The sequence below is a fragment of the Hemicordylus capensis genome, chromosome 1 (genome assembly GCF_027244095.1).
Source record: "Hemicordylus capensis ecotype Gifberg chromosome 1, rHemCap1.1.pri, whole genome shotgun sequence".
NCBI classification, from domain to species: Eukaryota; Metazoa; Chordata; class Lepidosauria; order Squamata; family Cordylidae; genus Hemicordylus; species Hemicordylus capensis.
In genome coordinates this window covers 314,833,205-314,958,794 of record NC_069657.1, presented here as the reverse complement: position 1 = coordinate 314,958,794, position 125,590 = coordinate 314,833,205, and the positions used below count along the sequence as shown (strand labels likewise).

Sequence of the window (125,590 nt, the reverse complement as noted above, 5' to 3'; positions counted from 1 at the left end):
GGAACTCTCATAAACCTGCATTTCCCCAACCCAAGTCACTGAGGAATTAGATGCTCCCAAGATGCTCTATTTCTCCCCATATTGTAGTTCATAGCCATTTGGGCAAAGGGGTCAACTATAGTTTCAAGACTTGCAGAAACATCTGTGAGAAGCTTATCCATTTTGCCCTAGGGATGTGCATGCATGGAACTGGCTCCCTTTGAGCCGATGGTGGGGCAGGGGTGGCTTTAAGGATGAGGGTGGGTGCACTTCCTTCCCCTGCCTGGCTGTGCTCACTTCCGGTCGTTGCAACAATGGGGCAGCAAGGAGGTATGCTGCCGCCCCGACTGCCTATTTGTCCACAGAGCGCTGGAGAGGGAAGCATGGTGGTGGAGGGGGAGTGCACCCTCCCCTGTCCTTAAGCCATCCCCACACCAGTTCGAAACACACGTGGGGGTTCCAAACCTGTTTGGCGTTCTGAGAACAGAATGCTGAACAGGTTCATGCACATCCCTATTTTGCCCTAGGGAGGACAGTTGCTCTCCTTCATTCTCATTGCAGCATCACCATATGTCTAGCTCATGCCAGCTACTCAGTCTGGGTATACTTCAAAGCTTTTGCTGTCATATGCATACATAATTTCCTTGGCAACAGCTGTTGTGAATTGTGGTCACTCAGCTGCGATTGCTTAGCTAGTCCCAAAGAGAAATCCCAGCTGTTGTACCCTTGGCTTAATGGCTATGAATTGCAAGGGATGTATTGATTCTCTTTTTTTAATTGTTGTCGACATAACATTTTAATTGACTGATTCAGAGTATTAACCAGCACTGCCATTGTTTGCTTTGATTAACTGAATATGGCCAGTGTTTGTTCTCAGTAGCATTAGAACACATCTAGGCATCATCAAGAAACGCTTTAGTCTGGAGGGTAATATCTGTGTTAGGCTAATGACCCTTTACAAGGCAGCATCAATAGGAACACATTTGTCCACATTACTCATCCTTCTGAATGAATCTTTAGCCTCATTCAGATGTTAGTCACCCTGGCGGCACTCATACTTCCAGCTGCAAAAGTGGAGAGGAAGTCCCTCCCTCCCTAGAGCTGTCACTCATCCCCTCCTGCCGGGTGTTCAGAGCTGTTTGTATGAAGGGGGAAGCGCTGTAATTGTGATGGCCAGCACGTCCGTGAGCCGCAACCTGGATCACCCGAGGTTGCTGCTTGTGGAAGTACCGACCATCACAGTTATGGCGCTCCCCCCTTCACACCAACAGCTCTGTAACCGTGAGTGCCTGGCAGGAGGGGGTGGGTAACAACTCCTGGGTGGGACTTCCTCCCCACTTTTGCAACTGTAACCATGAGAGCAGTGGCACTCACAAGCATCTGAAGAGGGCTTTTAGGTTCACCTCCTTTTATACATTCTTAAGTTCACTATACAATCCCGAAGAACTGCAACCAAATAAACTTGACTGCCATCTGTATTATTGGGCTCTGTAGTTGTATTGTCTTGTAAAGATCCTTTAATAATAGGGGAAAGGTAGAAGTTTGTTGCTCTGGTTTTTCTGTTTCATTTTATCTGCCATGGCTTTGAACTAGTTTCTGCCTTCCTTTGTAATTGCTGGCTTTTATAACCTCATCTCTTTAGCATTTGACATTGCATGCTAGCTCTAAGTTAGGCCAAGAAGATGGGGGGCAAAGTAGGTAACATGACCCCTTTTAGTTGCACTTTCTTCTGTTACAGAATATGGTTGCCAATTTGCAACTTACTAATCCCCCCTTGAACTTTTAAAGGCATAACTGAATTGGGAGTTGGGTTGCCAACTAACTGGGGGTTGGGTGGGGAACCTGCCCTGGGCCTGGCTTTTAACGGCAGTTTGTTCTGTGGAAATCAGCAGGAAGACGTTTTCTTGGCATGTAGTTAGGGATGATACTGTTTGCAAATCATGCTGCTGTAAAAAGCAGAGGAGCAGAGATCAATAAAAACACTGGCATCACTAACAGAGAACAACTAAGGTATCATATACAAATGTATCTTGTTCCAGGTCTTGCTTCCCATTCTTTGTACCACTAGCTAAAATCTCAGAGTTTGGAGAGGCATCTGTTCTAAATACAGAATACCCACCAGAGGATAATCTATTCTCAGTGGCCCACTGACTTCTTTCCTATTCTTATGATTGAAAGTGGACATGGTTTTTATTTACTGACTGAAATAACTTTTGGGATATCTCAGAAAATCAGCTTATAGCACAAATGTGAAGGTGTTGCTCATATGCTTTACTGTATGCAATTCAGAAGTCTTCCCTCAAGGTAATGCCTCTATTATGGGTTTCATAGCAATCAAATTACAGTATTGCTGAGAAAACAACATTCTTTTCACAGATAGAATGGCCATAGCAATTGGGAATGGTTTTGAAATATTGCTGCATGAGTGTTGCAAGATACCTGTTGGATAATGCCTGTGACATCATGGATTATAAAGAACAGAACTCCCTCAAAGCCTGTACCATGTTGTGACCCTAACATCAATGCTAACCTTGAAAAATGGGACCTTGTCAGGGGTTCCAACATCTTCCATTTGAGGCAAAAATGGAAAAGGTCTATGGGAGCTTCGCTCCTGGTAGCACACCCATGCTCATTGCTAAATGACTTCAGACCTTGCCTTGAATCTAGTCAGTTTCACTCTTCTGCAGGGCTTTCCTTTGCAACACGGAGCACTTAACCTGTCATGTGTCAAGACACACATTATCCAGCCTTTAAAGGGAAGAAGATAGGGCACACCCCATCTGGCCTTTCAAGGAACGTGGTCAGCAACATTACTATATACCCAGGCTACCCACTACTATATAATGTGCAGATTAGATGTTATGGTGTTGCCATTCAGTGAGGACCTGTAAAATGTGGTCATTGCACACTTATCTAAATCTAAACAAGCCCTTAGAGGTTAAATTATGCCTAAACTCATTTGTTACTTTTCATCGTTGGCTTGGATTGAAATGGTTAGGAGGAAATATGTGTCTTCCTCTGTTGTCATACATGTTTTTAAAAATGTGGCATTGTGCTTAGCTGAAATCAGGTAATCTCAAGCCATCTGGCGAAGAATAAATATCATCTTGGTTTTAATGATGTACAGCCTTAGGCCTGATGCTAATTAGCAGTTAGGGGGGAGGTAGTGATGCCAGAGAGGGAGAGATCAAAGATTATGTTGTTACTGAATATTACAGTTTACATAGCAGTTGCTAATGCTTTTGGCACAGATGTGGAAGCAGCTGTAAAGAACAATTAACACCCCCTTCTAAACCTGCAGTAGCATTTCTCACAATGAATAAGGACCAGGGCCTTCTTGTACTGTATATCAGCTCCTTAATTTTGCATGGGAAATGTGACTTCTCTGTTCCAAAGTGCAGCAATAGAAACTTCACATTTCTTTTTTATGGTGTAAGGACTTGTTTTTTGTTTTTTGTTTGTTTGTTTTAAAGATCTCCAATGGCTCAAAAATGTATTTTGATAGATTATGAAATCATGCCCACGACCTTGGCCACACGCTCTCTAGGGTTGGGGAGGGGGGAGGCATGAGCTTGCCTGCTTTGCCCTGCAGAAGAGCAGTGGCTGTCTTGGCCTCTGTCTTGGCCTCTGCCTCCCTACGTGTCCACACTAGGCCAGAGCTGGGATTGGGAGGAGGAGGTCCTCCAGCATCCCGGTGTGGCCAGGAGCACAGTGGCTTCTGTCAGTAGAGAAGCTTTTGTGCTTGGCATGGCCACTCCCCCGCCACCCGGGGGGAAGCCATCTATTTAGCAGCAATTGCACAGATCACCTGGTTCATTCTGCCTCTGTAAAATGCTGGGTACAAAAGATGGGCTCCAGAGATCTGGAGCAGTTGGGAGTGGAAGGCTCCCAGCGCTCCAAGTGACACAAATACCCCAGGCAGCTTGTGTTGTGTGAATGCCTTCTCTATGTAAGATCTATTTGGTTGTATTGTGGTGTATGGTATGTGTTTATTGATAATTGTAACGATCAGGCATTAACAGCCTTTCCTTTCCGGTAAAGAGTGAATCGGAAGTGAACCCTGTCCTGTCTGTCAGGCAGTGACCACTGTGACTCAGCATACAGTGTCCGGGACTTAGAGGGCCTGGTGGCAGGAAGTGAAGGGGGTCTTTGTTCTCAGAAAGAGCCAGGAGGGTGATGAGAGAAGATGGGGGAGCAGGCTTCGTGAGCACAAGCCATGAAGTCTAGCTGCCCCATGGCCAACAGCCAGCCTGGAGACTTCTCTCATGGAAGGACATCTGCAGATCCTTGAGAGACAGAATTTCAAGAAGCTTGAATTATCTCCTGGAGTTTGTGGTAGGTTCAAGGGAAAAGGAAGCCAAGGGCTTTGGCTTTGAGGAAAGGTTTAGCCAGGCAACCGTGTGTTAGGTAGCCTGCATTAGATTTCCTTTGATTTTGTGCTTTTGCAAATCTTTACAATTGGTTTGATTTGTTTTTATCTTTAATGTAACAAGAGGAACTGAACCTGAGCCCTTTTATCCAACCAGGGCTCTGTAGGAGTCTCTGTACCCTGTAAAGGTACTTTTAAAGGTTCCTTGCAATGGGGGGGGGGGGTGCTTTTTGAATTTTAGATTGTGAACCCTTTGGGGACCGGGACCCATCTTATTTATTTATTATTTCTCTGTGTAAACTGCTCTGAGCCATTTTTGGAAGGGTGGTATAGAAATCGGATGAATGAATGAATGATCTCTGCAACTGGGTAACCATAGTTCTTAAAGGCTGCCACTTCAGACACCAGCTGGAGTGATTTTTGGAAGTAATCTTGTAAAGTACTGAGTATTTTTTTTAACCTGTAACTTAAAGCTGAGAGAGCCTCAGACTGAAGCAGTCTGTAGTATCTTGAATAAAGTTTTTATCTTTTTGTTCTTTGCATTTTACGTCTCTGAATGGATGTTTAACTCAGGAAAAAGAGTTTTACTCTGGTGCAAACATGCCTCAATATTGATTGTTCAGCAACTCACACTACCAAGTTTGCTCTTCACATGTAGACTGCATGTGGAAGGTTTTCTGTATTTTCCCATTGGTAAAAGAAGGAGAGTTTCCCTGTAATTTCTACCATACCAGGAGGGATTAAACTCTGTTAAAAAGTGGGCGTGGTGGCAGTGATTACCAAGAAATGATTAAGTTTTAAAGGAACAGCTTTTGTTGAGCAAACATGGAGGGAATGAACCAGCATTTTTCTTTTCCCCACGTTGGCTTGCCTTGAGACAAAGGCTGGGCTTAAATCTGCTATTCGTTACAATAATGTTATACAAAGTATTGGGTATGATCTTTTACAAACACACCAGTGTCCCTCTTCACCCCTTCTCAGTTGGCCCTTGGTGGACATATTCACACCACAGCACTCCAGGCATTATTGACAATGGGAGGCTAGTGCATTCTTGCCATATACTGATCCATCCATTTCCCTTCTCTGCAGAAATCTGGCCTGAAAGCTAATCTACACAGAACAGTTGGATCTCCTTGCACAGCAGTGGGTACATGCCTTAGGATAAACTAGAAACCCTCATATTGCCATTGGCATAGATGTCCATAATTTGTTAGAAGTGGCTTAATACCATTGTTGAGCTGGACAATTTATTTTATATGTCCTTTCTTTAAGGAAAAGAGAGAAATAGAAACCCTATGTCATAAAATGTATTTGACACTAATGGTATAGAAACTCGTGGTGCAAAGAGGTAGAAAAAGCAGGACAGAATTATAGACTAAAAAGAAATAAAGCAAAAGAGGCAAGCAAAACAAATATTTTATGAGCATTCCCTCCCTCAATAAACCACAAACAGGTTGCTAGGTTCAGCAATTGTTCTGATATTTAAGGCCAATAAGTTACATTTTAACTGTCCAAAGTTGTTTTAAGAGTGTTCCCAACATTTAATTAGCTTTTTAAAGGCAAGTTTAAAATCTTCATTAAAGCTAGTGTACAATAGAGGATTGATAAGAGAATTCACATAACCAAGCCATGTCAAAAAGTGAGCCACTTCTGAAGATACTGTGTAAAACCCAATGCCCACAATAAGCTCCTTAATGAAAAATGGCAACCAGGACAGAATGAATGCACCTAAAATGAGCCCAAGAATGCGTGCAGCCTTTCGCTCTCGTATGCTGGAAATCTGTTGACGGTCTCCAACCAAATCGAGCTCATTGTCAAAAGTAGGGCTCCTCACTGAATGCATTCTATCAAGTTCTGTGGTTGGGTCAGATGTGGAGAAATCCGATACACAGAACGTCTGTGTGAGCTTGCAGCTTGCAAAAGAGTTTTGGCTGTCGGTACTCCTGCTGCTGAGGTGTCGGCTTGACCCGCGCTTTTGGTAAAGGCTCTTTGCAGCGTGATAAATTCTGTAATAGACAATCAGGATGAGTGTCAAGGGGATATAAAATGCTCCAAATGTGGAGTATATGGTATAGATAATGTGGTTGTGTTGGATCTGACACTCACTGGAATTGCTGTTACTGAGATGGTTTCTCCAGAACAAAGGAGGCATGGAAATGAATGTCGATATAGTCCAAACAGTGCCTATCATAAGTCCAGCTCTCTTTGCAGTTCTCTTCCTGGCGTATTTGATGGCATCTGTAATGGCCCAGTATCTGTCTAGCGCAATGACACAGAGGTGAAGTATTGAGCACGTGCAGCAAGTCATATCTATGCTGAGCCATACCTCACAGAGGAAGTATCCCAAAGTCCATCTTTCCATCACTATGTATGTAATACTCAAGGGCATGACCAGAACAGCAACTAATAAGTCTGTGACAGCCAACGAGCATATTAAGTAGTTTGCAGGCTGGTGGAGTTTTTTAGTTGTACAGATTGCCGAAATAACAGAACAGTTCAGCAGCATCGTCAAGGTTGTAATTACTGACAGAGTCAGAGTAATAAGCATGTTTTCGGTGACTGTTTTGGATTTTACAGCCATGTTGTCTTCTGAAGTGAAATTTGTGAGATTCATTTTCTCTGGGCTACCCAACAAGTTCACCGCTTTTGAGGTGCTGTTAGTCCCAGACTTAAAATTCTTCCATTCCAGAAGATCACAAGAATACTTCAGTCTTGAAGCTAGAAAACTGGATATCCCATCTTTTCCAGTTCTAGCCACTTTTTATCCTGGAAGATAAACAACAGTTAATTTGTCAGTTAATAACAGAACTTCTGTTTTTAGCCTACTTTCCCTAAGGAAAGTAAATTTATGAGATCACCCAGCTCTCTCTCTCTCTGTTCCCTTATCAACTTTGCAATGTCTGGGCTAATATGAACCAAATTTGGTGCAGTTGTAGAGACACAAAGGCAGGGGTGTAGCAAGGTTGTAGTGGGCCCAGAGACAAGATTTTAAAATGCCCTCCCCTCACTGAAGCTCAGCTCATGAAGTAAAGACATCTTAAATGAGGCTGAATAGTGGTAACGAAAAGCATAGTTCTATCTATCTACCTACCTACCTATCTATCTATCTATCTATCTATCTATCTATCTATCTATCTATCTATCACCTATGTGCCACAACAGAACATCATCCTAAATTATTTTTTAAAAGGTTTTGTAAATTGTGGATGATGCAGGTCATTTAATGGTACTGGAGAAAGACATTCTGTTCTGGTAGCTCCAGGTCTTAACATTCTCATCAATTTCAGAGGATCAATACAACTGAAGGAAGCCCAGGTGGGTGCACAGCTGGGGGAGTCAGTCATGTGACTTGCCTCTGGGGGGCTCCCCAAGGCAGTGGGCCCCCAGACAACTGTCTCCCCTTGCCCTATTATAGTTACTCCCCTGCACAAAGGGACTTTTCAATGGCATGGTTTGTGATAATGATTCAAGATGGTGGATGTGTGTGAACAGTTGGGGCACAAGTGTGCTAACGTGTGGGCTTCCTAACCGATTTGAACCAAATTTGGTACAGTTGTAGTGAGTGACACTCAATGGCATTGTTTGTGATTATGTCATCTACCCCAATTAAAAATGGTGGACGTGTGAACATTTACACATCCACCCCCAGCACAGTATCTCCAGTGACTGTTGCTGGTGTCTGTCTTATGTTCCTTTTTAGATTGTGAGCCCTTTGAGGACAAGGATCCATCTTATTTATTTATTATTTCTCTGTGTAAACCACCTGAGCCATTTTTGGAAGGGCGGTATAGAAATCGAATGAATGAATGAATAAATAAGGCTTAAGTGGGCTAATGTGTGAGAATGGTTATTATCAATTGAGATTATAGTGAAAGGAAAACAAGCAGATTAGTTCTTACCAGAACAACTTGTTATTTATTCATAACACTTTAACACTGTTTTTCTGTTCAGAAAAAAGCCCCAAAGTAGTGTACAACTACTGCAAATACAAAAACATTTTAAACCAAATTCAAACTAAAACTGCTCAAAAAATTGTGACACTTCTTCTGTGTGTGTGAGAGAGAGAGAAAGGGAGAAGGAGAGGGAGAGGGAGAGGTAGGTAGGTAGGGAGGGAGGTCTATTACTGCCATTACTATCAGCTCACTGCCATTACCTGAGGTATTTTTTCTGTTACCTAGTACCCAGCTGTGGAGCCAGCCGAAGAGTGGCCTGGGTCCAGCCCCACTTGGCGGCCCCCTCCAGATATGCCCGTGTGCATGATGTCATGTGCATGGGGGTATAGCTCAGGCTCCAGAGGAACCCAAAGAGAACTCCCCCCTCCCACCTGGGCTGCTGAGAGCCTGAGCGAACTCTCTGCCTGTTATTTCAGGCAGCGCCGGCTGCCTGATAGGACGTTTTCCCCTTTCTCTCCCTCCAGAGAAGGGAGAGAAAGGGGGGAAATATGCTATCGGGCAGCCGGCGTTGCCTGAAATGATGAGCTGAGAGCTCGCTTGGGCTCTCGGCAGCCCAGGCCATGCCCCTTTGTGCGTGATGTCATGTGCAAAGGGGGCGTGGCCCAGGCTTTCGAGGGCCTGAGTGAGCTCTCAGCTCTTCATTTCAGGCCGCGCCGACAACCCAATAGGACATTTTCCCCTTGTAGAGAAAGGGGAAAATGTCCTATCAGGCAGCCGGCGCTGCCTGAAATAACTGACGGAGAGTTTACCCGGACTCTCAGCAGCCCGGGCGTGGGAGGGGTGAGTTCACTCTGGGCTCCTCCGCAGCTCGAGCCACGGGGCTTTGGCAGCCCTTTTCATTGGCAGCCCGGGATCTTTGAACCTGTTGGCAGGCGGCAGTGTTAGCCCCTGCTTGTACCTTCAAGTATGCTGAAATAATTTGGTTGTTGCAGACAATCCCAGGAATAGTCAGCAACAGAGAATCATGTGACCTCTTAAATTATAGAATGATGACATGAGAATTGCATACTTCTAAACCACACTGAAAAGGTTGTATCAAATTATATATATGATTGTCTATCTATCTATACACACACACACACACATATTTTTATATTTGATAGTTTTTATTATCCTCAGGATTATGAAAAAAGGTCTTTTGACATGTTTCCTGGCAATACAGGCGATTTTCCCCAGGCAGATGTCTCTTTGAGGTTGCTTTCCCCGATATTGTGTTGCTATGTACCAACTATTCTTTCATAATTTTTGTCCTTTTATAGATGATTAATGGGTTTCTCTTCAGGCTGGAATATCTTCTAATAAATGCCAGTGTTGGTTAATGTATTTTTAAAAAGCTCAGTTTATTGAAACAAAGGTCAAACTATAGATTGCATGATTGAATGGAACTTTCCTATTCACCTCAAGTGGATCTTTTTTATCTTGATCTAAAGCTCTGTTCTTTGCTAATTTGACAATTCCTAAACTGTCCTATAATTTTGTCCTGGAGCAGTTCCTTCTCAAGTGTAAGAAATGATCATAAAGCATCCAATCAGCCTTAGAAACCCATTTATACTGTGTTTCCATAGTGCACCTGCACATTTATTTAAATAGCAGCAATGGCTATTCTTAGATCAGAAAGTAGAATGAAGTCGGGGGCCATAGACAACTTGGACCCAGGGTATTTAAGAGAATGTCTTCTTTCTTCTCCATGAACCCCACCGCTTACTAAGATCATCTAGGGAGGTCTGCCTACAATTGTCACCGGCTCATCTGGGAGCGACTCTGGATCGGACCATTTCTATAGCTGCCCAGAGGCTTTGAAATACACTCCCTGCCAGAAATGGAGCTTCAACATCCCTGACAGTTTTTAAAGAAAAACTTTGAAGACATACTTGCTTAATCACACTTTTAGCAGATTTTAAGTAGTTTTAAAATGTATGTATTGTGTTTAACTGCTATGATTGTTTTAATATGTGTGTATTTTATGTAAACAGGCTTGAAATGTATTTTGACAGCATAAATATATGCTAAATAAATAAATATTGCACTTTTAGAAACCATTCTAGTTCGCTGTCCTTATAACCAACAGCCTAATTAAAAAGTTTGTTTGGTAAATCTCATCATATATGATGATGTTGCATTACAGATCAGATGATGCTGCATTGCAGATATCAGATTTAGTTCAGCTGCAATATCTAAAAGCTATCCTTTTAAAATTTCAAAAGTCTTCATTTCTGGCAGTTGTCTTGAGATCCGTCCATAATTTCTCATGAAATGTCATTCTCTTTGAGTGGCAGCACCAGGAAGGGGGGTGGGAATATTGGAGAGGGCACCGAAGAAAGAGGCAAAGAGTGTATTTATTGGTTGAGGTGCAGGAACTTTGTACCACATGTCAAATCACACACCCGCTGCTGCCACCCCCCCACAATGTAATGGTATATTTTGCATCAATACTAACCATATTTTCTCTGAATTAAATCCTAATGGTTTTGATAGAGTTAACTTTCAAGAAAGCATGCTTAGGATTGCAGTCTTAATTTCCAATTAAATATAACGGGTCCAACAAGGAGGGGCAGGTGGGAGCAGACTGGGGGTGCTTATCTGGTTCCACCTATGTTCTCTTTATCTGACCCAGTAATTCCCAAAATGTGTGCTGGGCAGGCACTCAAGTGTGCTTTTAGCTTTAGGCTTCCATCAATATTTCATCATTAATTAATGGCATCCATGCACAGAGAAGCTGCCTGCCACGTCTCTGCATGATTCATTGGTCAGGTCCTTCCTCCTTCAAATCAGTCTCCTTGGAGGACAGAATATTTTGCTGAGCCTCTGCATTGAGTGGGACTGAATCATTGAGTGGGACAGTCATTCTTAATGCAGAGGATTGACAGAATGACCTGCATTCAAAGCGGGCTGCCTGTTGTCATTACATGAGACCCTGCTCTGGTCTTACCTGAAGAAACACAGGGGGTGAGGGGACAGGGCCATAACTCAGTGGTCGACCACATGCTTTTCATATGGAATGTTGCAGGTTTGATCTCTGGCACTTCCATGTACATCTGTCTGAAATCCTAGATAACTACTGTTAGTCAATGTAGATGATATTGAGCTAGACAGACCAATTGTCATATTCATTATAAAGTAGCTTCATATATTCATCTGCAGGTGAGTAATTCTTACCCTTGCACAGTCTAAAGCAAAACTTTTACTTTAAAACATTAAACATTATGTCAGAACATCCAGTATTATGTCACAACTGGTCCCTGATGTAGGTACATCATGTTTAATAGTTGCATATCAAATTTGAACATGATCTTTCATTGCAACATAAAATCCAGTGTATGATGACAACTATATTGATCCTCTTACTTCAACTGATGTCTTCCAGGGGAAAAATTGTTTCTATCTTGTTTTAGAGAAGCCGACTTAATGCATGTTAGCTTTTTATAGCCTTCATAGACATATTTTCATATTCAGATGCCAATCTTTTTAACATTTTAGCAGTACATTAAAATTTTATAATAAGCTGCTTTCAAGCAAGGGTTTAAAAAACTTTTGTTTTACATACACAACCCATTAATGACTTCAGAAGTGCACGCAGTTTGCTCTAATTATTGCTGATACACCACATATCCCACTGAGTATGTTTTTGCAGGACAGGAGACAGTCATATGCTTTTCTCTCAAGGTGGCCACTAGGGATGTGCACAAAACAGGTTTGCCCAGTTTGGTTTGAATTCGAACCAGGTTCGAACCAGGAGGGGGCAGTTCAGTTTTGGTTTTGCTTGAACCTCCCCCTGATTCGGTTCAAATTCGAGCCGGTTCGAACCGATTCGAACCGGTATGAACTGGTTTGGACACCCAAAAATTGGGAGGATGGTAGCTGGCACCCAGGAGTACCTGCCACCCAAACCCCAAAGCAATCGGACACTCGTACAATTTTTTATGAATTTTTGAAAATTATTTCTATTTTTTCCTCATAGGATATAATGGGACTCCAACCAGCCCATTATTCCTTATTGTGGAGCACCCATGGGTGCCAACAACCATGCAAACCCCGAAGCAATCAGACACCCCTATGGTTTTTTATGATTATTTGAAATATTTTTAATTATTTTTCTCATAGGGTATAATAGGAACCAAACCAGCCCATATCCCCTATTGCGGAGCACCAAGGGGCACAAAAGTGGGTTAGGTGGTAGACAACCAGGGGTGCCTACTAACCACAAAGTTCCAAGGCAATCGGACACTCCTCTGATTATTGGAGAATTCTAAAAGTATTTTTGAATTCCTCATAGAAAATAATGAAGATTGCAGCAAATGTATAGCTTCACGTCGGGGAGAAAGGGGTGTCCTAGAGTTGAGTGTGGTGGGTGGTAGTTCCCTAGGTGGGCAAGGAAGCTATCAGAATTATTTGAAAGGAATTGGGCAAAAGGCTGATTTTTAAGTGATTTTTGAAGTTTACGTGACTTTAAGGTTTTTCTCCATAAAGAAGCATGGAGGTGTCAGCAAATGTATAGCTTCACGTCGGGGGGGGAGGGGTGTCCAAGAGTGGAGTGTGGTGGGTGGTAGTGCCCAAGGGGGGCCAGGTAGCTATCAGAATTATTTGAAAGGAATTGGGAAAAGGGCTGATTTTTAAGTGATTTTTGAAGTGTATATGTCTTTAAGGTTAGCAGATGAGAGTGGTTTGTCATTGAAAATCTTATATGCTACCAAAGAATCTACACTCAGAACACTTCCGAAACAACAAAACCCAGTACCCCATGGGTTAGCAACCCATGGAGGTGGTTAGCACCCTTGCTCTGGGCCACCCCAGCACCCCTCAAATGCAGTTATGGGGCTGCTGAAACCTCTATTCTTCCCTATGGAGAAAAACCTTAAAGCCACTTGCGGGGTGCTGGAGTGGCCCAGAGTGAGTGGTAGTCTAGTGCAAAGAGCAGGGCTGCACAACTCAAATGCCCTGGTGGGCCGGAATGTTCATCCACAATGTGGTGTGCAGGGGCCAAGATCAAATTTTTAGCACATTATTACATTAAAATTATTACATTAGTTATTTGTGGATCTATCCCCCCATCAATGGATCCATAGTTTTAACCAAGGATAGTGGCCTTGGCAGAGAATAGGTCCTGTCCTTGTCCTCAATGAGTGGGGCCTCTAGAGTGCACACCAGCCCCAAACAAATGCCACGTCCTCTCCTCTCCCTAGTTGTTGAAGTTTTCAGGCTGCAATGCTGGCATGCTTACATGGGAGTAAGCCTCACTGGGCTCATCATGGAGCATATTTCTGAGAAAGCATGCACAGGATGGCACTATAAGGCAGTTTCCAGCTCTTGTGTTGCTGCAGGATACCTGGGGGGCCCATAAAATAGTCTCTGCGGGCCGAATCCGGCCCCCGGGCCTTATATTGTGCAGGCCTGGCAAAGAGGGTTTGGGCGTGGCTCAGGTTCTTTGAACCCATTCACCCAATGATAGCTCAGCCCCTGAAGCTATGAAAGAAAATTTTTAATCTTCTCTCCTTGAGTGCAAAGAGCAGAGGGGAGCATCCGAGCCTGAGGCTTGTGCTGGAGCATGTTTGTCTCAGCAAACTATAGTCTGCTGATATATCTGAAAATCAGACCACTATTTCCATTGGAGATCTTGCAAAATGCTTGAAATGCTTTAGGAGCTAAAGGTAACATTAGAGGAAGTGCTAATTTGCTGCTTCCATCTACTGGTAAATCCCTATAAAGGCACCAATGTCCTATTCTAGATTATAAGAAAAACAAAGGAAGGCACAGGCCTCTAACTGATAGTTGAAAACTGCAATTTATTATGTGACTAGCTGAAGGGCCCTTCAGAAATGATGTGCAAGAACGCTTTTTCAGACAATCTGTCTCCTCTGTGGGTTTACTCTGGAGTCAGGATCATTGAGAGGAAGTGTTCCCCTTTCACTCCTAGTGAAAATGGCTCTGCCAGTTTTCTTCCTTGCTGCACCTTTGTTGTGTAGTTCTGTATTCATGTCAGTAGCAATTAACGAGAGTGGATTGCGCCTTTTGCTGCCCATAGGCGGCCAAGGATTTTCTGACCCAACCATCGTGAGGAAGGTAGGGGTGGCGAGGATGAAGCCCCCTTTTTAACTTCTAAATGCTGCCACAGTAACGGGATGGGGGCCTGCGTGGCAGAATGGGGTGACTGGTAGGGTTGTGGTGGTGGGAGAGGAAGTTCCCCCATTTTACCTTAAGGCAGGCAGCTTCCGCTGTGTGGAGGAACTGGTGCAAGGGAGAGCTCCTTCCAGCTCCCCTCCTCCCTCTCAAATGAGTGCACACCCAGAAGCAGCCTGTCCAAAAACGGCATTTAGAAGTAAAAAGGAGGGGCTTCATCCTCGCCAACCCTACACTCCTCACTGCGGCAGTGGGGTGGTAAGAGGCTTAATCTCCTACTGCTGCCAGCAGTTTTAAAAAAAAGAATTAAAAGTTCAAAACAAAAAAAACACATCTTCCCTGTCCCAAGATCTGCCACTCCTCCAGGATTCACTGCCATAGGCAATGGCCTCCATTGCCTCTGCGGCAATCCACCATTGGCAATTCATGGACAATGGTTTTTCCCATGACACTATGGATTCGAAAGTTGGACTTTGGAGAAGCAAGATAGAAAAAGTATTGATGCTTTTGAACTTTGGTGCTGGAGAAGACTTTTGAGGATACCATGGACAGCCCAAAAAACAAACAAGTGGATCATAGGACAAATCAGTCCAGAATTTTTACCTGAGCAGGCTCAAACTATCATACTTTGGACACATTATATGAAAACCCAGCTCCCTTGAGAAGGCCATAATGCAATGAATACAGCATTGAGGGACCTTAAAGGTAGGGATGTGCACAAACCAGTAGATGGCGTGTGTGCAATGTGTGCATGCGCACCAGCCACTTCCAGTCTATGACCAGGGTGGCAAGAGGGTACGCTTCTGCCCTGCACCAGTGATTTTGGGCACAATGCCGGGGGGTGGGTGGGTGGGATGTGGTGGTGGGGTAAGAGCACCCTCCCTGCTCCTTAAAAGTAACCCCTCCCCTCCGCTGGACCACCAAACCAGTTCAGAGGTTCGGAAAAGGACCTCTGAACTGGCTCATGCACATCTCTACTTAAAGGCCAAGTTGAAGACAGATCATCCTGGAGAGAATCTATCTATGTGGCTGCTAAGAATTGACACTGATTTGATGGCACTTAATCAATCTGCAATTCATGTGAGGGGGATGTGCTGAGATGTTGATTAAATAACCATAAACAATGCAGTAATCTCAAAGGTGTTTTGATTTAATAGAGCTTTTTGTTTGTTTGCATTTCTTTTGTAATTGTTTCCTCAGGGACTGTGTAGTGTGCTGGTAACACTGAGATCCTGTGTTGGTGACAGTTGTTGGATTTATGTTTTTATTAATTTTGTTTTATGTTGTTGTTGTGACCAGCTGTATTTTTAATTGTGGCTTAGAGTGTTAGTGATGCAGTTTCTTACATGACCAGCAGATGTCATTGGTCAACATGAGCATTTTGAAAAGGAAAGGAGGTAGCAACCTGAAACACAGAGATCAGCAGGATGTTGGAAAAGCATTCCAGCAAAGGTCTGGCTGTCCACTGAAAACAACAGCACTTATTTTAAGGGTAATTAAAACTAATTAAGCTTCTGCGGGGTGTTTTCCACACTGGACGCTGCAACATACTCACAACATTTCTGTTGAGTGCCTGTCCAGATTGCCCTTGGTGTCGCCACGCTGTAAGAAGGGTGCCATCCACATTCCCCACACCTGGATTTGAATCATAATGATGCAGTTTTGCGCTACTTAATGCGTTTCAGGAAACTATTAGGGAGGCCATATTATTTAACGTGCTGCAACGTGTGGCAATGTGTGGCAGTCTGGACAGATTTTTATATTTATTCTGAAAATGGCATCTTCTGCTTCCTCCTGCCTCTTTAAATTTCAGCTCTCATGACGGGTGGGCGGGCTGCTGCACGCGCTGCATATGGAGGGAAGGGCAAAAGTCTCCCTCCCTTTCCACCCCCACTGGAGGCTGCTTAAGGCAGTGCAGGGGAATAGTCTCCCTTCTTCAACCTCCCAATTTTTTGTTCTTGAGGCCCCTCTCCTAACCCTCTCCAGCCCCTCCGAGGACTAGGAGCTCCCACCAGGCACTTCTCATATCTCCCCTTTTCAAAGCAGCTCGGAAATATTTCTGCGCTTCCGAGTCTCCACTTTGGGTGGTGTTGGTGTTTTAGAGAAAGGCGAGTGAGAGGAAGCATCTCAAAGATTTTTCTTCCTCCCTGAAGATGACTTGATGGGAGCTGAGAGAAATGAAGGGACGGGGTGGGGGGGAACATTCTACAGAGAGATTGCAAAAGTTGCAGTGTAAATAAAGAGAGCAGCAAACACACTTAATAATTGGATGGAAACAAAAGAAGCCAGGAGGAGGAGAGAGAAAAGAGTTTTTGCTGGTCAGTAAACTTGCGAGCGGCTGCTGGCATAAGGTCATTGCAAAAATAAACTAATTTGAACCATTTGGAACTAAACCCAGTGAAAGAAATCAGTCCAAGGGGAAAGCGGGGGTGGAACTGAGATGGGGTGGTGGAAGGCATGGGAAAGAAAGGACTGTAAACGTCCCCCACCTCCCTCCCCAACCCCCGTTTCAGCCTTCTATCGCTCAAACACACCAACATGAGCAGGTAGAAAGCAGAAAGTTTTAAGCAGAACCCTCACCCACATCTTCAGACTGCTTGCCTCTTCTCCGCCTCCTCTTTCCCTCTCCAGCCTTAGATTTTTTAAAATATCTTTGCTTGTCTTGTGCTAGCCTGCGTTGACAAAAGGCTTTTTGGGGGGTGGGGGGGAGGTCCTTCCCCCTCCTGGCGGATTTGTGCAAGTGCACAAAGAATTTTTATTTTTTTTAAGTTAAGTCGGGTCACTGAGCCCCCTTTCCCTCCAATACCCCATTGGCCCGAGATACAGGAGAAGGAGGGGCCAGTAGATGCATTCCAGAGGTGGAGCATGGAAGCTCTCTGCCTGGAAAAACCACTGCAGTAATAAGACAGATTACTGCCTGAGAATCGCTGTGCTCCTAGTTTTAAACCACTGCCTCACTCCGTTACATTTTGCAACACTTTAAATGTTGCAAATCTCATAGTGTGGAAAATGCCCAGTGGTGGTTTTCTGAGGCAGATGGAGTATGCATCAGATCTGGATTTTCCAAACCCAAACTCCTGGCTTTGCTGCTCAGCTTTCCCACCCGCCCCCCGCATATAGATAATGTAAATGACCTTAATGTGTTTCAGAAAGCATCTTTTTGAGATTTCATTGCTTTCAGAAAGCAAAAAACAGGCAATGGAGTCTTTAAAAGATGCTGAAAACGTGTAATAAAAGCTACCATTTCAACATGGAATAGAAAGAAATATGTTTTGTTCCTGAAAAAGCAATATGCTGAAATACAATGGGCAACTGTATTTTATTTAAAAAATAAATAAACCAACATTTACTTTCTTGCATCTTTTTGAGGTGTCTTCCTTTTTTGGTTTCCACTTTCCTTGGTGCTGCTCCAAGATGTTGCAGCTAGTTTTGTCTCAAGGTCAAAGGGTATTTCCATCTTATTTTGGTACCCTAGTTAGTACAATTCACTCAAGAATATACTTTTGAGACTGAATGTATTTTTTGAAAGTATACTCTGATGTGAGCTTTAACTGAAGAATCAGACTTAAAAAGAGCCTTAGTTGCTGTGGGAAGGACCTGAAACATGCTGGGCTATTTTAACATAAGAAATTGTTACTTTCAAGCACTAGATTGAGACATGCCTCTCCCTTTGATCTTTTCTCCTCTTTGTTGCCTCCTTTCTCTTCTGCTTACAACACATTACAAAATTCTGCTCAATTATGTGCAAAATTCAGAACTCAGTTATATGTAGAAAGTAACATGCTACATACTACATACAGATTATCACAACTGACAATCTCTCACTTGAATAGTTCAATTTTCCATCCCAGAATATGCTCCTGTGCTTATAGCAGTTGCATCATGGCACAAAGCAGCAGCTATAGCTTCTTTCTTTCTAAAGCTTCAGAATTTTGGTTGGATGTCTTTTCTGCCCACATCTCATGTGGTACCCTACAAAAACAGGTGGGGAAAATGTCCAGTTTGCTGCAAGGCAAATCACAGAAGAAAATTTCTCTTTGCAATGAGAAGGAATTGCAAAATGTCAGCCCCACTAAGGAAAAGGCCAATGAGCTTGTGGTCCCGCAAGATTCCTTGAAGGGCTGAGATCTACTTCCAGTATTTCACTCACCAAGCTTGACAAATGTAGCCTCTTATATATTTTATTATTTATTTATTTAGCATATTTCTATACTGCCCCAAACACAAGTTCTCTGCTCCAAATGCAAATTCCACCCAAATACTGCCCAAAACGCAAGTTCTCTTAGATGGAAGCCACATTTGCACATAATATCAAACTGGAATTGAATGGGGCAGAGGATGGAATTTGTGAACGTCTGAATGTGTGAAACCGCAGTTTCATGGCAAAAGTGACCTGCGCTTGGGTGGAGGGGCATGGCAAAAGTGACCTGTGGTTTCCCTTGCCAAACTCCAATATGAACCTTCAGTTTGTAGTGAGTTTTGCTGCTCCAACCTGAGGTTTGGAGGTGGCAGCGTTATGTCCGAACAGAGATGCCATCGTAACCAGAGTTTTGTGCTGTTTTGGGAACCAATATCACAGAGAGGGTGTCCCAGACCCACCCAGGAATGCACCCACTCCATGCCTTCCATGCTTCTCACTGGCTGACTCTCCGAGCACTTGACCAACCCCCTGTCTCTGTACTACTCAAGCTGTTTCCCAGCAACAGGGATGCTGCATTGACCCACCCCAAGCTTCTAAGCCTGTCAAAGGAAAAAGTCACATGGGGCTGTGTGCCCGTTTTCCACTGTGTCTCTTGTTACTCCCTCTGACAGTCATACTAGAAGGGATTGGGATGGCAAACACTATGTGTTTTGGTCTCCAAAAATGAATAAATGAAGTATGTTCACAAGCACATGCAGTTGCAACTCAGATTGCTGCAAAGTTAACATATGGCAGGGCAGCAATACCCGGGGTTGGGATTAAAAGGCAGCTGCACCCAGGAATTCTTGAATGGTGCTGCTCTATTTTGTGTACAATAAAGTTGGGAAGGGGAGCCCAGCCCCTTCCCTTTGGATAAAAGCATGCAGGTGTTACTCATGAGAAGAACCATCCAGTAGGAGCAGTATTGCCTCCAGTCCCTGGAGAGATTCCCCCTGTGTGATGATGATGATGGATACTATTCAGGAGCAGACCGTTCTCTCATGTGAGTGAAGACAGGCATGTGGGCTGGACAGAAGCTGCTGCCCAGTCTGGTTGCTTGACACAAGCAAGCCACAGGGACGGGAACCATGGCAACACCTTCTCCTCTCCTAGTGACTGCTGCGAAGAATCAGTCCAAGCAGTAGCTCTGCCAGTCCGCTCATCCATTGGCACATAGCCACGTTTGGTTTTGCCCACTATGGCCACCCTACCTTCCTGGGATTGCTGATAATTGGGGCTCCCCCTCACCCATGATCCCCCACAGCAGTTGATCTGCATATGTATAGAAATTGAATACTTAATAATAATAATAATATGTCGTTGTAATGTCTCAAACGCAGGAAATTTGAATGAGAGTAAAGATCTATCCCCAGTCTCAGTGTTTCCCTAGTCTGTCCACCCAGGACTGCCAGGACACATGGAGTGGCCACTACTCTTGGGAGTATGAAAGGGTTGCCTAGAGGGGAGAGGGTCATGGTGCACAAGTTCTGTTATTCACCAGAGAGAAGTGGGGCCCCTTGATTTGGCTGGCCTACCTCATGGGGGCACAGTCCATTGGAGGACTGAAGCTCACTGAGCCTCTGGTCTTCTCCAGTGGAGATGGCCAAACCCTGGCCAGGAAGCCAACAGGGGGGCAGGAGTGTGCTTGGGTGTTCTTGGACTGCTTTGCAGAGCTCTGCCATCACAAGAGCATCCTTTGTCACAGTGGACCCAGGATCCTTTGTCCTCCCTCATATATATATTCCCTCAGAGGAAATCATCATGATCCTTTCCAGGAGTAACAGAAAAATAGTGCCCCTTTCCATTCCCCCATTGCCAGTAATTGTGCTTGTATGGGACTGTTTTGTTGGGGGCTCTCACAAGGGCGGCGATGCAATTCCTGTCAGGCAGGGGGACCCCCAGGGCCAAAACCACACCACCTTCATCTGAGAGCCCCACATTAATTACCTCTGGGGGTGGGGGGCCTCACTGCCACAGCAGCACTGCTGCTACTTCACGTATTTGCCGCCAGGAGAGAGATGGCAGCTACTATCACCAATGCGTGGGCTCCCCTTCTTCCAAACAGCACTTCTGTGCTATGGAGACCATCACATGCCGTGATGTTATGTTACGCAATGGTCTCCATACTCAAATAGCACAGAAGCGCTGTTCAGAGGAAGGGAAGCCCATGCGCCGACGGTAGTAGAATGAGGGGAAGCCCACCTGTCTACCCTGGTGGCAGAGATGGGAAGCAGCAGTGAGCGCAGTAGGGGCGATGGGGATGGCAACTCATGGACAAGGAGGGACTGCCCTGGGGGCCCTTGGGGACCTCTCAAACCATCTGGGCCCAGGTGCATCTGTCCCCCCTTGTCCTATGGAAGCAATGCCCATGGAGAAGGGCTTAAATGCCATTTAAAGGGATTTAAATGCTCTTTCCGTGCTGAGGGAGAGCAGTCTATTCCGAAAAGGCATGATCACGCTCGGCACCCCCCCCCCCCCGAAGATCATAGCCAATGGCTGCTGCCCAGCAGATGTTCTGATGCCTTGCCCACAGTCTGGCAACGTGAGCACTATGAATCTTGCTGGGATGCAACCTCAACAGACAAGGAAGACGGAATGACTCCCCTGCCCTGAAACCGGAGTTTGCCAGGTGGTGGTTGGACGAATATCTGCGATGCAATTCAGGGTTACAAAAATTAATCTCAGGTTTGTTTACCTGTGGTTTGCCATTACATGCAAATGTGGCCAAGGATACACTTCCTTTAATTTCAAACTTCAGTTTGCTTTTTTGGTGGTAGCCACATTATTTATTTAATCAAGTTCTATACTGCCCTTCCAAAAATGGCTCACGGTGGTTTACGGAGAAAAATAATAAATAGATAGATAGATAGATAAGATGGATCCCTGTCCCCAAAGGGCTCACAATCTAAGAAGAAACATAAGATAGACACCAGCAACAGTCACTGAGCTGAGCTCAATGATTCCTTGAATAGATGTTATTCTGAGGTAGCATCATTTTTAGTTTCTTGCAGAACAAAGCACTGTAGGGGTCATCATGCTACACTAAACTTCTTAATGGACTGTGTTGTATATTCCATACTGTTTCCTCTTTTGAATGATAGCTTGGGAAAGACCTGATGCAGCAGCTGAATTAGTTAGGGACCGCCATTGGTTGTAAAACAAGCTGGAACTTGTAAACTTGCATTTCATTTTCACTTTCTTTATAGCTTGTGATTTTGGAACCAGCTGAGCTGTAAGAAAAATGAAGGCAAGTTGTGGAGTGTCATTTATAGTTGATGCTACTACAGAGTACACTGTAAAGGTAAAGTGTGCCATCAAGTTGATTTCGACTCCTGGTGCCCACAGAGCCCTGTGGTTTTCTTTGGTAGAATACAGGAGTATAAAAACAAGGAAGAAATAAGGGATGAGAAAGAGAAGCTATTTTGATGACAGGCCAATAAAATATAACAGAAATTTCACAATGGCTCTCAATTCAGATCCACAGACTAAAACTCAGGTATCTAACAATGAATATTTTATATTAATATTGCATTAACATCATACATAGTGCCTTGGGATCACTCTACCATGTCACAGAAGTGACACTGAGGCTGAGCACCGAAATTTGTTCGTGTCCACCCACTGGAAACAAATTCATAGCACCTGATTTTATGTGATAAAGCCAACGTGAATCAACCAATCAAGTAGTTTTTAATGAATTGAGCGAAACTTGTGAATACTCCAAAATGGATTCATATTACAACTTGTCACATTGTGATTGAACCAACTTAGATGCTGAGACACTGTACAAACAAGTTAGGCCTGTGTTGAAACAGTGCAGTCAATCTGTTCAACATGCCAAAATTGTTAAGGAAAAAATATTTGTTGACATTGTGGCTGGGGATGATGGGACTTGTAGCCCAACAACATATAGGGATGCAAGGTTGGGAACTCCAGCTCTGGACTGGGGAGCAACAGCAGGAGAGCATGATTTTGTCTTCATGCCCTATTTGTGAGCTGCTTGGAAACATCTGGTTAGCCACAGTGAGAAGCAGGATCTGATCTAAACCAGAATGGGCTCCTCTTACATTTTTACCTTTCCAAAAATCCAGGCATCAGTTAAATGTTGAGTGTTTGTTCAATGCATAGGTGTAGTGATGGGAAGGCTCCTCTGACTGATGGAGGACTAGGCCTCACAGTCGCTAGAGCAACTGCTGGGAGGGTGGGCCTTTCCTAAAAAGGCAAAAATGCCCAGGAAGTTCAAATCCAAGGGACCAATCCAGAGGACGGGGCCGGGATTTCTGGCATAGCCACCTACTGGAGAGGAGAAAGTTTTGGTCTGTGAGTTCAGTCTGTCCCAGGAGGGCGCTGAGGTGGCTGAGCTGCTGCAGATTTGAGCAGTAAGGACCTGTGAGCAGTAAGCACCAGTATAGCTAGATGCCATATTATTTGTTGTCTTTTCTGTATTACTTGAAATCTGTATTGCCTAAAACTCTCTCATATAATTGTTCATATTGCATACCTTTTCTTTAAATCTAATAAAGATTTTACCACTGGTGGCGCAGTGGTAAAACTGCTGCCCTGTAACCAGAAGGTTACAAGTTTGATCCTGACCAGGGGCTCAAGGTTGACTCAGCCTTCCATCCTTCCGAGGTCGGTAAAATGAGTACCCAGAATGTTGGGGGCAATATGCTAAATCATTGTAAACCGCTTAGAGAGCTTTGGCTATAAAGCGGTATATAAATGTAAGTGCTATATAAATGTAAGTGCTAATAATAAACCCTTGTTGTTTAAGTGTGCTATTTTTCATTGGGGTTTGCCTCTGAAAGCCTAGGTCTGCTCAGGGCTTTTGGGAGGGTTTTGCCACTTCACACACACACACACACACACACACACACACACACACACACACCTGCACCTTATATGGAGAGAGGGTTTTTCCACATCAAAATAAAGTGGATAGTGGCAGCCTACTTTAAATCCCTTATCGTCAGGGATTCAACCCCAGTTAACCCTCCCCGCCTCTGGCTCGAGTGGAATCATGACAATAGGCCATTACATTTTTGTAGCAATCATGTTTTTAACATGTAAAAGTGTAGAAAATGCAGTGTTTTCAAAAAAGGAAATAGCTGTTCTCACTTTAGTCAGTCATGAAGATATTGTTGAGTAATCCACTGAAAACTGCTGCATCTCAGCTGCGCTTGCGTCAGAGCTTGGCACACTTAGACTTAAAGAAACAACACACATAGGAACACACATGGGAACACTGGATCCTATGTTGTTCATTTTAATTATATACTAGACACAATATCTAGATTTTTAAATTCTGGTTTTTTTATTGTGATCTTTACTACTTTGGAGGCCTTTTAGCAGAAAAGCAGCACATGCATACGTAAAAGATATAAAGAGTCACAAGACTGCTGCAAAACCAGAACTTATGTTTGCTCCTCAGCACTCAAAAGGAAGATTCATGTAATCTCTGGTGGCTTCTACCCATTTAGTAACATAAAATAAGAAACACGCCTCTTGTATTACACATCTTATGTAATAACTGCTGATCATCTGGAGAAATGGATAGTTCAGATTCTAAATGTCTGCTGATAGGAAGTGTTAAACTGAATCAAAACTGGGTGAATCCAAAATACTGGGCACAATCTTTAGGCAAGGGACAACTGTGTGGTTAGCTATAGAGAGGAAGATTAGTGGCTAAGTGGGCAAGCATTAGATGGGAGACTTGACTCTAGTACAGTTGGAAGCAGAGCAAGGTACAGTGTTGGTGAAACAAGGCAAAGCCAAAAAAGGCATCATGGCATTGGGAAGTATCACCTGACCTACTCTTGCTTATTGCTATTAAAAGGCTTCCTTGCTAATCAGACTTTCTCCCTGTAGTTCCTTCCTACCTCTGGTTAGAACGAAGTGGTGATACATAGGCTGATTTCCTTCTGACAATTCCTGTGTTGCATTCTCAAGACGCAGTTGACTGCATTCCTGTAGGCTGTGGATTCAGGGTCAAACTTGATGTTTGCATGACTCAGACCTGCATGTCTGTTTGTTTTAAAGTGTAAATAGCATTCATGCAGGGTCCTGATCTGGATTGGGACTGCAGTGAGAAGGGGAGTTTCAACTCTGTGGTGGTCACAGTCTGGATTGGCCTCTTCAAGGCTGCTATTTATTCTGGGAAGAAGTTTTCTATTCACACCAATAGGAATTATGATGGGATGGGGGAGGGATTGCAAATCAGCACCATGATAGAGGCAGAAAGGTTAAAACCCTTCCCCCACTGTGATTCCAATCCATATCAAGGCACTGCACAGCTGCTATTTACATTAAAAGAGCAGAACGCAGGCTCCAGTGATGCAGTGGACATACTGTCTCGTTTGGCCCTTGGCGCTTACAAAAAAGAAGGTGGAAGTAACACCAGCAAACACAAAAAGCAAAGTGGAAAGGCAACCTCAAGAATTCCCCATGGAGCAGTCTGCTAAAAAAGGAAACCATATTGAAGGCTAACCTAGTTAGAGTGTTTCTGCTTTTCCACAGGGAAGCACTATCTTTGGGAAAGAACACTTTTAATAGATAAAAAGGATAAATTGCCCCTGGGGAACAGGGGAAGCATCTGGAACAAAGTGGAGGGAAGGAGGGAGTTTGATCTTAAACTAGAGAGTTGCTTTGCATCTATCCAGCCATAAACCAGGAAGGGGAGACAAATCTGAGCCATGATAAAAACACAAAAAACAGCCCTGCTGGAACAGGCCCAAGGCCCATCTAGTCCAGCACCGGTTTGATGCGGGTAGGAGCCTAGGTGAGATGTTATCTTGTAAGCAGTGCACGATCATCTCTGCTGAGTTCCACAAGCCCAGCCACCATATGATCGTGGCGAGCAGCTGATCTCCCACTAAATTTTTCAGGTTCAAGTACGACCCCCATGGAAGGTTTTCTAAGGACCAGGATGTGTTCCCAGCATCCTCTTCCCTGCCAGCAGACTGAAAAAGCTTCATGTCATTAGTGGCTGCCCTCCCATTGACCACAAAGGATCAGGAGGCAGATGTAGCCCTGCCAAAGCTGCTCAGGCTTCAGGAGTGTAGTGTGTGCTTCAGGAGCATTTGAATGTGCTCATGCATCCATGGACAGTGGCCTCTGTAGGCACAACTCACAATGGTTGCTGTGTTGGTGAGGGCATGCTAAATGTCAGTATCCCAGGTAGGAGCAGCGTGCGGGGTCTCATGATGTTTGGGTGGGGTAGGAGGGTTCTGCTCTCCTCCGCCATTGGAAAAAGCTGCGTAGCCCTGCTGTGTGCAACTGGGGCTGGAAGGAACTGTGTGGGTTCTGGCGATCATGCAAAACTGGATAGCCCACCTCCTACCTTGATTTCAATGGTTGTGTGAACTCGAGATGTGCAAAGAATGGGATTTGTATTCTGTTCCGAGCTCAGCACTCTTGGAATGGAACACAAAATGGCCCAAATGTTCTGACCAAAACTCCAGGGGTGACCCAGTGTTTTGACGGAACATTCCCATTCTGTTCAGAATGTTCCTAGTGTCCTTGCTTAAAAAAAAAAAGATAGAGCGGCATTTGGGGGAGGCGGGTGGCAAGAGGTACCTTTAACATGGAAGCTCTTACAGGTACCTGCCTTAACGTTCGATTAATCAAAGCTCTCTCTTACCAGTGGTAATGCCAACACTACAAGCCACTGCCACCTTGCATGTGTGGAGGCCAGGTGACTTGAGCTCCAATCGGAGATGTGCTGCCACAGCCACGCAAAATGCCAGCCGGAGTGCTGTGGCAGCTTTCAATGCTGCTGTTACTGCTGTCAAGAGGGCACTTTGATTAATTTAATGTTAAAGCAGGTTCCCGTAAGAGTTTCCATTAATTTAATGTTAAAGGTAACTCTCACCACCCCCAGCGCTGTCCTCACTATCTTAAAACAATTTTTAAAAGCCAGAACACTTGGAACATTCTGAACAGAACATGCTTTTTATGTTCTGAGCTTGGAACAGGACCCCCTTTTTAGGGTGTTGTGCTCCAAGCTTGGAACACTCAAAACAGCCCTTTCTGAGTTCGGAGCATTCCAGCTCGGAACATTCTGCAGATCTCTCGTGTGAACCTGCCTTATGTTGAACATTCACTGTGTGGCCTGGTCTACACATTCAACAGAATGAAGTGGGAATGAGGTGGCAGATCCTGGGGTAGTAAGAAGGATTGTACCACTTCAGATTTCGGATTGGGAATTTTCCATGTCCTGGTGGGGGTGGGGGCGGGATTAACACGGGGAAGCTATTTGTTTGTTTGTTTGTTTGTTTGTTTAAAATATTTCTGTACCACCCCAAACATGCGTCTCTTGGTGGTTTACGATTATAATGATATAAAACATCAAATCAATTATCAATTAAAATAATTTACAACATTATAAACATTTAAAACCAAGTATTAAAATTTTAAAAACTATAAATCTAATTAAAAGCCTGGGTGAATAAATGTGTCTTCAATACCTTTTAAAAAGTTGCCAGAGATGGGAATTATTTCAACAGGGAGTGCATTCCAAAGTCCAGGAGCAGCAATGAAGAAGGCACGTTCCCAAGTAGCCGCCAAACGAGTTGGCGGCAACCGCAGTCGAAACTCTCCAGATAATCTTAACAGGCGGTGGGGCTCATGGTGAAGAAGACGTTCTCTTAAATACCCAGGGCCTAAGCTGTTTAGGGCTTTGTAGGTAATAACCAGCACCTTGTAGTTTGCCCAGAAACATTTAAAATGCTACCCAGTGTTAAAAAATATTCTCCCAGCTAGAACCCCTGCTAACTTGGCAAAGAGGCACCTTTTAATGTGGTGATTCTCTTTATTTAGCAGGGGGAGAGTAACTGGCCCTATCCACCCCCAGCACAGCATCCCTCCAGTGGCTGTTGCCGGTGTCTATCTTATGTTTCTTTTTAGATTATGAGCCCTTTGGGGACAGGGATCCATCTTATTTATTCATTATTTCTCTGTGTAAACTGCCCTGAGCCATTTTTGGAAGGGCAGTATAGAAATCGAATGAATGAACAGAACTACCCCAGCAGGAAGAAGACTCTATCCCTGCTCTCTGTCTGCAGTGCTAATTTTCTTCTTTCAAGAAGTCCCCCCGCTCCCCGCCACCCCCGGGCAGCAATGTAGGGGAACATTTAAAATGTAATCTCCATCTGCGGTAGGAGATAACATTCAAGTGGTACAGTTCATTCTTCTACTTCAGGATCCTGTCATTTCATTGCTGCCTCATTCTGCTGCACATGTATTCATGTGCAGCTTCAGTTTCCAATGGTAGGGATTTAATAATCACATTAAAACTGAACTGAGCACACACATGCAGTGCTCCCCATGTGATACCAACTGAATTAATATGCATGTGTTAAAGAGTAGCTTTGCATAGCCCACATTAGCCATGGATTGGGCCCATGAAGAGGCAGCATGAAGCTGATTTGGTGGTACAGACCCCACCCCCCAAAATGGAACAAAAAGTTCTGTAAAGATAAAATAATTCTTTTGCAAACATTTTGTGGTAATTGCCCATATTGATATACCTTATGTTTGCTATTTTCTATTTAATGCATGACTACTGGACCTTATTTTGAGGTTCATCAAAATGGTGCAGGAGGCCATAATGGCCTCAAGAATGTGTCCTTTCCCCCTCTACTCTCTTATCTTCTTCCCTCCCAAAGAGACAATACTTCCATGTGTGTTTGGGCCGAGTCAGGGATAATATTGTCAGTGACATAATAGCCCTTTAACATTTATTTAATGCCAGCAGTGTAGTAAGCACTGTACACAGAACATGGTTCCCGCCCAGATAGTCTACAATGTAAGTATCTGTTTCTCATTCCATTTTATTTGACCTATAATAAAGTATTTCCCTTAGTTATATTTAGTGTAATCCAGGAACTAAAACAATGTTATGGATCTACTCTGAATCTCAAAGGTACTTCTAACCTATTCTGATATGTTAAATACAGTGGTCACTTCATATTTATAAATTTTCTACTCCATGACAGCATGACTTATATAGGTTGCTGCTTAGAGGCATAAGTACAAATATTTACTTCAGAACCAGGAAATCTTACTTATTCAGCTTTGGGGTTAAATAATGTTAGGCAAATTAACTTGGAGATAATCGTGCTGAACTAGCTAAATGTCATCAAGTACACTTTGTTTTCAGAGTCAATATTTGCATCTTGGTTATTACTCTTCTGCTAAAAGGGGCCATTTTCTTTTGACTTTTGTCTGTCCCTTTCTAAACTACATATTTATAAACTAAAGGCTTGTCTGATACATCAGAATGTGAAATGATGAAAAAGAAATGGCCATGAGCTTCACAGAGCCTAAACCAGAACTGCAATGTCTTCCTAGGAAGTGGATGGGTGCATTCCAGTATTAACAGCTAGAGCTTTTTCACATGGTGCTTTTACCTTGAATCTCCGCCAGAAGGGAGTTTTCACATCAGTCAGATTCTTGCTGAAGTCTGTGCGAGATTTTGGGGAGCACTTTACACACAACTTGGGGTTTTCCTTCCGAATTTAAGCTTAACCCCATCTACGTCCAGGGTAAAAAAAACCCTGTATTTCAGCAACTTTCTGGATAAACGGCTGCCAGTCAAGCTTTTGAGACGCAAATAGGAAGCTGTCTTCTACAGATGCAAATAGTGGGAAAACCAGTTTACAGGCAGCAAGCTACATTTTTCTGGCTGACTCTAGGAAGCCATTGGCCAGAAGGAAAACCTGGAAGCAAGCAGTGTGAACGTACACAAAAGAAAACTCAAAGAGGAGCTGCTTCTATAATTCCGTGATTCCTGTTTGAAGTGGCTTCACTCATTGGATACACCGAGAGCTGAAAGCACAGTCTGAAAAAACTCCTGGTGATGTACATGCAGTGATCCTACACTTTGTATGTACTATCAAACAGAGGCTCGGCCCTGCTAGCTAGCTATGGCATCTAGGGGTGTGCAATTCAGATGTTCTGTGTTTCGATTTGTAACCGAATCGAAACAGCCCTGATTCGATTTGGATCCGAATCTGACCCATCCGAATCACCCCAAATTCGATTCGGATCCGAATCGCGGCTGATCCGAATTGAATAAATTCGAGTTTCGGATCTGTCCTATTAATTTCCCCAGATTCCCAGCTTTCATTTTTTAAAAAAAGCTAAGCTCTAGCCCTTATAGAAGTGGAGTTATGGAGCAAAATGTGTGGTCATTATTTTTTAAGTGTTCGGATTCGGATTTGAATCGAATCAGCTGCGATTCCATTTGTACCCGAATCTAACCAATGGACCACAGGGGTGATTCATTTTGTTTCCGAATCACCCAAATCAGCTAGATTCGGGTACAAATCGATTTGTATCCGAATCGATTTGCACATCCCTAATGGCATCACTGATCAACTGATTAAGAGTTGGGTAAGGGAGAATGATTGCAGGCATCTACTTCCTCCTTTCTTCTCCAATGGGTAAAGAAGTCCATAAGGAAGCAGAGAGTGCAAACCGTCTGTGGCTGAAAGGATTTTAGTAATCTTTAACTAATTAATGGAAATGGCCACATGGTATAGTGATACCCACTAGCTTAAATGACTCTTTAAAAGAATTTTTTTAAAATAGAGAACATTTATCAACAACTACATGTAAACTGCCCTGAGCCACTTTGGAAGGGCAGTATACAAATCAAATCAAATCAAACCAACCAACCAACCAACCAACCAACCAACCAAACTATAAGCCATGATAGCTAAATGGAACCTCCATATTCAGAGACATATGAGCAGCAGGTACTGTGGACAAGCAACTTGGGGTAGCTGTTATTTTCATGCCATGTCCATAAACTTCCAGAGGTATCTAGTTTGAACATGTGAAGCTGCCTTGTACCAACATCTACCTTATTTGGTATATCTAGATCATATTGTTGACTACACTGACTGGCAATTACTCTCCATGTTTTGAGATTAGGGGTTTTCCCAACTTTACCTTGAGATGCCAGGGACTGGAATTGAGACTTTCAGCTTGCAGAGCATGTTCGGTACATGCTTTGGAAACAGAATGCTGGACTGAATGGACTCTTGGCCTGTCCCTTTGTTCCCATGCTCAACCATATGATAACCTTTGGTGAGTAGAAGGTAAAGGTAAAGTTGTGCCCTCGAGTCGGTGTCGACTCCTGGTGACCACAGAGCCCTGTGGTTTTCTTTTGGTAGAATACAGGAGAGGTTTACCATTGCCTCCTCCCACACAGTGTGAGATGATGCCTTTCAGCATCTCTCCTATATCGCTGCTGCTCAACATAGGTGTTTCCCATATTCTGGGAAACGTATTCTGGGAAACATACCAGCGGAATTTCCTATATTCTGGGAAACATACCAGTGGAATTTGAACCAGCAACCTCTTGCCTGCTGGGCATGTCATTTCCCCGCTGGCCATTGGCCCCTCAGAAATCCAAACTAACTGATGAGTGACTGATAATAATAGTAAGAAACAGGAATGTATGACAAATTTCAAAGGAATTAACAAAACAATTAAAATATACCATAAATGCTTAAAAAACAACAACACTTAACTCAGTTCAAAAGGTTCTTTAAAGATTATAGTCCAGGAGTGTCAAATTCAATTGGGTGGAGGGTCAGATTTGATTCCAATGCACCTCTGGAGGGCTGTACCCTCTGGGGGGCTTTATCCTGGCAGAAGCGCCCACATGTTCATCCTAGTATCTGCAGTTAGGGCTAGGAGAGACACCAGCCTGAAACCTTTGAGAGCCCCTGCCAGTCAGTGTAGACAGTACTAAGCTAGATGGATCAATGGTCTAACCTCAGTATAAGGCAGTTTCCTGTGCTCCTAATCTTAGCAATTAATCAGGTACCACTGTGATCCTGTGCACCTTTATTTATTTCTGAGTAAACGAGATCATGCACACAAAATAAGCAGAGGGTGGGGAGAGCTGGCAGGGAGGCAGGCTCCTGCCTGCCTCCCCGCACACGATCTCCAACCAGTTCGCTCTGCCACTCACCACGGCACACGAGCGGTGCTACGGCGAGCAACAGAGCAGGGAGTCAGAGGAGGAAGTCCTCTGGCATCCCTCAGTTGGGCACTCTTGCATGCAGCCTGAGCATACACATGCCACGGCACCGGGATTAAAGGTGTGCGAATGCCCTTAAGCCTGGCTAAAGGCTGGGGCAAAAAAGTAGGGTTAGGCAGGGTGGGAGTGCCAGGATTGGGAGCGATTCTGGCACTCCACATGAGCAGACTAATCCAGGTTGGGCTGCCCTAGCCTGGGTTAGGCTGCTCATGAGAACAGCTTCAACAGTTCATTTCAATGGGGTGTCCTAGGTCGGTGTGTGCAGGATTGCAGCCTTAGCATGCACAGTTAGGTGGAAGCAAGCCCTAGTGAACAAAAAATGAGTGTATGTCTTTGAAAAGTGGGCTTACTCCCAGGTAAGTGGGAGAGTGCAGTCTTAAGACTGCTGAGAGTGCAGTCTTAAGCACACTCACCTGGGAAGAAATCCCCTTGAAATGAATGTGCTTTCCTTCCAAGTTAACATAATCAGGATGGGAATGCTGCCACTCTAAATGCTCTAGCCCTAAGTATCATTTTGAGAGAAAAGAGCAAAACTAGATGAGAGGGAGAGAGTGGGAAGGAGGGTTCAGACAACTTGCGGCAAATGGGCTGGCTCCCCCTGCCCAAGACTCCACTGCTACTCCCCATGGAGTCTTTACCAATGAATATAACTCTCTTCTGCAGTAGTGCTGTCACATTCCCACTTCTGAGGATTTTCTCTCCTAGATAGAAAATGTCATGGCTTCTAAATGCTAGGCAAGAAAGGATGGGTGCTGTAGTGATAGTCAAGCTTGAAGGTGGACTAGGCCTCAATTAGAATAACTGTTTGGGGGGTGGGCTTTTCCAAATGAGGAAGAAAGCCCAGGAGAATTAAACTCCTGTGGACCAATCCAGAATGAGGGGCAGGGTGGGTCTACTGGTCAATAGCCTATAGAGAAATAGGGGAGGGCTGTGTTAGAGTTCAGTTCCTCTCTGGAGACCTCTGAAGGAGATCTGACCAGCAACAACTGTAGGAAAAGGAAAAACTAACAGCCTTGGGCTGGGAATCAACTGGCAGTTCCTTACCTGGAAGTAAGTAGGAAGGATAGGGACCAGTTTAGCTAGATGTGTCAGGGATTTGTTGTTGTTGTTTAAGTACTTGGATTTGACTGTATGGTTCTTCTAGTCCCTGGGGAAGGGTTTTACTTGAACTGAAGGAGCAATTGTTGATGCCTCAATAGTTTTCCTTATCCTTATCATCCATTTATTAATAAATCCTTGTTGTTAAAAGTGTCACTTCTTATTGGGTCCTGCCCTAGTCACACACTCCTGAAGACCTAAGACTGTTCAAGCCTTTCTTGTAGTGTTATGGCCAGCATGGTCAAAGTTAATGGACTGGACCCAGAATTTGGTTCAGAACTCAGGCCTATTTCCAATAGCAATTTTCAGCTCAGAGAAACACTGGTGCAAGGCCTCAACCAACTCTGAGTGAAATGATTAACTCTTTTGACTGCCTCTGGTAATTGAATTGTGAAGGTAGCATTGTTTCTCAGTGTTTGTGAAGATACAATGGGCCAGGCTTGATTACCTGTCTCACATGTATCCAAATGCTAAAATTAACTTGCTCTCAGGTAACCCCTTACCTCTGCTGACAGGATGCTTCTGCTTTAGTCAACTGTACTGATTAACTAGCCTCAAACAATGCACCCCTTTGCTGTTACTTTAAACATTCTTTTGTTATAATTACACACTAGATAGATGTACACAAGAAGTAATTTAATTGCTGTCTCACACAGATAGATCTAATTCTTTCACTAACTCCTCTGATTCTGAACATTCTTGGGACCAAGAGAGGCAAATTTGCTTTGGAAATGGCAATAGAACAATAAATACCCTACCAACAGGAGATGGAACTCAAATCCTGTTTTGAGTTAATATCCGGAGCTAATTTCAATAATTAAAAGACAATGGAGATCAAAGGATGAAGTAACTATAAGAATTGAGCTCAATGAACAGAGGGCCAGCAAGCTTTACCTAACCAGCAGATCTTTGCTCAAGAATGATCCTAGAGTTTGCTGCTCAAAGCTGCAGGGCTAAAGCAGGAACTCTTTCCAGGGAGAAGGGACTATCTGTGACCTCTGCTGCGCAGTGAGAAATCAAGACTTCCCCCAGCCATGGTGCTCCTGCTCCAGGCCCAACAGCAACATCAATCTTGCTCCTGTGATGGACCTGCTCTGGACCTTTGCTGTGCAGACAAATTGTACAAGTTCGCTGCATAGTGTATGTAGCTTGCAAAGACTGGATGCCTTGAATAAGTACATCTGATCTTTGAAGATGCCCCTGTGGATATGTGCTCCATAAAGATACGTATATAGCCTGTCCCTTTATCAAAGTTTCACATGCACATATTGCCAACAGTAATTTGTATAACAGCAGCACTAGTGCCTGTAATCAGTCCTATGATGATAGGTGATCCTCTGCTAAAATAGTCAGTGCTCTGGTTCCATGCTTTCTTCCTTTTGTTCTTTCAGCTCCTGATTGCTTAGGAAGAAGCTCCTTCAATGCTAGCATGTGCATTTGCATCTAGACGTGCATGCACAAATGGCAGAAATGGCATGTCAAAACATCTGTATCTAAAAGGAGCTCATCCCTTCTGCTCCTGAAGAGACCAATGGCCTAAAAAGGCCTGGGTGGACAGATTGTCCCCCATTTTCCTAGAGACTGCATAAAGGTCTAAGAAGAGGAATCTAGAGAGCTCATGAGATCAGTGCCTGCAAGACAAAAAACTGGGAGAGTTCAGTTAGGATAAGCCTTCCTTAAAAATCTCGGAGTCCTAAATTGAAAGAAGTCTAAGTCAAGACTCAGGGAATTCATGCCATCAAGTCCTGAAGAGACACCAATGGCATGAAATCAGCCTCTTTTCCTTCTTAGGAACAAAGGAAAGGTCTTTGTATCTTGTAAAGTAAGCAGAAAAGGAGCCGTCCCAGCTAGAGAGCTTATGTCACCAGCTTCTGAAGAAGGTATCAATGGCCTGAGACCATTGTTCCTTCTAAGGCGTGTGCATGTGCGCGCACTCACAAGTTTTTTAAATGTTCGCTCAGTTAGTTTTAGATCCCGCCCAGGTCGAATCAGGAAGGCTGAACTCTGAATGCACGTGCGCACATGCTGCCTTGATACTGTCTCCCTCCCAGAACAAAACTCATTCTGCACAGATGAGAAAAATTAGAGGGACCACTGCCTGAGACCAAGTGCATCTGCAGAAATAACCCCCTTTTTATGCTGAGTGTGTGTATGTGTGTAGTGGGGGTCCAGACCTAACCACAGGTCACTGGACTGATTCTGCAGTTTCTGGACCATAGACATACCCACACCATTTAATGATGCTAAAGAGAAACAGCAATGGCCAATCGGGGGACCTGCAATGTGCCTGTATGAGCAGTACTGTTATGTAGCATTACACATTTTGGATTTAACCTGTACAAAACAGCTTTAGTGTGCCCATTTAATACAAGCCCTGTTCAGTAATGGGGAAAAAATGGAGGCTGAACCTTGGTACAGTCTCTGTGAAAGCTTTGTCCCCACACCGATGGACTTATTAGCCTGCCCACCCCAGGCTATATCAAAGTACAGTTTTTGTCTGAGGAGACAAATGCTGTATTTGGGGAGAAATTCTCCCCGTGATTTAGAGCACAGCCACTCCTCCCATCCCCTGAGTCTCTCCCCCACCATTTTTCTCTGCAAACACTGTACACAGGTGCAACATGGGAATGGGGCTAAAGAGCATGTCAGTATGAGGGTGGGGGCTTGCTGACTCTAGTAGAGACTGTAGTGAGGCACAGCCTCCACACTTTTGTAATGACTGAACAGAGCAACAAAAGAAGTCTAGATGTGCGGACATTAAAACAGAAATCAGAGCAGACTGAAGCCATGTGCCTAAGGCTGCATTTCACAAATTTTACACAGAATCTATCATCTGCCATGGCTGTGGAATGCCAGACACCTTGTCTCAAGCTATTTTGACTTCTTTATTAGCAGATGTCTATTTAAAAAAATCAGTAAATTTAGATTTTTCAGGGGCAGGCATACCCTTTCCCCCCAAACATTCGTGTCTGTCTTTTTATTATCTTGTCTTTTGCAATTTCTTTCTTTTGCTGTTGTTTTAGTATTTTAAACCGTAAGGCACCCTGGATGCCTTGTCAGAGATGCAGTACATAAACAAAGCAAATGAATGAATGAAATGGCTCAATATTAAAATTTAGCATGCATTTTTTATTATGGCCACATTAATCACCTATGGAAATAGGCAGTTAATGTTCTGTAAGGCAGGTTCCTGAATCAAAATATGTTGCAGTTTGGATTTCTGAACTGGATCATTTAGCAATATTATCCTTAGCAGCGAACAACGTTATGACATGAAAGAAAAGTCAAATGCAGTGTCCTCATTCATGTTGCCTGATAGGTCATTTTTCTTTATAGCTAATAATCAGTGGAAAGAACAGAGATCCTCAAGCTATTAAAATAAATGCCCCACATTTATCAAGTGGCTCCTGATTGCTCAGACCTTTCATTATCATAACATAACAGGAAACAATCAAATGCAAAGGGGCAAAAGTGCGTTGTGACCCATTAACATAGAAAGATGAATGGAGACACACTACCAGCAATCATTAGTAAAATGTGTGTATCTGATTATATATCTTGGCCTAAGATATATACTATTGTTATACAGTTCATACCTTTCTTTAAAAATGAAAGGAATACTCAAACTAAGATAGCCATGACAGAAGATAAGAGTCATATTTTCAATAGCTCCCAACATGCAAATAAGAATGTTGGGGGCAATATGCTAAATCATTGTAAACCGCTTAGAGAGCTCCGGCTATAGAGCGGTATATAAATGTAAGTGCTATTGCTAAGTGCGATTGCTAAATAAGGTCAATGATTAATTTTGTATTGTATTAGGATAAATGCAGCCTAGCTATATTTTTCAGCACTATTAAATAACAGATCTAAAAAATGGCTCCTTTCATATATTTTGAACAGGCGTGCATTGCCATTCATTATTGCTACTCATGAAGCTTTGTTCAGTGGGAGTTCTATCGTTTATTTCATTGGACGTTCAGTACTTAAAGGCCATGTTCAGAACTTACAGAAGCAGCCCACACAAACTATTACTTTGCTACATCAGAGCTCCTCTAGACCATTTTTGTCATATCTGAAACAATCTGCTCACTGGTAGACACACAGCAGTGACTTGAATGGCATAACGGAAGCCAGTTCTACTTTCCTCGGTACCAGAACAAGTGTCCACAGAAGGGCAGTATGTGCCTAATAGAACTTTAGTAATGACTAAAGCCCTCTTCAGATGTTCAATGGGGAGAGGTGAGTTCATGTAGGGCAGAAGGTGGCAGGCTTTTCAACTCTGTGTGCATTCATGAATGAACCCTGAGACATCAGAAGAGGGCTTTAAGTTATTTTGAAACTGGTGGAGCTAGCTAGTTGTAGCTGATTCAAGTCTTTGCTTGCAATGCTATTTAGTCACAACTAACCTTTATTGGACTGGAGCCTCTATTTGTATTTCAGTAAGACTTGTATTGGCTTAATCTAAGTTAGGACTAATCCCCCAAACCTATTTGAATTTCTTGAGAAAAGTGTACTAGTGGTGTCACTAAATTTCTTAGAGTTTGGGTCCAAAAAGAATTTTGGGGGCTCAGAAACCTTATATTAATAGAGAGTCAAGCTCATCAAGCTCCCTAAATTCTTTTTCACTTGGAGAAGTTCACCCCTGTCCTTTATTTACCATCCAGGGGTGGCTTCTCTTCACTTTCTTGTCCAGCAGGAGCAGTCACGGTTTCTCATACTTTCTCATACTTCTGTAAAAGGATGCAGCAGCAGACTTTTAAAAGAACACCTTTGCATCCCCACTGCAGTCTAGAAGGAAGATGTGGTAGTCCGTGGGAATAATTGTCTTCCCAAGGGCTGCTGCAATGTCAGCAGCCCTTGGGAAGACTATTATTCTCAAGGGCTACCACATTTCCCCTCTAGACTGCAGTGGAGAAGCAATTTTTTTTAAAAAAGTATGCGGCTGCATCCTTTTTCAAGTAAGAAAACCACTGCTACTTGGTAAGTAAAGTGTGTATATTTGAAGGGGGGGTAGTGTGGAAGACATTTTGAGGATGTTTCCAAGCCTCAAAGAGTCTAAAAAATTAATCAGTCCCCTCCCCCCAAATTGTGGGGGAGGAAATTGGAAATTTTTGGAACCATTTCAAAGCAAGTGCGGGGGCGGGGGAAAGCGGGGATTGGATGTTCTTAATCTGAATTTATAAGAACTAGTATAGAAGGTCTTCTCTCTCACCACAGTATGTCCACAGTTCACTGCCACATACTGGAGACCAGAGCTTGAAAAGTGGGGATTCTCTCTTTAGAAATTAATTATTCAACCCAGATCAGAGATGCAAAGGAGCAGTACAGAACATGGCAGAAGAAAAGGAATCATCTATTGCAGCTTCAGGTTGAGTCCAGACAGCAGGCTAGAAAGGCAGTGGTAGGGAATAAAGATGTTTCTTTCTGTTCTGGCAAGCTTCAGTATGAGAGAGCCCCAAATCTGCATAAATCAATGAGCAGCCTTCTCAGTAAGAACGTACAATCTGTACAAACATTTTTTCCTAGAAGAGCTTAATTTTTGAAAGCTGGTTGAGAACAACCTTTAGCCATAACCATCTTTAGTAAGTTAAACACCATGAATCATCCTTTATGTGCTGCAAATAATCACATAAATCGCTAACATGATCTTTATAGCAAAAAGCTACTTGCTGCAATAAAAAGTCATCCTGGAAGCACTTAATCTTCACGGCAGATTGCATTGTTCGACTCTGTCATCCTTACAGTTCCTAAATATCAACTGAAGTGCCCCTTTAGATCTCTCTCTCTGTGTGTGTAAGAGTGTGTGTGTGTGTGTGTGTGTGTGTGTGTGTGTGTGTGTGAGAGAGAGAGAGAGAGAGAGAGAGAGAGAGAGAGAGAGAGAGAGAGAGAGAGAGAGAGAATGGGAAAGAAGGAAGGAAGACCATGTCCTGGAAAAGAGACTTAAAGCTATTAAGATGCGTCAGGTGAGGAGGAAAAAAATTGAATGTACTGCATATCTGTTAGACTGCATTTTTCATTGGGCACAGTTCAGCTATAGGTAGGCATGTTTACATCCAACTGAACAGGAGAGTTAAATGCATGATTAAATCTACATTGATATCAATGGCAGACCACTATTGGCACACACATACAGCAAGAAAACAAACAAATAAAACACCACACACATCACTGCCATTCCTGCTTCTGAGGTGCAGATACTTGTATGGGTGGTGGGAGATTTTTGCCAATCCCCGTTTCCCCTCAGAAATGCTCCTTGTGACCTGAAGTAGGTCCCTGAGGTGTACACAACCCTCAGGGACCTACTTCTGGGTCTCACAAAGCACTTCTGAGGGATCTGCGAAAAATGCTCCCCTCATGAGCATCTGCACAGCAGAAGCAGGGGTGCTAGTGGTATGTATGTGGTTTTTCTCTTTTACATGTGCACCATTAAGTAGGATGTCAGTCACTGGTACTTAAAAATGCTTAACTTTGGCTGGATCATGCCGTTAGTTTTTAATGTAAGTAAAACCCAAAAACCAAAGGGGGGAGAATTCAAAATGGAGAAAGAATGAAAAAGAGAATAATTTCTCAATGCGCCTAGAAAAAAGATATACTTTTATTAGTCCAATGTGTTTCCAGTCTATGAACCTTCTTCAGGGGCTATATAAAATTACAAAGTAAAACAGTTATCTGCATCATTTCTGTTACAAGCTCCATATCATATCACACTTATTTAAAAACCACATCACTCAGAGCAATATCATGTTATATGATATGTTGCTCAAAAATGTTTTATGTGTGTGTGTGTGTCTGCCTATCTATCTACAGGTGAAACTCGGAAAATTAGAATATCGTGCAAAAGTCCATTAATTTCAGTAATGCAAATTAAAAGGTGAAACTGATATATGAGACAGACGCATTACATGCAAAGCGAGATAAGTCAAGCCTTAATTTGTTATAATTGTGATGATCATGGCGTACAGCTCATGAAAACCCCAAATCCACAATCTCAGAAAATTAGAATATTACATGGAACCAAGAAGACAAGGATTGAAGAATAGAACCATATCGGACCTCTGAAAAGTATACAGTGTACTGTGCTTGATTGGCCAGCAAACTCGCTTGACCTGACCCCATAGAGAATCTATGGGGCATTGCCAAGAGAAGGATGAGAGACATGAGACCAAACAATGCAGAATTGCTGAAGGCTGCTAATGAAGCATCCTGGTCTTCCATAATACCTCATCAGTGCCACAGGCTGATAGCATCCATGCCACACCGCATTGAGGCAGTAATTGCTGCAAAAGGGGCCCAAACCAAGTACTGAATACATATGTATGCTTATACTTTTCAGAGGTCCGATATTGTTATATTCTTCAATCCTTGTCTTCTTGGTTCCATGTAATATTCTAATTTTCTGAGATTGTGGATTTGGGGTTTTCATGAGCTGTACGCCATGATCATCACAATTATAACAAATTAAGGCTTGACTTATCTCGCTTTGCATGTAATGCGTCTGTCTCATATATCAGTTTCACCTTTTAATTTGCATTACTGAAATTAATGGACTTTTGCACGATATTCTAATTTTCCGAGTTTCACCTGTATCTATCTATCTATCTATCTATCTATCTATCTATCTATCTATCTATCTATCTATCTATCTATCTATCTATCTATCTACTGCATCTATCTATCTACCGATAAACGCTGCTATACGCTCCCGAAGATATAGGGTGGTCAGTAGCTGGGTTCTGTAAGGAGCGGGGAATAGATGTTTTGCTGAGAGGAATACTTTATGTGTGCAGTACTTGATGGTAAGTTTTTACATTAATGTGTGTAGCAGTGTTTACTATATTTTGTTATATGTATAGATCTTTGAGCAGCAAGTATAATGTTATTCTGCGCTGAGCTATGTGCTTTTGAAAGAGGTATGAACGCTATGTGATACGGAAAGTTGCAACAGAAGTGATGTTGATCATTGTTTTACTTTTTTTGTAACTTTAGATAGCACCTGAAAAAGAATCACAAGTCAGAAATATACTGGGACAATAAAATAATATATTTTATTGTACATAATTTACATATGAACCATAAGCTTCATTAGCATTACTGTTAAGAGTATCTCTTTAGTTTAGCAAACATACCCAACAAGCCTTGTTTTGATAGACCTGTTTTGTCTGATGAGATATTCTTCCAGGCAAATATAATCATCCCAGGAATCACCCTCTCATACATTTTTAAGAGAGTGTCACAACTAATGTCTTGCTTCCAAGAGTCTTCATCACTAGCATCATGCCAAATCAGTCCATAATAAAGCTAATACTGATCTGTTATTCTCTCACATGATAGACATCTTCTCCAAGAAGATCGGAATTGAGCAAATCCCTTCTTGACTTCCTATGAAGGGAAATTATCTCATTAATCCAAAGGTACAGAGAAGTAGGTTGTGAGTGGGGTTTAGTGAGTCACTACCCCAAGGAAAAGCAAGTTCTCTCATTAGTGCTGAGTATATACAGCACATTGGGCTTGTGGGGTTTAGTGAATCACATCTTTCTACAAACTGTGAAATGTCACAAGAACATCTTATTTTGAAACAGAACCAGCAACTTGCACGCTGGCCTTCTAATAAGGGTGTGCTTTCCCACTGACCATCTTCCCAAGGTCTCTGCTTTTTCTGGCTGCGACTGGTAAACCAATCTACTGGCCCCAACATTTCCAGTGGCATTTTCCCCCTTACTGCTAGAGACATTTGGTCTTCTCTTGATTTTGGAAATTTGAATATATATTTTGATGACAGTGAAGATGAGCCTCATGACTAAGGCCTGGAGTATAGTCTGACAAAATGGCAACATACAAACCCAAGTCCCATTGATATCACATGGATGTAAGTATTTCATTCATTCATTCATTCGATTTCTATACTGCCCTTCCAAAAATGGCTCAGGGCAGTTTACACAGAGAAATAACAAACAAATAAGATGGAACCCTGTCCCCAAAGGGCTCACAATCTAAAGAAACACAATTTAGACACCAGCAACAGTCACTGGAAGTACTGTGCTGGGGGTGGATAGGGCCAGTTACTCTCCCCCTGCTAAATAAAGAGAATCACCACATTAAAAGGTGCCTCTTTGCCAAGTTAGCAGGGCCCCAAGTTAGCAGAGGTATTTAACCACTACATGCTTAAGGCTTCACTGGTTTCAGTTGGACAGTGAACCTATTTTCCTTAGATTGCCATGTGGAGTGATGTGAAAGTATTGAAATGTGTCCAATATACAGTTTAGCCAGTTTTGTGAATATGGGATTTCACAGGATGTTTAGGGAGAAATGAATGGAGCTTCTCAATAGCACATCTTGTACTTTTTAAATGGAATTATACATGAGTTATAGAAGGATATATCACTACGTACATATATAATCAAAAGGATGAAAAGGGACCTCAAGATACACTTAGGACCAGGTCTCATGATCAGTGAGACCCGGTTTGGGGTGGTGAGCGGGGAGAACGGGCTAAGCCCGCTCTCCCAGCACATGAGCGGAGAGGGAGCCCTGGGTGGCCGGATCGGCCGGTGTCATGGCTCAGACTTCTGACTCAGAAGAGTCAGAAGAGGAATGGGAGGATTCGCCTGGTAGTGAGGGCTCAGAGGCACAGCAACAGGATTTGGCAGGGAGACCAGACCAGGGTGGCCAGAACCTAAGGGGTATACTCACGGGTCAATTTGGTTTAAAAAAGCCAAATCTGGTCACCTAGGACCAGACTCTGGAGCTGAGGAATCGGAACAGCTGCCAGACATGGAGGCTGATCAGGAGGAGGCTGGGTTTTCATCTGTCTTGAGAAGACTTCTCAAAAGGAAAGCTCAGTGGGAGACACGTAGGTGCAGGAGATCACAAGAGAGGAAGCAGAAGTGCTGACTCAGGGAAGCCTGATTGGTTGCTGGTTCTCTTGACCTATATATTAAGCAGTCTGTGACTTGCACAGATGCTGTTAGCAACTATCGCTGACCGCAGACAGTGTTTCTGTGTTGAATTCCTCAACTTTTTTGAGTTCCAGTTTGCCCTTGTTCTGTTCCTTCCTGCTCTGTGTTCTTGTTCCATTAATTCCTTGCTCTGGTGTCCTTTGTTCTATTTCATTCCTTGCTCTGTTGTTTTCTTTTGAGTTATTACTGAGTTATGTTAGAGAGTGTTACCTAGTTCAGTTCAGGGGACTTGATTTGTTTACTACTAGTTTCTTTGTGAGCCTTTCGTTTTCGTTCGTGCAGCTTCACTGCTACTTTCTGTTTAACTTACAGGGGGAGAGCTGAAGGGTTGTAAATTCTGTTGGGTTAGCCGAGCTAACAGATTTATGACAGCCGCCCACACGATTGCCGGCTCCGTGACAGAGCCGGTGGGGACTGGGGGGAGCGGGGGCTGATTGGCCCCCGCAAGCTTCAGCATGCCCTGCGCGAGTGCGCAGGGCATGCTGGCAAGACCCCTGGGAGCCGGGAGGTGGCTTTTCACTTCCCCTCCGGGGGTCTCCTCATGAGTAGGCACGGCACGAAGCCATGCCGTGGCTACTCACAATCTTCAAAACCAGGTTTGCGGAGCACTAGCTCCGCAAAACTGGTTTTAGGGCAGGGGTTCTTGAGCGGGTTACCTGCTCTAGAACCACTGGGCTCGCAGCCGAGCCCGGTGGTTCTCACGATTGCAGAAAATCAGGCTAGCGGATATTTTATGATATTTTACTTAAATATCAGTAAGGGATATTTTATCATTTTAGCTTGGATCAAAATAACTGTACAACTAATTTCCCACTCTCAAAATGACTTATGTTTTTTGAATACCTCCTCTATACACTGCATGACAATTATGTTATGAAACTGAGAGGTATTTCAAAAGTATCTTGTGGTGTGGCAAAGGGGCTCCAGGTCTCAGTAGCCCCTCTTTCCCTTTGTGGCCTTCCATGCTTCCTGAAAATATGTCCCTAAGGACTGGAGGACCCTCAAGGATATATTTTTGGAAGGCACAGAGGGCTGCAGAGGGAAGGGGAATAGCTGAAGATTGCCTCCTCGTGTGGTGGAAAACCCTGTTGTGTTGGCATTGATCTAGATATTGGCAATTATTTATTAATTATTGGCAATTATTATTAATTTATTACTGATTGCAGATGGAGGGCTGAATCTCAGGGACAGTGTTTTGCCTAAGGCCACCCAGTAAGATCATGCCTGAGCTGAGATTCAAGAAAGAGATGAGGATTGTAATCAGTAGCCCTAATTATTTATTTCCATAGCACATGTTCTATGTTTTTCCTGCCATTTCAACACTATATTGAAATATTGCCACCAATACTAGCATCTATGTTTTGCAAAAACATCCGTCCACTGCTAGCAAAAAGCTTGGCACAAGCATCAGCTAATCTCTAATGTGTCTATAGGACAGCCTGGCTGGCTTCACCCTGATCTGACCTAAAAAGTGGGGTTTGAATTTTATAGAACAATGTAGAACCTTCACACACACACACACACACACACACGCGCGCGCATAATATAAGGATAATTCATACAGTATGTTTTTCTGCACATGATCTGCGTACAATGTACACATGATTGTTGATCTATGTGCACTTACAGTTATTCACATGTAATGGAGAGTATCTGTGTGGTTGTCAGTGCATGCATGTGGTGTGATTCTCACACTCATAGTGTGCATGAATACACTTGGCCAGCCACTATGGTGGCATCTCGTTGGCAACTGTAAAAGGCACTTCATTCTTTCACTGAGGGATTTCCAGAGGATAGGAGAGCATCCTTTCTGCCCCTCAAAGGGACTTCCTTCATCCCATGATCTTACTTTTTCCTCATTAGCTATCTAGAAAAGGCATTGAGAGTTATTATGCAGAACGATTTGTCATTGTGCCAAAGTCAGGTGAGGTGTGTGTGTGTGTGTGTGTGAGATCGAGAGAGAGAGAGAGAGAGAGAGAGAGAACGAACAAAAAGCACATGTCTGCATGCAAATCATGCAGGTGGTATGTACAGAGCACAATGTTTCCATGCAACTGACCAATTGATTTGGCCTGGGAAGGGTTCTGAGGGAGCAACCAAGAAGACTTACCTTTGTTGTAACCCAAGAAGTGTTATGTATGGGGGATTTGAAACTTCAAACCCAAACCAGCCTCAGTGTCACTTATAATCTACAGTGGACTAAATTGTAAGTCTGGTATAAACCATGCCCCCATCTCCAATCTGCAGTATATACTGGATTGTCATTTTCATTTGTTTAAAATAAATGTTTTAAAATTGCACAAAACAAAACAAAACTCCCTGTCTCCATTGTATTGCACCAGGGAGCGGGACCTGTTATCATGATCCTGTTCTCCCCTCAATAGCCCTCTCCATATGTTGCCTCTATGAATGAAGCAGGCACAGGCAGATGGGTGTTTGTTTGTTTATTTATTGTTCAGTTTTTATGCTGCCTTTCATTAAAACAATATCAAGTTGGTTTACAAAACATTTACAATAATATAAACCCATAAAACGACACAATAATAATTAAAATGGAATATAAAAATACGAACCTAATTAAAAGTATAATTTGGATGTTGCAGGCAGTTGCAGGGTGGACAACAGTGGAGTGAAGGCTTCTCTGAGCCATCTGACCCTAAATATATCTCTGCAAATGTAGGTGGTACTACCTACCATCTGTAAACATCTCTCCTATGCTGCCCTCTCCCTTGTTTACTTCTCGTAACTAGGCAAAGAGGTCCCTTTTTAAAGTGGTGGCTCTCTTACATTCAGTGGAGGGAGAGTAACTGTCTCTCTACAAGCCCAGCACAGTGTCATTGCAGTGGTTGTTGCTAGTGTCTACTTTGTGTTTCTTTTTAGGATGGGAGCCCTTTTGGAACATGGAACTACATCTTATTCCTTTATTCTATGTAAAATGATCTGAGAAGTTTGTTTTTATTGAAAACCAGTCTCTCTCTCCCTCTCTCTCAATTCCACCAAAGTTGACAGCTAGTCTGAAATATGTTCTGTAACTTGGTATTTCATTGATGTGTTTTATGTTCTGCTATTTATCCAGCAATTTTATTTTATTTAACTAATACATTCATATACTGCTTATAACAAATGTCTCAAGGTGGTTCACAAACAGCAAAAAGTTTAAAAACAAACAATTAAAACCTATATACAGTTTAAAACAATAAACCAATACAAATTCAATGAAAAGCCTGGCCAAACAGGTGTGTCTTCAATACTTTCCTAAAAGCTTTCGGGGATGGAACAGCAATAAACTCTATGTACTGAAATGTAGTTTTATTTTATAATTGTTGATCCTATTTCTTACCTGGACAATAGAAACATGCTATCTCTGATGAGGTACATCATTCCTTGCTCACTAAGACTTTTAATTGCTCCCTGTAGGGAATTGATACACTCCTTACTGCCATATGGTGACAGGTTTGCATCTTCTGATCATGCCTTTGATACTTCACTGCTATATTGTGCTTTGCACACCCAGGCCCAATAAAGATAGACATGTATGAATGGATGAACTTGGGCCACTTTTATTAGTTAATATTACATAACCTGCAACAAGGTATAGTAAGTTAGAGTGTGGGTACCCCACTAAGGGTCAGCCTCATAAGGAGGACTGCCCAGAACTGGGCAAAAGACTGGGTGTTGATTCATCCTGGACTAAATCAGGACATCATAACAACTGCGAGGTATTAACCCTGCCGAGGGGAGGCCAACCAGCCCCACCCACCCAGGCCTCAAAACTCTGAGGGGTGGGTCCCAGCCAGCCTCTGAGTAGGGGTGGATCCCAGGCCAAGGGCCACAAAACCTGCAAGGGCTGTTCTTTGGCTTGCCCACTCACTTTAAATGATCCTCCAGTCAGACGCTGATCAAGACAACCTATATCGACGCACACTCACAGGCAAAGTGACCAAACATGCAAATGACAACCCTATAAACAACTTCAGTGAGAAGTAGTCAAAAAAAAATTGGCCACACCAAGGCCAATTAGGCATGACCCAAAAAATCCCTACTTGTCCCCTGAAGGCGACTGGACGACCCTCACTGAAGCGGGATGGAAGGAGGGGTGCTCAGTCTGAAGCAACTGAGAGCGAGTGACTGGGAGCCGGCTGCTTATGCAGCTGCTCCTGAGCTCCCATTGGCTGGCCTACAACCCGTGGCATGGGAGCCAAGATGGCAGCCCCCGTGTCCGTCTCAAGGGCTGGGAGCACAAACCCGCCCCCCCGTCAAGCTGCATACTGTGGCGGGGAGTGGCATTACATGGGACTGTAAACTACTGGAGGCTCCTCCAGCTACAGCAGAATAAAGCAGTTTCTTCTGACAGGAAAGGCTAACTGAGAACACATCAGGGTGCCAAAGTTTTCATTGGCTTCCTATAGCTTTTTGGGTGCTATTACTGATTCTGGCTTAGAAAATGTTGGGATTCTGCCATAGCACTGTCTCAGATCTTGTACTAGGCATGCTTATCCGTATGTTATATCTCTATGTACTGGCTTGGGGGTGAAGTAATGGTTTGTTTGTCAGCTTCTTACTTGCTATCTTGAATTTCAAATTGAGAGGTTCCCTTTCTCTGCATAACAGACTGTTAGTTTATTATTTCCTTAGCTTCTGTTTAAATAGTAATAGATATCAAACTCTTGTTCCTCAGTTAAAGTTCCTTCCTGTAATTTCTCTGTAACAGAAAACCTTAATGGTCTGAGTATTCTTCACCATGATCTGTGGTGATTCCTAACCACCCACGCTATTTCCTTATGTACTCTGTAAAATAGTGACACATAGAGGTCGTCCACCTGACCAAAAACTTTGGGCCTAGAGAGGGCTGGGGGAAGGCAGGATTATACCTACCTTTCCCACCCCCACGAGCACGGCCCCATCCCTGCTTTGCCGCACTGCTTGCCCACATGATTTCCATTGCAGCAAGCAGTGTGGCAATCCAGAGCTGGTGAGAGCAAGGCCCGGCCTCCAGGAATCTCACAATGCACCGCACTGCTTTTGTGGTGCATCGGAGGAATTCCAGCTGCCAGGATGTTCCTTCATCCCAGCTCTAGATTGAGTGGGCTGCTGCCAGCTGCTCACCCATATGACTAGGCCTTGTGTGGGACAGGAGCTGTGCTTATATCCTCCGACCTCACATTTAGCCCAGGCTATAAACCTGAGCTATCTGGCAGGGCAGCACCAACTGGCACCAATCCCAGCATTCCACATGACCAGATAGGGCTGGTCGTGTGGACGTCCCCAAAGAGATATTTTTGGTGGCTGCCTAATAATTCAGGAATTCTCTGATCCCACAGAAACTCTGATGGCAGCTTCATACATTTTTCTACATGGAGATCTACCTCTCGACTGGTACATCCTAGGAGTATCCTAAAATATTTTTCATTTCAATGTTATATTTGTATAGAATATTGAATACTAGCTGGGCCAGGCGCAGAGCATCTGTGCCTCTGCCGGCCTGCTTGGCCCACTTCTCCCCCCCCTCCACCGCCTGGCCGCGGTTTCTGGCCGGCTTTCAAGCCAGCCCATCCCCTCCTCCTGCCTGCTGCCACCTGCTCCCGGTGGCCAAGCCAGCCTGCTGGCGCCTCCTCATCCTGGGGGTTGGGCCAGGGCGGCCCGCCACCACCTCCTCATCCCGGCAGCCGTTTTCTCCTCATCTCCATCGCGAGTCCGGCAGCTGCTCACGAACTCTCGTGAGAGTTGCCACACGTGGGATTAGTGGTGGATTCGCCAAGGAGAAATAAATATATAGATTGTATAGCCCCTCACTTATTTAGTTATTCCTTTGTATTGTGAACCTCCCAGGGATTTATATTGTGAACCATCCAGGGACTTTTTTTGTATGGGGTAGTATATAAATGTACTAAATAGACAAACAAATAAAAATTGTATGAGTTTTATAACCAGTTTTCTCTGTTTTTGTTAACTGCATTTGTTTTCGTGAGTGGGAGGACCTCCCAGTATTGCAGCAGTAGCAGCAGCCTTTCCCCTTTCTTAAAGTAGTATCTAACATTTGAAAAAGATGGCTGAGTTCATTTTAGTGTTCAGTCCTGGCATCCATAATTTTTTTTTTTTTGCATTATGTCCCAAAGTTATGCCCAATTGTCCCAGGGCATTGTGAGGAGAATTGGTATCTCCCGAAGGAACTCTGCTGATCCTTTGAAACAGTTAAAAAACCTGCCTCTGCTAATGTGCTATTAGTAAGCACACACCCCGCCCCAATAAAATAAATAGGTTTCTGAATGAGCTTAACAGTATATCACAAATGTTAAAGCAACTGAATGGGACAGGTTTGGGCTCATTTTTGACTTGTTACAGAATGAATGTGCACCCCTAGTTCACAGATATGATCGACAGTGGGGGGCTCTAGAGGCTCCATGCCATTGCTGGCCTGCTTGGAAATGACATGATGTCACATGCATCAGTGAACTGGCATCCCAGTGCATGCGGAGATGAAAACCAAGACCTCCCACAGGCAGGACACAGGAGGAGAGCAGCAGGTGATGGCTAAAATGCCCAAATGGAGAGCACACACAGGGGTGGATTAACCTCTTTGCTGCCCATAGGCAAAGATGATTGGGCCACTACCCTTTTCACTCTAAAAATATCGCCTGCTGCCCCAGCTGGCTACATGGGGGAGCGAGGGGAGGGAAGAGTGCCCCCTTTTAGTGTACCTTTTAAAATGTGCCGCCAGGAGCGGCGGTGACCTGACTCTGGCCCCGCCACCCTCCAGTAACTGTATTATGCCTTCATTGGCTTGCTTGGGCTCCGCCTCTGAAGCCCAGTGAGCACCTCTCCCCATGTCTTTTCAGAAAGCCATTGCTACCTGAAATGCCTTTATTTCCTTTTCTCTCCCTCTAGTGATGCCCCCTGTGACCTGGGCTCTGAAGCCCAGCAAGCTCCTTTCCCCCTCGCATTTCAGGCAGCCAATGCTGCCTGAACAGTGTTTGTTTCTCTTTCGCTCCCTCGCTAGACATGCCACCATGTCTCCCAGGAAATCTGACAAGTAAAGAAAATTGTCTTGTTGCCTTGAGGCTTTTTGCAATTCAGGATATCAGATTCTGGAAGATGTTTCACACTGACTTCTGCAGCTGGAGCTTCCCACTAGGCAGCTGGAGTGACTGAGTGTCAGCCCTTTTCTCTTAGTTTGTGATTTAGTAGGGAGGGAAATCATAACCATGTTTGCACAGGTTAAAGGTACCATGACAGCGGAAGCTTAAAATTATTGGCTCAGAGTCATATCAAAAGGCACTGAGTGGCTTTCAGTGCTGGATTGAAGCCAAAAGGACATCCAAAGGATATTGATTTGGGTCTGGATCGTCACCAGATCTCCTTTTAGTTGCATTGGTTGGTGAGCATGTTAAGATAATTCAAAGTTGTTTCCAGACTGAACACATGGATAGCTTGGTCATTCTGGTTGGTGGGGTGGGATGAAAGGCAGCAGGAGTCAAAAATGGTACAGATATACATACATGGAAGACAGAGGAAGGAAGAACACTAAGATCTCTGACAGTAACAGAAATAGCTATTTCTGAGCAATAGAGATAGAAATCTAACAGTAATAGAAAATAAGAGATTCCATATACAAATATGGAATATAGGGCAAATGGTTGTATCCCTTAGGCAAAGACTAAATGGATAGATGGGCAAGAATCAGTGAGTATTTTAACATATCATGTCACGGACATGTTTGTTTCCCTTTATCTCCCTCGCTAGAGGGAGAGAAAGGGAAATAAAAGCTCTTCCAGTAGCAACGGCTGCCTGAAAAGACAGGGGGAGAGGAACAAACCGGGCTTCAGAGGCGGAGCCTGAGTGAGCTGACAAAGGCATGATACAGTTACTGGAGAGCGGCGGGGCCAGAGGGAGGTGGGGCTGGTTGCCGCTCCTCAAATTTCCCCACTGTCGGCAGATGCCACTTCTGCCCCTGTGGTAATCTGCCATTGAGCACACAGGAGCTAGCCAGATGCCTGGGGATGAGTCACCCTACTAGTCTGAAGGAACACCCATTTGAGCAGTCTGCATGGGAGGCAATAGACTGGAGACTTTCACATTCAGGGAAGTGAAAGTCTCCAGTCTACTGGATGGGATGGATATCAACCTCAGATGGATATCAACCTATGCTGAACTCGCTGAAAGGATTTGGGTTGTCTGTGAGCCCCTCCCAGACCAGGACTGTTGCCTCTGAGGGTCTCCCCGGTAATGTGCCTCACTTGATCTGTCTGCTCTTGATTACTGTTACCTTCATGGCTGGCAGCTGAAAGTGTGAACAGACTCCACTGAAAAGCATTGTTTTTGAGATGATATGAACACTTTATCTGAGTGTTTTATTTGTCTGTGATGACTCATTCACACATGGAAGTCATCACTAGATGTGGTCACCAAATGATGTGCATGCATGTGTGAATGACACTTCTGTATGGGAATAAAGTACTCCATGTGCTTTTTTAATTGCTCTGTTAACTTCTTTTGCTGCACAAAGAAACTGATTGGGTAGCTGATGCAGGGAGTGGCTATCTGACCTACAGTATACTTGGGGCAATAAAAATGTCCATACTGTCTTTCATGGATAATGGGGAATATTAATTTTCCTGTATAGATGCTTGAAGCAATCCCTGGCATGTTGTTGGTTTTTTTTAAAAGGAGAAGAACAATGAAAAAACTACTTAGCTTTTGATGGCTGGAAGAAGTGACTGAAGTGTGCGTGGGATGGGAGAGAGCATTGAAATTTAAAATATTTTTCTTTTAATGCAGTTTGCAGATGGAGGAGGCTACAAATCTAAAATAAACCAATTAAGGGGAAAAATTAATGGCTACTGGTATATAGCTCACAGCTTTCTGATTCATTCAAGTTCCTGAATGAAGTTATTGGTGCACAACTGTACTGCTTCCTCTTGTGGACAGAAAACCTGTCTGAACGTGTCAGCTTCCTGAATTACATAATTCCTTTCATGAAACTTAAATCTCTAAAAGTGGTTTTCAGTATAGATATTAGGACATCTTTTGAGTCTGTTGATACAGAAAAAGAAGAGTGTCGTCTACAACTGCATGTGTGCTTTTCCTCTCAAATGCCTCAGAGGTTTCCCGCAATTCAGCCAGGTGTGGAAAGCTATTCTTAGCTATTCTTCCCCTCCAACACGTCTATTCTGGCTTGCAAACCCATCTAACTTTTGGCTTTTGTTAAGTATTCTTTCTTTTTACTGTCAGTGATAGACTCAGTGAATGCTGACTTCTTCAAATTCTCTATTCTGAAGTGGTACACATTAGGCATATAAAAATAAAGGTCTAACAAAATAAAAATAAATAAAGGAAACAAATGGAAACAATCTTCCTTAACTGAGCCATTTTGGTTATGAGGCTGACATTCCAGAATGCTCTCTCTGGAGAGACTCACATGAACCTGCAACTACATATATTTCAGACCTGGTGAAGACCTGGTTTTTTTTAAGTGGATTTTGTGGGAAGCTGAACCAATAATCTTGCTAATTTAGCTAATTAGCTAATTGCTAATAGATTGCTAATTCTATTATTGTCATATAATTTGATATTATCTTGACTGTTTGTATCTCTGTGTTGAGTTGTCAAGGCAATTGACACAAGTTGTCTGGTGGGGGGAAAACAACAACCCTGGGATAGACATTGTTGAAATAAAGAAATGACTGAAGTATTGAGAGTTTAAGGAGCTGCCTCCTACTGAGTTAATTCTATGGCTTTCCAGCTCTACATTGGTAGCTGAATTTAAAGTGTGGCTTGAGTTTTCACACAGTTTTCCTATGATGTTTGGGCTCCTTTTGGTTAACTATGAGAAAGTGCAGTTTCACTTTCAGAATGCAGCATTTCACATCACACGGAGAATCTCTCTCCAGGAGTATAGCCTCTGTCTCTGAGACAAACACTGTACATGGATCATGCCTATGATGAATATATTTATATCCCATTTTTCAACAAAAGTTCCCAAAGTGGTTTACAGAGATATAAATAAAATGGCTTCTTGTCCCCAAAGGGGGACATAGGGCACCAAAGGGCATGCATGCGTGCTACCATGGATAGTTTGGATACTGTATCTTGGCATAGCCTGAACAGGCCTTAAGAGTATCATACAAGCAGAGCATTTATTCTACCATTAAACTTTAGTACCCATACCCATGCATTTTACCTGAGAATGGAGCCCAAATAGATTTGTAACAGCACTCAAGTAAGCAAGGCTAGGTTTTGTTTGGATTTGGCAAAACCCAACATGCCTCCACATAAGCACCCTAACCTTCAACACACAGACGCTACAGAATTAGTTCACATATGCATGCCAGTTGGTTACTTCCCCCGCTTTATGCCTAAGCAATGGGAAGGGTGGGGCGATGAGGGGCTGCTGCCATTCCTGCACCATCAAGGGACTTCAGGGTGGTGTGAGATCCGCATCTTCCCACCCTCCCCAGTGGGGAACGGAGGCAGGTGGCAGCAGTTCCTCTTCCTCCTACCCTTCAAGGATACCAAACATCCCCCCCCGCCCCGCCGCTTCACTGATTCCCCATCAGTAAATGAGGGGATTGAAGACAGTGGCAGAGGCTCCTTCTCCTCCTACCCTCTGGGGAGAAGAGAAGGAGCTGCTGCCACTGTCCTGCTGTTCTCATGGATAGGGAGGGTGAGAGGAGCCACAGGCCACTGAGAAGTCCCCCTCCCCATTCACTGATGGTGAGGCCAGGAGGAGCTGTCCATTGATCAGTGCTGGATTTAGCCACATGCTAAGTAAGCTACACCTTACGGCCTGACATTATGAGGGGCCTCTGAATAAATATAATAAAATGATGATGATGATGATTGATTGATGATGATAAATAATAAAATGACTAAATTTCAAGTTTTACACAATGTATTTTCATTTAAAGGTATTTCTAATGCAAAAGGGTGTAATGCAAGATAATTGTTTTTGTCAGTTATTGGGTTTTTTTTTTTGCATCTTTGCCAAGTAAAAATAAAGTTTTATTATTTCTATTTCCATTGTCCTTTTGGTGATGACAACACATGTTTGTAGTGCTATGGGGCCTTTTAAGCTTGACATAGCTTAGAGCCTCAGCATGATGAAGAGCCCCCCCACCCGCACTCCACCATTCACTAATGGGAAGTATTGAGGGAGAAGCTGCAGCCTGACTGCTGACACCACCATGTTCCCTACCTACCAAGGTAAAACTACCCCTCTTGCACAGAGGGGGCTGTTGGGGCTCACATGCTTATATACCTCTGACCTGGAGTCAGCCCTAAGTGACCGTCTCTGAATCTTGACTGAGTTTGAGCAGTCCAAGGTTTGTTGAAGAATATTTTTTGCCACTGCATAAAATATAGAAAAATGGCAGGAAGTATGTACGAGTTGTTAACATTCGTTCCTGTGAGTAGCAATTTCTCCGATCACCCATAAGATTTTGACAGACTTGAACTCCAGAGTTTTTACTTTGTGACACTGCAAGGGTGGTTGCTATACTTGCATAACCACTGCCAGATCAAGAGAAAGAACATAAACTTAAAGACAACTGGGGCAAACACTGAGCTCTCTGGATACATAGGGTTGTGCTGAGCAGATGACCAAATTAAGATCTCTTCTTCCTTGAAGAAAAGGGTGTCCCATCTTCCCCCAGATCTCACCTTTAATATTGGCAATAGGTTTAATTCTATACCTCTGATGATACTGCTGCCTTGAAGAGGTTACAATAATGCCACCATGTCTCCCAGGAAATCTGACAAGTAAAGAAAATTGTCTTGTTGCCTTGAGGCTTTTTGCAATTCAGGATGTCAGATTCTGGAAGATGTTTCACACTGACTTCCGCAGCTGGAGCTTCCCACTAGGCAGCTGGAGTGACTGAGTGTCAGCCCTTTTCTCTTAGTTTGTGATTTAGTAGGGAGGGAAATCATAACCATGTTTGCACAGGTTAAAGGTACCATGACAGCGGAAGCTTAAAATTATTGGCTCAGAGTCATATCAAAAGGCACTGAGTGGCTTTCAGTGCTGGATTGAAGCCAAAAAGACATCCAAAGGATACTGATTTGGGTCTGGATCATCACCAGATCTCCTTTTAGTTGCATTGGTTGGTGAGCATGTTAAGCAAGAGTTTGATTGTATTAGACAAGAATTAAATAGAGACTACAGTTTATTGTTTTGATTGAACGTCAAGTACAATCCACTATGAGGTTAGTCCTTGATGTATTTTAGCCCCTTCCCCTTTAAGAATCTTAGAAGGTTTCTATGCTCTGATTTCAGCTGTCCATTTTCCTGTGTTTCTCCAGTAACAATCAAGCAGGTGATGAAGTGGGTAGTCACCCATGAAAGCTTATGCAATATGGACCCATCTTATAATCCTTTCAATCAGTATCCGAGTGCTACCTACTTTTTTTTTTACCAGTAATAGAAATGTGAGAGAGTGGGGCGGGTGCATGAAAAGAACAACTTTGGGGTTTAATTGACCAGTCAACTAATGCCAATATTTTAATGCAATGGAAATCTTCAGTAAAGGTGCTTTCTTGAGATACTAAAGGAAGTGAGAAGTTTCTCTTGAGTGTAAAGTAACTTGGGCTTGATACAGCGTATAAAGTGACATGATGCTGCTATGAGTCCTCATTGTCCATTGAGTACACATTTGTTTCTTTTGTCCTGCTATGGTCTTGGGTCAAACAGATTTGGGGGTGGGGGTGGGGGGGAGGAAGAGGAAAATGTCTTTGGGTAAAGTTGCTAGTGGGACAGAAGAAGAAGAAATAAGTGTGCCCATGCATGATAGCTCTGCCATACTCTCAGCTGTTTCAAGCCATACCACGTAATAAGAAAAAGCAATCATTCATTATTAGGAGGGAAATCCATCTTCAATACATTCTTGTTCAACATGATTTTAAATATGGAATATATTGGTTATTGGGAATCCAGCATAGTACCAGGGATGAGATTTTTTTTTTAACTTTTGGGGTCTGCTAGATTGTCTAAGAGCCAGGGTTAGAATGACAATTTCACTTTAAAGTGTGCCGTCAAGTCGATTTCGACTCCTGGTGCCCACAGATCCCTGTGGTTTTCTTTGGGAGAATCCAGGAGGGATGTGTCATTGCCATCTCCCATGCAGTATGAGATGATGCCTTTCAGCATCTTCCTATATCGCTGCTGCCCGATATAGGTGTTGCCATAGTCTGGGAAACATACTAGCAGGGATTTGAACTGCTTGTTAGTCAAGCATTTCCCTGCTGCGGCACTTAAGGTGGCAATTTCACTTTACCCTTTCTCATTTTCTTCATCCCAGGGGCTACCATTGAACAAGGAGAGGGACACAAATGTCCCTGGGCCCCTGAGGCATGGGGTCTGTCATCTGGGTGATAGCTTGCTCTTTGATATATATAGCTCCCTCTCCCTCCTAAGGTGGGGGTGAAGCAGGGGCCCATCTTCACCTTTTGTCCCAGGGCCCACTCCAACCTTGCTACGAGACATTTTGGATCTTAGATTCTGCTCCTCTTTGTGTAGTCATGCAAGCTGTAAAAGGTGTATTAGAGGAGCTAATAGAAAATAGCCAATGAGAATGCAAGAAACCACAAGAACTCTTGGTGAGCACTTCCAATTAAAATGACAACTTAGGGAAAGCAGGGCAGAGAAAGAAAACTATAAATGAACAGAGCACTTGAGAAAGGAAGAGCAAATAACAGGAAAGACAGAAAGGGAACAGGAAATAATAAGAATAAAAATAATAGGAGAGAAAGTAGCAAGAGAGAAAGGATTAATTGAGTGAGGAAAAATGGGAGAAAAGTAACAGGCTGAGCTGAGGTCAAAGAAGCATAATTTAAAGATGCCTGATTCCATGCAGAGGCAGCTTGATCCATGACACTTTAATACCAAGACACAGAAAGCTAAAACAGCAATAGCAGGCTGTCACCAGGTAACTAGAACAGAGGAGATGGCTGTCACAAACTCGAGACCATGATTTTTATGGTCTGGACAGCATCCAGTTTTTCCAGGTCTCAAATTCCATTATAAGAATGAGTTCCACCAGCAAAATGGTTAGTTCCAATCAGCCTGTGTTGTAACACACTCTTAGAACAGGCATTGCCTTAGACAGACCGATCACCAGCAATCAGATACCACTCTGATTAGTCATGGATCATTGTGTCACTAGACAAAGCTTCCTCTGCTCCCATCACTGCTTGCTACCCATTGCCCTGATGCTTTAACTTCCAGGCAATGCCCTTAAAAATAAATAAATCTATCAACTGTCCAGAGGTAGTTATTATTATTATTTCACCTGCAACAATACAATCAGTATTGGGAGGAGAGCTGGTATTGTGGTATTGAGCATGAATTGTCTCCTTATGCTAAGCAGGGTCTGCCCTGGTTGGCATTTGAATGGGAGACTACATTTGTGAGTACTGTATGAGATTCCCTTTAGGGGATGGAGCCCCTAAGGGAAGAACATATGCATGCTTGAATACAGAAGGTCCCAGGTTTTCTCCCTGGCATCTCCAGATAGGGCTGAGAGAGACTCCTGCTTGTAACCTTGGAGAAGCTGCTGCCAGTCTGTGTAGACAATACTGAGGTAGATGGACCTATGGTCTGTCTCAGTATATGGCAGCTTTTTATCTCCCTATGACCCTATTACAATATAATACAGTGATCTGTATGGGGAGCAGAGATCTCAGATGAACAACATAGCTTCCTTAATTGACATTTCACAAGCCCTTCCTATTACAGCCTCTCTGAGGATGTGGCCAGCAACTCATTGGTGCAAATCTCCAGGGGAGTGAACACCTCAAGGGTGGCTCCAGATGATGGGAAAGTGCCCCCTTGAAAAAGTAATCCCCCCCACTTGCCTCCATTTCTGTTTCAGAAAGATGACATGTGGGACACAGTTCTCCCACCAGAAATGTGTGTTGCCTCTTTTATGTCCCCCTCCTTTCCCCCCACCCTGGTGCTGCCACTGGGACACCTTCTGCCTATTGTGGATGTTTCTCCTATGAAATTTCCTCAAAGGGTTAGTTCTGGAACAAAACTTACAAAGGCTTTTTGTGGCACCATAAAGGCTTTCCATGTACCACAGTCTCCTTCATCAGATGTATCCAGTCTTCAAGGTGCCAAAAGACTCTTTAGAACTTTTCCTACTCAAAGTTGGGACTCCAGTCCCTATCCATCCCCAGCTCAGCATCCCTCCAGTGGCTGCTACTGGTGTCTATCTGATGTTTCCTGTTGAGATTGAGAGCCCTTTGGAGACAGGGAGCCATTTTACCATTGTATGTATTTGTTTACTTTATTTCTATGTACACCGCTTTGGGAAACTTGTTGAAAAGCGGTATATAAATATTTGTCATATTCATATTCATAGTCACCAAGGGAGTTCTGCTCTTTCTGCCAGATCCATACCTCCAGCTTGTGGCTGGAGTAGCCAGGTTAGGGGAGTAGCCAGCCCAGGGAAAATGTGCTTAATACCACACTGGACTCATTGAAATTGCATGCACAAAGACTATGACCACAGCCGAATTCACATGTAATGTGAAACCAGAGGTTGCTGAACCCACGATTAATTTTTCTAACCATAATTTGCATCGCAGACATTCATCCAACCGCAGCCCAGTAAACTCTGTTTTCAGGGCAGGGGAGTCCCTCCCTCTTCCCGGTCTGTGGAAGCCACATCCCAGCAAGCTCCAGAGTGCTCACGTTGCCAGACTATGGGCAAAGCATCAGAATGTCTGCAGGGTGGCAGCCATTGGCCACGATCATCAAGGGGGTGTGCTGAGAGTGATTGGAATGAGGAAGATGCCGAGTGATCAGCCTGCAGTCAGAGCACAATCAGAATGGACCGCCCTCGGCAGGGAAAGGGCATTTAAATCCCTTTAAATGCCATGCAAGCCCCTTCATCAGACAGCAATTGCACTGCTGCCCTCTTAAGAGCCCTGCACCAAAACAGTCTTGCACAAGCACAACTTATGGCTGTGGGGGCACTCTTTTTCTGTTACTTAGGAAAGGGAAAGGAACATGATGACTTCCTAGGAGGGGATATGTATATGAGAGAGGGCAAAGGATCTGGTCCACTGTGACCAAGGATGCTCTTGCAATGGCTCACCCCAGCAGATCAGTGCTTGGAGACCTGTTCCCATGGTGGCTTGCTGCCCAGGGATTAGCCCTCTCATGAGAGGGCCAGTCTACTGGGGAAGACCTAAGGCTCAAAAACCTTCGGTCTTCTATCAGACTGTGCTCATGACCTGAGCCATTAAAAAAAAGATGGCCCCTGCTTGTGGGGGTCCCCATTCTCTCTGGTCAATGATAGAACTATTGCACAATGATCCCCTTCTCTCCAGGGAAGCCTTTGACACACACAAAGGCGATGCTCCATGTGATGCTCCATGTATTTGGGCGTTACCCGGTTGGCAGTCTCAGGAAACACCGGGACCGGGGACAGAGCTTTACTCTCATTCAAATTTCCTGGGTATGGATTGGCATTGTGGCATATGCAGATCTGCCACCGCAGGGAATTATGGTGCAACCCCAGGAGAGTGGGGTCACCATTCCAGGGGGAAATAAAGATGGATATGTTCAAATGGGTGGATGAGCTGGTTGAGGGCCTGCTTGGGCTGCTTCTTTGCAGCAGTCACCAAGACAGGGAGAGGTTTTGCTGGGGTACCCATCCCCATGGCTTGCTTGTGTGGAGCAACCTGGCTGGGTGGCGTCTGCAGTCTGGCCTGCTTATGTGTCTCTACGGCCTAACATTCTTGTGAGACAGCTATCCATGGGAGAAGGGTTTTCGTCACATGTTATTAGTGATTCTGCCTGATCTCCCTACCCCCACCCCCCACCCGGGATGGGTCTTCTCATGAGTTGTGAAGGGGTATCCCCATGGCCTTCCACTCTCATGAGAGAGTGGTCTACTCAGGAGCAGCATCCATCCTCATCACATGTAAGGAATATCTCCTTGCACTGGAGGCAATGCTGCGCCTGCTACACGGCCCTTCTCATGAGTAAACCTAGGGACTGCACATGTTAACCCAAGGGGAAGGGGCTGGGCCCCCTTTCCCCCAGCATCCTTTTACAAAAATAGACCTCAGCCATTCAAAAATTCCTGGGTGGGACTTTCTTTTAAACCCAACTCAGGGTCTCACCGCTTTGCCATATATTATCATCCCAGCAATCTAATTTTATTTATTTTTATTTATTTTTACATTTATATCCTGCTCTTCCTACATGGTTATTCTTATCCTCACAACAACCTTGTGAGGTAGGTTAGGCGGAGAGATACATGACTGGCCCAGAGTCACCCAGTGAGTTTCACGGTTGAATGGGGATTTGAACTCGGGTCCTCCTGGTCCTAGTCCAGCATTCCAACCACTATGCTATGCTAATGGGGTTGCCCTGTTTATGTTGCCACCGTGAGTGCTTGTGCACATACATCGTTATCGCTTCATTTTTGGAGAGCAAAATCACGTAGTGCCCATCTTGCTGTCCTATCCCCTCTTTCTCTCCTGATCACCAGGAGTGGTGGCGGGGGACAAGGGACAGAGTAGGAAGAGGGCATGCCCCTAGGCGACTTTCCCATTTGACAGACTTACAAGCTTGGGGTGGGATGTGGTGGTGTCCCTGTTGCCGGCCAACTGTTTTATTAGATTGGAGAGGGCGGGGGTGGGGGGAAGTGCTCAGAGAGGTGGCCAGCAACAGAGAAATGGCATGCACCCGGCACTTCTGGACACTTCTGGCCAAAGACGGCACGGGGCAGCAGGGAGGTACACTGCTGCCCCGATGGTGACTTTACAAATGGAGCACCAGTGGGGGAGGGAAGCAGAGGGAGGGCTAAGTGCACCCTCCCCCGCCCTTAAAGCTATGCCCCCCCCCCCTTCGTACCAGCCCCTGCCGGTTCTGTGCTCATCCATTCCCTAGCAATGACTACCCAGAATTGTAAACTTTTAAAAGGTTTTAAGGGAACTGGCCTTGGGGCAAGTGAAGGAGGTTGTTAAATATTCTGCTTGACTGCTTGGGTTCTGCCCCCATGAAGATTCCTATGGAAGGGAAGGTGAATGATGGTAGCTAATAATGAAGCCAAGAAGAGTGAAAATAAAGACAAAGCAAGATAAATCTCAAAAGCATGGTCTAGGAATAGAACATAACATTGCACATAGGCATGAACTGGGTCATCTTTTGGGGATATATCCCAGGACATAAGAGATGGTGCAGTCTATACCTGATCTCAGATGGAGTTGTTGATTCGCAGAGGTGCAGACAGAGGCAAAGCTTAAGGAGCAACTCCTCACATTTGTTTGGTGGAGAGGAAGGACACTTTTGAGGGGGAATAAAATATGTTTTGGGCACTGAAGGTATGAGTTATTAGGTTTGGCGGTGGGGGAAGTTTAGTAAAATGAGAGGGAACTCCTCAGATGCTTAGGGAGGAAATCTGCAAGCCTGCTGATTAGGGCTACTCTTTTTAATTCTGTTGCTGGAGGTTTTTTTTGGGTGGTGGTGGTTTGTTTTGTTTTTACAAAAGAGGTGCTTATTTTCCTGCAATACTCAGGATGACTGGATAGACATAATAAAGGAAGGTGTCACTGCTATCCTGCCTCTGACAGACAGGAGTGCTTACTCATGTATAGATCTCTTCCAAGGTCAGTGTTCCAGTTACTGCTTGAAACAGCAGGTTGGACTATTCAGGAACAGATATACCCATGAGTAAGCACTCGATCCTGCTTCTGATCCTCTGTCTCTTGTTCTGTGGTTATATTCCTGCACTGTTCTTCACATGTGCTGAACTGTACAAAGAAAAGCACTGGAACATGACTGGGCAAATGAGAGACAATGAGAGACAAATAAATCACAATGGAAACACATTGACAAAGAAAAACAGTTGATACACCCTGCATGGGGGAGGGAACAATACAGAAGCCTGAAAGGAAGGAGTTTTGTCAAGCCACCCTAGATCTGAATTCTAAGGATGGTGTGAGGAAAGATGGTATATAAATAAAATAAAATTAATTAACACCCCAAGGAAGAACAAAAGTCTTCTAGTATTCACACCCCCAACAAGGTAAATATGGCACACGACCAAAGAACGAATAAATAACAGATTGCTGTTAAAAATACAGGAACAGCACCTGTTAAAAAGTTGACAGTCCGTAGTGCTTGCAGATTTGCTAATGTGTCTGCAATGGCTAGACATTGCTTTATACATATGGAACTGCAAAATCCAAACCATTCTGATTTTGACTGACAAAATGACTTTGCAACAATTCATCCCACACACATTTGAATAGCCTAATGCTAATAGATCTCTGTTCAGGAAAAAAAAAGTTGAACACAAATAGTAAGCTTGTCTGCTGGCAATATCCTGATGCTATTATTTTGATCAAATGACTCACTCCTCCGCCCCATGAAAACTAATTTGAATTGAGTTATAAAATGTTAACAGGCATGCTATTGAGATATAATTGTCGTCACATTGATTGTAATCTCTCCAAACCCTAATAGTTGAGGTTGTCAAGGCAATAGTAGCTCATATGCCCTTTGAAGTTCAGTGTTTTCTAGGTGTTCATAAGAGTAGTGATAACCTTTTTGGAACAGAATCTCATAATACCTAACCATTTAAGATGAACAGCCTGCCAACTGGTATTGGGTACAGTGTCCATTAACAAACCCACATCCTTAATCTAATAGAAGATTAAACAAGCGCTTGTATCAAAGTGACCTTCCTCTTCTCTGCCCATCTTGTCTTCAAATAATCTTGCATTCCATTTCCTAGAGATAATGTTTCTCCTGTTGTGCTAGTTCTGGGATCTCAGAACATCAATTCCCTTGCTTGTCCCCAGAGATGCCAAGGATATCTGGCAATTGCCACTGCTGCATGCACTGGTTCTGGAAGTCTAGTGTTTGATCCTACATTCTGCTTTTGAGCATGAAATAGAAATCCAAGGCTGTAGTTCTATATGGTTTTCCCTGGGCACAAATGTTGTTTAAATCACTGTGACCAAATTCCATCTGAATAAACATGCAAAGGATTTGAATCCACACCAACAAATCCAATCCTTATTTGATTTGTGGGTAAACCTGGAAGGTTTTGAAGCTTTTTATATTAACTCCTGGAACCCTTTGCAATCGGCAAATCTTTGATGAATCATCAGTGCCATTGATGGAAGTGCCTTTGCATCATCCCTTCTGTAAATGGCAGGAATGTCTGTTGATGGTGCATCGCTGCACTAAAGGTTATGACACCCAGTGCTTTTTTGGAGCATGTCTACAGTACATTAGAAGGTACTAGACATGAAGATGTAGAGCACGATTTTCCTTGGTACTTATCAGTAACAAATATATCACCTATCACTGAATGATTTTTAGGAGCTACTTTTCAAATGCTTAAATTGTTTCCCAAGGACAAAAACAGACTGCCATTCAGCTAACACAGCATACAATATGAATGTTAGAAAACTATGAAAAGTAACATGTTCTATGTGAGGTGCAAACCAGCCACTGTGAAAGGCGGGATGGTGAAATTAATACTAGGTGACTGCTGCAAAAATACTTTACCATTGGGGATTCTTTAAATTTCAGAACAATTCCATGCACTCAGGGGTGTAGCTATAATTGAGCGGATGGGTTCAAGCGGATGGCTGCCCTCCCAGCTCCTGAGGGCCCCTCAGTTCCACCCCTCCCTATTTTCTTCATTATCTCAGTATTGTCATCATAATATAGTATCATCTAGCTCAGTATTGTCAACACAGACTGGCAGTGGCTTCTCCAAGGTTGCAGGCAGGAATCTCTCTCAGCCCTATCTTGGAGATGCCAGGGAGGGAACTTGGAACCTAGATGCTCCTCCCTTAAGGGCTCCATCCCTTCAGGGGACTATCTTACAGTGCTCACACCTCTAGTCTCCCTTTCATATGCAACCAGGGCAGACCCTGCTTAGCTAAGGGGAGAATTCATGCTTGCTACCACAAAACCAGCTCTCCTCTCCCCTAGCTACACCCCTGCATGCACTCATTATGAATGTTATGTATCTTAGGAAGGTGAAGGCATCATACTTACCTCAAGTGAAGCAAATGTTATGAAACAGATTCTGCTGGTGTGATTTACATTACAAATATAGTTCTACTGACAAGAGCAAAAGAGACACATTTCAGGTTATCTTTTGGGGGGAAAGCAAGCTAAAGAATGACTGACATTTTCAGGGAAAGCTAAACTTTTACATTTGTACATTATAAGAATTGTGCATGTTTCACACATTTATTATAATTGTAGAAGATGTATAAACTGAATCAAAACATATTTTTAAGGAGGCTATGTTCACTTGTGCTTCTCATTATCAGGTCTAAATCTGAGTGAGAATACCTTTGTGTCTTGCTACCCATATGCAAAATTCATACAGTGAAAAAATCTTGGTGGTCTGTCTCAGTTATGGATCTGCCTGTCACTACAGACCAAAAACCAAGCCTGTGTATAGTCCAAAAACATGAAGGCTGGAAGTAACCAGTCAGTGTAGACAATACTGAGTTAGAGGGACCCATGGTCTGACTATGTATAAAGAAGCTTCCTATGACAGTATTGACTGAACTAACCCAGAGCGTTCTTTAATTAGTCATGAATTTAGCAAAAATCAGGAGATATGACATTTGAAAAGATTAAATATATGCTCCTGGCTACTATCAACACTAAAAACAAAAAACAGGAGAACCTATTCACTGATTTCCCTGAGAGTCAAATGAGATGTGATGTGGGAGTTCTATGACTGGAATTCCCAACCCAATTTTCTTTTTCAGAAATGAGCTGTGTCTCCCACCACCTTATTTTAGGGCCAAAGCACAGGGGTTGAGGGTTTCAGCCCTTTGACTCTGTGCTAATTCTCTGACTTAAATCACACACCCCAAAGCAGATATTTGTTGCAGAATGGAAAACTTATGAGCATAATTTTTGTATCCACCAGTTTCTCCCTTGACAGCTAACAGCAGCTTAAGGAGAGAGATTACTGGGTGATTTGGATTGGAGCTGTGATGAGGTACAGGGGGAAACTTAGACCAAGTTCAGACAAAATAGGAAACTGGAGGTCCCTTTACCTCCGGTTTCCCAAGCTGCATGTCCAAACTAAGCAAACCAGAGGAAAGGGTGAAAAGGGACTTGTGGTTCCCCTCGCCAAAATCCACTCTGTATGTACCTTTGGTCAGAGTAGAGTTTTGCTGCCCCAACCCTGGTTTTGTGGTGCCAATGTTACATTCAAATGCTGGCACCACAGTTTGGGCCTACGGAACCAGAGTTGAGAAAGGAAGCTCCTCTCTCACTCTGGCCCGATTGGCTGTGCGGGTTGTCCTTCTGTCAAGAAGGGAACCCATACAGCCAGCTCCTCCGCCTCTCTGTAGTCTTACTGAGTGCAGAGAGGTCACTCTCCCCAACATCCGAATGCGGATGCATTCTCCATTGGACCTGTGGTTCTGTGTTATGTCTGAACCCAGCCTTAGTCTCTCCTCCCCCATACCCTCTTCTGCCCTCTTCTCTGTGGCTGTTTTTTGAAAAAGAAACAGATGCCGGGAGCTCCAATCACAAAATCAGATACTTGTGTGGCTCTCTGAAAGAATGCTTGAGTTAACATAGAATAGAAACTTTAGAGGAAGGGTAAATATATCATTCAATTTCTAGTTGGACTTGGAAAGTATGCAATTTTCTGAATTGTAACCTTGTGCTCACGTACAAGGTTACAGTATGGTACAATACATGTTTTAACTAACATTGATGTGTTTATTGCCCTTTGATATTATGCCCACTTCTAGCAAAACTTTGCAATAGTGTGCTTTTTATTTACGAGTTTAATTTTCTGCCTCTTTTTTTTTGCAATAATTTTCTTTAAAGAGAATCAGTTTAAAGAAACGCATCTTCTGAGAGGCTGTATTGTGTGTCCTTCACTTACCTATATTGGCATACAAAGGAGACATAATTGTGGTTCGGGCTCAAGGATACTGTCAAGTGTGATATGGTTTAGGTTAAATCCTTCAGGACAAAAGTATGTTTTGACTTCTCTGCATCTAGTTAAATTACATCAGGAATAAAAATGTAGCCTGATATCTCAAGTGCACAGATCAGAGTACACAGCGTGACTCAGACACTTCTCTAAGACTCTTCTGACTACACACAATCTCTGCATCAAAAAGCATGTTCAAAATAGCACTTTGTTAGCTGTTTCTTTTACTTCTTGTTTTTACTGAAAGCCTGTGTGGTGTGCAGGCTTGAGTGGTGGATTATGATTAGAGAGGAGACCCACATTCAAATCCCTGCTCCGGTATGAAGTTCACTGAACATAAGAACAGCCCTGCTGGATCAGGCCCAAGGCTCATCTAGTCCAGCATCCTGTTTCACACAGTGGCCCATCAGATGCAGCTGGAAGCCTACAGGCAGGAGGGCATGCCCTTTCTCCTGCTGTTACTCCCCTGCAACTGCTACTCAGAGGCATCCTGCATTTGAGGCTGGAGGTGGCCTACAGCCCTCCAACTAGTAGCTGATGACTAGTAGCTTATCCTCCATGAAGTTATCCAAACCCTTCTTAAAGCCATCCAGACTGTTGGCTGTCACATCTTGTGGCAGAGAATTCCACAAGTTGATTATGTGTTGTGTGAAAAAATACTTCCATTTGCTGGTCCTAAATTTCCCGGCAATCAATTTCATGGGATGACCCCTGGTTCTAGTGTTATGTGAGAGGGAGAAGAATTTCTCTCTATCCACTTTGTCCACACCATGCATGATTTTATAGTCATGTCTCCCCACAGTCATCTTTTTTCTAAACTAAAAAGCCCCAGGTGTTGTAGCCTTGCCTCATAAGAAAGGTGCTCTAGGCCCCTGATCATCTTGGTTGCCCTCTTCTGCACCTTTTCCAATTCTACAATGTCCTTTTTTAGATGTGGTGACCAGAATTGTACGCAGTACTCCAGGTGTGGCTGCACCACAGTTTTGTATAAGGGCATTATAATATTAGCAGTTTTATTTTCAATCCCCTTCCTAATGATCCCTAGCATGGAATTGGCCTTTTTGACAGCTGCTACACAGCTGTGTTGACACTTTCACAGCTGCTACACAGCTTGAGTCGACACTTTCAGTGAGCTGTCCATCACAACCCCAAGATCCTTCTCTTGGTCAGTCACAGACAGCTCAGATCCCATCAACGTATACTAGAAGTTGGGTTTTTTTAATCCATGTGGACCACTTTACACATGCCAACATTGAAGCACATCTGCCATTTTGTCGCCCACTCCCCTAGTTTGGAGAGATCCTTTTGGAGCTCCTCACGATCTGTTTTGGATTTCACTACCTGAACGAGTTTGGTATCATCTGCAAATTTGGCCACCTTGCTGCTTACCCCTATTTCTGAATAAATTAAAAAGCACCAGTCCCAGTACAGATCCCTAGGAGACTCTACTACTTACTTCTCTCCATTGTGAAAACTCTCCATTTATCCTCGCCCTCTGTTTCCTGTCCTTCAACCCGTTAGCAATCCACATATGTACTTGTCCCTTTATCCCATAACTGCTAACTTTTCTCAGGAGTCTTTGATGAAGAACTTTGTCAAAAGCTTTTGAAAGTCCAGGTATACTGTGTCTGGATCACCCTTATCCACACACCTTTTCACACTCCCAAAGAATTCCAAAAGGTTTGTGAGGCAAGATTTACTTTTGCAGAAGCCATGCTGGTTCTCTCCCAGCAGGGTCTCTTCTTCTATGTGCTTTACAGTGTTATCCTTGAGGATGCTTTCCATCAATTTGCCTGGAACGGACATTAAGCTAACAGGCCTGTAATTTCCCGGATCACCCCTGGACCCTTTTTTGAAAATCAGTGCTACATTTGCTACTTTCCAGTCCTCCGGTACAGAGCCTGATTGCAGGGATAAGTTATATATTTTAGCAAGGAGGTCAGCAATTTCACATTTGTGTTGAACTTGGGACAATCACTATTCCTTCGCTTAACCTACCTCACAGATGTATTGTGAGGATAAAAGAGGGAAGTGCCACATCAGCTGCTCTATGCTCCATGGAGGAAGAGTGGGATATACATGTAATAAATAAAGTTGAGAGCCAGCATAGTGTAGTGGTTAGAGTGTTGGACTAGGACCAGGAAGGCCCGAGTTTGAATCCCCATTCAACCATGAAACTCACTGGGTGATTCTGGGCCAGTCATGTATCTCTCAGCCAGCGTGGTGTAGTGGTTAGAGTGCTGGACTAGGACCGGGGAGACCCAAGTTCAAATCCCCATTCAGCCATACTAGCTGGGTGACTCTGGGCCAGTCACTTCTCTCTCAGCCTAACCTACTTCACGGGGTTGTTGTGAAAAGAGAAATTCAAGTATGTAGTACACCACTCTGGGCTCCTTGGAGGAAGAGCGGGATATAAATGTAAAAATAACAATAACAATAACAATAACCTATCTCACAGGGTTGTTGTGAGGATAAAAATAACCATGTACACCACACTGAGCTCCTTGGAGGAAGAGCAGGATGTAAGTGTAAAAATAAATGAATGAATACTGGATAAGGGCCCTTATCACAACAGTAGCATTCATTTTGGTATAGACATATATTAAATAAATAAATTTCTGTGTGTTTCATAATGAAGACCCTAAGCAATTCCAAACACACTCTCTAGGGAATAAGTTCTCTTGAACAAAGTGGAATGTGAAGGACCTGAGATGGCTGAATTTTATTATCCATGTTGTTGCTGTTATTATAGATATCGTCGCAGAATATAGGCTGTTCCCAGTAAAGTTGCTTTTTGTAATTGGCTGATGGTGATTTCTGTGGCCCCTATGGTGTTGAGGTGCTCTTCAAGTAGTTTTGGAATTGCACCTAGGGTGCCAGTTACCACTGAGATTATTTTGGTCTTTTTCTGCCACAGCCTTTCAATTTCAATTTGTAGATCTTTGTATTTGGTGATTTTTTCTATTTCTTTTTATTCTATTCTGCTATCCCCTGGTATTGCTATGTCGATTATTTTAACTTGTTTCTCTTTCTTCTCGACTACAGTTCTTTCTGATGTACTGTGTGGCAGATGTTTGTCTGTTTGTAGTCGGAAGTCCCATAATATTTTTGCATCTTCATTTTTGACAACTTTTTCAATTTTATGGTCCCACCAATCTTTGGCTACAGGTAGCTTGTATTTTTTTTGCAGATGTTCCAGTGTATCTTCCCCGCTACCTTGTAATCCCTTTGTTTGTAGTCAGTCTGTGCAATCTTTTTACAACAGCTGATTAGGTGGTCCACTGTTTCATTTGCTTCTTTACAAAGGTGGCACTTGCTGTTTGTTGTTGATTTTTCGACTTTTGCTCTTATTGCATTTGTTCTTAGTGCCTGATCTTGTGTAGCCAGTATTAAACCTTCAGTTTCTTTCTTCAAGTTGCCATTCTTAAGCCATTGCCAGGTCTTGGTGATGTCTGATTTTCCACTTATATTGTGCAAATATTGACCATGCAATGGCTTATTTTTCCATTGTTCTGCTCGGTTCTTGACTTGTTCTTTCTTGTAGGCCTGCTTTGTTTCATTGGTGTTGAATAGTTTCTCGTTATTGACCATTTGAAGTGCATCTTCTTCACTGTCCTTGATATATTCTTCAAGGCCTCTTTTCTCCTCCTCTACTGTTATTATTTATTATTATTATTAATTCAATTTCTATACCGCCCTGCCAAAAATGGCTGAGGGAGGTTTACACAGAGAAATAATAAATCAATAAGATGGATCCCTGTCCCCAAAGGGCTCATAATCTAAAAGAAACATAAGATAGACACCAGCAACAGTCACTGGAGGTACTTTGCTGGAGGTGGATAGGGCCAGTTACTCTCCCCCTGCTCAATAAAGAAAATCACCACATTAAAAGGTGCCTCTTTGCCAAGTTGGCAGGAGCTGCACATCAGACATCTTGGGAGGACCCTCATCAGAGGAGCAGTGCAGTTGGTTCAGTAGACAAGAGTGACTTCTGTCTTCCACTTGGACAGAAATAGTAGGTTAGTGTCCTCATCATTTTCAGCATTTCCACAGTACATACTCCCTGCCCTGCAATAAAACTGTAGAAATGGCTCCTGCTTTCTTGGAGAGTCATCAAAATGTATGGAAAAGAGAAACACAATGTAGTTGGCAGTAACATTTTTTAGTTACTCCTAAAATAGGGGAAAAATTGATTTTGAGGTGGAAGAGAAATGCGATGATTTAGAAGTGATGGTTTAGAAATATTTCCCTAATTTCCCATGGAGATGCTACTTGTTATGATGGGTTTGTTATGCCACCTCCTGTTCAGAATTCCAGGGATGTTTTAAAAACTGTTGAACTCCAGCCCTGCTAATTTTATAGCTGCCATTACTGGCATTATTTTTAATGCAGTGTCTGTTGCCTATATGCCTGGAAACAGAAATATTCTCAAGTAAAATAAATAGTACCTGTTACTGGCATGGGTTATGTAGGAAGCACCTGCAGGATCTCTGGATGGACTACGCAAGTCATGCTAATAATTACAGAATTTGGACAGAAAGGGGTGTCTGCTCTCCCTATGCATTACTTGAGAACATGAACTCCTTGCAGTGTGATGAATGGAACTAGAATCTACTGACACAGAGTAGGAATCTACTCTCTCAGTGTCCATATCTACTGTTCTGCAGGCCTACTGCATTAACTGGTATGATGCACTGTCTACACCCACATAGGTTACTTGGAGAAAATGAACAGGGTTTGAATGTTAGTGCTGAAGGCTTAATGCCTGATGCTAGTCCAGCTTTCGCCCGTTCTGCATGGGAAACCAAGCTATCAAGATCTCCTGGGAAGAAGTAGCTCCACACACAGAGCCCTTTCTCGTGATCCCTTTAGTGGGCTTGAGGGTGGGCAATGGGAAAGGCTGCAGCAGCTTCCCTTCCCCGCAGATGATCTACAGGAGTTGCTGGGCATGTGGATCACATGCCCAGATGAGCCGGCTGCTTCCCAGCAGGGAGGTTTGGGGGCTGGGATGCATCATGCTGGTCCCTGGAAATCCCACAATGCACCACGCGAGTGCTTGGAACAGCAACAGCCTGGAATCTGCTCCTGTTTCAGCACAGGCGATGACACAAGCAGTTAGCCCAGGTTAAGGGCGCTTAACCTCACCTAACTGGTGGGCTCCCTGGGCAGGTTTGCCACTGAGGTACTGCTAGGAGCCACACAGCTCTTGGTGGTTCTCATGGCAGCCACGCCCAGGCTTAGCTGTCCTAGCCAGGACTTGGCTGCTGGTGAGAAGTTGAACAGCCTCACAGTGTTTCAACAGAGATGGTTTCTGAATAGCGAAGTGCTTTAGTATCATACAGCATTCATGGTATGATTCAGCATCACAATTAAGCCCATGCTTCGTGCTTGCAAGGCTGCTAAAGTTGAGACTATGCTTACTTTTTAGATCTGGAAGGAACGTGAATGCTGTCTCATTTTAAGCACAGGGACAGGGGGATTATTCTTGGCCCTGATCTAGCTCTTATTATGTATAACAAGTGGCTGTAGAGAAAGAAGCAGCAAATGACACACACATCAAAGGTTCAATAAGGCCTGGACAAGCATCACCATGAGGAGGCACACCTATATGTGCACTGGTATCTACAGCTGTTGCATGTGCAGATGGAGCTGATGGCTGTGTCTGCTGATGTATTTACAACACTCCTAGAGTTTCATAGTACAGTGGCTGCTTTTGTGCATAACACCAAACCAGAGGCAAACTCACCTCCAGTTCGGCCCCCATGTCATCTGAATTATCAGGACCACAGTTCCCAGACCAAACCGCAGTTCCAATTTTGTCACCAGACTTGGGAATGAACCTCAGTTTGTAGTGAGTTCCACTCACCCAACTGAGGGTTCATTCCCTCCTCCGTATCATCCGGGTTGGGAATTTGACCCAAATCAGAGTTAACAGAGAAAGCTCCTCCCGCTGGCTTCCCTCCCATCGGTTGAGGTGGGTGTGTACATATACACACTGTTATATACACACACTTTATTTTAATCTCACAAAGGATTTTGATACTCATTACACCCCTAAAGGCATTCCCTTAAATCCCAGTGGACTCTACAGCCAATTAAGTGTTTGCTGTACATACAGGGCATTTTTCTGAGGCTCACTGTCGGGCCAGGGGCTGATCTGAAGGCATATGAGGCAACCGCGAAACCTAAGCAGATCTGAGCCTGAGCGGTGCCTGGACCAGTAACTAGCTGGGACCTCTTATACACCACCTCTTGAGCACCACTGAAGAAAGAAGTCTGCCTGCCACACACTGTTTGGCATGCAGACTGGTTTGTGCCCACAACAGGCTCGGTCCTATAGTATGATCCTCTCTGTAACGATCTGGAGTGCGTCGGAGGACACCGCGCTTTTCCTAATTCAAAAAACCCCGTACCACACCCTCCCTCCTCCTCTTCGCTGAAACTTGGACTAACTCAGTCCCACGCCAGGAGAAAACGCTCTTCAGGCAAGAAGTGCGAGCAGGGCGGCTATAGAGAAAGGAGGCGAGGTGGTCGCTCCGCCCTTCGCCCCTATTGCTCCTGGAGCAGAAACTGGCCAGACATCCCCCCGGAGTGCTTCACGGCGAACTGACTCGGCTGCTGCGGCCCCGCAAGTCTCTTCCCGAACTTGGACTCTTTCCCGACCTTCTCTGGGCGATCGCAGCTCTCTCTCAGCCCCCGTGGCTTGGCTTCTTTCCAGCAAGCCAGGTCCCCGCCACAGTCCCCGCAAACCCAGGGACCGGCGAGTCCACCTACCTGCGCTGCCAATGCAGAAGCGGGTCCTAAATTCTGACACGGCCCCTTCCCGCCTGGTCTGCTTTTGGAAGGTGATTTCTCTGAACGCCCGTGCAAACGAACAGCAGGGGACCGCCGTTCGGCTGTGTCTCTCTCCAGACCCTCGAGGGGAGACCACCCAGGCCTGCCGAACGATCCGCTCCTCTCTGCCGAGCCAGAGCCAGAGCCGTCAACCCCAACTCCGGGGTCCAGTTAGCGCCGCCCGCAACTTGGATGCGAGGAGACGACGCGCGCTTCGAAGAAGAGAGCTCGGCATTTATACAGCGCTTCACGTGCATCCGCACACACAGCCATGTTGAAACACCCTCCTCGGTGTCTGTCCTCACGTTGCAGAGAGGGAACTGAGGCACAATTTGAACTCGGGGCCGCCGGCGCAGTCTGATCCTATGCCTGCCCGCCTGGAAGTCAGCCCCACTGCTTTTCATGGGAGGGACACCCAGGTCAGCGCGAGATAGGATCGCAGCTTGGCCCCCTGGTTACACCCCCCCCTCGCGACCGCTATTGACACGACCCACCTCCCAGGGCACTTGGCTGTTAACTCACCTGGGCAAGTCCACCTTTTGCATTCCGCTCTCTTCAGGGGCTGCTTCCTTTTGACGAGACACCACCCGGGATCTGCCGCGGCCCCTCAAAGACCCGTCCTTCCCTGCGATCTTGCCTTGGTTGCGAGAGGTCCAGCCTCCTCCAGCCAAGACCCCTTCCGGAGGGAACCTCCTCGCCCCCACTCTTGGAGCGGCGGCGCAGCGCAGCCCCGCGGAAGAGAGTGGGCATCTCAGCAGGAGCGGCGGCGGAGGCGGCCGCTTCTCCTCCTCCTCCTCCTCCACCGCGTTGGCATCGCAGCCGCAGCAGCCGCAGCAGCAGCCCGAGTCCGCGCCTCCCTCAAGAGCGCCTCTGCCTTGAGGGAACCTCTGAAATCCGTGGAGCGGCAGAGACTCTGGGAGGCAACGAGGACATCTGACGCGGGTCCTCCTGTCTCTGGAGAAGGGCCAAGGAGGAGCCCAAGACTGCGAAAGAAGGGGAGGCAGGAGAGAGGAATGAAGACGCGGGAGATGCTGCGCCCTCCGCTGAGTCCTCTGCCTCGGGCTGCTTCTCTGGCTCGGATTGGCAAGGGAAACTCTCATCTGGAAAATCCTGGGCCGGCAGCTGCAGTCAAGCCTGTGGGCCGACACGAGGGGGCAGCATTTCGACTTAATACCGCAGCGGGAAGGGAAACAGGCTGGGCTGAGCCTGATTTGTCTCCGTCCAGGGCTAGGGCAGCCCCAGAGACCTCCTATGAAGAGTGGGATGCCCACCTTTTCGTGAAGCCAGTGGCTGGACTTCTTGTGACTACCATTGATCAGCATTATGCTCCCAGCCCTGCCTTTTCATTTGTTGTCCGTTTGGGCCATCTTGGATCTGAGACAGGTGGCAGAAAGCAGAAGGATTAGGCGAGGTCCCTGGGCCCCATCTAGCTCGATTGTGCCCTTGGTTCACCAGATTTCTGGAGAACACATCTGGGGCTGCAATCCTATGCACATTTACCTGGGAGTAAGCCCCACTGAGAACTGAGTAAACATGCACAGATTGCATGGCATGTGCTTCTGTTGCACCCCATTGAAATTAATGGGACAATGAGTCATTTAAGCTTCCACTCATCCAGTGAGATCACGGAGAACTGTCAATTCTGATTGACAGCAGCTGTTCAAAACCAGGCAGAATTTTTCCTGGTCCTTCTGCTTGAGATCCTTTTAACTGCTAGGAAGAGAACCTGCCCATACTTGCATACAAAGGATGTGCACTAACAGTGAGACTGATGATCTCCGTCATCAGCTTGATAGGGGAGGGTCGGCGCTGCTGTTGCTGTTAGATCTCACAGCAGCGTTTGACACTGTGGACCATGATATTTGGTCCACCGTGTAGCTGATGCTGGGATTCGAGGCGTGGCCTTGTGGCTGCGTTCCTTCCTACAAGACCGGGAATATAGGGTGGCAATGGGCGATGAGAGGTCTTTATGTCAGGTACTAACATGTGGTGTCCCCCAGGGGGCAATATTTGCTGTTCAATATTTATATGTGGCTGCTAGCAAAGCTGGTGAGGAATTTTTGGCTAGGGTGCCACCAATATGCGGACGACACCCAGCCTTTTCTGCTGATGGATGGCAGGGCTGAGGACACCATAGCCAGCTGACCAGGTGTTTGGAGACAGTTGTAGACTGGCTGAGGCAAAGTCATCTACGGCTCAATCTGGATAAGACTGAAGTTCTGTGGCTGGGCCCAAAGAGGTCAGGGAGGTTTTCAAACTGACCCTTGAATGTGCTTGTTTGATACCTCAGCCTACTGTGAAGAGCCTGGGTGTGATTCTTGATGCCGCTTTGAATATGGAGGCTCAGATCATGGAGGTCGCTCGAAAGGCCTTTTTTCAGTTCCTCCAAATACGGTGGCTGTCTCCCTATCTGTCCCCTCCAGACTTGGTCACTGTGATCCATGCGACGGTCACTTCCAGGTTAGATTATTGTAACTTGCTTTATGTGGGGCTGCCACTGTGCTTAACTCCGAGATTGCAGCTGGTGCAGAATGCAGCAGCCAGAGTCCTTACTAAGGTGCCCTGGCAAGCACATGTGACACCTTTGCTCGCTCAGTTGCACTGGTTGCCAGTTGAGTCCCAGGTTAAGTTTAAAGTATTAACCTTAACATTTAAAGCCCTACACGGTGTGGGCCCTCCATACCTCCCAGACCACCTGGTTCGATATGTCCCTTGCCGGGTCCTGAGATCAGCCACAAGTAATGCCTTGGTGATCCTGGGCCCTAGGGGTATTAAATTGCAATCAATGAGAGCCAGAGCCTTCTCAGTGGTGGCCCTGACTCTATGGAACAGTCTCCCAGATAATATCAGAGCTCTCCATGATCTGTTGGCCTTTCGTAAGGCATGTAAGACTGAAATGTTCCACCGGGTGTTTGCTCGCTGAGATAGCTGGCCGTGGAGTGATCTTGTAATCCATGGTTATTATGTCATGTGGAATGAATATTGTATGGAGTTGTGGTTTATGAGGTTATGTAAGATATATTTTCATGGAATTGTGTTGTTGTGTACATTTGCTTGTAAGCCGCCCTGAGTCCTATGGGAGTAGGGTGACATATAAATCTAACTAACTAACTAAATAATAAAATAAACAGTGAGCAACAGTCCCTTCCAAGTAGCTATTAGCTGTGGATACTCCTGTGGTCTGTGAATATGAGACTGAGAGAGAGAGAGAGAGAGAGAGAGAGAGAGAGAGAGAGAGAGAGAGACTGAACCCTACCGTGCTGACATCTGTTCAGCCGAACAGATCCTCACATACAGAAGCCCAATGATCTCTAGAATAGGGTCAACCTGACTCACAGTCATGTACTTACAGGCATGTTTTGTCTAATGAAATGGCCCAGAAAAAAAACCCATTCTTCTGTGTTTCTGAACTGCATTGCCTAAAATGTAAACATAAGAACAGACAAACAGCCTTGCTGGATCAGGCCCAAGGGCTACCTAGTCCAGCATCTTCTTTCACACAGTGGCCCACCCTAACCCTAACCCTAACCCTCCGAGAAGCCCACAGGCAAGGTGTGAGGGGGCATGCCCTCTCTCCCTCTGTTGCTTCCCTGCGACTGGTATTCAGGGGCGTCTTGCCTCTGAGGCTGGAGATGGCCTATGGCTACTGGACTACTAGCCCTTGATAGACCTGTCCTCCGTAAATGTTGTCTAAGCCTCTTTTAAAGCCATACAAGCTGGTGGCCATCACCATATTTCCTGGCAGTGAATTCCATAGATTAACTATATGCTGTGTGAAAAAGTACTTCCTTTGTCATCCCTAAATTTGCTGGCCATCAGTTTCATGGGATGATGCCTGGTCCTAGTGTTGTGAGAGAGGGAGAAAAAATTCTCTTCCCACTCTCCCTACTTCATGCATCATTATATAAACCTCTCTCTTGTCTCCCCACAGTCTTCTTTTTTCTAAATTAAATAGCCCCAGTGGTTGTAGCCCCAAGATTCTTATTTTACACATGCACATGCATACACACATGTGTAACACTTATTTTACACATGCATATGCACATGCACACGCGCGCGCACGAGCATACACACACACACACACCCTTGGTTGGAGAGGGGAGGGTGGTGGTCACTGTGGATGCCTCAGGGCAAGGCCATAGTGAAAGGCGCATCCAATATAAAGCAATGACTACCATTCTGACCAATGAAGCACTGGTGCAATGGGAGAAGCACTGGTGCAGCACCAGTGCTGCTGAAGAGTTCCAGACTAATGCTGCACCAGTGCTAGGGTGTGTGTGTGTGTGGGGGGGAATTCCAACAACCTCCCCTTCCCCAGGAGCCCTTGGTATCACCCAAAATATGTCCCTGAGGATTGTGCACAACCCTCAGGGACATAATTTTGGATGGCATTGAGTGCTACCTGGAGAAGAGAAGGTCATCACAATTTGCCCTCACTGCTGAGCCAGCAAAGGAGCTGAGTTAGTTGAACTTTTCAGAAGCACCTGTGCTTCATTAGTCAGGTTGTCATGCAATATGTTTATTTATCATACACATATTGAGACATACTTTCAGTGTTCATCACATTTCATAGCTTCAGCAAATAGGCACAGCAGGGCTCCCTGGCACTGACTTCCTGTCTCTGTTACTAAGTGGAGAATGATCAATTTGGGGGCATTTTCTCTTCTTATTTCATTTGGGGAGGAATTATTATTATTATTTATTATTATTTATTATTTTTGTTTACACATTCAGACAGGTGCTATTGACTGATTTGTTTTATCCAGACATCGAGTCCTTCCCAAGGACCTGGGATGGCTGAATTTTTTCATCAGTATTGTTGCTGTTATCATTATTATAGATAATAATAATAATATTATTATAATGTTGCTGTTGATATCTATAATAATAGCAGCAACATCATCATATTATCAATATTATCAATATTATTATTATTATTATTAGACAAACATCTGCCACACAATACACCAGATATAACTGTAGTCGAGAAGAAAGAAAAACAAGTCGAAATAATCGACATAGCAATACCAGGGGATAGCAGAATAGAAGAAAAAGAAATAGAAAAAAAAATCACAAAATACAAAGATCTACAAATTGAAATTGAAAGGCTGTGGCAAAAAAAGACCAAAATAATCCCAGTGGTAATTGGCGCCCTGGGTGCAGTTCCAAAAGACCTTGAAGAGCACCTTAACACCATAGGGGCCACAGAAATCACCATCAGCCAATTACAAAAAGCAGCTTTACTGGGAACAGCCTATATTCTGCAACGATATCTATAACAATTGACAATAAAATTCTGGCATCCCAGGTCCTTGGGAAGGACTCGATGTCTGGATAAAACAAACCAGTCAATAACACCTGTCTGATACAAGATATAATATTTATATATATATATATATATATATATATATATATATATATATATATATATAGTATATTATATCTTATATCTATATATCTATATATATATATAGTATATTATATCTTGTATATATATATATACACACACACACACACACACACACACACACACACACACACACACAATATAATAATAAAATAATTTGATTTCTATACCGCCCTTCCAAAAATGGCTCAGGGCAGTTTACACAGAGAATGAATGAATGAATGAATGAATAAGCAAGCAAGCAAGCTGGGGTAGTAATTGTTACATGAGGCAGGTGAGACCACAGAAGAGTTTGACATCTTTGAAGAAAGTTTCCTTTAGGGATGCTTAATAGCAGGGCCTGGGGCAATAGAGCAAGTCTCTCCCACTGCTGCTGCCTTTTCCCACTGCAAAGGGGGAGAAGACAGCAATCGTGCAAGAGACCTGCTGTGCCATTGCCTTCTCCTGGCACCCCCCATAAGGACCCCTGGGGCCTCAGGGGTTGCTCCTGGGCCCAGTTTGGCTGGCCACTGACTCTGCCTCTGATAGTTACTCTGCATAAATTCTCCCAAGATGCCATTTAGGGTTGGGGGAAGTCACACCACATTTCAAATAATGTGTCATGATTGGTTAGGAGCTCTTACATATCTAGCCAGCTCACCACCCACTGACTATAGCTATGAACAATTAAATGGGCCTAACTATGCCTGACATAAAACCATCTTCTTTATATATAATTCTCTTAAATGTGCCCGTCGCTAATCCCATGTGTGGCAGCTCTCGCGAGAGTTTGCAAGCAGCTGCCAGGGGGTTAGTAATGGGGATGGGGGAGAAAACAGTGATGGTGGCCGATGGTGGGCCAGAGGAAGCGGTAGGCCCACCAGCTGGCTGGCGAGAGAAAGCTGGAGGAAGCAACCGGCCGGCTGGAGGAAGTGCGGCTGGCCGGCAGGAGGAAGCAGTGGGCTTGCCAGCCAGCTGGCAAAAGTAAGTGCAGCCGGGTGGGTGAGATGACTTGGCCACCAGTGGGAGTGGCAGGTGGTGCTGGGCTGGCCAGCCGGTGGAGGTGGTGGGTTGGTGGGCCAAGGCAGCTGTTGGGAGGGTAGGTGGGCGGCCAGGTGGTGGGCTGTCCAGCTGGCCAGGAAAATAAGCAGGGGCAGGGGAGAGAAAATGGCTGTGGCAACTTGAGGTGCAGATGCTCTGTGCCAGGCCCAGCTAGTTTGCTTTAAAAACAACAGAAGAAGCATATTCTTGACCTCTGTTGATAACATTGCTATAGTAATTGGCTCTTCTCCAAAGTCTGCATGATTATTGTTTTCTGGTCAATGACTGTAACAAAGGAATCTACTTCTCCAAAGGTTCCTTTTCTCCAGTGGAAGGAGCTTTCTGCAGAGGAAGGGAACCTTATCATCCAACTTGTTCTGTGCTATAGTGTTGTTATTATGGCAAGTGCTCATAAGATCTTTGAACCTTGCTATGTATCTTTGCATGTTCTAGTGAAATCTGAAATGTTGCTCCACATGTTTCTGGCTTCTTTAAGAAGCCCAGCCTCCTTACCATAAGAGCTTGATAGTTTAGATGGCTCAGGGTAGACTTTGTAGTTTAAATACTCCATCAATCTTCCTGTCTCCCTTCGGAACCTGCTGATGCTGGCACAATACAAATAGAAAATGTTTGGCTGCCTTACAGTTCCCAAATTTGGGTCCCTAGATGGATGACAATTCCCATCGTTCCCAGCCACAATGGCCTTGGGAACCTTACCTAAAGGTTCCCCTGCAGCTGGCTTGTCCAATAACTACATTATGCCAGTTACTTCAAATAAATATTTCTGCATCAGGGTGATTTCCCCAGACTGCAGTTCAGATAAAGAGAAAAAGCAGCCCACTTCTGTGAATACCATGCAAATGCATCAATCTCTTATTTCTATAGAGCTGTCATTTCAAACTCCTTGACAAAATGCTTGGAGATATGTGTGTGTATATACAAATGTGGATTCTTCTAACAGGTTTGTTTGTTTTTTGAAGGAAGATAATGGCTGAGCAAATACAATAGAGCAGGAAAGGAGGATCTAATTGAGACAATTAGAATGGATGAATATGTACCTTTCTCAGAAACCTTTGAGGAGCTAGGTTGCTGAAGACTCTGAATGTGTGTCGCATCATAGGAGGAGACCTATAGCCCCCTATGAAGAAGATTGTACAACTGAAGAAGATTGTACAAGTTATTCAGAATAACTCACATTGGAAAAAGGCATCAAAATATTTAAATTTGTTAACAGCACAATCCTATGTGTCTTTATGCAGATGCATATGTTCAATGGAACTTACTTCTAGATAAGGATAAGTGTGCACAGGATCGCAGCCTGAGTGTCTGTTTGCAAAACACACTCTCTCTCTCTCTCTCTCTCTGGTCTTGTGTTAGCAAGCATGACTTGTCCCCTTAGCTAAGCAGGATCCACCCTGGTTGCATATGAATGGGAGACTTGATGTGTGAGCACTGTAAGATATGGAGACACTCTGGGAAGAGCATCTAGGTTCCAAGTTCCCTCCCTGGCATCTCAAAGATAGGGCTGAGAGAGATTCCTGCCTATAACCTTGGAGAAGCCGCTACCAGACTGTGAAGACAATACTGAGCTAAATGGACCTATGGCCTGACTCAGTGTATGGCAGCTTCCCATGCAATCTAGATAAACAAGTAGCAACTCAATGTACAATTACCAACCCATTGTAAAGTTGTTGCAGTGGGTTGAATGGTAGCTGTTGAACATGGGCTGAGTTACAGTTATCTGCAAGCATAGGGATAGCCCAGGATACTCTGGCACCTTAAGAAAATCAAAATGCATTCCTCTCAATTAAAAAGATAACCAACCACCAATTTGCTACCTGCTTTGGGACCAGGAATGATCTGATTCCTCTTGTTGTGTAAACTGCTTTGAGAACTTTCTTGCTGAAAAGCAGCATGTAAATAATCATCATCATCATCATCATCATCATCATCCCCCCAGTGAGGCACTACCTTGGTGTGGTTGTGGGGCTTGCGTGCTCTGAGGAAGGTGAGAGCTATGCCAGAGGTCCAACCATACTGGACAGGTCTCACCAGAGGAGCCAGACAAAGAGTGCCTCTCCCATCAACAATATGGTGAGACGTAACTTTAATAAATCTATACCGGATCGGTCGTCACCCAGGTCAACAAGCACCGCGCCAGATGCTATAGTCCCTGGACATCTGGTGGCAAGTGGGCTACAGGACTCAGGATCTTCAATTGAGCAACCAGGGCTGAAGACAGCAAAGTTACTGGAAGAAACGTCACTTAACCGAAAAAAATATACAAAAAACACCAACAAGGAAATAATGATCTGCTATTACAAGTCTAATCCAACTAAAAGAGGTTATTTAAAAAGAATGTACCAAATTTGGAAAAAGAAGCATCCAGATACAGAAATAACAGAACAAAGGCTAGCAGACCAGAGAAGATTCATAATAAGAAATAAAGTATTCACAGGAGTTGAGCTGGAAGAACTGCAAAGAGCAACACAGGCTCAAGACATGGAAGAAGAATTACCACCAACTGAAGAAGTTGCTCAGGCACAGGTGGAGGAGGTGCTAGAAATAGAGGATGCCACTGTTGCTGAACTGTTTCAAAATCAAAACCAGGCAACCTCCCCTTTGCCTTCACCTCAAAAACCCAAATGCCGTTTAACAGAAAAGCAACAAGAACTAAAGCTAAAAATAACTGAGCACATGGACCAAACAACCACCAGGGTTCGACTTCCAGCTCTAAAAACAGTTGCCAAAAAACAACTTGCTCAGGTATTAAAAGATGTCAATGCTGCACTTGCAGAAATAACAACCAATAATTTGCAAGAAACAAACCAACTAATGTACAGTGCAGCAACAATAACAACACAAGAGCTCGGATATAAGATCAATGGACCTGTAAAAAAAGAAAGCAGTACATCACCTAAATGGAAGATTAGATTAGAAAATAAAATCTCCAGGCTTAGATCAGATGCTAGTAAATTGAAAGATATGAAAGACAAGAAGCTGAAGAATGTCCAAACTCAATGGTGTTGAGGTGCTCTTCAAGTAGTTTTGGAATTGCACCTAGGGTGCCAGTTACCACTGAGATTATTTTTGTCTTCTTCTGCCAAAGCCTTTCAATTTCAATTTGTAGATCTTTGTATTTGGTGATTTTTTCTATTTCTATTTCTTCTATTCTGTTATCCCCTGGTATTGCTATGTCGATTATTTTAACTTGTTTTTCTTTCTTCTCGACTACAGTTCTACCTGATGTATTGTGTGGCAGATGTTTGTCTGTTTGTAGTCACATGCTCATTGCTTTTTTAAAATAAATATCTGAATGTTTTTGCTGACACCAGTTGTTTCTAAACATTTTAGTATCCATGTGTGAGGCAATGAGTCGAAGGCTTTCTTGTAGTCAATCCATGCAACACTTAGATTTGTTTTTCTTCTCTTGCAATTTTCTAGAATCTTTTTGTCAATCAGCAGCTGATTTTTTGTGCCTCTGGTGTTCGGGCAATTTCCTTTCTGTTCAACTGGAAGGTGTTTGTTAGTTAATAAGTGTTGCATCACTTCATCTGCTATTATTTCACTTAATAATTTGAATATGGTTGGCAGGCAGGTTATCAGTCTAGAATTACTTGGAACTTCACCTTTTGCTGGGTCTTTTACTATGAGATGAGTTTTCCCAGTTGTTAGCCATTGTTCAATATCACCTCCTTGCAAAATGTGATTGAACTGTTTTGATAGTTGTTTTTGAAGGCTTGTTAGGTTTTTAAGCCAAAAGCCATGCAGTTCATCATCACCTGGAGCAGTCCAATTTTTAATTTTCTTTGCTCTTTCACTTGTATATAGAAGATCCCAGGCTCACTTTGTGGAATCTCCAAAGTCTCCATGGGAAACCATGGAGCACAAGTGCAGACAACACTGAGCTAGATGGACTATGATCTGACTTTGTATAAGGCAGCTTCACATAAGAGGATTAGATGCTTTCTACCTCCTTAACTCATCAGCTGTGCTTGTTAAATTAGATAACAAAGATGATGAGATGAGAGAAATGACCCGCCTTGTGAGACCATGTACAGTACAGCACCTGATAACTTTACATTCTTCTGCATTCCTGCACATGAGAGTAGAAAACAGGTAAAGTCTAGGATCTACACAGTTATCCCACCACAGTTACTGTTATGATGCACAGTCTAGTTAATCAATGGGAATCCATCTGCTTAAATTTGAGTCGTTTAGCTTAACTAGGTTGTGAATTGAATGGCAGCATTTGCTAAATACTAAATTTGCTAAAATATTGTCTCATTGTGTGGCCAGTTCTCAGCATAATGAACAGATATTGTGGACTTATATTTGATATGCACAGCACAACGTTTGTAATGTGGCTGACAAGGTTTTTTTCCTGATGGCTTTGATGTGCTTGGAATTATGGCCCAAGTGAGTGACTCCCTGTAAATTCTATGACTGTATGCCAATGGGCAAACTGACATTAAATGAATGCAATTTGATACCCACCCCCCCACCAGATGATATTTTAAAAACTTTAATGATAATGAATAATCATAACTGCTGCCCTTGTCTGCCATGGTTTATGGTGGCATTTTCACAAAGTACTAATTGTACGTTTCTAACATGTTTCTTTAATGCAGGAGAAAGATGAAATTAACATGATATATCGTGAACGCCTCTAGCACCTTGACACTTCCAAGTGATCAATAGAATAATTTGTATCTTTCAAGAGTTTAATGGCCTCTTCTCTCTGACCAAAACTATACTCAGAGAGAATGTCACAGCAAATCTTTTTGTGGAGGTTCTTGAAAGAACTCAACAGGTATTTCTATATTGAGGAAGGATGCACGCACACCATAAATAGAAAACTGGATAACTGAATGAGGTGATGTCCTATTTGCATGACATGCCCTGAGTGCATTCCTATATGTGAATATGTGAATGCACATATAGCGCCCCCCCCGCCCAGTCTGTACACATTCAATTGAATGGCTGTTCTGCATGCTGTGTGTTCCACTGAACATGCAGAGGGTCCTCTTAACAGTCCTGGAAAACCCTGGGAAAGTGGGATGCTCAGTCACAGGAGTGGAGAGCCCTTCATACCTACAGTTGTACATATGTATACACTAGGTAGACATTCAACTGAACACATGGAGGTCACCCATCTCTGTACATTAACTAACCCTGCATATGTTGTAAGGACAGGGCTAACATCTCAGAGCCAAGGGCTGGGGAAAATAGACTCGCAGAAGTCATGTAGTGCCATCCTTTGCTGCTGCACCCCAAATTGAGCTATTGCTCCGAACCTCTTGCCATCCCTAGGCCCAGGCCAGAAGCATGGAGATTTCAGACAGGAATTTCCCTGGCCTCACTACTGCTGGCCCCAGAGCATAGCTCCAGCTGCGGCAAATGTGCCCCCGACCCAGCTGGCCCCTGTGGCATGCTCTGCTCAGCAGAGGGCAGTGTAGCTCCAGCTGGGCTGTTCTCTTCTCTGGTTTGCCCACTGCTGTGGCCCAGCTGGGTCAGAGCACAGTTACTGCCATAGGGACCGCACTCCAGGGACCAGCAGCGGTGGGTACGGAAAGGGAGACTCCAGGCAGGAGCCTCACTTTGCTGGGACCCCACCAGCATTCATCCTGGGTCCTGTCCCTGCACCCGGGAGAGCTGAGTCAGGTGGCACTGAGTCATATTTTGAATCCTCTGGCAACCAGAGCAACCTTTAGCTAATTGTTCAATTTGGCCATCTATGCCTGACCACCAGACAGAACTCCCAGCCAAAGCCTTCATCTTAACCAAACCAAGATGTCCAACATGTAATTCCTCCAATAATTGGGATTGTAATTTTGTAGGAATTATTACTTTACGACCCCACATCAAACAGCCATGGGAAACCATAATTTCATGCCTTCAGTGGAAAAAACGGTTTCAAGTGCTCTCCAGGATTCACCTTCCAACCCGTTAAGATAGTATCATAGAGAGAGGGGAGGGGGGAATATGTTTATTTACCTGTTGCTTGACTGCCTTACATTTTCTATACCTTCTGAACCATGCATTTTTTGCTTCCTTGGTTAGTTTTCCCTGTTCACACTGAATGCCGTATAGACATTAGAAATGCAAAAGCATTGCTAAGCTCATATAAGCTTAGGCTGCCCTAGCAGGCTAAGCATGCAATGTATTCATTTTGCATTCAGTGTTCCTCTGTTTTCAGTTTGTAAATATGCATGAATGTCCTACTGCATCAAAAATGCTCCATATCAAACCCTATACCTGAAGTTTACAGACAGAAAGTCTTGGGGTCCCCCCATCTTTTTGTAGTGCTGAATGTTATTATTACATTGCCATAACCTCAATATCAGATGAGAACAGGATTCCCTTTAGAACTGACTCATCAGTTACACTTCACAATGTGTGAGGGGTGTTCCTTTTCAGAAGAGTGTTGATACGAGTTTTACTCCTGTTAAAAATCTGAAACTGGAAGAACTTGCCGTTCCAGCCTAATCATATTTATTTGGAATTAAGTCCTACTGAGATCAACGAGGCCTATCCTCATATACGAGTGATTAGTACTGCAAACTTAAAGTAGAATTTGACATGATGCTTGACACAAATCCACTGCAGAAAATGGCAACCTTGTGTTGAAATTCACATGACGTCTGACACAGGTTTACAGCAGATAATGGTAGCCCTCTAACATTAATGCATCCCCACCAGGGTCAGCCTGTGATGTGGAGAGGATGTAGGGAAATGCAGTGCATAGATTCACCACTTTGGTAACTCTGGCTGCTACAGGGAGAGGTAAGACAACTCAGCCTAAGGCTACTCTTTTCACCAGCAGCCTCATATCCAGCATTGCATCTAATTCTGCTCTCAGGATAATTCTCACATTACACAGAAAAATCTGAATTTGTTACCACCTGCACATTCAGCAGAGAGAAGCGGTCAATCTCAGCTCCCTGATGAGGGTGCCTTTGTGACATATGAGTTTGCAAACACATTTGTTACATCCATACTTTAGGCACACTGTACATTTAAGCACATACTTAAGCCATCATGCCTCCTGATCCTAAGCAGACTGACTGAGAAGGAAGTCCCATCAGACTCAAAATGTGTTGGGGGTATTATTTGAGCCTTCCAGTAAATTTATCTCCTGTACCCATTCAATTATGTACCCATTCAATTCAATTTCTCTCCTGTACCCATTCAACTGTTAGTAATCCACTACATCCATTACAGGTTGCAGATGTCACACGGTGTCTAGATAGACTGTTAGGCAGTGCCAGGGAGGAGCAGGCTGTAGTGGTGCACGTCGGCATCAAACATGTTGGGAAATGTAGTCAGGAGGTCCTGGAAGCCAGATTTAGGCTGCTAGATATCAGATTTAAGTCCAGGAACCCCAAGGTAGCATTCTCAGAAATTCTACCTGTTCCACATGCGAGGTCAGCAAAACAGCCAGAGTTGAGGGGCCTCAATGCGTGGATGAGATGGTGGTGTGGGCAGGAGGGGTTTAGATTTGTTAGGCACTGGGATACATATTGGGATAAGATGAGGCTGTACAAAAGGGATAGGCTCCACGTGAACCAGGATGGAACCAGACTGCTGGTGCTTTAAGTCAAAAAGATCGCAGAGCAGCTTTTAAAGTGACGCCTGGTGAGTAGACGACAGGAGTTGGGCAGTATCTGGTTCAGCAAATGCCATCCCTTAATGTGTGAGGGTGTAAATGCTTCAGTTAAACCAGAAGGGGACAGAGTAGAACCAGACAAAAGGATGTGCTAGCTGGCCAAAGAAATCAAATAGCCATAAGAATGATAACACACACCACGTAAGAGATCCAGCATATAGGTACTTATATGCCAATGCCAGAAGCCTCTGAGTCAAGATGTGCAAACTGGAATGCTTGGTTGTCAAAGAAAGAATAAATATAGAGGGCACAACGGAAACACAGTGGAACAGTGAGAACCAGTGGGACACTGTTATCTCTGGAAATAAACTCTATCAAAAGGATTGGGAGGGGCGCCTTGGAGGTGGAGCAGCACTGTATGTTAATGCAGGGATAGAATCTAACAAGGTAGAAAACTTAGGAGGACCCGAGTCCTCCACAAAAACCCTGTGGTGACAATGCAAAGCCTGAAAGAAACGGTGCTACTAGGGACATACTAGGGGCATGCTATTGCTCTCCTGATCAATACACTGACAGTGATTGGGAGTTGCAGAAGGAAATCAAGGAAGCAACAAAGAGAGACAGGTCTACAATAACGGGTGACTTCAACGATTCACACTTAGACTGGGTAAATTCACATACAGGTAATGTCAAAGAGGACAAATTTCTAGATACACTGAATGACTGTGCCCTAGAACAGTTGGTCATGGAACCAACCAGAGAGAAGCCAACCTTGGACTTAATCCTGAGTGGTGCCCAGGACCTCGTGCTAGATGTCACTGTTGTGGAACTTTTAGGGAACAGTGACCATAGTGTGATCAAATTCAGCATACATGTGAGCAGAGAATTGCCAAGGCAGTCTAACACAGACAGTTTGAATTTCAGAAGAGGAAACCTCTCTAAAATGAGGAGTTTGGTGAAAAGGAAATTGAAAGGGAAAATCAGGAGAGTCACTTTGCTCCAGAGAGCATGGAGTCTACTTAAATCCACAGTAATAGAAGCCCAGTTAGAATGTATACCAAAAAGGAGGAAAGGCACCGACAAATCCAGGAGGATGCCAGCATAGTTAACAAGTAAAGTCAAATAAGTTATAAAGGGGAATAACCAGTGGCGGAGCGGGAATGCCGGTGGCCTGTGTGCGGCCACGGCAGCCGCCCCGCTAACCCTGCCACCTGCATCTGACATCAGATGTGGGGGTAGCCACACCCCCTGCATCTGACATCAGACATGGGGGGCGGGGTCTGGCTCCCAAATGGAGCCTTGAGGCTCTGTTCGGGAGTTGGAGTTTAACTCCTGAAGGGGCCGCACGGCACCTTCGGGAGTTAAACTAAGGCTGTGCTGCAAATGCAGCGGCAGCCTTTTAACTCCTGAAGGGGCCGAACGGCTTCTTCAGGAGCTACTTAGGCTGGCACTGTGTTCGCAGCACAACCAGAAGCAGCTCTTCCCTGCCTTAGCAGGGAAGAGCCGTTCCTGGCTGGTGCTGCGAATGCAGCACCAGCCTTAGTTTAGCTCCTGAAGGGGCTGTGCGGCCCCCACGCGGGAGCTAAACTAGCACCCGCACCTCTGCATCTGATTCCAGATGTGGGGCGTGTGTTGGGGCTGCGAAGCATGGCCCTTGATTGGATGTGGCCCGGGTTCTTTGAACCCGTTCGCCCAATGATATCTCTGCCCCTGGGAATAAGACTTCCTTCCAAAATTGGAAGGTCTGCTCAGATGAGGAGAACAGAGAGGAACACAAAGTCTGGCAAAAGAAATTCAAGGAGAAAATAAAGGAGGTGAAAAAAGAGTGTGAGGAGCATTTAGCTTGACTTGAATGACAAGCCAGAGGTTGCCAGTTCAAATCCCCGCTGGTATGTTTCCCAGACTATGGGAAACACCTATATTGAGCAGCAGATGATATAGGAAGATGCTGAAAGGCATCATCTCATACTGCACAGGAGTTGGTAATGGTAAACCCCTCCTGTATTCTACAAAAGAAAAACCACAGGGCTCTGTGTTCGCCAGGAGTTGACATCGACTTGACAGCACACTTTACCTTTATCAAGGGGAATAACAAAAACTTCTTAAATTCACCGGAAGCAGGAAATCTGCTAGGAAGGTAGTTGGACTGTTAGATTATGAGGAAGTGAAAGGGAAAGGGATTATTAAGGAGAATATGGAGACTGCAGAGAAGCTAAACAAGTACTTTGCATCTGTCTTCATGGCAGAGAATATTAAGCGTATACCTGAGCCTGAACCAAACTTCTAAGACTTGGAGGCTGAAGAGCTGGGCCAATTTGAGGTGACGAGAAATGATGTTCTAAACTGTTTGGAAAAAATAAAAATTAACAAATCGCCAGGGCCAATTGGCATCCACTTGAGAGTCTTTAAATAACTCAAATGTTAAATTGCCGGCCCCCTTGCAAAAATATACAATTTATCCCTACAATCAGACTCTGTCCCAGAGAAATGGAAAGTAACCAACATAATATCAATTCTCACAAAGAGATCCAGGGAGGATCCAGGAAATTACAGGCTGGTTAGATTAACATCTGTTTATTTTATTTATTTTTATTTATTGTTGGATTTATATACTGCCTTTCATTAAAAACAATCTCAAGAACAATCTTCAACAAAAGTTAAAACACATACAATAAAATGACAATAAAAATATTAAGCTAAAAATATAAAAACAAGCCAAATTTAAAATCTATAAAATACAAGCATAAAAAACTATACATGAGTAAAAACACATAGAAGCAGCAATAAAAACAATCATGTAAAAGCCTGGATAAAAGCCAAGATTTAACAAGCTTTCTAAAAACTGTGATGGAGTCTGAGGAGCGAATGGCCACTGGGAGAGCATTCCAAAGTCTGGGGGCAGCAACAGAGAAGGCCCTGTCCCGAGTGCACGACAGCCGAGCCTCCCTCATTGTCAGCACCCGGAGCAGAGCCCCCTCAGATGACCTTGTCAAGCAGGCAGCAACCCTTGGGAGCAGGCAGTCCCTCAGATACCCTGGGCCCAAACTGTTAAGAGCTTTAAAGGTCAAACCCAGCACCTTGAATTGGACCTGGAAATGAACTGGCAGCCAGTGCAACTCTTTCAGAATGGGTGTGATGTACTCCCATCGGGCAGCTCCTGATAAAACCCTAGCTGCCACATTTTGTACTAGGTGCAGTTTCCAGATATTCTTCAAGGGCAGCCCCACGTAGAGCATGTTACAGTAATCCAGCCATGACGTGACTAAGGCATGGGTAACCGTGGCCAGATCTGCCTTCTTGAGAAAGGAACGCAGCTGGTGCACTAGCCAAAGTCATGCAAAGGCACCCCTGGCCACCGCCTCCACCTGAGCTTCGAAAAGCAGAGCTGGGTCCAGTAGTAACCCCAAGCTGCGTATTTGCTCCTTCAAGGGGAGTGCAACCCCATCCAGAACCGGTAAAATTTCCTCATCCTGATTGGCTCTCCTACTGACCAACAGTACCTCCGACTTGTCCGGATTCAATTTCAGTTTATTAGCCCACATCCAACCCATCATGGCCTCCAGCCCCTGATTCAGGACATCCACCGCCTCCCTGGGATCAGATGACAAGGAGAGATAGAGCTGAGTGTCATCCGCATATTGCTGACAACTCAGTCCAAGTCCCCGGATGATCTCTCCCAGCGGTTTCATGTAGATGTTAAACAGCATGGGGGACAAGACCGAACCCTGCGGGACCCCACAGACCAATGGCCACGGAGCTGAGCAGTAGTCCTCCAACACCACCTTCTGGACCCTCCCCTCAAGAAAGGACCAGAACCACTGCAACACAGTACCCCCGATTCCCATACTTGAGAGGTGGCCCAGAAGGATACCATGGTCGATGGCATTGAACGCCGCCAAGAGGTCCAGCAGAACCAACAGGGATGCACTCCCCCTGTCTAGTTCCCGGCATAGGTCATCCACTAGAGCGATCAAGGCAGTCTCAGTCCCATACCCAGGGCAGAAACTAGATTGAAAAGGTCCAGATAATCCGTATCATCCAAGACCCTCTGCAGCTGGGACACCACCACACGCTCTATCACCTTGCCCAAAAAGGGTGGGTTAGAGACCAGTCTGTAGTTGTCCAGGTTGGAGGGTTCAAGGGAGGGCTTTTTAAATAATGGTCTTACCACTGTCTCCTTGAGGTACGGTGGCATCCTGCCCTCCCTTAATGAAGCATTAATAGTCACCTCCAACCATCTACCTGTACCCTCCCTGGCAGCTTTTATTAGCTATGAAGGGCAAGGGTCAAGAGCACATGATGTCACCTGCACACTGCCCAGGATCTTGTCCACATCCTCAGGCCGCACCAACTGAAAATAATCTAACACAACGGGACTAGATGGTACCAGAGGCATGTCTGCCGGAACTGCTAAAACTCTGGAGTCCAGGTCAGCACGGATGCGAGCGACTTTATCTGAAAAGTGGCAAGCAAACTGATTGCAATGAGCTGTAGATGATTCCTCCCCCATTACTTGGGGGGATGTGTGGAGCAATGTTTTTGCCACACGAAACAGCTGTTTGTCTGCACTGAGCAGATGCAATGGAGGAGGAGAAAAAACATTTCTTCGCCACCCCTACCACCACAGAGTAGTCCCTAAAATGGGCTCTAGCAGGCGCGTAACAATGATAGGGCAAGGGGAGACAGTTGTCTGGGGGCCCCACTGCCTGGAGGGGCACCCCAGGGGCACCTCACGTGACTCCCCATTGCCCCCTGCCCAGCCCCATAGCCTCTCAGCCACTTGCCCTCTTCGCGGTCTCTCCTGCTTGTTCTGCTGGCCGCAATCCAAGCAGCAGGCAAGCTGCAAAGACCTCCTTTTCTCCCGCCTCTCAGCTGATCGGCGGGTGGGCGGGGCTTCCACGGAGGTCTTCGTGTAGGCCGCAGTGAAGCCTGAACTCGAGTAGGGCCCAAGCAAGCCAGGAAGGAGGAGGCAGCCAGAGTGTTCTCTGCAGCAGAAGACCCCTTGCTGCCCTGCTTAACCCAGACCAGCATTTGCCAGGTAGAGTGTGAACTCCTTTTTGTGGTTACCTTTCCCGCCAACCCCCCCCCATATATAGGGATATGCTTGCCATAGGGCTTGGATATGGGGGGTGGGGGGAGGGACCAAGAAGTCTCTGAATATTTATTTTGAAACAGCTTGGAAAATTTGCTGACTTTAAAAAAACTATCTAAAAAGTCCTATAAGTGGCTTGTTTCATGGCAGAAAATTGCAAAAACTTCTGGAACAGTATTTTATTAATTTTATTTATTCATTCATTCATTTATAAATGCACTTATGTTCAAGTTGTTTTGCAACACAGAAGGTCTGAGTGAGAACTGTGAAGCATGTGTGGTGCTTTTATTTTATTTTTCTTGTGTGTGAACTGCTCCCCAATAACTTGCAGGGACTTCAGGGTAAATCTGGCCAACATGTGAATGCAGCACCTCTATTCCAGAGGAGATGTGTCTTAAAGGGCTTTAAAAGCTTCCTGTGAAAAACCTCCTGCAATCAAACTTGACTGTATTTGTTCAGAATTCTGAGAAAACAAACATAGGTTCACCCTGCATGGTTGAAAGTCTCCTTTGCTAATCTGCAGCGAGGGGCCCATTTTAATAATTCATCTTTCTAGTGTGTTCTAGGCATTAAAAGTAATACAAATGTATAGTACTCAATGTATATCACTATATATTGTGACGTGTGTGTGTGTGTGTGTGTGTGTGTGTGTGTATTCAGTGAAATGTATTTGCAGGCAGCATACTTATTTTGGAATATCAGACTTAAATCCTTGGGGTCCTGGGGTGTGCGGAGGCCCTGGACTTTGGGGGGGGGCATTTTAAAATCTTGTCTCTGGGCCCACTCCAACCTTGCTACGCCCCTGGGCTCTAGCCCGTGTTCAGTCGGATTTGTCACGACTCTTCCTCCAGCGTCTTCCAGCCGTCATCTGAGTTGTTTCATCGCCCTAAGCTCTGAGGAAAACCAAGGAGCAATTCGGGCTCCACCAAGCCGGAGAGGGCATTTAGGAGCAACCATGTCAACAGCCCGAGCTGTCTCTCCATTCCAGAGATCGACCAGGGCCTCAACAGGGTCACCAGCTCTGGACACTGGAAACTTCCCTAGGGCCGTCTGGAATCCAAGCGGATCCATAAGCCTCAGGGGGCGGACCATCCTAATCGGCAGAGGGCAGATGGAACAGTCAAACTAAACCCCACCAGATGATGATCTGTCCATTACAAGGGAGTTGTCTCAAATTTCCCCACCTCCAGATCATTTATTTCCTGGTCGGCAAAAACCAGATCCAGAGTATGTCCTGCCATGTGGGTAGGGCCCGATACCAACTGAGACAAGCTCATGGTTGCCATGGAGGCCATGAAATCCTGAGCCGCACCCACTAGGGGGGCCTCAGCATGGACATTGAAATCCCCCAAAACAATATGCCTGGGGGAACCCAAGGCCACCTCCGAGACCACCCCCGCCAGCTCAGGTAGGGAGACTGAAGTGCAGCAGGGTGGTCGGTACACCAACAGAATCCCCAGCCTATCTCGGAGGCCCACCCTCAAGGACAAACACTCGAAATTCTGAGATTGCCTGACCGGGCATCTGGAAATGGGGAGGATCTCTCGATAGATGACTGCAACACCCCCTCCCTGACCCTCAAGGCGGGGCTGTTGCACGATCTGGAAACCTGGAGGACAGAGCTAAGAGAGACCAACCCCACCCAGCTCATCCAACCAGGTCTCCATCACACATACCAGGTCAGCACGCTCATCCACAATCAAATCATGGATGAGAGATGTTTTAGCATTGACTGACCTGGCATTCAGAAGCAGCACCCTAATCCTCGAGGGAGTGTTCTCAGAGCTCCCTGGGGTCAGAGGGTTGGGAGAAGAGCTGGAAAAAGGAACAGGCCTCAATTGCCTGGACCGCTTTCCCCTGTAACGGCCTGCCCAGCTCCCACCACCATACCTCCCTCTGCCCGCTATCCATGATATTGCTGCCCCCACTCCACCCCTGCTTTTCTGCTCTCCCAGACACATCCCCTCAGACTAACCAAACACAGCTCCTCTGTTTAGTAAAAACGAGGCCCAGAACTCATGCTCTCTTCAAGCTCTCATGCTGGCTTCTTGATGACAGAATTAGGAAGGTTTTTTGGGCCCCATGGCTGAGAGCCACAAGGATGAGAGCCCTTGTGCTCTTGCCAAGAGGCTCGTGCCCTTGGGTCAGCCTGCCCTATACAGCAGCAGAGCCCCAGCAGCAGCAGCCCAGAGGAGATCCAACACACCTGGAGGAAAGGTGGGGCAGAGGCAAAAACAGCACAGTCAGTGCCCCACCAAAGCTGCTCCCTTCTTCCTTCCCTTTTTCCTTCCTTTGTTCCAGGCAAATTGATGGAAAGCATTCTCATTTATTTTATTCTATCTATCTATCTATCTATCTATCTATCTATCTATCTATCTATCTATCTGTCTGTCTGTCTGTCTGTCTGTCTGAATTGGTATTAATTAAAATGACCAGAAAACATTATTACAACTCTTGAAACATACAGTAAAGTGAGGCCTTCAAAGCAAGTCAGAGAACAAGAAAAAGAAAACCCAAACATGGTTACAAAAGCACTACAAATCAAACCCAGAGTTCGGGAACAAATGCTGACCTTGTCAAATATTAAAGTTTATAAAAGGTTCCCAAACAAGCATGAATGAATCTGTAGAAACATTTTTCATATAAGCAGTAACTTTAGATATAGAGGCATAGTCCCATAATTTTGAAAACTAGTTCTTTAAGGATGGGATCTCGGAGGAGTGCCAATTAGAAACATATAAAATCCTAGCAGCAGTGATCACATATAAAGATAGCTCATTGAACTTAGAAGGAATACAAGAATTTGACATATTTAAAAGAAAAAGTTCTGGAGGAAAAGGGAGTTCTAAGATTTACTCCATTTTAGAGTGAATTTGCCTCCAAAATGATTGGGCTTTGTTACAAGTCCACCACATATGGTAAAATGTCCCCACTTGTTGATCACATTCCCAACATTCCTTCGGAAAACTATTTTATTAATGACCAAAGGAGTTATATACCACTTGAAAAACATCTTGTACCAGTTTTCCATTAAATTATTACATAAGATAAATTTAATATTCTTTTTCCATTGATGTTTCCCATCCAAAATATCTATCATTCTATTAATGTTCCGCATCCATTTTATCATATAATCTGTTCAGATTCTGTCTCATATTTCAATAACAACTGGTATATCAAACCTAGCATATTGTCCTTTCTCCGGCTAATTAAGTCTTCAAAGTCAGTTAATTCTCTAAGTTTCCCTCCTTGTATTTGTGACTCTTTCTGCACTATCGAACTAGTCTGAATATATTGAAGCCATGGCGGTTGTTAGTGTTGGAAGTTAAAGGACTTTGTGCTGTCTCTTTGCCTCAGACAGTGGAGGAGAGATTAGTAAGTCAGAGGGCTAGAGGGTCAAGACATTTGTCATCACTTCTCCACAGCTCTGATGCTATCCCTTTGAAATGTAGATTGCTACTCTTAAGGGATTCAAACTTCCTCCTTCCTCTCTCTCTCTTCCTACCTGCCTGCCTACCTTGCAACATGGCAAGCTTCTCTCCCTGCACCATATGTGCAGAGAGGATGCAGAATCCATCTGCATCCAGCTAGATAGTTAGATTAGAGATCCTAAATCCTCATTTTCCTATCTAGAATGGAGTTCCTTAATAAATGCCTTTTATATTGATTTGAAACTATGAATTGGCTCCAAGTTACTTTACTCTCAGCACACACGCATGCCTAACTTAACTAATCCGCTGTGTTGCGCCTCTGTGCACTCTGCTATAATGAGAAAGGAATTCTCTCACCACAGAGAATTTCCAACAGTTAGGCTGACTGTTTGGATAACATTTGAAGAGATTTCACTTTGGACTTATCCTGAGTTAAACTCTGTAAGGTATATGAATTTTCTCTCCAAAATGTATATTTAGCGGACATTTCTTCCTCAGGAAAAATAAACATTCAAGATCGATGCTAAAGGAGATAGCTCTGGGCTTATTCTTTTTTTTATATTTATCCCAAACATATTAAAGACTTTTTCTAATTGTGTGTTGTATCTCCAGATCTTTTCTTTTTCCGGCTATCCATAAAAAGTAATGTAGACCTATGGAAAGGCCCGAATTCTCCATATCCACAAAGCAGCTGTAAGGGGATATAATCCAATCAGAAATCCAAGTCAGACAACTAGCATGATAATAAAGCTTCAAATTAGGAACAGTTAAACCACCTCTCTCTTTCAAATCTTGCATAACTTTGAACTTAACTTTAGGGGTTTTTTAAATAGTTCTAGTTAAACGAGTTTAGCTGACTCTGCCACTGTTTCAATGTCCTGTCCTCTAGGGATATGCATAAAACCGGTTTGCCTGGTTCGGTTCGAATTCGAACCAGGTTCAAACCAGGAGGGGGTGGTTTGGTTTTGGTTTTGCTCGAACCACTCTCTAGTTCGGTTTGAATCTGAACCGGTTTCAAACTGGTTCAAACCAGTTTTGAACTGGTTAGAACCTCAAAAGGTGGGTGGGGTGGTAGTTGGCACCCATGGGTACTTGCCACCCAAACCCCAAAGCAATTGGACACTCGTACGATTTTTTAATGAATTCTTGAAATTTATTTATATATTTTTCTCATAGGGTATAATGGGACTCAAACCAGCCCATTATTCTCTATTGTGTATCACCCAGGGGTTACAACAACCACCCAAACCCCAAAGCATTCAGACACCCCTATGGTTTTTTATGATTATTTGAAATATTTTAATTATTTTTCTCATAGGGTATAATGGGACACAAACCAGCCCATTATCCCCTATTGTGGAGAACCTAGGGGCACAAAAGTGGGGTGGGTGGTAGGCACCCAGGGGTGCCTACCACCCACAAAACCCCAAGGCAATCGGACACTCCTCCGATTATTGGTGGATTTTTAAAGTATTTTTGAATTCCTCATAGGGAATAATGAGGATTGCAGCAAATGTATAGCTTCATGTCGGGGGGGGGGGGGGAAGGGGTGTCCTGGAGCAGAGTGTGGTGGGTGGTAGTTCCCAAGGTGGGCAAGGAAGCTATCAGAATTATATGAAAGGAATTGGGCAAAAGGCTGCCAGTGGGGGCAGATGGGGCATCCTCAAATCCCCATTATTCACTATGGGAAAATGCAAAAAAAATAAATTTAAAAAAATCTTCAGAAATTCATCAATAATCGCAGGAGTGTCCAATTGCTTTGGGCTTTGGTGGGTGGTAGGCACCCATGGATGCCTACCACCCACCCCACCTTTGTGCCCCTAGGTGCTATGCATAGGGAATAATGGGCCAGTTCAAATCCCCATGATACCCTCTGCAGAACCTTTCAGAACCAGTTCGAGTTGGATTCAAATTTGAATTGGACCAAGGCGGGGGTGGGGGGTGGGGGCTTCATTGGGAAGTTCTATTAGGCTGCTTTCTCATTGCACCTGTGCATCCTTGCTCTGTATGTCAGCCATTTACTATAACAATGTGCTATTTGGTTTCCCAGTCTTAACTGAAGTTCTGCTGGAGTGTTCCCAGATGAAGATTTTACTTTGCTTGACCATGGAAGGGAATTCACATGTCATCCAGCTTTAAGTCTGCGAGCTATCAGGGGAGCTATCGAGGAGCTATCCCTGTCAGCTATGAGGGAGCATTCCATACGTGATTCAGGGTTTTCATTGCTCATTGGAACTTAGCCCAATTTATGTTCAGGGTAAAAAACAAAACAAAACACTTTTTGCATCCGTTTTTTAGGCAAATTCGAAATATCCGTAACTCGCAGTACTTCACCCCTCTTAATCCCATGGTAAAGCCTGTTGTCTGGGAAAGCTGAGCTCCTGGCACTAGCATTAAACACAAATCCCATTTCTGAGAGCCAGATTATAATTTTAACATAACGATTTCCTAAAAGATAAAGCCAGATTCATCAGTCTAATTCATTGGATTCAGAGGCTCCTTGTTTTAACTCACCTTTGTTCATTTCCACAAAACAATAGAAAACACAGTATTCACAAGACTGAACATTTATGTCTTGTTCCATGCCAATGTCAAGAATAAACTGTTCATAAGTAGCCCTACTATTTTGACCTTAACTTCTCAGATCTTATAGCATGCCCCATTCTTTCTTCAAGTATCAAATACTTTCATGACCATGTGAGACATTGCAAATGAGAGAGGTTAGTCTGGTTTTACCTAGGGTGAGTTTTTTAAAAAAACTGTAACTGGGATAAGTACCTTCTCTATAATTCAAACACAGGATTAGGAGTACTAAATCACTGTTTCTCAACCCAAAGGATAGGGGAAACAGCCAATTGGTGGAAATTTTAACCTCTGGAAAGTGCTCCACTCATAGCCGCTGCTTTTGGATGAGAGAGAGGAACGGCACACATTTGTGCACATGGTTCCCTGCTTTAGATCCATTGACCAAAGTCTGCCTCCATGTGCAGACTGCCTAGTTGGATCAAGGCAAATTGATTTCAGTGGCCTGAAGAACACCTGACTTGTGGGATTGTGCAGGCTCTGAGTTTTGCTGCTCTGAGAGAGCAGAAAAACTTGTCAACGAGCTGTCCTCCATGACCCCAAGATCCGTCTCCTGGTCAGTCACCAACAGCTCAGATCCCATCAATGTATACTTGAAATTTGGGGTTTTTGTCCCAATGTGCATCACTTTACACTTGCCAACCACATTTGCCATTTTGTTGTTGACTCACCCAGTTTGGAGAGATCCTTTTGGAGCTCCTCACAATCTGTTTTGGATTTCACTACCAAAACAGATTGTGTAAGAATCTGTAATAAGAATCTGTAATAAGAAAGGCAGGGTAAACATGTTAGAAATACAAAAGTAATTTTAAAAAACCTAGCTGATCCAGTGCAGAGCATCTGTGCCCCTAGTTCACCTCCACCTTCTCCCCCACCCCCCGCCGCTGCTTTTTTGCCTATCCTCCCCTGCCCGCAGCCATCTTCTTCTGATTATTATTCCTCGTCCACCCCCATCTCCTTCTTTTGCGCATCTGGGTCACCCTCGCTTTCTGGCTGCCCACCTGCCGGAACATGCCTTGTTGTGGCTGCTTGCCCACCTGCCTGTCTCTGACCCATCCTGTGGCTATTCCACAGCTTTCCGAACTCTCGCGAGAGTTGCCACACATGGGATTAGCCACGGGTGTGTCTCAGAGAATTATATATAAATATGCTGCTAGAATTTGTATCTTCTTATAATTTACATAAAGCAAGCATTTCAGAATATCTTTAGTATCCAGGAATTATATGCAGCCTAGATACCTCTAACGAATAATACATTTCAATTTCTCTCTCCTTTAAGCTATGTTCAAGCCATAGACATGATCCATGTGAGAATAATGAATAGCAGTACTGATGCAAATGTGCCAACAGCCCTAGTTAAATTTCAGTGAAATATGTTTCTCTGGTTTTCCAGACTCTGGTGGACCAAAGATGAAATACTTTCACTGGAAGCATAAAGCTCTACACATCCACTAAGGACAGAGATGTTTAGAATGATCTCAGCAAGCTCTTCTGCAGCTGTGACCACCTTTCCTTTCCCTCCAGGAAGTAGAAGGCAGCATTTTAAAGCACCATGTAGTCATTTTAATCTCTGTTAAGGAGAGATTTCCTTTAAATGTCAAAGACATTTTGGAGACTTCAGCCTGGTGAATGTAATGAGGCATGCTCAAGATTTATGAATGACAAACCAGCTTGAGTATATGAACATGTTCATCACTTTCACTTGTTCAAGGAGGATCCAATTTCAGCTTCTTCCCTCCCCCCGCCCCCCCCCCCCCAGACAAATGGAGAATGAAAATACAATTCTCTTCTTACCGGTGGCAGGTACAAATGAATGAAGAAGAAAAATTCTAGCTGACACACATTGCTCTAACGTATTCTTAAGCTAGGAGGAAACCGGGGGCAAAAGCTCTAAAGTAGGAGGCAGAGCAAACGTCACAAATCTTACTAATTGGAAGGGCTTCAGCAGAAGGCAAGTTGGAGGTGGAGCAAAGACAGCTCGAGGCTGAACAGAAACAGGACTGGAAGTCTTGGCAGAAACAGGGGAGAAAGCAGGTTGCCTCTGTGCCACATTTCCTCCCAAAGAATCACATCTTGTGCTGTTGTGATTTTGTGCAACTCAGTGGCAGGATTCAAACATGGAAGCCTCAACTGAACCTCTTTAACTCTGCAGGACTCTTGCCAGCACAGGGATTGGGTCTATCTTCCATAGCAGTGTTACTGTGTAGGATTATTTAATAGCTGACTCTCAGTGCCTAGGAGAAACAACGAAACTCAAGTGCTCCTAGAATGCTAATTGGGGAAAGGTATTGCTTCAGATTAGGAAGACACCAATGCTGTGGTGTGTCTGTCCCCACACAAATGCAGTGTACAGACGGGGTGCCTATGCACATATAGCTGATGTGTTTGTAGGTTCTGTACTGAGGCTTGGCTGGACATGCAGTGGTCAAGTGAGCTCAGTCTGGCTCCCCCACCCACATATTCAATGTATGTAGATTTGCTGGGTGAATATAAGGCTACTGGAGTTGGTCAAAGGGATTTGATAGAGTCTTGTCAGGAACCTGCAACACTAATTAGACTGGTAGCAGTGATCAGTGGGAATCCAGGAACTCAGGAAGTACAAGACCACCTATCAAAGCAATGATTAAAAATATGTGTTTTATAGCTGCTTCCCTCATATACACAAGGAAATCTTATGTGGATTAACTAAAGGTTTATTCAGCAACAACTCAATTTTCTCCTCCTTTCCATCCCTTTTCCTTTCTGACCTCTCCCCCACACTCTCTACAAAATTTCCTTTGGGACAAATGTCCAAATTGCACAAGACAACAGGGATAGGATTCAGCACGTCCCTCCCCTTTATAACCAAAAAGTTGAATTGATTTAAAATCTAGTGACAAAGTCTTGAAGTCTTTTAGGTGGTGTCCTGTCACACAAACCTCTCCTAAGTTTTGGGTTCTCTGGCACAGGAGCTGTTTTTTCTTCTGGTACAGAGGATTGTCCATCACTTTCATCAGCTTCATCCATGAGGTCAAAACTATAGGCAATATCAAATTCCTCCCTTGAGATCAGACTCCTTTCCCTCTTGTCTCATAGTTTGCATGCTGGAAAATCTAAAACGGTTCCATTTCTTTCCAGCATCCAATATGACAGAATCTCCTTGGATTTTGATTATTGGTTTTGGTCCAGAATATCATCCCTTTCTCACTTTAGAAGGCAACCATACTAGAATAAAGTCCCCCACCTTAAATGTTCACTGTTTCACACCCCATTTCTGGTCTACATAAAATTTCTGTTTTTGTTGCTTCTCCCTTACCCGATCATGAATCTCTACATACTCAGGGTGAGATGGCATGGAAAGCCCCATTAGTTGTTGCCATTGGGTAAGTTTGGTGTTAGCTTTGCATCCTCTCAGTAGTTCAAAAGGTAATTTTCCTGTAGTGGAATGAGGAGTAGTTCAATAAGCAACTAGAGTTTAACATATTGCCTTTTCCAGGCTTGTGGTTGCACAGTAGCCAAATCTAAACTTTCTTTCACTAATCTGTTCATTCTTTCCACTAAGCCATTCCCTCAAGGATGGTACAAGGAAAGAGTCTTGTGTTTTATCCCATGTTCATGCAAGTATTGCTCAGTTTCAAATGAAGTAAGCTGTGTCCCATTGTCAGTCATGAGTTCTTTAGGAAGACTTTCTCTTGCAAAAACTGCAGTCATGACCTGGATCACCTTTATTGTAGTAAGGTTGTCAGAAAATGAAACTTCTGGACACCTGGAATAGTAACCCACCATAACTAGAATAAATCTTTATTTTTCAGGTTGGTTATAAAAAGGCCCCATTATATCAAGAACATGCTTTCCCCAGGGACCATGGGATACTCTACTGGAGTCAAGGGAGTGGGAAAGGTCTTCTGCGATTTGTCAGATACAGCACAAGCTGTACGTGGCCACCAAAAACCTTCTCTGATTCGCCTTTTAGTCAAGCTCATGCCCAAGTGATCTTCATGGAAAATTTTGATCACTTTTGTTTGTAATTAGGTTGGCACCACCAAACGATCAGTCCTCAGCACCAACTCATTGAGAAAGGACAACTCATTCACTATGCGCATGTATGGTTGAAGATGTTCAGGTACCCTGTTTTTGCATGCCATCCAATAGTTATGCAAGGTTTAAGTTCAGTAAGCACTTGATCAGCACTGAGAGCAGCTTTCCATTCAGAAGACATGATCACCTCATGAGTGGATGATACTATTTGCACAATTACTATTCCTTCATCCTCATCTTCTGTGGTCTCCTCTTGGCCTGGAAGTAGGTCAAGATAAGCAATCTGCAGTTGTATTCTGAAGAGCTGGAAGATATTCCACCTGGAAATCAAAATCCATAAGTCTGGTGATCCATTTGGCTATTCTTGGGGTTGCTCGACTCGATCCCTGAGTAGAAAAGAAAGCAGATAGGGGTGTATGGTTTGAACATAGTTATATTTCTGTCCCACAAGTAAGTCCTGAAATGCCTCACTGCCCAGAAACATGCTAGAACTTCTTGATCAATGACATAATACATCTTATCTGTTGCAGTAAGCACTCTGGAAGCAAAGACTTCCCTGTGCCCTTTTTGCTGGGTCAAGACAGCATCTAACCCATATTCAGAAGCATCAGTGGTTACAACAGTGTGCCTGTTGGTGTCAAAAGAAGCGCGAGCAGGGCTTTCAGCAATGGCCAGTGTGATAATCTGAAAACTAGCCTTGCAGGATGCATCCCAGTTAAATGCTACATTCTTTTAAAAAAGAAGATGCAATGGAGCAACCTTTGTAGCAAATTGTCTAACAAATTTAGAGTAATACTCACAGAGTCCTAAAAATTATCAAAGTATCCTTGTTGTGTGGCTCTGGTGCCTCTCGAATAGTTTCCACCATGTCTGTTTTTGGATGTATGCCACTCTGAGATATTGTGTGACCCAAGTACATCACTGAGTGTGTACAAAATTGACATTTCTCTGCAGAGATAGTAAGTCCATGTTAGAATTTTCTTGAGGCTTCTGTCAGTTTAGCATCATGCTCCTCAGTGGTTTTGTCTTACACTAAAATGTTATTCTGAAAGTAAGTGATGTCATCTGTAGTCCCAAAAATTGCATGCATCATTTGTTGAAATACCTAAGCTGCAGAGGCTCATCCAAAGGGCAGCCTTTTGTGTTGAAAAAGACCCTCTGGGGTAATGGGCTGTGTATTTGCAAGAACTCTTGAGCAGAGGAATTTGATGATAGGCCGAAGACAAGTCCAAAGTTGTGAACCTGGAAGCCTCTTTCAGAGTAAGCAGCATTTCATTGACACTGGGTAATGGATGTCAATCCACCACCATACTGGAGTTCACATCTCTTAAATCTACGTACATTTGAAGTGTTCTGTTTGATTTCTGCACAAGAACAATGGGAGAGGCCCATTCTGATGAATCAACAGGTTATGTGATGTCAACATGCTGTGGTCTTAAGAGCTCATCTCTATGTGGTTGGCACAGTGTTGTGGGTACATTCCTCACTTTGTGTTGTACAGGTATTGCATTTCCCTTAATCTGAATTTTGTGTTTGAAATGTATGGCAGTGCCAGGAATATCAGAAAAATGTCAGAGAAATCAGCAATCATATCAGCATATGGATGTTCCATCATCTGTAATACAGGTTCCATGCTATCTGGGTCTACATGATCCGTAGATCTTTTTGATGTTTCCTGCCCAACCTTGAGTCTCCTATGTGTGACACATACACTTTTCCTTCTACAACACATCCTTTGTATTCTAAGAGAAGTATCCATTTATGGCAATAGGGGAACCACCATATCCCCATGGTTGGATATCCAAAGGCTGCAGGTGCAGATCTGATGTAAGGTGTTTCTTGTAAAGTATATGGGAAATGATAGTGTACAGAGAACCAGAATCAGCCATAATCCACACTTCATGGCCATTAAGTTTAATTTGACAATGTGGAGAAGCAGGCTCTGACTCTGTCACACTTAAAACACTGTCAGGAAGTGGTTCATCTGCCTCATCATCATACAGTGAATCAGTAATGGGGTGGACAGCAGACTTGCAGACCTTATTAAAGTTTCCCCCTCTTTTGCACCTCTTGTAAGTGGTCTTCCATGCAGGACAGTGAGCAAAATTGGCTTGGTGGGCAGAGTCTCCAGACTGGTAACATTAATAGCTCCTCCTTTCTTGTGCTGCCACTGTCTGGGGCAGTGCCATATGAGAAGATTGGGTTTGGAAGGATTTAGACTGAACAGCCTGGATTTCAGGAGGTGGGTTTTGGGGTACCAAAGAGAGTGATTTGGCACAGTGTCAAGCATTTCCCACCCTCCTAGCTATCTCTGTAATTTTATCCAAGGTAAGTTTCCACTCCAATAGCAGTTTTTCATGCAATCTGGAGCAGTTTGTTTTCATAACAATCTGATCCCTGATCATTTCATCAATAAAGTTGGCAAACTCAAAGGTTACAATTAAGGCACTGTCATGACACTGGTCTCTCCACGCCGATTCTCTTGTTTTACTTCTCACCTCCCCCAGGGAGGGCCTTAGAGTTTTTGAAGGGAGGGGGTTTGGTTCACCCGCGTCATCCTCCTTCAGGCTCCTTGGGGTCACTGTGGCAGTCTCTCTCTGGAGGCCTCCACCACTCGCCCTCCAACTGCCCCTCAACACTGGCCAAGCCTGCCTTGAATCCCTCCTGACAACTGATGCATCCCACATCCCTGCCCAGTTGGACCTCCACCTTGCCATATCAGGCTGTTCTCACACTTATCCCCCTCAGCTGTGCCTTGGTATGCTGCTACCTCCTCCCCCACTCACCCCGGCCCTTCCCCCGGCCCCTCGAGCCCAGCTCCTTGGTCCTGAGGTCTCAGTTGGCCACTCATCAGGCTGCTCTGCCTGGATACCCTCCCCGCCTGGGGCCTCCCTAGCCTTGGCTGCCGAGGGACCATCAGAGCCGGTAAGGCCAGTGGGGGCCCCTGCCAGACAGGCACACAATGCTGTGATATACTGACCAGTGATCAATAGATTCACCAGGGAGTTGCGAATAGAACTTGTAACATCCAGCAATCACTTTCAAAGCAGGGTTGAAATGATCATCTAAGGCTTGAAGAGCAGCTTCATAAGGATTGGCATCCCCTCCCAAGTTGGGAGGAAAGGGCAAATGAGTATATATTCTTTGGCCTTCAGGGCCCAGGCAGTGAATCAATATAGCCTTCTGCTTTGCTGGAGTAAAATCAGAGCTCTGTATGGTGAGGAGGTAAATGCAGAAATAGGCCCTCCACTGCTTCCAGGGAAGCGCAGGTTCTCCTGGGGTGGACAAGAAAAACGGTGATGGTGGCCATGCTGCAGTGGGCATCCAGTGAACAACAAAGTGCAGGACTGATAAGGAAAAAGTACCTTCAGGGGTTGTACAGGCCAGGAAGCTGGAGAAACGATCAGCAGCAGCGATAGTAGAAAGCAGCAGTGCAGGAATGTAGGCCCAGTAAATGCAATGAAATGAGGTTACAGGAACATTCAGAAGCTTTGCAGGCTCACACGCTTTGCTGGTTCAAAATTGGCTTGGTGGGCAGAGTATCCACATCGGTAGCATTAATAGCTCCTCCTTTCTTGTGCTGCCACTTTCTGGGGCAGTGCCGTATGAGAAGATAGACACGTTGCCAAATGTCTTATAGCTGCTTCCCTCAGACACACAAGGAACTCTTATGTGCATTTAACTAAAGGTTTATTCAGCATCAACTCCATTTTCTCCTTCTTCCCTTCCCTTTTCTTTTCTGACTCCTCCCCCACATGCCTTACAGGATCCCCCTTGGGACAAATGTGCAAACAAACAAACGATCTGCAAAAAATAACTGGATAGGATAAAACCGTGTGTTACAAGAAAATGTTTGCAATACAAGATTTTCATAGTATATTACGCCCCTGCCCCCATGGAGCACTTAGTGCCTGTCTTAAGGAGTTGCCACTTCTGTGATTTAAGCGAATGAGTCCCTTTGACAGATGCTTGACAGGAAGTTATGTAAGAGGTGCAGCCAGCCCTGTCAGGAATGGCACCTCTTCTTCTGCCATATGTCAATCAACTTCCAAAGGTACAGGACCTTGTGCAAGGAAGCTGGCAATTTTATTCATCACGGTTGCTCTCAAAACTCAATCTACATGGAAGCTGTTCAGTGAAACTGTGGACTGTTTCAGCTGCATCTCTATGAGGGCTACCAGATTTGAATCCTCTGTCTTCACTCACTTGTCACTCATCTCAGATGGGACTCACTAGGAGTGGGGTCTAGTGGGGGCCCGTAGTAGTAGTAGTAGTAGTAGTAATAGTAGATTTTTTAAAACCAACTTGATTTGTTAACTGCCTCATACCACACTGTTCTCAGGGACCCAGGGCTCAGGGACCACCACCTCCACCTCCTCAGGATTCTGGGCATTTGAGTACCATCAAGGATAAGGTACAGGCTCTCAACTGCTTACAAGCCTCCAGGTAAGTTTTGCCTTCTGGTGATCAGCACAACATTTCCCCATATCAAGACTCATGCCTTCATTGCCTGTTTTCCACACCATGCATACCATTTCCTGCTTCCTATGCTCTTTTCCACTGAGCTAACTAAGGAGGAAGGTCTGGAAGCAGCTTCTTGAGAGCTTGTTATTGTGATTTCCATTGCTGACTGTCCTTTTTGCTCCTGGGGGAAAATCCTGTTCCTCTAACACGGGCATTGTTCTCCCACCCTTCTTGTGTGGAGCCCATGGAATCTCTGTACATACTGCCTCCTGAGAAAGCTGTCTGGGTGCTGGGCTAGGAAAGCCCCTCGTTCCTCTGCTGTGTGTCCCTGTGTGTTTGCCTGTAAGAAGGGTAGTTGTTTGCAGGCTTTTAGTATTTGTGCTTCCATTTGATCCAAAATCCTGTCTTCAGGAAGCCCAAACACTTACAGCTGTCAGTGACTGACATCCTGTGCAATGCTCCCCTGCTAACTGAGCATAGAGACACCTTTAAAAGTGGTGATTCTCTTTATTTAGCAGGGGGAGAGAAGCTGGCCCGATCCATCCCCAGCACAGCATCCCTCCAGTGGCTGTTTCTGGTGTCAGCCTTATGTTTATTTTTAGATTGTGAGCCCTTTGGGGACAGGGGACCATCTTATCTATGTATTATTTTTCTATGCAAACTGCTTTGAGAACATTGGTTGAAGAGTGGTATATAAATATTCATAGTAGTTGCTGCTATGTCTTCCTAATGCAAGTTGCAAAAGTACACGCTTGGATTTTGGTTCTGCCAAAAGTGCATGAGGGAGTTACATGATCATGCTGCCAGTATTTCCAATGGCTACGCAATTGTGCAAGTGTCCTTGTGCAATTTCAGTATCTGAGCAAGCTGCACTTCTGCAGCTAGCATTAGGAAGATGCAGCAGAACCCATATGGTGCTAAATGCACATGGAGCATTGCACATGTCAGTCTGTGTCAGTTTCTGGGATCACGCTAGTGTGGATTAGTGAGGGCACGGCATTGTGGTGTCTTTGTGACTGCCAGGTTGTGATGTGGGGAGAGTGAGTGTGGCACCACAGCAGTGTTCTGCCATTGACATGTATGGATTGGTTTCTTCCATGCCTTGCTACTCTGTGGACACTGCTGTTGTGAAACACCATGATTAGTGCGTTGGTGGTGTTGCCATGGATGCTGTGGAAGTATCTGTCAATGTTAGATGCGGTTTAAAATGGCATCATTTTGCTGTCAACTTTTTTGTCTGGGAGTGCACAAGACAATAGCTACATTATATCATCACTGAAAGGATTGCACGGTGGCCAGCAACATAGCAGGGCCATTAGATTGCCCTAGCCATAGCTGTTTCCTGAATAAACACTTCTTTACCTTAACTTGAACTTATCCACTACCCTGTGGTGCCTAGGAACCTCGGAACTCTTTGAAAGCCGTCAAAATGCCTCAGATGCATTCCTGAATAGTTCCATTTATGTACCTACAACCTGTTTTAATTTCTATCTTCATTAGATATCAGAATATGTGAACCAGCTGGAGATGCAAAGCATGATGACAGAGAATTTATATTTGAAGCAGCCTCAGAGGGGGAAAGGGAGGCTGATGCAGCAGGGGTGTTGTTTGAAGTTTACCGTTTGGACATATAACTGTCAGTAGGTTCAGTGTGATTTGCTACCTAGTTGAGACATGTACTGGGTCTACCACATGGGGGATGTCCCCTGCAGTTAGTGCAATTGTGAAGTCTCCTTTTTGATTTGCCATTATCATGCAAATCATACGAGGTGTTACCTCAGCTGGGTTACATGCCTGTTGGTGGTTCTGAACAGCCACAGGCAATCACATGGTTCAAAGAAACATCTGCTGTGTCTCACGCTTTGGCCTGGAGAACTGGTCATGAGATTATTTCACTTCATCAGCTTCCTGTGGTGAATGTGTTTATGCATTCACTCCTTTATGTGGTGATCGACACTATATTTACCCTATCAGGGAGCCTGTTAGTATTTAGACCTGCATTTCATGATAAATATGAGCTGTCATCACACAGGAAGAGAAATATTCAGGATGTGGAACTCGTAACATAGAAACATTGCATATTGACTGCCACATCAGAAACAATATGTGAATCTGTCCTCTGAATTCCAGAAAGGTTGCGATGTTGTTTTCCCTCAGTCGCCTCATGGGACAGAAATGAGTGCATCTTGGTTTTATGAATGGCTCAGCATGTACTCAGATCTCTGTGCTGGCAAGCCTTCAGCAATCAAGAGTTTTGAACATGGCCTGCAAATTAAACATGTGATAGATCATTGAAAAGACAGAATTGTATATAGAAATGCACAGTGAAACCCTAACCTTAAAACCATAAAAAGTCAGCTACTAGGAAGGACAAACAATAAAGGGTCATGTGGCCCCTGTGCCACAATAATCTGTTACCTTTAAGAACATAAGAACAGCCCTGCTGGATCAGGACTAAGGCCTATCTCAAACTGAGACTGAATCCAGATATGACGGAGGTACTCGTTGTGTGGGGTCAGAACTCGGGAGACGATTTCGATCTGCCTGTTCTGGATGGGGTCACACTTCCCCAGAAGGAACAAGTACTCAGTCTGGGGGTGCTTCTGGATCCAAGTCTCTCCCTGGTGTCCCAGGTTGAGGCAGTGGGCAGAGGTGCCGTCTTTCAGCTTCGGCTGATACTCCAGCTGCGTCCGATTCGTGAGATAGATGACCTCAAAACAGTGGTACATCTGCTGGTAACCTCCAGACTGGATTACTGTAATGCACTCTATGTGGGGCTGCCCTTGTACATAATCCGGAAACTACAGTTGCTTCAGAATGCGGCAGCCAGGCTGTTCTCTGGGTCATCTAGGAGAGACCATATTACTCCTGTATTGAAGGAGTTACACTGGCTGCCAATATGTTTCCGGGCAAAATACAAGGTGTTGGTTATAAAGCACTAAACAGCTTGGGCCCTGGGTATTTAAGAGAACATCTTCATCATCATGAACCCCACCGCCCATTGAGATCATCAGGAGAGGTCCATCTGCATTTGCCACCAGCTTGTCTGGTGGCTACTCAGGGATGGGCCTTCTCCGTTGCTCCCCCAGGGCTTTAGAATGTGCTCCTTAGTGAAATAAGAGCCTTCCCATCTCTGACAAGTTTTTAAAAGTCTTTAAAGATGCATCTGTTCACCCAGGCTTTTAACGGATACTGTTTTGATTATTTTTAATGTTGTTTTAGAATATTGGTTTTAAAAAAATTAAATTATTGTGTTTTAAATTTCTTGTTTTTGTTTTTAACTAATGCTTTAATGTTGCATTTATCTTGTAAACCACCCAGAGACGTAAGTTTTGGGCGGTATACAAATATATTAAATAAATAAACAAATAAATAAATATCTCAGCAACCATCCTCTTTCACACAGTGGTCCACCAGATACCTCTGAGATATCCACAGGCAAGAGGAACCCCAGCTAACTGGGCAAAGAGGCACCTTTTAAACATGGTGGTTGTAGTGGTTAGAGTGCTGGACTAGGACCAGGGAGGCCCGAGTTCAAATCCCCATTCAGCCATGATACTTGCTGGGTGACTCTGGGCCAGTCACTTCTCTCTCAGCCTAACCTACTTCACAGGGTTGTTGTGAGGAGAAACTCAAGTATGTCATACACCGCTCTGGGCTCCTTGGAGGAAGAACAGGATATAAATGTAATAATAATAATAATAATAATAATAATAATAATAATAATAATAATAAATGCCTCTCCCATCAACAATATGGTGAGACGTAACTTTAATAAATCTATACCGGATCGGTCATCACCCGGGTCAACAAGGACCGTGCCAGGTGCTGGAGTCCCTGGACATCTGGTGGCAAGTGGGCTACAGGACTCAGGATCTTCAGTTGAGCAACCAGGGCTGGAGACTGCAAGGTTACTGGAAGAAACATCACTTAACCGAAAAAAATATATATGAAAAATGCCAACAAGGAAATCATGATCTGGTATTACAAGTCTAGTTCAACTAGAAGAGGTTATTTTAAAAGAATGTACCAAATTTGGAAAGAGAAGCATCCAGATACAGAAATAACAGAACAAAGGCTAGCAGACCAGAGAAGATACATAATAAGAAATAAAGTATTCACAGGAGTTGAGCTGGAAGAACTGCAAAGAGCAACACAGGCTCAAGACATGGAAGAAGAATTACCACCAACTGAAGCAGTTGCTCAGGCGCAGGTGGAGGAGGTGTTGGAAATAGAGGATGCCACAGTTGCTGAACTGTTCCAAAATCAAAACCAGGCAACCTCCCCTTTGCCTTCACCTCAAAAACCCAAATGCCATTTAACAGAAAAGCAACAAGAACTAAAGTAGAAAATAACTGAGCTCATGAACCAAACAATCACCAGGGTTCGACTTCCAGCTCTAAAAACAGTTGCCAAAAAACAACTTGCTCAGGCATTAAAAGATGTCAATGCTGCACTTGCAGAAATAACAACCAATAACTTGCAAGAAACAAACCAACTAATGTACAGTGCAGCAACAATAACGACACAAGAGCTTGGATATAAGTTCAGTGGACCTGTAAAAAAAGAAAGTAGTACATCACCTAATGGAAGATTAGATTAGAAAATAAAATCACCAGGCTTAGATCAGATGCTAGTAAATGGAAAGATATGAAAGACAAGAAGCTGAAGAATGAAATCACGAAACAGTATCTGATCCAAAAATACCACCTAGATTCAAGGAAAATCAGAGAAGTCCTGGAAATAATAAAGCAGCAAATAACAGCAGTGTCAAAGAAGATTAGCAGATAGAAAGCCAGAATTACACAACACAGGCAGAATCTCCAATTCCAGTCGAATTGGAGACGTTTCTACCAAAGCATAGAAGGAGAAACTACAAGAAACATAGAAACACCAAATAAAGAAGAAACAGTGCAGTTCTGGGGGAAATTGTGGAACAATCCAATAGATTATAATAAAAAAGCAGGCTGGGTGAAAGAGGTCAAAAAATGTAACCAACAAATGCAAGTTCTAATAATAACAACAGAATTAATAAGTGAAAGAGCAAAGAAAATTAAAAATTGGACTGCACCAGGCAACGATGAACTGCATGGCTTTTGGCTTAGACACCTAACAAGCCTTCATAAACAACTATCAAAACAGTTCAATCACATTTTGCAAGGAGGTGATATTGAACAATGGCTAACAACTGGGAAAACTCATCTCATAATGACAGACCCAGCAAAAGGTGCAGTTCCAAGTAATTATAGACCGATAACCTGCCAGTAGGGATGTGCACGGAACCACGGAGCTGCTGTCCTGCACTGGTGTGGGGGGCTCTTTAAGGGCGAGGGTGGGTGTACTTACCCGCCCGCCGTGTTTTCCCCACCGGCGCATTCATTTTTTAAAGCTTTGGGGGTGGCAGGACACCTCCCTGATGCCCCTTCCCACAGTCGTCGGCAAAAGGCATAAAAAAGCCTTTTGCACATGCGCATGTCATGTGCGCATGTCAGGTCTCCGTGTCACGTGCTCATGCGTTGCAGAGACGTGACGTGCACGCATGATGTGCGCATGCGCAAAAGGCTTTTTGAAGCCTTTTGCCAACAACTGGGAGAAGGGGTGGCAGGGAGGTATCCTGCCACCCCAAAAGCTTTACAAAATGAACGCGCTGGCGGGGGAAATGCGACGGGGGAGTACACCCTCCCCCGCCCTTAAAGAGCCCCACACACCAGTGCCGGACTGCCAGACCACCCTCATGTCCGGACCAGTTCGGAGGCCTTCAGAATGGCCTCCGGACCGGTCCAGGCTCATCCCTACCTGCCAGCCAACCATGTTCAAATTATTAACTGTAATAATAGCAGGTGAAGTAATGCAACACTTATTAACTAACAAACAGCTTCCAGTTGAACAGAAAGGAAATTGCCCGAACACCAGAGGCACAAAACACCAGCTGCTGATTGACAAAATGATTTTAGAAAATTGCAATACAGTGGTCCCTCTACTTACAAAATTAATCCGTTCTGAATGCACATTTGTAAGTCGAAAAGTTCGTAAGTCGAAAAGCAGTTTCCCATAGGAATGCATTGGGAACGGATTAATGCGTTCCGGAGCTTAGAAAAAAGACCCAGACCCCCAGTAAGGCTTGCAAACTGCACAGGAACATTTCTTTTCAAGAATAAACAGGCAGTAAACAGGCAGGCAAGTCAAGGAAACCGCATGTAAAATTCGTAAGTCGAGGAAACCCCATCTAAAAATTTGTAAGTCGAAAAAACCGCATCTAAAACCGGATCTAAAACTGCCGTTTGTAACTCGAAAAATACTTATGTCGAGTAGTTCGTAAGTCGAGGGACCACTGTAGAAGAAAAACAAATCTAAGTGTTGCATGGATTGACTACAAGAAAGCCTTCGACTCATTGCCTCACACATGGATACTAAAATGTTTAGAAACAACTGGTGTCAGCAAAAACATTCAGATATTTATTTTAAAAGCAATGAGCATGTGGAGTACACAGTTAACAATCAATGGAGAGACACTTGGACAGGTTAGCATTAGATGAGGCATTTTCCAAGGGGACTCAGTATCCCCTCTGTTGTTTGTAATAGCCATTACTCCACTTTCCCAAATACTAAACAAAACAAGCCTCGGATACCAAACATCTAAAACATCAAGTAAAATCAACCATCTGCTGTACATGGACAATCTGAAGTTGTATGGAAAGTCCCAGTCAGAAATCGAATCACTGATAAACACTGTCCGTATATTCAGTAGCGATATAGCAATGGAGTTTGGACTAGACAAGTGTGCTGCATTAATAATGAATAGAGGAAAAATAACAAAAACAGAAGGAATAGAACTGCCCAATGGAAGCAAGATCAAGAACCTGGAAGAGAAAGAACATTACAAATACTTGGACATTCTCCAGGCTGATAACATTGCACACACTGAAGTTAAAAGAAAAACTGGAAGTGAATACATCAGGAGAGTTAGAAAAATCCTCAAGTCCAAACTCAATAGCGGGAACACCATACAAGCCATAAACACCTGGACTATACCTGTTATCAGATACACTGCAGGAATAATAGACTGGACCCAGGCAGAGCTAGAGACACTAGATCGTAAGACTAGGAAAATAATGACCATCAATCATGCTATGCACCCCCGCAGTGATGTAGATAGGTTACACCTCCCTCGCAGCTCAGGTGGAAGAGGAATGCTGCAAGTCCATCAAACAGTAGAGGAGGAGAAAAGAGGCCTTGAAGAATATATCAAGGACAGTGAAGAAGATGCACTTCAAATGGTCAACAACGAGAAACTATTCAACACCAATGAAAGAAAGCAGGCCTACAAGAAAGAACAAATCAAGAACCGAGCAGAAAAATGGAAAAATAAGCCACTGCATGGTCAATATTTGCACAATATAAGTGGAAAATCAGACATCACCAAGACCTGGCAATGGCTTAAGAATGGCAACTTGAAGAAAGAAACAGAGGGTTTAATACTGGCTGCACAAGAACAGGCACTAAGAACAAATGTAATAAGAGCAAAAGTAGAAAAATCAACAACAAACAGCAAGTGCCGCCTTTGTAAAGAAGCAGATGAAACAGTGGAGCACCTAATCAGCTGTTGTAAAAATATTGCACAGACTGACTACAAACAAAGGCATGACAAGGTAGCAGGGATGATACACTGGAACATCTGCAAAAAATACAAGCTACCTGTAGCCAGAGATTGGTGGGACCATACAATTGAAAAAGTTGTCGAAAATGAAGATGCAAAAATATTATGGGACTTCCAACTGCAAACAGACAAACATCTGACACACAATACACCAGACAGAACTGTAGTCGAGAAGAAAGAAAAACAAGTCAAAATAATCGACATAGCAATACCAGGGGACAGCAGAATAGAAGAAAAAGAAATAGAAAAGATCACAAAATACAAAGATCTACAAATTGAAATTGAAAGGCTGTGGCAGAAGAAGACCAAAATAATCCCATTGGTAATTGGCGCCCTAGGTGCCATTCCAAAACAACTTGAAGAGCACCTCAACACCATAGGGGCCACAGAAATCACCATTAGCCAATTAAAAAAAGCAACATTACTCAGAACAGCCTATATTCTGCGATGATATCTATAATAACAAGAAGAACAATATTGATAACAATATTCAGCCATCCCAGGACCTTGGAAAGGACTCGATCTCTGGATAAAATAAACCATTCAATAACACCTGCCTGACTGTGTAAACAAGAAATAATAATAAAAAATATTTAGCAGGGGGAAAGTAACTGGCCCTATCCACTGCCCAGCATAGTACCTCCAGTGACTGTTGCTGGTGTCTATCTTATGCTTCTTTTTTTATTGTGACCCCTTTGGGGACAGGGAGACATCTTATTAATTAATTTATTAATAAAATATCTATTTTAAACTGCTTTGGGAATTTTTGTTGAAAAGTGGTATATAAACTGTTGTTGTTGTTGAGGGCATGCTCCCTCTCTTACTTTTGCTCCCCTGCCTTTGGTTTTTAGAGGCATCTTGCCTCTGGGGCTGGAGGTAGCCTATAGCCACCATTGATAGACCTGTCCTCCATGAATTTGTCTAATCCCCTTTTAAAGCCATCCCAAGCTAGTAGCCATTATCACATTCCATGGCAGAGAATTCCATATATTAATTATGCGCTGTGTGAAAAAGTACTTCCTTCTGTTGGTTATAAATTTCTTGGCCTTCAGGTCCATGGGATGACCTCTGGTTCTAATGTTGTGAGAGAGGGTGAAAAATTATCTCTGTCCATTCTCTCTACTTCATGCATAACTTTATACACCTCTATATTGTCTCCGCATAGTTGCCTCTTTTCCAAACTAAAAAGCCCCAGATGCTGTAGCCTTGTCTCATAAGGAAAGTTCTCTAGGCCCCTGAACATCTTGGTTGCCCTCTTCTGCACCTTTTCCAGTTGTACAATGTCCTTCTTAAGTTATGGTGACCAGAACTGTAGGCAGTACTCCAAATATGTCCGAACCATAGATTTGTATTAGGGCTTTATAATATTAGCATTTTATTTTCAATCCCCTTCCTAATGATCTCTAGCATGGAATTTGCCTGTTTCACAGCTGCTGCACACTGAGTCAACACTTTCCAAGAGCTGCCTACCACAACCCCAAGATCCATCTCCTGGGCAGTCACCAACAGCTCAGATCCCATCAGTGTATACTTGAAGTTGGGGTTTTTTGTCCCAACGTGCATCACTTTACACTTGCCAACATTGAACTGCATTTGCCATTTTGTCGCCCACTCACCCAATTTGGAGAGATCCTTTTGGAGCTCCTTGTTGGAAGTAAAGGACTTTGCGCTGTCTCTTTGCCTCAGACAGTGGAGGACAGACTAGTAAGTCAGAGGGCTAGAAGGTCAAAGACATTTGGTCATCACTTCCCGCTGCTCTGATGCTATCCCTTTGAAATGTAGATTGCTAATCTTAGGGGATTCAACTTCCTTCCTCCTTCTCTCTCTTGCTACCTGGCTGTTGACCTTGCAACATGGCAAGTCTCTTGCCCTGCACCATATGTGCAGAGAAGATGGTGAATCCATCTGCATCCATTTAGATAGATAGATTAGAGATCCTAAATCCTCACTTTCCTATCTAGAATGGAGTTCCTTAATAAATACCTTTTATATTGATTTGAAACTAGCAATTGGCTCCAAGTTACTTTACTCTTAGCACACATGCATGCATAACTAAATCCACTGTGTTTGTGCCTCTGTGCACTCTGCTATATTGAAAAGGGATTCTCTCACCACAGAGAATTTCCAACACTTCTCACAGTTTCTTTTGAATCACACTACCCTAAATCGTTTAGTGTCATCTGCAAATTTGGCCACTTCGTTGCTTACCCCAACTTCTAGATCATTTATGAACAAGTTAAAGAGCACTGGTCCTAGTACAGATCCTTGGGGGGCCTCACTTCCTACTTCCCTCCATTGTGAAAACTAGCCATTGATTCCTATCCTCTGTTTCCCATCCTTCAACCAATTACCAATCCACACATGAGCCTGTCCCTGGCCATTTTTGCTGCAATAGACTAATATGTCTACGCCTTTGGAGGTTGTCTTCTAGGGAAGAGTGTGTGTAAATCCACCTTTATATTGTTTACATTACGACTATTCCTTTTCACCCACCGTGCACAGCCTGGAGCCTTCATTTCAGCTATTTTACTCTTTGTCTTCAGCTAAACATGCTAGAATGCTTGGCCTTCAGTAAATGATAGCTTTCAACTATTAATACAGAGATAAATACAATGGTAGAAAAGCATTGCTTTGTATCTCACTGAGGTGCAACACTAGACACTTTAAAAGCTCAGACTCTAATTTTCTCCCTATTTGTTTTTCTTCTATGAACATAGAGCTGCATGTTCAAAAGTTGATGACAAATTAACCTTTCAAGATACCTTCTATATTCGCAAGGTGAAAATAGGCCAGCAGTCAGAATATGCCTTTGCAACTTCTTAACCACTTGGTGTCCTGATCAGAATTAACGCAGTGCAGAGATGGAGTGAAGGGTAGGCTGCAATATATGGAACTGGTCCTAGACTGGCACCTGTGGGAGAGAGAAATAGGAGAGAGGGAGGGAATTCAGAGAGGATGTTTAGGTGGGGGAAAGGCACAGGATTTGCATACCTCCCAACTCTACTAGTATTTAAACAAATATTTATATACTGCTTTTTAATAAAAGTTTTGAAAGTGGTTTACACAGAAAAACAAACAATAAATAAAGAAGACCCCCCTATGTTCCATACTTAAAACAAACAATAAATAAAGAAGACCCCTATGTTCCATACTTGGGATCAATTTTTGCAGGGGCATAGCAAAGTTGGAGTAGGCCCAGAGATAAGATTTTAAAATGCTCCCCCTCCCAAAGCTCAGCTCATGAAATAAAGAAATCTTAAATGTGGCTGAATAGTGGTAACAAAAAGCATAGGTTTGTGTGTGTGTGTATGCCACAATAGAACATCATCCTAAGTTATTTTTTAAAAGGTTTTGTAAATTGTGGACAATGCAAGTCATTTAATGGTACTAGAGAAAGACATGCTGTTCTGGTAGCTCCAGGTCTTAACACTCATATCATTTTTGGAGGATGAATACAACTGAAGGAAGCCTGGGCGGGTGCGCGGCTGGGGGAGTCAGTCATGTGACTTGCCTCTGCCCCCCCTCAAGGCAGTGGGCCCCCAGTCAACTGTCTCCCCTTGCCCTATTATAGTTACGCCCCTGAATTTATGAGTCCCATGCCCTCTACAAATACACATTGCTGACAACTGTGTTCCTGTTCTATGCATGCTCCCACCCACACTGCTTTAAAAGGCATAAAAGTGAGTGTTATTCAGATCAGAGATATGCTAGCAAAACATCATTGGCCAGTCCATTGGCCAGTGAATAGTTGCCCAGCAGTTCAAAATACACCTCACCATTGAAAGTGTGTTGCATGACAGCACACATGGTATCCTATGCGGCTCGAGTATTCATGTGCCTTTACCAACATGAATGCTGGTAGGATGCACCCACTCAGACATTTAAGTCCTAGATATGTGGGGTGGGGAGAACTGGAACCTGAAATGTGGCAGCTCTAGCAACTCACATTCAGAACAAGTTAAGAAGGCACCCTCCAAAGGCAAACTTGGGGACAAAACAGGGACAGTGATCCCAGAGAACAGAGGGCTGGTTCAGACAATCTTTTGTCTGCCAACCATGCACAATAAAATGGTACCATGAGTGCAGACTTCCTTCCTTCCTTTCTGGTGTGCCTGGGCATCATTGGTTAATCATGTGGTTCATCCCACCCACCCCACCACACACTGCAAATACGAGTTAACACTAACATTTGTAGGGTGTGTAGAGGAGCAGACCAGTTTAGATGAACTGCCCTCCCATGTGATTAGAGAAAGGTGCCTGGGGAGGGGAGAAGGACGTGTGTGCTCACGGTGTGTACATATCCTCATTCTAGTGGTCAGATTGACAGATTAAGTACTATCTAAACCAGCCTTGGGAGATTTGGGTTTGGAAGCAGGTGAGGTAGGATTCTGGGAGAGAAAGAGGGTGAAAAGGCCCAGTGGCTTAAACCTAGCCTGAAGCAAAAAGTGGGGAAGGATTGCTTGGAGATACCTAATTAATAGCAAATTACTGAATAAACAAACATTGCTCTGTGTTATATCTTTACATATTGTGATGTTAAGTTATATTACAGGCTGCAGACCCAGATTTTCTGAGTTGAGAGTAAAAGATCTTTACTTGGGCTTTGTCGGCAATTCTCAGTTATATTATCCTTGCTGTGCCAGGACATGGGAGAGTACATTCATAACTTTAAATAGGTCTTTCTTGCATGCACATTTATGACACATTTTTATTTCACAAGTGATATGCTTCCTGGGTAGTTAATTTTCACTTGTCTTGCTTTTGAATGCAAACTATTAAAATGGTAAATACAGCTTTGCTGAAGCCCTTAAAAAGGATGCCAGGCCACAAACCAACACAGAGCAGTTAAGCACGACTGAAGGTTCCTGGATCATGTCCACTCATTTTTGTTCCTTTCCATTTTATATCGTAGTATATGCTTGGCAACTATGACTGTAGAGTTGTGGTGTATTTCTTTTTCTTTTTAATTGTTAAATATCTATACCGTCTTTCATTAAAACAATCACACGTTTTCACACAAAAGTTAAAACAGGACTACAAAAATTACACAATTAAAATATTAGCTAGAATATAAAAATACAGATCTGATTAAAAGGTTTAAAAACAAGCACAATATAACCTTAAAAGCTACAAAGCAGCAGCAATAGAAACAATCATATAAAAGCCTGGGTAAGAAGCCAAGATTTCACACACTTTTTCATAAACACTATATTAATCTTCAGAACATTTTAAAAGTTATAGTAACTCTGTTATCTCATTCTGAAAGTGAATAGCCAGTGTTTATAGCCGTAGAGCCAAAGTCTTAAAACATTACACATAGTTCATACTAACTTTCTGTATTCACATATCTCTTAACAACTCCAGCTGATAGTTTACACTATGCACATTCCACCAAAAGGCTAGAACTGAAATACACGTACAGTGCCAGCCTATCCTTAGCTTACATCTGCTGAAGAGGATACCAGCTATGCCTTATGGTGCTGGCAGATCCTGCTGGTGTCTAGTGACAAGTGGTGTAATGTACTGGTGCCACCATGATGCAGTACAACTTCGCTGGCCCAAAGGCCAAGCTGGGCAGAGTTAGAGCTTTGGTGGGGAGCAGTAAGGTTCAGAGCCTGGTCCCATCCCTGGCAAAGGTGTAATGTTGTGCCACCAAAAGTTAAACCACACACACTGAACACACTGTTGAGCCACAGACCACTATGTCCCCTATTGCTTTCTGCACTACCTCCCCAGCCATGGGGGTATTACATAGAATTCCAACTAAAACCCTATTCAGATATTATGTTCAAAACACATAGGAACACAGGAACATAGGAACATAGGAAGCTGCCATATACTGAGTCAGACCATTGGTCTATCTAGCTCAGTATTGTCTTCCCAGACTGGCAGCAGCTTCTCCAAGGTTGCAGGCAGGAATCTCTCTCAGCACTATCTTGGGAGATGCCAGGGAGGGAACTTGGAACCTTCTGATGCTCTTCCGAGAGCAGCTCCATCCCCTGAGGGGAATATCTTATAGTGCTCACACTTCTAGTCTTCCATTCATTTGTAACGAGGGTAGATCCTGCTTAGCTAAGGGGACAAGTCATGCTTGCTACCACAAAACCAGCTCTCCTCCCATGTACAGATCTGGATCCACATACACTTATCTACACACATCTGACACATGGGTAGTAGTACACTTTCTATCTGTACCCTGCATTTGAAGAGGTCTGTTCCCAGGTTCATGCTTAAAACAAATGCATGCGCAGCCATTCACACAAAAACATATACATGGGTACAGATATCCAGACACATGTACAACATAATTCTGAACTGGACTTCTCTCTTCAGCAATCACAGCACAACATCTGCAGGGACCCCACCCCAGCCAGAGACTGTGCACCTTGGGAAACACACATCTCAGGAACAGGGCACGGAACCACTTTGCTCTGCATAAGTAAATTGGCCCTCATAAATGGGAACTTTGGCAGTGGACGCTCTGGCGAATGGGCATTTTGCACAAAGGGCACGCTTTGCATAAACAACAGGCAGCCTGGCCTGATAACACATTTTGAAATATGTCTTCACTGCTGCTTCTTACTTCTCTGCCATTTCAAGTTTGTTTTGGAAGTAGAATGAATTACGTAGAGCGAGCGGTTGAGTGTAAACACTGTGCTGGAGATGGAGCTAATTTCTGCTGCCTTCCGTAGGCATAGAATTTGGATGGTTTTGGTGCAGCTGCCCCAACCTGTTCATAGCCAGCAGTTTGACAGAGAAGATGGTGGTGGTGTTTCTTTGGCTCCCATCCTCCTCCATAGATATTTAGTGCTGAGTTTAGTTGTTGCAGTTATTTCAAGAACACACATGGAGATTGTTGTACTATCTAAACTAAATAGGTTTTTTGGTGAAGTACATTTGAGATAGGAAACACCTAATCCTATGTATCAGCTACATAATGGATGGGTAGGGGGAGGGAGAGATGTTTCCATCTTCTCTCTAGTAGGAAAGGAAGAGGACTGACTCACTACAGCAGGGATTCTCAACCTTGGGTCCCCAGATGTTACTGGACTTCAACTCCCATAATCCCAGCCCCAATGGCCTTTGATTGAGGATTATGGGAGTTGAAGTCCATCAACATCTGGGGACCCAAGGTTGAGAACCCCTGCACTACAGGAACCCTCACTAACTACCTCTACTCCCAATGCCCCTAGTGGTCATTAGGAGCGTTGGTGCAAAAGGTCAATGCACTGGAACTCCATCTCCAACACTGCAATTCAATATGCCACTGATGAGCAAGGTCTTTGAATGAACTAAGCAAGTTTTGCTTAGCTTCCTTGCTGAGCAAAAAAAAGGATCAAAATGGGCCTGCTTGTAGTTTTTCTTGCAGAGAAATTAGTTATCCTTTACAAGTAACTGAAGCCAACTTTAACTGAGAAACGAGAGTTTGACATTTATTACTTATGAAGCATAGGCTAAGAAAGCAATAAACAGGCTAGCAATCACTTATGCAGCGAGCAGGAGAACCTCTCAGTTTGAATTCAGGACAGCAAGTGAAGAGGAGACAAACAAACACAGTGATTCCACCCCAAGCCAGTACACAGACACATTCAGATATATACAAGCATGCCCCCCCCAAAGAATCAAGACCATGTCCATGGCAAAATCCCAACAGTTTTGTGAAAACTTGGGGTTTTTTGTACTTGTACAGTTTTAGCACAAATCCAGCCAAGGCAGCGTGGCTGGACTGAAATTGTGTGTGTGTGTGTGTGTGTGTGTGTGTGTGTGTGTGTGTGTGTGTGTGAGAGAGAGAGAGAGAGAGAGAGAGAGAGAGAGAGAGAGAGAGCCATCACAGTACCTCACATTGCACGTATGCTGCAAAAACAGCATGTTCACTGTCTTTTTGTGCAGATAGCTTGATGTAACGGAATTAATTCATCTTCCACAGCAAAAGTTCTATTTTTAGAAATAGGCTGATATTGATTATAGTTCTTGCTCAATTTTTAAAAAGAAAAAAATCCAAAAGAGAAATGTTTTCATAGCTCCTGCTGGTCTCAATAGGCTCCTGCCACCCACCAGCCAAGCTAGGCAGGTGTCATGAAATGATTTATCTCATGGCTGTGGGTGACAGCCAGATCTCTGGAACTTCTGTTTGTGTCAGGCATTCCCATTTCTAAAGTGGTGCCCCCCCCCCCCACTGGCATTGGACTGGCAACAGTAGTATGCAGCATGGGGCTAATAGAGTGATGCCGTCTGCTGTGCTGTGTGTCAGCAGCAATCCCGTTACAAACGATGATCACAGGATAGATTGATGGCAGTGTGGCAGTGGTAGCAGAAATGTCTCTGGCACAGTTCTTTCCCTAGTCCTAGGACACCTGGCCCACCTTTCCAGCCAGCTATGGGAAGGCTGTAAAGGCACTGTTGGTTATCATGCATTCAGTGATGCTGCATTCATGCAACGTCCCCAATCGCTTCACAGCTCCTGTGTGCGGGCAGTAATAATACTATATTTCAGGCAATTGCATGCTAAATATAGGCATATTGACACATTATCTTAGTGGCATGGGAGCTACTGCAGCACGTGCCTTCCTCTGCTGCAAAGAGAGTGTCCAAGCCACAGACCACTTGGCATCGCCACCATGGCTTCTTCCACGGTCAGGGGTGCCCCAGTTTCTGGAGTGATGATCCAAGCATGGGGAGGAGACAATCTCATTTTGCCTGTGGCTTCCGATATTACTTTCATGGTGTGGGCAGGAGCTGCATTGGAGCAGCTCCCTTGCTGTGAAGATAATACAAGAAGGGGGCCTAAGTAAGCAAGGAGGGCAAGCAGTCTCTCAGAAAAGTAGTTGCTCCCAGATTTCTGTTTCCTCCAAATGCCCCCCCCATTTCTGTTTCAGAAATCTAACATGCTCACCCACACAGAAATGCACTTTGACACACACGCACACCCACTTTTGGTGCTGCTGCTGATGTGAGGAGGAAGGGCTTCCACATATTCAAGGAACATGGGAGATATATGGCTGGATGGAGAAGAGGGTTGGGCACCCTGATGCATGAATGAATCTGACAGCTACCTGAATGGGGCAGTTGACCCATGTGCCGCTCACTCCATTTGACTGTCTCATGGCTTGGGCTCAGGTGTGTTTTGTCTCAGCTCTTCTCCTGTGGTTGTGTAGGCAGGGGTTGAGCCTGGGTCCACTTGAAGGATAAGGCTGAGCAGTTCTCCTATGCAATATCTCTCAATATAGATTGTTCAGTATTGATCTGTGGGGCTAGTGGCTCATTCCTATGCATAGAATGGGGACAGGGAGAGGCTAAGCCCATGAGAGAACACAGGTCTCTCTTCTATCTGCTCCTGTGGCTGTGTAGTTAAGTTGTTACTCTCTGGAGTGGGAGGCCTAATTCTGTTGCCCTCTTTCCCATCTAAATTTTATGATGCTGTAAGGACACCCCAAAGGTGGGTTTTGCCACATGGAGATTACATTTATATATCGCAGGAGTGGAACTTACTTCTCCCTGTCACATACAGCTTTCCCTATTAACAACTGGCCATGTTATTGACTAGTAGCTCGTATGATCAGAATGACAACCTTTCCTTCCTCATCTGACCCTGAAATTTCCTTTGGCATTGTGTCTGGACAGCCATACTCTTTGTAAGTAAGACTTGCCTACCCCTTTAATTTTTTTTAGGCCTCCTTCTCTTTCCCCTCTTAGGTCTAGCTCACACGCACACACCAAATGTGCATGCACCAGCAGTGAAGAGTAAGCGGTCTGCTGCCACACCACGTCTTGTGTGGCCTCCACTGGACCTGTCTCTGAGCCGGACTTTCCTACCCCTTTAACTTTTTTAGAGTCCCCTCTCTTTCCCCTCTTCAGTCTAGCACACAAATGCACACACAGAGGTGTAGTGTCTATTAGACAAGGGGGGACAATTGTCCCCAGGCTCAGGGCCCCTCGGCCAGTCCGCTTTGCCTAGTCGACCTCTCTCTTGCTCGCTGGCCAGGCAAGCTAAGCAGCCTGCAAGCTGAGGCCGCTCCATCCATCTCCACCTCTCAGCTGTTCGGTGGGTGGGCAGGGCTTCCAGAGAGGCCTCAGTGCAGGCCTCACTGAATCCTGAACTTCAGTGCTGGCTGGCTGGCTGGCTGGCAGGGAAGGAAGGAAGGAAGGAAGGAAGGAAGGAAGGAAGGAAGGAAGGAAGGAAGGAAGGAAGGAAGGAAGGAAGCCGGGTGGCCAGTGCTGGCTGCCCTTGCCCACCACAACTCTACCCAGCCTTTGACTCCTCAGGCTTAGTACTGAAGGTATGATGTGATTTCCTTTTTTTTAAAAAACAAAACCCCATAAAAATCCTATAAGTGGCTTGTTTGGCAGAAAATTACAAAAATGGCAGAAAATTACAAAAATGTCTGGAACTGAAGCATCCCCCACCCAGACCATCATTGTACTCCTATATGGAAGAATCTGCCCTTTGCCTTCATAAAAAAACACCCCCCCTTTCTGCCCAAGCCTTTAGATCACTTGGAATGACTTGGCACAGGGCTTTGGTATTGAGCACAGATGTAGGGTGGGGTGGGAGGAATATGTATATTTAAACTGAATTGGACAGGACAAATTCTTTGTTTTAAATATTTTGTTAATTAAAAAACCATTTAAAAAGTCCTATAAGTGGCTTGTTTCATGGCAGAAAATTACAAAGTTCTTTAGGTTTCAGTGAAATGTACTTCCAGCTAAATGTGGTTAGATTTGCTGCCTGGGGCTGCAATTCTCCACACATTTATCTGTGAGCAAACTTTACTGAATTTGTTAGGGTTTCTGAGAAAATATACACAGGATCACACTGCATGGTTGAAAGTCTCCTTTGTTAATCAGCGGCGATAGGTCCATTTTAAAATTTCATCCCCAGGCCCACTCCAATCTTGCTATGCCCCTGCGCACATACCAAACATGCATGCACGTCGATGATGACTATGTGGTCTGGTGCCACCACACGTCTGGGACCTGTGTGGCCTCCAGCAAAGATGTGGTGGATCTGCCATTCTGAGGCACTTTTCCCCACAGGCAAAACACATGTATGAAGAGAAGAGCAGAAAACCAAGGTGTGTTACTTTAAGTTCTCCTTCAAGGTGGTGTGTTTTTGCCTTGCCCCTCTTTCTATACAGTTTGTGTGCCAGATTGGTTTTACTGCCTTGCGCTGTCTTGCTAGGTATTGTTTGTTTGTAGCTGTTATAGTCTGTGGTGTTTGGTTTGGTTTGGTTCCCTTGGTTTTGCAGGTGTGCAGGCACAGCAGCAGGTCTGTCTCTCTGGCAGTTATTTGGTTTTCAGCTTGGTGTCTTTTTAGTTGTGTCACTGCCTGTTGGTATTGTGGCCTGCTAGGGGCACAAAACCAGGGTGGGTGGTAGGCACCCATGGGTGCCAACTGCCCCCCGAACCTCAAAGCAATCAGGCACTCCTGTGATTTTAAGTGATTTGGGGCACAGCAGGTTGTGCCACATCTCCTCCCAGGGAGCCCCAAGCTGGTGGGTTTTATGGTTCTCCCCCCCCCCCGATCTTTTTTAGTTTCTGGCCTCTGAACAGTCTACCTCTATTAGAGTAGATTCTCTCTCTCTCTCTCTCTCTCTCTCTCTCTCTCTCTCTCTCTCTCTCTCTCTCTCAAGTTCTTCATAGGGATTCATTACTCATACAGCAGCATGTTGTATGAGTTCCCTCAATGAACTCTTGGCAAAACCAAAACTGAACCTACCTACCTTGGTTTGAAACTGGTTCGAATTCGAACCAATCAGGACAAGCCGGTTTCGTGCACATCCCTAAAAGCAGCACAAGCTGATGAGAAGGAGTGTTGGAGTTAGGA

General features: G+C 44.1%; 1 protein-coding gene across 4 annotated transcripts; it reads right to left on the bottom strand.

The window, feature by feature from the left end:
• Positions 1-5,746: 5,746 nt before the first annotated feature.
• On the bottom strand, positions 5,747-73,851 carry HTR1E (5-hydroxytryptamine receptor 1E). Of its 4 annotated transcripts, XM_053287574.1 has the most exons (3): positions 73,009-73,833; positions 6,455-7,114; positions 6,036-6,354 (listed from the first exon to the last, which is right to left on the bottom strand). In XM_053287574.1, exons 2-3 carry the CDS (start codon positions 6,960-6,962, stop codon positions 6,179-6,181), a joined length of 684 nt encoding a protein of 227 aa, XP_053143549.1. In that variant the 5' UTR covers positions 6,963-7,114; positions 73,009-73,833; the 3' UTR covers positions 6,036-6,178. The 4 variants fall into 4 exon arrangements, with proteins under 4 accessions (XP_053143546.1, XP_053143547.1, XP_053143549.1 ...); XM_053287571.1 differs by having other exon boundaries at positions 5,747-7,114; positions 73,009-73,829; XM_053287572.1 differs by lacking the exon at positions 73,009-73,833 and adding an exon at positions 72,427-72,929 and having other exon boundaries at positions 5,747-7,114.
• Positions 73,852-125,590: the final 51,739 nt, after the last annotated feature.

Bases quoted from the DNA above. Each gene is read 5' to 3' on its own strand.
- HTR1E (XM_053287571.1), bottom strand. From the start codon at position 6,962: ATGAATCTCACAAATTTCACTTCAGAAGACAACATGGCTGTAAAATCC.